Source organism: Equus quagga, chromosome 1, assembly GCF_021613505.1.
Source record: "Equus quagga isolate Etosha38 chromosome 1, UCLA_HA_Equagga_1.0, whole genome shotgun sequence".
NCBI lineage: Eukaryota > Metazoa > Chordata > Mammalia > Perissodactyla > Equidae > Equus > Equus quagga.
In genome coordinates, this window is record NC_060267.1 from 43215831 (window position 1) to 43360009 (window position 144179).

General features: G+C 38.4%; 6 protein-coding genes across 8 annotated transcripts; 4 read left to right on the forward strand and 2 right to left on the reverse strand.

Annotated features, from left to right (window-relative positions):
• The first annotated feature begins 31675 nt into the window (after window positions 1-31675).
• ART4 (ADP-ribosyltransferase 4 (inactive) (Dombrock blood group)) lies at window positions 31676-45659 on the forward strand. Its single transcript, XM_046677902.1, has 3 exons — window positions 31676-32162; window positions 33966-34671; window positions 43491-45659. Exons 1-3 carry the CDS (start codon window positions 31983-31985, stop codon window positions 43580-43582), a joined length of 978 nt encoding a protein of 325 aa, XP_046533858.1. The 5' UTR covers window positions 31676-31982; the 3' UTR covers window positions 43583-45659.
• A 3533-nt stretch (window positions 45660-49192) lies between these two features.
• On the reverse strand, window positions 49193-63590 carry C1H12orf60 (chromosome 1 C12orf60 homolog). Of its 2 annotated transcripts, none has more exons than XM_046677904.1 (2): window positions 63310-63590; window positions 49193-50097 (listed from the first exon to the last, which is right to left on the reverse strand). In XM_046677904.1, the coding sequence occupies exon 2, from the start codon at window positions 50071-50073 to the stop codon at window positions 49342-49344; it is 732 nt and encodes a 243-aa protein (XP_046533860.1). In that variant the 5' UTR covers window positions 50074-50097; window positions 63310-63590; the 3' UTR covers window positions 49193-49341. The 2 variants fall into 2 exon arrangements, with proteins under 2 accessions (XP_046533860.1, XP_046533859.1); XM_046677903.1 differs by having other exon boundaries at window positions 62887-63590.
• SMCO3 (single-pass membrane protein with coiled-coil domains 3) lies at window positions 54035-62417 on the forward strand. The gene is made up of 2 exons (XM_046677905.1): window positions 54035-54176; window positions 60559-62417. Exon 2 carries the CDS (start codon window positions 60575-60577, stop codon window positions 61250-61252), a length of 678 nt encoding a protein of 225 aa, XP_046533861.1. The 5' UTR covers window positions 54035-54176; window positions 60559-60574; the 3' UTR covers window positions 61253-62417.
• Window positions 63591-63708: 118 nt separating the features above from the next.
• Window positions 63709-79229, forward strand: WBP11 (WW domain binding protein 11). 2 transcript variants are annotated; one of them, XM_046677890.1, is made up of 12 exons: window positions 63709-63858; window positions 65792-65898; window positions 66420-66451; window positions 67541-67634; window positions 70249-70445; window positions 71550-71683; window positions 71895-72094; window positions 72621-72812; window positions 75009-75110; window positions 75533-75826; window positions 76828-77010; window positions 78198-79228. In XM_046677890.1, the coding sequence occupies exons 2-12, from the start codon at window positions 65835-65837 to the stop codon at window positions 78629-78631; spliced, it is 1926 nt and encodes a 641-aa protein (XP_046533846.1). In that variant the 5' UTR covers window positions 63709-63858; window positions 65792-65834; the 3' UTR covers window positions 78632-79228. The 2 variants fall into 2 exon arrangements, with proteins under 2 accessions (XP_046533846.1, XP_046533854.1); XM_046677898.1 differs by lacking the exons at window positions 63709-63858; window positions 66420-66451 and having other exon boundaries at window positions 78198-79229.
• A 14564-nt stretch (window positions 79230-93793) lies between these two features.
• Window positions 93794-94483, reverse strand: LOC124226848 (histone H2A.J). Its single transcript, XM_046640614.1, has one exon. The coding sequence runs from the start codon at window positions 94351-94353 to the stop codon at window positions 93964-93966; it is 390 nt and encodes a 129-aa protein (XP_046496570.1). The 5' UTR covers window positions 94354-94483; the 3' UTR covers window positions 93794-93963.
• A 3365-nt stretch (window positions 94484-97848) lies between these two features.
• On the forward strand, window positions 97849-98189 carry LOC124247078 (histone H4). The gene has a single exon (XM_046676075.1). It carries the CDS (start codon window positions 97871-97873, stop codon window positions 98180-98182), a length of 312 nt encoding a protein of 103 aa, XP_046532031.1. The 5' UTR covers window positions 97849-97870; the 3' UTR covers window positions 98183-98189.
• Window positions 98190-144179: the final 45990 nt, after the last annotated feature.

Sequence of the window (144179 nt, forward strand, 5' to 3'; positions counted from 1 at the left end):
TTCTTACCAGAAGAGAAGAAAGGAGGCAGGAGGGTGAAAAGGGTGATTAGGCACGTGTGTGGTGATAGATTGTAATTTGTCTTTGGGTGGTGAACATGATGTAATCTACACAGAAATAGAAATATAATGTACACTTGAAATTTGTATAATGTTATAAACCAATGTTACTGCAATTTTTAAACAAAAAGATATTTTCACCATACATCAAATTCTGTTGCCAGTTTTTTCTTTTAATTCTTTTAAGATGGTGTTCCACTGTCTTCTAGCTTGCATTATTTCTGATGTAAAATCTATTGTCATTCTTATCCTTATGCCTCTGTATGTACTGTGTCTTTTATCTCTGGCTGCTTCTAAGGTTTTTCTCTTTATCATTGGGTTTGACCAAATTGATTATGGTGTACTTTGGTGTGGTTTTCCTTATTTTTATTTTTCTTGGGGTTTATTGAGCTCCTTGGATTGCATTCATTTTAGAAATTTTTCAAGTCATTATTTCTTCAAGTATTTTGCCTCTCTCACTCCTCTTCTCCTTTGGAGACTGTGATGATGTGCCCATTAGGTCACTTGAATTTGTCCTACAGCTCCTTGATATTATTTTTATCTTTATAAGTTGTTTTTTCTTTGTGTGTTTCGTTTTTCACACTTTCATGTGTTGACAAGTTTACTAACATTATCTTCAACAATATCTAACTTACTATTAATCCTATCCAGTGTATTTTTCATTTCAGACATTACAGTTTTTATGTTTGGAAGTATGATTTGGGTGTTCTCATATTGTCCATGTCTCAACTTAAACATCTTGGATAAAGTTATGATAACTATTTTAATGTCCTTATATGCTAATTCTAATATCTATCTCACTTCCAGGTTGTTTTTTTGGTGTGTATGTGAGAAAGATTGGCTCTAAGTGAACATCCATTGCAAATCTTCCTCTTTTTTTTTTTTTTCGCTTGAGGAAGATTGTCACTGAGCTCACATCTGTGCCAATCTTCCTCTATTTTATCTAGGATGCTGCCACAGCATGGCTTGATGAGCAGTGCCAGTTCTGCACCCAGGTCCAAGCCTGCGAACCCCAGGCCACCAAAGCAGATGCACAAACTTAACCCCTACACCACTGGGCTGGCCCCACTCCAGGTTGGTTTTGATTGGTTGATTATTCTATGTGCTATGGATCCTAATTTCCTACTTCTTTGAATTCCTGGTAGTCTTTCATTTGATCCCAGGCATTGCAAATTTTACCTTTTTGTCTGCTGGATATTTCTGTATTTCTGTAAGTATTCTTGAGTTTTGCTCTGGGATGCAATTACATCACTTGGAAAAAGCTTGATCATTTTAAGTCTTGCTTTTAAAATGAGACAAACACAGTATTTAATCTAGGGCCAGTTATTTCCCCCATACTGAGACAAGATTTTCTAAGTACTGCACCCAATGTCCCATGACTGGGTGGTAGGAACAGGCAATAATTCCAGCTTTGAGTTTGTGCCAGCCATTGTTCCCTCCATTCCCTTTGGATGGTCATTTCCTCACACACATGTGCCAATCAGTTCTCTGCTATATACACAAGGAGTGTCCTCCACAGATATCCAGAGATCCCTCTCTCTGTAGCTCTCTTCTCTCCAGTATTTTGCCATGTGAACCATAAACACCACATTCTCCCAGGACCCTCAACTCCATCTCAACTCAAAATATCCACTGAACTCCTTCTTGGCTCCCCCTCCCTGAGCCATAGCCTGGAAACTCTCTTAAGGCAATAAGCTAGGGCAATCACAGGGCTCACTTTGTTTCTCGTCTCTTAGGGATCACCATCTTTTATTGCTTGATGTCCAGTGTCTTGAAAATCATTGTTTCATATATATTTGTTTCTCTAGTTGTTTCCAAAGAGAAGATAAATCCCATCCCTGAGATTCCACGTTGCCTAAAAGCCCATTAAATCAAGCAGGACTACTCTGAATGGTCATCCCAACCTCAGAGTTTCCCCATAGAATTGGCTGAGGCATTTATTGCAATTGCACAGCTCAAGTGTTCAGTCTGCCTAATCCTACTTCCTGCATCCCTCTCATATGTTACACCCAAAAGTATTGTCCCAATAAACCACTTCCCCACAAATCTCTGAGTCTTAGAGCCTGTTTCCCAGGGAATCAGATCTATGATAGTCATTCAGGTGGTAAATAGTGGGACCAGGGTCTTCTGTCTCCAGACTTCTTGTTTTATGTATTATACAACACTAGATTCATGGGTTTTGAGCTGGCATGGAGTCCAGCAAAAACCTAATTTAACCCCCTCATTTTACATTGAGGAATTTGAGAGCTTAGAGACTAAATAAGTGTTCCAAGGGCAGGTAATTCTATTCTCTTAAGAAATTCACATGTACTGACCTCATAAAATCTAATTCCTTAAGCCAATTTTTTTAAAGGTTATGTATAAATGATCCATATAGTTGAACGAACCTCCCATTGTGAATAGTCACACCTTCCAATCTGATGAAAGTATTTTTAATGTAGTTTTCACTTCAGTCAAAATATTATCTACCCACCTTCTCAGTTCTATTTCTTTTTGATATACTCTGTTTTTTCAGAGCTAAGACACATGAAGTGATATGTTACACGTCTTATCTTCTTCCTCTTTCACCATCTTTCATCACCAGGCATTTCATGGACTAGTACATCCTGGGAACCAAAAAGTGTTTAAAGGCAGAATGCTCTGCTCCAACCCCATAAAAAGCAATTTAGCATTTTAGCATAGTATTTGAGAATAAGGACTTTGGAAGTAGGCCTCCCAGCCTCACCACTTAGAACTGTGTCATTCTTGGGCAAGTTAATTAAGCTTTCTGGGCTCCACTTTCCTTATTTATTAAATAAGATGGTTCTAGTAACCACCTTAGAGTTGTTGTAAACATTAAATAAATGAATATATGTAAAGTGCACAAAACACTGCCTGGCATGAAGTAAGTGCCTAAGAAATGTTAACTAATTCTACTGTCATTTTCTATTGTATTTTATAATTATTATAATGTATTATACTCTGGATATTAAGAAACAGCAAGACAATTCCACTTTGGAGATTCACACTTATACTTCTAAAGCAGCCAACAGGATTTATAGGCAAAAACTATTGATAGCATTGCCTACCTCATACCAACTCCAGTCTTCCTCTCTTTTCCACCATGCTACATCTGCATATACTGATGAAGCCTGCAGTTTCAGAAGACTAGGTCAGGAAAGTTGATTTTTGTTTAAGGAAAATTCATGATCTTAGCTTTCATGGTCAACTGGGTTTGGAATTCATGCAGCCATATTTTAATGCAGTCATAAAAGTATCTGTATTAAAATAGAGCTAAAGTTATACACTTACATAGTAGTTGTAGTACATTCAAGCACTATTTTCATCCCTACTTGTACCTTCTCAAAAAAAGGAAATCTGCAAGTCATTTGTTGTTCTGCATCTAAGTTCTTGAGTACCTTGATTATCCATCATGAGCAGCCTTTCTTTCAATTCCTCAATCCCAATGCTTCTGGCTCAGTTCCTTGTCATAATACAGAACTCTAATGAGAGTAAATTCTATCCTAAACTCATTTTAATTTGGAACCCTGAAAATTTTCCTAGATTGCCTTCATTTTTCTATTCATGAATTAGGATTCTATTTCATCCTAGATGGCCGTCCTCTGCACCCAAACATTGCTATCTGTCTGACTATTGCCAGATAAACCTTCTGCCATGCTACCCCCACCAGTAAGAATCCCTGGCAATTGAAGTTAATTCAGAACAGAACATCTTAATCCACTCTACTTTTCCTGCAAGAATAGAGCACCTTTATCCACGATGTTATACATCCTAAACTACCAAGCATTGTATAGTGGTATGTCCCCACTAGGTAGAATACATGTGTCTGAGAATTTAAGTATGGTAGCAGGAGTGGCTCTATTTATCATCGTTTGTAACCCACCTAAGGAATTTACATTTTCCATCCCTACAATTCTAATATCTGTGGGCCTGGAGATCCTGGTTCTTATAGAGAGAACACCTGCATCATGGAATGCTGAAAGAGTTCCATTTAAGCTCTAGATGCCACCCAGTCACTTCAGGCTCTTCATGCTGAGACCAGCCAGCAAGTAAAGGAGTCATCTTGTCTAAAGGGGGTAATTGAGCATGTTCATCAAGAGAAGGTAGGGTTTCTGAATCTAAGAAGTGAAAAATGCACTTGATACCCAGGTAATCCACTGCAATATCTCTTGATATTTCTCTGCCCAATTGTGACAGTAAATAGACAAGTATATTAGCCATGGTCTGAGAAGGGCATGTGACCAGCTCACAACTCTCAGGAATGGGGGTCTATTTCACTCACTAAGTTAGACACCTAGACCACCAGATGTGCTAAGAGTGAGGCCATCTAGAGCGGGTAGTTGAAGAAGGAGACAATGAGTATTAATAGTGGCCTTAAAACCAGCTGCAGCAGCAGAGGTGGTAGTTTGTCCCACTAACCTTCATGAATATTCTAACTTGTCCCTAGGCACAAACTAGACTTCAAATAGGAGAATACACCAAAGGGGAAATTATAGAGGTGAGAAAGAGGAGATAGTTGTTATGCTAAAAGTGGGAAATACATATCTGTAAGACAGCCACAACATCCAGGAAAGTGTGGCTAGAATCTACTGTAATTCTTTCCTGTAAAAAAGACCAACCAGAATTCTGGAGAAGTTGTTCCTGGAACATAGTGTATGAAGCAAGTGGATATGACAGTGTGAGTGTGGACTGTAATTGATGCTGTGGTGCTTTCCCCAGGTCCCTTCTTCAATACTGAGGCACTCACTCCCTTAGATGCTGACTGCTGACGGCTTTCAAGCTGACTAAGTCCCTCTCCTAAGATTGCCCTTAGCTGAAGAGAGCAACTTACCACAAGACACATCTCTCTCCAGAAACAGCCCACATACACACACTAGTCAATGTAGTGTGTAAAGACCTAGCTTCCCAAACAATGGCATTTTTCAGTCTTATGATTGCTTCTTTCTCATTGTCCCTTCCCCTGCCAGTTCAGTGTTAAAAAGCGAGAATGTGTCATGGCTTAATTGCTCAGTTTATGAATATATGTTATACATACAAACACATACACACACACACACACACATATATATAAAGTAGAGGTAGGATATGAGAACCTCCCAGTGGTCTCTAAATTTATCCCATGATAGAAATTGGCCCCAATTGTTCTGATTTGAAAATGTAACCTCCCAACTATCCTCAAGTAAGTTGATGCCAGGGACTATATTATGAGATTCATCTGTTAATTTCTTTAGAGAAATGAACAAGGTGACCTTTGGGGGTTTTTTCCATCTTTCATTTCTCTGAATTCAGGCACTGAAAGCTAACCAACAAACAAGAAAGCCAGGAACATAAGTCATCTAGGGTTGTTAAAACATGAGGTTAAGCTTTGAAAAATACTGTTCAAGAAATATGCTCTTTTCTCATTTAATACAGCAGATTTTTATGGTGTTTGCCTAGAAACACTCTGACTCCTTTACTTTGGAGAGAGCAATACACAAAACTTGCCTCTACTCTTTTCATCTAAAGATAATTACCACTCCTTTTGACCAAAAACCTATAATAAAGTAGGAAAGTAATCTGCATACATTTGGATACATGTTTTTGAACATTCTGAGAGAGTATTTTCCTCCTTACAAGAGGTCTTGGAAAGGTTCCTAAAGGATAATGATTTTCTATTGTAAAAGTATTCCCCCAAAAAATCATAAGTGCTGTGATTTAGTCTTTGGGGTAAATTAGACCTCAAACATGAGAACATATCAAAGAAGACAGAGCTGATAAAGGAGATAAACTTTTCACTAAACTGGAAATATATTTCTATAGAACAGCCATGGTTCTTTTAGCCACCAGGAAAATGTGGCTAAAACTACAAAATTTAGTGGAAGCATATGGACAAATAGCATCTATCTCTTTGGAAACATAAAAAGGAATGAAGAGTTGGAAGAAAAAAATGGAGCAACTTTAGACCAGTATTTCCCAAATGAGTACTCTAAGTAATGATATTCCTTTCAGTGTCTTGCTAAAAGTTCTATTATGCCCAAATAAATTCTACTGACTTTATATATCTCCTCTTGGAGATATAAACATATTTAATATGTTAAACCCTCTGTGTGATCCATCAATAAAGAAATCTGTTTGAGTCTATTTAATACAGGGGTTCACAAGATAATTTGACAATAGAACATTCTTTTCAAGGGTATTGATTATCATCTTGCACAACATTATTTTAGAATTACTAGCAAAGCCCAGCCTCTCACTCTTTCTATAGCATGCCTATATTTAACATTTAACAAAAATTTATCATGTAGCTACCCTATACCATACAATATGGCTATACAGTAGCAGATGGGCTTCCCGTTTTCACTCAAAACCCCAGTGCCACGGAGTTCTCTGGGTCTCATGACGCCCTAGTTCATTTTTGGATAGTTAATTGATAGGATAGAAATTTTTCTTGTATTGAATCAATTTAAATATTTTGGCCTTAATTATTCTCTCTAGAACAAAACAGAATGAGTCTCTCCTACTGCTTCATTTCTCTTCTTTTCAAACTTCCACATTTGCCATGTTGCTCAGACACCTTCATCCTCCCATGCCTCTCTTCTTTTTTTCTTTTTTAGCAAACAGAAACACAAACTCCATTTACTGGTAAAACAAACTCATTTTCTTTTCATAAGCACAGTAATCTGGTATATCAGCTGTGGTGTGAGAAGGGCTTGGTGACCAGGAGCTCACAGTTCTCAGGAATGGGGCTCTATTTCACTTACCAAAGGCAAATTTCTTTTCATATCAAGGCAAAAAACAACCAAATGCCATATGTTCTATTTGCCATGTTCTAAGACAGCAAAGTTATACAATTTCTGTTTTTATTATTTTATTTTGTTGTGGTAAGAACACCACATAAGATCCATCCTCTTAACAATTTTTTAAGTGTACATTATTGTTGATCATAGGTACAATGTTGTACAGCAAATCTCTAGAGCTTATTTATCTTACTTAACTGAAATTTGATGCCCCTTGATTAGGAAGTCTTTATCATTCCTCCAACCCTAGCAACCATCATCCACTCTTTGAGTCTATGAATTTGACTATTTTAGACACCTCATATGAGTGAAATAATGTAGTGTTTGTCTTTGTTACTGGCTTATTTCACTTAGCATAATGTCCTCAAAATTCATCCATGCATATTGCAGAATTTCCTTCTTTTTTGAGGCTGAATAATATTCCATTGTAGGTATATACCACATTTTCTTTATCCATTCATCTGTCAATGGACATTTAGGTTGTTCCTACATCTTGAATGTTGTGTATAATGCTGCAATGAACGTGGAAGTGCAATTATCTCTTCACAATCCTGATTTCAATTATTTGGGATATATAACCAGAAGTGGGATTGCTGGATCACATGGTGGTTCTATTTTTAAATTTTTGAAGAACACCCATACTATTTTTCATAGTGGCTGCACCATTTTGCATTCCCAGCATCGGTGTGCAAGGATTCCAAGTGCTCCACCACCTTGCCAACATTTATCTTATCTTTTTGTTAATCACTATCCTGACAATTGTGAAGTAATATCCCAGAGTGATTTTTACTTACACTTCTCTGATTAATGATGTTAAGTATCTTTTCATATATCTGTTAGCCATTTGTATGTCTTCTTTGGAGAAATATCTGTTTAAGTCCTTTGCCCATTTTTTAATCGGGTTATTTGGTGTTTTGCTATTGAGTTATAGGAGTTCCTTATACATTTTGGAGATTATCCTCTTATCAGAAATATGATTTGTGAATATTTTCTCCCATTCCATAGTTTGTCTTTTCACTCTGTTCATTGTTTCCTTTGCTACATAGAAGCTTGTAAGTTTGATGTTGTCCCAATTATTTATTTTTGTTTTGCGTGCCTGTGCTTTTGGTGTTATATCCATGAAGTCATTGCCAAGACCAATGTCATGAAGCTTTTCCCCTGTGTTTTCATCCAGGAGTTTTATAATTTTAGGTCTTAAGTTTAAGTCGTGAACCCATTTTGAGTTGGTTTTTGTGTACAGTGTAAGATAAGGGTCCAATTTGGTCCCTTTGTGTATGGATATCCAGTTTCCCTAACACCGTTTTTTGAAGAAACTATCATTTCCCACTTGTGCATCATGGAAACTTTGTAGAAGATCAATTGACCATATACTTGTAGATTTACTTCTGGGCTCTCTAGTCTTTTCCATTGGTCTATACATCTGTCTTTATGCCAGTACTATACTGTTTTGATTACTGTAACTTGTAATGTATTTTTAAATCAGGAAGTGTGATGCTGCCAGCTTTGTTCTTCTTTCTCAGGGTTGATTTAGCTAGATTTAATTGATTATATTGATCATATGTTGTTCCATATGAATTTCAGAATTGTTTTTTCTATTTCTATCAAAAATTTCCATTGGAAATTTGACAAGGATTGTATTGAATCTGTAGATTGCTTTGGATAGCATGGACATTTTAATAATATCAAGTCGTCCATTCCATGAACATGGAATGTCTTTCTTTTGTGTCTTTTTCAATTTCTTTCAATAATGTTCTATAGTTTGCAGTATGCTGAAAGGAAGTCTTTCACTTCCTTAATTAAATTTATTCCTAAGTATTTTATTATTTTTGGTGCTATTGTAAATAAAATTGTTTTCCTAATTTCTTTTTCAGATAGTTTGTTGTTAGTATGTAAAAATGTAACTGGTTTTATACATTCATTTTATATCCTGCAAGTTTATAGAAATTGTTCATTAGTTCTAACAGGTTTTTAATAGAATCCTTAAGATTTTTCTATGTATAAGATAATTTTTTCTGCAAACTAAGACAATGTTACTTCTTCCTTTATGATTTGGATACCTTTTATTTGTTTTTCCAGGCTAATTGCTCTGGCTAGCTCTTCAGGTACTACGTTGAATAGAAGTTTGAGAGTGAGCATCCTTGATATTTCCTCATCTTAGAGAAAAAGATTTAGCTTTTCACTGTTGAGTATGATGTTGGTTGTGGGATTGTCATATACGGTCTTTACTAAGTTGAGGTATTTTCTTGTGTTCCTAGTTTATTGAGAAATTCTTATGATGAAAAGGTGCTTTATTTTGCCAAATGCTTTTTCTACATCTGTGGAGATGATCATGTGATTTATACCCTTTATTCTTTTAATGTGGTATGTCATATTAATTGATTTTTGTGTGTTGAGTCATTCTTGCATCTCAAGGATAAATCCCATATCTCAGATTGTGATCTTTTTTATTTCTGCAGCACTGGTTTTAATGTTTCTTCTTTACTTTCTTGTTTTGTTTATTTGTGTATTTTCTCATTTTTTCTTTGTTAGTCCAGCCAAGTGTTTGTCTATATTATTAATGTTTTCAAAGAACCAACTCCTAGTTGTCTTTATTTTTTTCCTGTTGATTTCCCTATTTTCTATTGCATTTATTTCCATCCTAATCTTTGTGATGACCTTCTTTCAGCTAACTTTTGGCTTAGTTTTTCTTCTTTTTCTAGCTCCTTGCAGTGTAAAGTTAGGTTGTTTATTTAAGATCTTTTTCTTTTTTAATGAAGGCATTTGTTGCTATGAACTTCCATTTTAGTGCTGTTTTCGCCTCACCCTCTAAATTTTGGTATGTTGTGTTTTCATTTTCATTTGTCTCGAGGTATTTTCTAATTTCCTCTTTGATTTTTTCTTTGACCTAATGATTGTTCAAAAATATACTGTTTAATCTCTCCATATTTGTGAATTTTCTAGCTGTCCTCCTGTTATTGATTTCTAGTTTCATTTCGTTGTGGTCAGAATAGACACTTGGTATGATTTCAATCTTCTTAAATTTCTTAAGACTTGTTTTATGACTTAATGTGTGATCTATCCTACAGAAAGATCCGTGTGTGCTTGAGAAGAATGTGTGTTCTGCTTTTAGGTAGAATGTTGTGTATATGTGGATTAGGTTTATTTAGTCTATATTCTTTTATCTGGATATTCTATCCATTATTGAAAGTAGGGTATTGAAGTCTACTACTATAATTGCATTGCTGTTATTTCTCCCTTCAGTTCTCTCAATGTTTGCTTTATATATTTAGGTGCTCTGATGTTGTGTGCATATACATTTATAATTGTTATATCTTCCTGTGAATTGACCCCTTTATCATTATGTAATGACCTTTTTTGCCTCTTTTGACAGTTTTTGACTAAAAGTCTATTTTGTTTGCTATAAGTGTAGACAGTACTGTTATCTTTGGTTACTATGCGCATAGAATATCATTTTTCATCTCTTGATTTTCAGTCTTTGTAGGTACTTAAATCTAAAATGAGTTTCTTGTAGATGGTATGTAGTTGAGTCTTTTTTTTTTTAATCCACCCAGCCATTCTATTGCTTTTGATTGGAGAATGCTATGATCTAACATGCCTTCCCTCTAAATTCATATGTTGAAATCCTAACTCCCAAAGGTGATGATGTTAGTAGGTGGGGACTTTTGAAGGTGCTTTATTTACGAGGATAGAGACTTCATAAATGGGGTTAGTGCCTTATTAAAGATGACCCAGTAAGACCCCTCACCCCTAGTGTCATTTGAGGACACTGCAAGACAATGCCAGCTATGAACATGAAAGAGGGCCTTCATGAGAACATGATTATACTGGTGACTTGATCTGGACTTCTAAGCCTCCAGAACTGTGAGAAATAAATTTCTGTTGTCCATAAGCTACCCAGGCTGAGATATTTCATGATAGCAGCCAGCATGGAGAAAGACAGGTAGCTTAATCCATTTACATTTAAAGTAATTATTGATATGGAAGAATTTATGATAGTCATTTTTATTTTTAATTATTTTCTGTTAGGTTTGTAGTTCTTTTGTCTGTCTTTTCCTCTCTTGCTGTCTTCTTTTGTGTTTTGTTAATTTTTTCTTGTATTGGTATGTTTTTATTCCTTTATTTTTTTGTGTTACTTTTATAGGTTTTTATAATTACTTTGAGACATATAAAATATCTCATAGTTATAAGTCTATTTTAAGCTTATAACAACTTAAGTTCTATCACATATAAAAAACTCTACACTTTAACTTCTCTCCCTCTACACACTTTATTTTATTGTTGTCACAATTTGCAGGTAATCACATTGTATATCTTTTAACACATTTCCAGTTACAGTTATGTTTAATACTTTTTTTACTTTTTTATTAGAACTAAAAGTTATTCACTTACCACTATTACAGTAATATAATACTCTATATTTGTCCATATATTTACCTTTATCAATGAGCTTCATACTTTCTTATACCATCATGTTGTTATTTAGCATCCTTTCAACTTGAAGAACTCCCTTTACTGTTTCTTGTAAGGAAGGTCTAGTGGTGATGGATTCCTTCAGCTTTTCTTTTGTCTGGAAAAGTCTTTTTCTCTCCTTCATTTTTAAAGGATAATTTTGCCAGATATAGTATTCTTAGTTGGCAGGGTTTTTTTCAGCACTTTGAATGTATCATCCCACTCCCTTCTGGTTTGCAAGATTTCTGCTTAAAAATCCACTCATAGTCTTATGGGGTTTCCTTTGTATATGACAACTCACTTTTCTCTTCTGCTTTTAAAATTCTCTCCTTGTCTTTGACTTTTGACAATCTGATTATAATCTATCTCAGTGTAGATTTCTTTGAGTTCATCTTATTTGGGATTCTATTGGACTTCTTGAATCTTGATGGCCATTTCCCGCCTCAGATTTGGGAAATTTTCAACCATTATTTCCTTGGATAATCTTTCTGGTCTTTTCTCTCTCCCTTCTCCTTCTGGGATTCCCATAATGTGTATATTGATCTTCTTGATAGTGTCTTATAAATCCTTTAAGTTTTCTTCACTCTTTTGCATTTTTTTGATCCTCTGGCTGAATTATTTCCAATGACCTGTCTTCAAGTTTACTGATTCTTTCTTCTACTTGATCTAGTCTGTTGTTTAACCTCTCTAGTAAATTTTTCAGTTATAATTATTGAGTTCTTCAGCTTCGTGATTTCTTTTATTTTTTTTAGGAAGATTAGTCCTGAGCTAACTACCGCCAATCCTCCTCTTTTTGCCAAGGAAGGCTGGCCCTGAGCTAACATCCGTGCCCATCTTCCTCTACATTTTTATGTGTGGGACGCCTACCACAGCATGGCTTGTCAAGTGGTGCCATGTCCACAGCCGGGATCTGAACCGGCAAACCCCAGGCTGCCGAAGCGGAACGTGAGCACTTCACCACTGCACCACTGTGCCAGCCTCAGCTTCTTGATTTCTGTTTGGTACTTTTTTATATTTTCTACCTCTGTTGAAATTTTCACTTTGTTCACACATTGTTCTCTTGACCATAGTGAGCATCTTTATGACAGTTAGTTTGAATTATATCTCACTTAAATATTACAACTCTATTTAATTAGGGTCAGTTTCTGGAGATTTATTTTGTTCCTTTGTTTAGAACATCTCTGCCTGACTCTTCATTTCCTTGACTCTTTGTATTGGTGTCTGTACATTAGACAAAGCAGGCACCTCTCCAAGTCTTCAGGGACTGACCTCGTACAGGAGTATACTCCCAGCTATCAGCCCAAGTAGAATCTCTGGGGGCCTCTGCCCACTCTTTCCTTCCCCAGGGAGAAGCAGGCAGCTGTATTTTTTGTCCACTTACTCTATGCTGAGCCAGGGAGCAGGAGGAGGTGCAGGGGGACTATGGTGTCTAACAGTTCAAACCATCATCTCCATTATTCTTCAATGGCTAGACTGTGCTAGACCCATCAGAGTTCCAACACTGGCAAGATAGATGCCAGAGAAGTTGGGGTATTGGATGCATGGATCAACTCTTTCCCTCTCCTGAAGAAACCTGAGAGCTGGGATTTTTCAACTGCTTATTCTGTGCTAAGTTGGGGAAAGAATCTATGGCATCTACCAGCCCAAGTCACCATCTTTGTTCTACCCCAGACAGCTAGATTTTACTGGACCCATCAGAACTCCAAGACTGGCACTACAGAAGTTAGTTCTTTGAGCAGCCCTGGAAAAGTTGAAAGAGTAGACACATGGATCAATTCTTTGTCTCCCAGTAGGTAGCTGAGAGCTGGGATTTTTCAACCTATTCACTCTGTGCAGAGCAGGGAGGAGCATCTCTGGCACCTACCAGCCCAGGCTGCCATCTCTTTTACCCTCATGTGGCTATACTGTGCTAGACCCATCGGAGTTCCAAGACTGGCAAGACAGAATCAGCTTCTAGATAGCTTCCTCAGAAAATCTGGGGTCTTGGAGGTGCAAACTAATCCCTCCTGGGAGCTAAGGGGTCTCTTCCAGATCATGGCTGTGCTGGGGGCAGAGACTCCTTAACAGCTTCAGTCAGTCTTGTTTTGTGTTTTCCTGAGGTTCAGGAGATTTTCAACTGGTTTCTGGATTTCTCAGAAAAGGAATTTGTCTGTGAATTGTTGCTGAATTGGTGTGTGTGTGGGGAGAAGGAGGGTCCAGGGCTTCCTATTCCACCATCTTGCTTACATCACCTTCTCCCCCATGCATCTTACTCTGAATACATTCTAGTTCATTGGTATTTGTCCTGTAGGACTCAATGTGAGATACAACATACTGTCTAATGGTCTCAGAAAGCAACAAATTGTGACTGCTCATGACCCAAACCTTGTTGCATCTATGGGGAGTCTAAGCCTATATTTGTTTTCCTCATGTTTGCTTCTCATGGCTTGTTAAAACCTTCAGGTATTTTTAACATAAATTGATGACAAGTCACATCTTCCCCAATCCTGTCCTTGTAAGCATATTTTATAATCTCAATGCAAAGTATATTTTATCTCTTTTTAAATGTCATCTTGTTGAATTCAATAGTTGAGGTAATTTTCTCATTTATTTTATTAGCTCTTTCTTGGAGATCTGATTCACCTGAAAATTTTATGAGAATTCTTCATCTAAGTGTTTGAATAAAATATTTTAACCAATGAGGATTAGCCACAGATTCATCAGGAGGAAAGAGGGCAAAAGGGGCAGAGTGAGGGAAGGTCTGAGAAGGCAAAACTAGGGAGGAGTACTTGGCATTAAAATCTACTTCAGAGCTAATTGTATCACCCACTGTGGCACATGCATTCCCATTAGTCTAGCCTGCTGTATTAGAGATGCCAAAGCAGATTCAGGAAGCCAATAAGCTCATTACATGTGCTATCTATGGTCAGTCACTAGGCCCTACTTGCTTTATTCCCTTATTATTCAAAATGCCTAGATAAGTTATCAGGTGCTACATAATGATTAGCTAATATATAAGCCAATATAAATCCAAGTAACAGGGCCAAGAGGACAGACAGCCAAGAAAGTTCATTAAAAGTTTACAGTGAATCAGAGGAAGTCTCCTGGATGAAGTGCTGTTTAGAGGATTTCCCAGGTCAGGCCTTACAAACTCCTCCTGACCCCAGAGCTTTGAGTCCATGTTAGGCAAGTACTAACACGTGCTTTGGCATAGGAAGACCTGAGACCAGGTCAGTCTGAGACAGAGCTATGACAAAGAAGGAAAATATTGTCTTAAGCATCCACACTTTTCCTTTCCAGTCTCTCTTTTTCTATCTACTCCCTCCCCACTACTGGCCAAAACAAAGTTTGCCTTTGTCCTTTCAAGGAAATGTCTGCATTTCAAAAATAAAATTTGGAGAGGACTATGTTGACACAAAAACATTAGTCTCAAATAGTAACCTTAAAGGCAGCAAGACAAGCTCCTGAACAAGACATCTGGGGGTATGGTTCCCAGAGTACTTCTCAAATCATATTATAAAGTAGCAGTCTAGTCTACTGACAAGAGGCTCTTCTTTGCCAGCCAAACAACTGGACAGATTCTCAAGCTGTGAGAGATCTTCCCCAAGTGTAAGAGAAAAAGAGGCCCACATCAACCTGGTCTCTGAGGAATACTATAGATGAGGGGGAACCTGAAGTTTCTCTGGACTCCTGGGAATTACTAGTTTCTGGAGCCCCTGCATTTTCCCAGTATCTATAAGAAGAAGGATTGGTTTGAAGGAGAAGCACATAGACCTAACCTCTAGAACGTCAGTTGTGGATGTAGACCTGGAACAGACATTGTGCTTGCACTCACGGGTGTGTGCATGAGAGGAAAAGCAATCTCAGTACAGATAATCTTCCTCTGACCCAGCTCAGTGCAAACCCAGCTCAAGATCTGCTCCACACAAGTTCTGCCCTTACTTCTGCCCTAGCAGCCCTGGATGTATAGTATTAATTTCCCATTTTTATAAATGGATTTATTTTAAATGCTTTCACATACATACATTATTTCCACTAGTACTAACAGTATCTATGGGTTGTAGGTAAAGCAGGTATTATTATCCATAATTAAAAGGTGTGAAAACCAAGAGTTAGCTAGGTTGAAGACACAAGTAAGATAAATGTAAAACCAGCACTGAAACTCAATTTTTAATACCAGAATATCCCCCTGTCCACTACAGGTAAGAAGCTTGGGAGTCTTGTTGCAAAGGCAAACCTAGGGATGGACAATGTTTGCGAACTGACCAGACTTTCAACTGCATAGAAGAGAGAAGACCCAACCCTAATGCTAGAAAATGTGTTGAGAATAAAAAACTCCTGTGCAGTCATCTTTCAGTTACTGATAAGACTTCCTTGGGAATCACCAAATCACATGTTTGAAATCAGCCTAAAAAGCATTTTTCAGTGATAGTCTTCTGTCTTTGAACAAACTAGATACCTTGGACAAAATCAAATAATTCAATTTTAGTTTTGCAAAGAGGAAAAATAAACCTGTGCTTCAAAAATATTTACAGTGTTCTTTTTTCCCCTTTGCACTCAGTGACCTGGAAGATGAAAAGAAGGCTCTGAGCCAAACCAAAATATGCCTATGGTTTTCACAACCTGAACTGAGTCTCTAAATGTTGCAGTTAGAAAGCTTCAAAGTCACGATTCAGGTCTGTGCCTGCCTGGTGCACACATACCTTACAGTTTTAAACAATGACGTGATTTATTTCCTTCACATTAAAAACAACAGATAAACTTGCAAAGGCTAAATAAGATCTTGACTGGATAAACTAGGTATTTAGATATTCAACCTCTAGAATTAGCCTTACATATACCACCAAGCTTTTCCAGTAACTATATTTATATGCCCCTAGGTTTCCAAGATATTTTTTGAGAGACCATCTCATAGTATAGTTAGTTTATCTACCAAAGAAGATTTCCTGGCTCTATTAATCCTGGTACACATAAATCTGGGCTTTCAAAGAGACTTGGCAAAATGCCTTCTTTCTGGCTTCAACTACCAAATGAAACACCAATAAGTCAAGAGATGGGTGGATGCACTAAAATGAAAGCTTCTGACATTCTCATTTGGTGGTGACACTGCTTTGTTTCCACAATTCATCATTGGCTAATGGTTTACTAGGCATGTGACTCTTTGGTAAGGATGGGTTGAAAAGCTTACTCCTCCTATGAGGGCATGAAACGACATCACCTTCACCCAAACCATACCTCTCTAAGCTTAATTGGGGCTTACTTTTAGTATCCCTCTCCGTGTCTTCTTGTGTCCCAGTCACTAGAACCAAAGAGGGCCCAAACTGGAAGAGTAGACGCCTTCCTGTGTTTGATCTCTCTTCATGCTCTAATCTTATGTAAGCTACCCCTCCCCTTCAGAAAGCTCAGGTGTATGTGTCCCTTAAATCGGAACGGCTATCTTTATCCTGGCTCCTTTTATGGCTCTATTTTACTGCCCAGAGATGGGCTCTGGAGATCAGGGGCACCAAGTCAAGAGGAGAATAAACATGAAAGGGAAAGGGATTTAAAACTAAGCTATATGACCAGTGGTCAAAGAAATGAATACTATTTGCTTTGAAGCAGGGAAAATATGTATAACATCTAGGTACAAACATGCAAAGGTGTAACATGTGGGAACTTGTATGTTATCCTAAGGGTAGGACTATAAACAAAGATATAAAGAAAAAGACAGGGACAAAATTTTTTTCAATGAATGCAAAATCTATGAGACAAATTCGAATTTGAAAAGGGCGATGGAGTAAGTTTCTCATCACGGGATGTGTTTAAGCATGGTAGCGACACTTGATAGCGACAAAAAAAAGGGGACCCCTGGAGTGGATTGTTAGTTAGAACAGATGAACCTTCAAACCTTAATAGTCTATGATTGTTATATATGCTCAAAGGGAAGAGATATATGAAGCCAATACTTACATCCATAAAACCAGCTGTTAGCCCCCATTCTGTTTAGAATTTAGGCCCTGTGATTCTTCGTTAATAGCACAGACAGTAGACATTTGAGATCAGTATATTTGGAGCTTGGATTTTATTTTTAGGTCTCATTCTAACCATAGCCCTAGGTTGTGAATTAAATGTGGTCAAATGCAGGTAACAAGTAAGAGCTTGACAAGGAAGGAAAGAAAGAATTTCTATTACTCTCTAAACATCTCATGTCTCATAATTGTAAATATCATTAAACTAATACAAACATGTATTACACATTTTATTTTGCTATGGTCCACGTGATATAGTAGAAACGAATCTGGGTTTAAAAACAGTAGACAGTAGATGTGGATCTTTATGCCTAGTCCTAACACATGCTAGTTATATGTTACTTAACAAAGTCACTTAGCCTGTGTGACCCACAGTTTCCTCACCTGCAAGGTAAGGCTAATAATGTCCGTTCTATCTACTTTATGTCGTATTATTAGGATTAAATTGGATAATGAGGATTTTTAAATTGCTGAGTGCATATTTAGTACATGAGGGGGAAAAACATGCAGAAAAAGAAGTCTTGACCTAGGTTAGATATTTTTACCTACACCATTACATACTTCTAGATACAGAACTTGTAAAAATATACACTAGTCAACCACTTTTTAGCAGAGTATAAATCACTTCCTTTTTAAAAAAATTTCTAACACTAGTCTTTAAAATAGGAGTTTCCTATATGCTATACAGAGAAATATAAAAATATACTAATCTATGTATCTCTGTGCTTCTAATAATTCAATATGTCTGACCTAAATATGAGAATGGAAGCCTCTTCATCATGATCAGCTCGAGGTGAAATCCTGAAATACATTTGTCTATCTTCAGTGTCTCATTTTGCTTTTGTTTTCCCTTCCATCCACCACCACCAGTTACTTGTAGGTAAAGGGTAACCCTGTGTCGGCCCCTTTAACGCACACCCCAATCAAAAATCTCCCCTTGGGAACTAATCTGCAGTCAGTCACGTGTACCTTGATACATGAAAGTCAATGTATCATCCTTTCTATAGGCAATTGCCTTTTCAGCTTTACCCTAGCTGTAGCCTAGCCAGCCCCTATTTAATTTTGGGAAGATCGGGCACAAGTGAGCAGGTACAGAAGAGCATGTGCTTAATTGCCCACCTCTTCTGCCCCAGCTGGCTCTGGAACCTCACAATTCAAACCACTGAGAGAATTACAGTAAGCTGTTCTGCTAGGCCAGTAAGTGAACAATGCGAACGTTGAACTTTTGGTATAAGTAGATGTTTTCCTGGCCATTAGTCACAAAAATGTCAACGTTTATGTAACTACAGTCAAAATCCAGAGGCACCAGCTTGACCAAAACTTTCCTTCTCAACATTACAGTACAGTTCTGCTTTTGTACGCAGCTTACATAAATGTAGAACTGTGTGCTTATATTAAGTTGGCCGGAAAATTATGTTTTCCTTGACAGCAATTAGGGTTTTACCTGAAGATCTTTCAGCCTAAAACAACATTTAAAGGCATATTTTTAAAATTAAGGGAAAAAATACTATTAATTAAGCAATGAAACTGTATGCCAGGTCCAGAAAATGTATATTATATTTTAGTTAAAATATTCTTATTACTGTCTATAGTTGAATGATAACGTGGTGTCCATCAATTAACAGTTTTATAATTAAATATATTAATTATACATTTGAATATTATTCAAATTAAATATATACTGAAATTAAAAAGCATCTATTTGCAAAATATACAGATATTTTCTTCTATAAGAAAACTATAATAATCCTCACAGCATTTATGACTGCTTAAAAAAAGGAAAAGTGAGCAATAATAAAAAGTTGAGCAGCTGCAACTTAAAGGAATTATATAATTTAATATTGAAAACAACTGTAAAGGCCCCCATCTGATACTTAAATCTCTTTCCCATCCATCCACCTTCCCAAGATCTTTGCTAAGCAGTCAACTTACTGAATACAACTAAAAATATGGATATATGAAAGGTGAGGTCCATTTGTCAGGAAACTACTGTGCAGGTAGATGATTTTGACTGGTTTGAATTGATGATTATCCTATAGTGCTAAGAACAATGAGGAGGTCAGTTTAGGTCAAACCAACTTCCTTCTAAACAACAATTATCATAGTAATAAAAACTATAGTAGTGATTGCCATTCATTGAGCACCTTGTATGTTACAGACACTGCCCTAAACACTTTACAAACTTTGTTCATTTTGTCCTAATAATGACAATTTGAAATGAACAACGTTAACTCCATTTTCCAAAAGTATAAGCTGAGACTCAGAGAGGGTAAGTAATATGCTCAGAGTCATCAAACTAGAAAAAGTAGAATCAGGACTGAAGCCCTCTTCTGCCGGTCTCTTAAACTCTGTGCCCTTTGATCATGCAGGGACTTGAGAGAGATAATGCTACTGAGAACTCAAACACCAAGACTATAAGTCTGGCCAAGAGATGTTAAAACTGTGTCTAGAATTCATCCAGACTGGATTAGAGAATCCCAAATTCACAGGGTTAGTGAACTTGACAAATCCTGGTCAAGATCAGAGAAGTAAGCTGAGTCAGAAAGGAGCCACCAGCTACTATAGTTTCACACAGACAAGAATCAAACGTAGAAAAATCTGCTAGATATAAAAAACAGGATTGTACCACCACTTCAGGAAAGTAAGATTCAGAGCGCAAGGAGTCATAAACATAAGTCAGGAGAGTGAGGGCAAAAGGGCCAAACACTTTTCCACTCCCCTCTCCCCACAAAGGATCTGGAGAAGAAGAGAGAACAGAAACTAGGAAGGAGCCAGAAAGCTACTTTAGTTACCTTAAACCCCAGTTCATCAGTAAACTTGGAGTAATGTTAATACCATTACCAAAAAGGGTGCTGTCAATTAGAGATACACAGTACTTAGCACAATATCTGACACATAGAAAGTACTCAATATGTGTCCTTGGTGGTTTTGTTGTTTTAGAGGATCTCCTTCCGCCTTCTAATCTAGTGCAGTTTAGTGCAAATACTCCTTGACAGGGAGTCAGAAGACCTGGTTTGAATCTTTTGTTTGCTGTGTACAAACTGAGCAACATTGGGCAATGCAAAGGGACTTTAATACCTACTCACAAATTATTGGGAAGATTAAGTAAGAATATATTAGAAAATGCTTAGCATAGTATTCAGCAAGAATAGATTCATGCACACACACACAAAAATGTATTCAACAAAAATTTATTGAGGGCCTATCCAGGTGACAGGCACTATTACAAGCATAGGTGACAGAGCAGTGAACGAAAGCTATGTTTCTGCCCTCCTGAGGCTTAAATTGTGAAAATGCTACCTAAGTATTTGTTTGATCTGAACTGCATATTGAATCAGGCTGGTAATATGATTTCCTAAGGATGACAGCCCTACAAGCCTTGACTTAGAAAACGGATGGGTAGACCAGACTGAAAGTGAAAGTAAAAAGGATGAGAAAATAAGATTGTTCATCACTGTTCAGGACAGAGAGGATTCAGCACAGAGTCATCCTAGCCCTTAGGAACACAAAGTACACAACCTATCAATAGGTGGTGGACCAGCAGAATCATTTTTGTAAGTGAAAAAAAAAACCCTTTAAGAAGAGCATTAACAACATACTGAATTGAAATCCACTGAGGTGAGAAGACAAAGATAGCAAAGCCTTAAAACACTATCTATTTCTTCCAGAGCATATCCATTTAAACAAAGATATCGTTAGATCTTAACACAATTAGCTGCTACATATATAGGGAATTTAGAAATCTCTTGGACATACTTCAAAAGGCTCATGTAAAACAGAAGTCCTTCTCCCCACTCAGCCTCACGGAACTTAAGTTTTAACAATAAAATGATGTCAAACTCTAGAGCAAATTAAGTCTGTTAAAATGAGGAGTATAATTGTTACATTGGTGCGATCCATAGCTGTAACTCCAAAATGCATAAATGAAAGTAATAGGAACTGGAGGAAAATTAAAGTTTAAGAGCCTAGGAAAGTTTCAGGAAGACTTGAGAAAAAATTAAGTAAACACGTGGCATAAGAAGCCAAAGAATATGGAAACCATGAAATACCCAATATGTCAAGTGACTTGGAAGGTGAGAGATGAAAAGGCAGAAGTGATGACAATCAAATCAAATCAATAAATTTTTTAAAGATATGTATAGAAAATTTGAGGAGTACCCCTACCAAATGGTGAGGAAAATTAGAGAATTAAGCAAAACAAATAACATGATTAGCATGAAGAAATTTAATGAATTTAAATGAAGTAGGTTTCCAGATGAAACCTACTAATGAAGCAGATTTCCAGAAGTTCAAAGAGAAAATGGACTCAACAACAGTTAGAGACTCTTAAAATGGCAGCTGAATTGAGAGGGTTGGAGCATGCTATATCTAGATTTTAGGAAAACAAACTTTCATTATGCCTCTAACCTACTAATCATAGTTGTTTTAAGTCCCTATCTAACAGCTCCAACATCTGGACCACTCTATGCTTGTTTCTGTAGATCGCTTTATCTCTTGACAATGGATTGTTTTTCTTGGTCCTGTGGGTGTGTCATAATTTGTAGTTGAGTGCCAGATGCCGTGTGTAGAAAAACAGTAAAGACTGAGGTCAGTTGTATTCGTGCCCTGAATAGACACACATCTTCTCCTGTCAGGCCATTAGTATTGGGAGTTAAGTCAACCTAGTTGATAGTTGAGCTGGATTTGGGTTTTATTTTGTTCTAGTTGACTTTAGCACACTACGGACTGCAAACTCCTCCAGTGGTGGGCTGCTCTAAGCTTGTGCCTGGTGTGGGGTCTGAGGTACCTGAGGGATTTCCTCAGTGTTTCTGTTCTATTCTCTGCTTTCAGCAGGTCCTTTATGCCTGCACTTCCAGGGGTAGGGGATCAGCTGTCTGGGCCATCTTGCTCCTCCCCCTGCAGTAGTTGGCTGTTGCTTGCTACTTGCTACTAAGCTCTTTGTGGGGTGAGGGAAGGGGTTCTTTATTCTCCTGGTACAACCTCAAATGTATGAAGGACTCTTGGCCTGGCCTCTGGGATTGGGCTGTGTTAGCACTCTTCTCCTCTCCTCTAACTTCCTCCATCATCCCTCTACCAGGGCAGCCAAACTCTGCCTTGAAATCTGTGAGGGGTCTTGCATGGCCAGAGTTTCCTGCCCCTTCCCAATGGTAGTAGACCTCTGCTTTGTATCATTGCAAGCTCCTGAGCCAGACAGGTTTCCCTGCCCAGTCCTCTTTCTCCTCTACTTTGACAAAGATGAAGAAACTCCTGTTTCCTATCTCCCTTCAGACGGTCTGTCACCTTTCGAAATTCAGTTGATCTGGTTGTCATGTGACCTTTGTTCTTTCATGAACTCCAGAAAACTGATGATTTTGTAGATTATCTGGCTTTCTTCTCATTTTTGGGGTCGGGGTGACATTCTCTTAAGGTTTCTACATCCTAAGTGGAAAAATTCAGATAGGGCTGGCAAATTCAAATGTCTGATAAGTCCAGGTATATAGATAGCATATGTTATTAAACTAGTCTAAGAGTAAAAGTTGTAAATTGTGGCTAAACGGGGAATGCACAACCCACCTAAGGGCATTTCAATAATTTTTTTAAAATATTATCACGCTAAACTAAAAATATCTTTTGATTTCAACTGACAAGTTGTGATCCCTGTTTAAGATGTCAGCAGAATTAGATGCGTTCAAACCGGGTGGAGCAGCTGGTTGATGCATAACTAAAGAGGACTTTTAAAATGCACTGTTTCAACTTAAAAGGAAATTCCTATCGTCATGCCCAGGAATCTTTACTTAGTCCTGTGCTATTTTCAATATTTCAATTAATGTTTTGATGAAGATATAAAAAGAATAGTATTCTAATTTTTGCATGAAACTAAACCAAGAGTGACTGCTATAATAATTCGTATCAGAACCAGGATTCATGAAGTCATTGACAGATTAAAATAAAGAGGCTGAGTATGCATAAATGTAAGGTCCTAAAAGTAAGCTTGCTAAATCTACTTCAGATTTACAGGTGCATAGGATTGTTGATGTCTGACTTCATAATAGAAGTCCATGTGGGAATGATGTATGATTTCTAGTAGATGCAGTTTCAGTGAGTCAAAAGAGGACATAATTGCCCAGAAAAGCTGCTTCACCTTAGGTTGAATCAGTGAAGAAGAACAAAAGAAGACTTTAGTCCCGCTGATTAGACACATGTGTGGTGTCCTGTTGCCACAATTCACCAGGGTCATTGACTTAGTAGAATTGAGAAGGAGGAAGATGGCCAGGATGATAGAGAGTCTGAGGAACAATTGAGTCGGAATGTTGAGTGTGAAAGGGAGAACTGGAAAGAACAGAGCAGCATCTTCAAATATTAGAAAAGAATCAGTGGGCATTGGGGTGGGATTTAGGCACCACAGATCAGAGATTATTCGAAAAGATAGTGAATGAATTGGGATTAGATGAAACTGACGTAATGTGTTATTTGATATGTTATTACCTTCGGGGTAAAGTAGACTAAAATATTTTCCCCTCTGGTCAGTGGAAAAAAGCACACAAAAAACTAATGATTAGAGAAAGGTGATTTATGTGTGTATCATTCATTGTTAGCTAATTTAAGGAGATTTGTAACGTGTCTCAGAGCAAGGAGAGAGCAAAAGGTCTGTTAGCACAAGGCCACGGTTATGAATTTTATAGAAGACCAATAGTATGTTTATGACTCAAATATTAATTTTTCAAGTAGAAAACAAGTTTGTCAAAGAAAATTAATCTTTAAATTGGTGAAATGGATTTGACTTCAGATAGTCATAGAACCTAGGAGAAAAATGGCTGTAGTATGGATTGTTCTCTATCCTTACCACCATCCATGAAAAGAGAGCTCATTCTTCCCACCTCTCGAGGAACAGCAATGGACAGTGAACCCAGAATTCACTTCCTTTCTCAGGGAATACCTAGGTGGAGGAGAAAGGCCACTGATTTTTAGCAGAGGACAGAAGCTACACATTTTTCAAGACACAGTCAGGTTTGAGGGTACTGGAAGTTAATTATAGTCCTAGGGAGTGGTTTGTGATCCCAGAGAGGCAGGAGATGGGATAAAAGCCCTTATCTTTGGTGGGGTAATAGGTTAAGAAAGCTTTAAGAGGCCATCTTTGGAGCCACAGGAAGCATTTACTCACTGCGATCATCAGGAGAAAAGTAAAGTGCATCCTCCCTGAATTCCACCCTCTGCCCTGAGCCATAGAGACAGGTCATGTAGGGAATAAAAGGCAGCGACTGAGCCCACAGGGTGCTGATATAAACCTGGTAAAAAGCCCTCCAGTTCATTGTACCTTAATGAACAAAATGGAAATATGTAAAGGAAAGATTATTGGGGGCTGGCTCAGTGGCATAGTGGTTGAGTTTGGGCACTCTGCTTCAGTGGCCCAGGGTTCGTGGGTTTGGTTCCCAGGTGGAGATCTATGTGCCACTCATCAAGCCATGCTGTGGCAGCATCCCACATACAAAATAGAGGAAGATAGGCACATATGTTAGCTCAGTGACAATCTTCCTCAAGCAAAAAGAGGAAGATTGGCAGCAGATGTTAGCCCAGGGTAAATCTTCCTCACCAAGAAAGAAAGAGAAGATTATTAAATGTAAAACCATTATACCAAACAGAAGAATCTTAATTTCAAAGCAGTCTGGGAGCTAACATAAGTGTGGAACTGAATTCACAGCTACTAATCCATGGAAGACAGAGAGATGCTGTTGTTGGTGGGAAACCTTGGTCTACTCAGCCAGCTCAAAGTACGTGAGAAACAACCAGGGCTTCAACCAACACACATGCCAAGATGGGGAAAGTACAAAACAGGAAGGAACGCAGTTCAATAGAAAACTCTATATCATGGAGAATACTTGCCCCCAAAATACTATATTATCACACACATATATACACACACACACACACACACTTTTTAAGCCCCCAAAATAGAAATGTCAGAAACCTCACTAGACTGAAACCACAGGGCTGCTCATGGCTGTCCTCTCCTTCTTCCTCTCCCATTTCTGCCGTCCTCAGTTTCCCACAGATGAACCCACTCATTCCACTTATGCAAAGCTCAGTCCCACTTGTTTCCAGACGGCTGTGCATGTGGCCTCCTATGGGCACCTCAGAGGGACCCAGGGCCCACAGTGCTAGTGTTGAATGTGGGTCATCTCATTTGCTACCCTCCTCATCCAGGAACTTGCTCTCAGGACTTAACTGGGATCCCGACCTTATCTGGACCCCACCCTAGAAATATAACTAACTTCCCATATGCTTAATCCCAGTGATGTCTTCAAAACTTTATGGCTTCCATTCCCTAATAAAAATTGATGGTCTTGGGACCATGCTTCAGTTCTAATCCCCATGCTCTAGCCAACTAATCTGACTGGTATTCTTTTTTTCAATATCCCTTTTGAGAAGTGGAGTTTTTTGCCTAAATCTCCTCCTAACAGTTAACCTCCTATTACCTGTGAGCTGACCTTCAAAACTGCATAGATCTAAGTTCCTTGAGAGCTAAGACCATATCTGGCTGGTTCCTGCTGAATCCCCAGGGTGTCACACAGAGCTCAGAAAATATGTTATAAACAAATGTATGATGGATGGCTACTCCTTTCCTGCTATTCTCAGTCACTCTGTTCCACCCAAGTGTTGGGCTGGTTCCAGCCCCTCTCCGCTCTCTGGAGGAGGTGGAACTGAAATTTCCAACCCTCTAATCATAGTAGGTTTCCCTGGCAACCATCCGTAGGGGCTTCCAAAAGTCATCTCATTAACATAAATGCAGGAGTGGTTGAAAGGGGCTTGTTAAGAATAGTAAAAGACACTTATTTCACCTTTATGGCTCTGGAGCTATTTCACGAACTGCGAACAAAAATGCCCCTATAGCTCTTATCACTTAGGAAATTACAAAGTTTTTAGCAGCTGTGTGCCAGGGACCATGGACAAGACCAAATACATACTTATTATAAGTCACACTATCACAGGAACGCAGAGCAGAAGTTGCTCTGTCGAGATTGCTGAGGATGCCCAGTGGTGCAGTGGTTAACTTTGCATGTTTCACTTCAGCAGTCTGGGGTTTGCCAGTTCGGATCCTGGGTGTGGACCTATGCACTGCTTATCAAGCCATGTTGCAGCAGGCGTCCCACATATAAAATAGAGGACGATAGGCACAGATGTTAGCTCAGGGCCAATCTTTCTCAGCAAAAAGAGGAGGATGGGCAGCCACGGATGTTAGCTCAGGGCTGAGCTTCCTCAAAAAAAAATAAAGAGGGCCGGCCCTGCAGCCGAGTGGTTAAGTTCCCACACTCTGCTGCGGCGGCCCAGGGTTTGGATCCTGGGTGCAGACATGGCACCTCTGGTCAAGCCACGTTGAAGCAGCATCCCATATGCCACAACCAGAAGGACCTGCAACTAAGATATACAACTATGTACCAGGGGGGATTTGGGGAGATAAAGCAGAAAAAAAATAAAATAAAATAAATGAATAAATAAATAAATGAAAGAAAAAGAATTTTGAGGAGGATGTTCACAGTGGGTAGAAGATGATGAAAACAAAGCTCTTTCCCAACACCAAGGTCTTGTGCTTTAAAAAAACAAAAGTGGAAATGAGAAAGGTCAGATAACATTTTTCATAATGAGGCAATTAATCTAACAACTATTCTTACAAAATATATTGAAGCAATGGATGCAAGTGCCTCCTAATGAGAAGGGTACAGCGTCACTTCTGTGGCATCTCTTCCGAAACTGCATAACCCGAACCTAATCATCAGGAAATAATACAAGCCCCAACTGAGAGACATTCTATAAAATAATGGGCCTATAATTTCCAAAAATGTCAAGGTCAAAAAGCAAAATAAATACAGTACTGAGGAAATGTTCCAGTTTAAAGAGACTAAAGAGACTTGACAACTAAATGCAAATTGTGATCCTGAAAACAGCTATAAAGGACATTACAGGAACAGTGAGTGAAATCTGTATATGGACTACCAATTAGATAATAAAATTATATAAATGTTAAATTTCTTGATATTGGTTATTGCACTGTGGTTATGTAAAGGAATGTCCTTGTTTTTTAGGAAATAAATTCTGAGGTATTTAAGGGTGAAACGTGTTAACTTAATTCAACAAGGAGGCCATTAGACTGATGTGGTTCTAACCCCTTTGCAGCCTAAGCAAAGCAAAACCTAAGGCTTTTAAGTCCTGAAGGTGAAGAAACCAAAACCTAAGGACAACCAGTCACAAACAGCCAACGAAGCTTTCGCAAACGAGGCAAATGCGTAAGCTACAGCCAAGCACATAATGTCCTTGCTTTGCTTCGCTCTTCTCTGTGAAAGTCTTGCCCCTGGCTCCTTTCAAGGGAGAGCTCCTCCACTTCCGGTTTGACACTGTCCAATTCAAATCGACTTCTGCTCAAATAAACTCTTAAAAGTTTTACTATGCCTCAGTTTATCTTTTAGCAAGGGGCATGATGTGTGCAACTTACTCTTAAGTGGTTTGGAAAAAAAGAGAGAGAATAATAGAGCAAATGGGGCAAAATATAAGCAATCAATGAACGTGGATGGGGCGTAGGGGAGTTCCTTGGACATATGTGTGGTCCGTGTACAGAAACTTGCATCATTTCCATAGGTTTAAAATTTTCTCTAAATAATAAAGTTATAAAAATATGAAACAATTCAGAGAATTTGCTCACTTCTGTAAAGTATTGAGGATAAAAGAGAACTGAAAATTTTAAATGTTAAAACCATTCTGACTACCAAGTTTTGGGGTCTCCATCCAACTGCTCTTCTTCGGTTAACAAGGACTTCCGGCAGTAAAATACCTCCATTAAATTGACCGAGGTCGGAAGGAGTTCAACAAGATCCAAACAGGAAATACTAAGAGCCGTTTCCAAAGCTGGAGGCCAGTAGCAAAGATACGATTCCCCCGAGGCAAGGTCCTCTGGTGACTGCTTCACCCATGCTCTGAAAGCAGCTTTATAAAATGAGTCTAGGATTTATTCTAGAAAATTGGCAAAACTTTTTCTTAAACACCTGTTTATTTAAAAATTAATAAAAATTAACTTTCCCTTTGTTGAACATCCTATGAGTTGCTGGTGTCCAAATATCTGAGAAGAATGTAAAGAAAGCCCAAAGGTTTTAAGCACCTGCTAAGTATCAGTGGCGTTAGGAGAACTGGGACACTGAGGAACAGAGAAGTAAAACACCTGGCCCAAGGTCAAACACTGAGGAAGTGATAGAACTAGGAATTGAACTGAGGTGTCTTTCTCCAGAGCACATGTCAGGTTCACTAATCAATCTGCTCCCTAAACAGTATAATTCACGGATTCCCTCTGTGCTATAGAGTATCTCAGTTTCATTGTCAACACATCCCTGAAAGAGTGGTGTCATCCTCTCCACTTTTCCATAGGAAGAAAACAATATTGAGAATTAACGTAACTTGTTGAAATTCACAAAAGGTGGGAAGTCGTGAAGGAAAATACCAACACAATTCCGTGTAATTTCAAAATCCATATCCCTTTTACCCATCAAGACAATGCAATTAGATTGCATTTTGAAGAAATGGGTATCATCAAGAAAATGATAACTGAGGGAACATCAAGCTCTAACTTAACTAATATTAAACTATCACTTGGGAACCTTAAAAAATTAGCCCTAAAGGCAAAAGATGGGTTTTTTTTTTTAATGACTGTAAACATTGTCAGAAAACTTTTTTTTTTATTTTAATTCAAAAACGTTCACACACACCAATCCTCTGGCCTTTCCCTATCCCAGTTTATTGCTAATGTTCTCTCTCTTCTCTCCTTCCCTTCCTTCCTCTCTCTTTCTGTCTTTTCTCTCTGTCTCCATCTCTGTCTCTAACTCTCTGTCTCTCCCCCCCCTTCCTCCCTTCTTTCCCTTTCTTCCTCTCTCTCCTTCGGCTTTAAATTACAAGGGCGTTGTTTAAAGAGGTTACAAAGTTTCCTGCTGCCCCCTAATGGTCTTATCCTGGAAGCGGCAGTCACATTAGGAAAATTAGTAAAACCCTTACAGACAACAATAATAAAAGACACTTATACTCCTTTAGAGTTTGTGGAGACAGCGGAGCCACAGGGGTGAGAGGAAAGTGCCTGTGATCACTCACAAGTTATTTAACCTCACGGGGCCTCCACAAACGCACCCATAAAGTGAGATTAAAATATCTCCTTCTGGAAGTTGTGTGGCTTGAGATAACATAATAAGGGTCTTAATAAAAGGTAATTATTGTTACCTTTTTACTTTTGGCAACTTTATAGGGTTGAGGACACTGAGGATCGGCACAGCTTGCTCATTTTTTTTAAGTTAACTCAGCCAGCAAGCTATAGAACTGGACCCATAATCCAAGTTTTCAGACTCTAATTCTAGTTCTCTTCATGACAACTCAATATCCCAAATTAACAGCTGATAATGAGGAATCTTAAGAATTTTAAAAGTCTTCAAGGGGTATTTTCATATACTACTCATGTTTTCCATTAAGACCAAAAAATATGCATTTCATTGATCAGTGGTCACATCTCTAGAATCGTGTCTTAAACTTATGAGAAGAGAAGCATGCAAAAATTTAAGTCCAAAACACGTTCACAAATCACTACGTATAATAGTACGAAGTTGAAAACAAACTAAATATAAGACATTGATTCAATAAACTTTGGTACAAATAATGGTAATTGTTTTCATTTATTGAACAGTTTCTCAGTGCCCAATGCTATTTTAAGCATATGAATGTATCAAGGCATTAATGAGGAAGGCACTACCATTATCTCCACTTAACACATGAGGAAACCGAAGAACAGAGAGGTTAAGTACCTTACCCAAGGTTAAACATCAAGGAAGTGATAAAGCTAGGAATTAAACTGAAGTGTCTTTCTCAAGAATGCAAGATTCACTAATCAATCTGTTTCTGAGACAGTATAGTCCATGTATTCACCCCAAATTTCATTGCTGATAGCACTTGTGGTAAAATATTGTGCAACCATAAAAAAATGGTTTTTCAATAAGTACTAAATTGTATTGGGACACGTTTACAGGAAAACATTAAGGAGAAAACAGTATGGGACAAGTCCATGGCCTAGTGGTTAAGTTCAGCACATTCCACTTCGGCAGCCCGGGTTCACAGGTTTGGATCCAGGCATGGACCTACACCACTCATCAGCCATGCTGTGATGGTAACCCACATATAAAGTTAGGGAAGATTGGCACAGATGCTAGCTCAGGGAAAATCTTCCTCAGCAAAAAATGAGGAAGATTGGCAAGAAATGTTAGCTTAGGGCTAATCTTCCTCAGCAAAAAAAAAAGTATGAAAAATTGTATACTATATTATTTCAGTCCTGGAATGTGTGTGTGTGTGTGTGTGTAGAAAACCAAAATTTAGAGCCAGTCCTAATGGTCTAGCAGTCACATTCCAGCAGGTTCTGCTTCAGGGGCCCGGGTTTAGTCCCTGGGTGGTAGAACCACACTACTCATCCGTCAGTAGCCATGCTGCGGCGGTGGCTCACACAGAAGAACGAGAAGGACTTACAACTAAAACACAACTATGTATGCGGCTTTGGGGAGGAAACAAAGGAAGAAGACTGGCAACAGATATTAGCTCAGAGCAAATCTTTCCCAGAAAAAAAAAATCTACATCTAATGAGTACTTTTCTCCAGGTGACGGATTAGGGGTAATTTTGTTTCCTCCTTTGCACATTTCTAGATTTCTGAACTTTTATAATGAGACACAACTGCAGCGATGATCAGAAAATCTAGATTAAAAAATATTTAGGGTGCTGAAAAAAAAATACCAGAATTTCCAAGAACAGGATTTAGTTTCCCTTCATAGTTAAATAATAAATCAGGAAGTCTAAATGGGAAAGATTTGCAAGAAAAACAATTATTCCAAGAATTGGAAATGGAGGATGTTCAGACTAGAAAGGGAACTGCCTAAGAGAGAATGTTGAAGAGAACCCCTGCACTGGATTAATTTAGCATGCTGGAACCTACTTTTGATTGATGTCAGCTGTCTAGAAGCTATCTTGCAACAGTAGTCAATGAATCTAATTCATAATAGACTGAATAATGTGGATAGAGGATCTGAAGCCCTCAGAAGAGAAAACAGTAAAGAGCTATGACCCCGACAGGTATAATTTTTGGATTGGAGAGTTTCAAAGCACCATGGAAAAGCAGCAGAGAGAGCCTTCTCTTTGACAGTAACGCTAAAAGGTGTGCTGCTTCATGACAGCCCATGCTGGGCAGGGCCTGTCAGCAGCATCAGATAAGTCAGACATAGGCCCAACTGGAGGGAGCATCTTTCCCGTGACCTGCATGAGGCAATCATATCACTTGCAATGGAAGCCTGCAGTTCAAGATAATGCCACTTGGCCTTAAACACTGTACAGCGCATGCCTTCTTCTGCCTTCCTGACAAAGTGAAGGCTGGGCTGCTGAGCCTGACCTTCAACAGACCTTTGGAGTTCTTCCACATACAGACTAGAGAGGGGATTTTTTTTTATTGGAAACTAACTCAAGTTCACTTTAGAACCTCTTATTTGGTGTATACGTCTGGCTATTTCACAGAGCTTTCAGTTTTGCAAATAAGTTGGAGTTGATTTCTTCGCTCGGAAAAAGTGCCGGTTGGTGGTGGTCCACAGGAGTCTTAAGATAGACATAAACAAGGGAAGTTTTTGCTGAGACTCACCCAAAGAAAACCCCAAAGGAGAAATCTGAGAACTTCATTTCAGGATGAAGCTGCAAGAGCGAAGAAGTACTTTTAACACAAGCAAAGGCTGTCCATTGACCAACAGATGCAGGAGGATTCTTCTCCCAACTTCTGCGGCCCCTGCCATGGGAATCTGGCTCCTTAGAGGGCAGCTTCTCCTGCTGCTGTTGTCTGGCCTGCAGAGACCCACGGGGAGTTCTGAGGTAGGGTGCAACCGAGGAGGTGGTCTCTTTATGGTCAGTGCTTCAATCGAGCATTCTGCTGGTGACAACCTTTAAATGACCTTCAGTCACTTGGGATCTAATTTCATTCAGGCATTTTAACAAATAGTGCTAGTGAAGAGTGTTGAAAACAACTATTAAAACTTGTGGAATTCTTTAAGTCTACAAATTTGGTATTATGGGAGCTAGACTTATGGCATTATTTTCTTGATTTTCCGTAAAACTTAAGTAAAACATTACCTCTGTAGGACAAATAATGCAAAATAATTGAGGTCTATTTGGCTTTAGACAGTACCATATGGATCGACTCTAAAGAAGTATTATAACCGAAAGTTCTATATAATGAAAAATAACCTAATGTTAAGAGATTGAGTACAGATTTGAGATCTAGTAACATATTAAAGTTTTAGAGTTTTCTATATTTGACAGACATAATGTTATTGATTTTGTTTTGTTTTCGCTTAAATAGATTCTGTAGACCTATTCATAAACCTGCTGTAAAGAGTTATTGGTTAAAATCATTTAAGCAGTCTTAAAAAATCGTTCCAGTTGGCACATAACTGGATGACTTCTCATCCTAAATAAGATGATAAAAAATATCAAATGGTATGTTTTTGAGTTCCAGCTGCAACGCCCTTGACGTGGACTGGATGGAATGTTATCTCTTAAAATATCTTTCAATGAATATTGTTTGTTAGAAAAGCATCATTTCTTTGCCAAGAAGGAAATATCTTGGAATTTAGAAAACTGAAAATATGGCTCTACATGATAGACTGACAATACTTAATGAACTTGTATTCAAACGTCTAACTTCAGTTTGACACCCACTAGACATCAATAAGTAATATTCAATTGGCTACCCGTGAGAAAATATTTTTTTTCCCACTCTTGGTTACTAAGAGGAAGGACTTTCCTAGGCATACTCCTGACCACTGTCCAATCCTTTTCCTCACACAGCTCCCCTGGAGGCGGGCAAATTTACTTGGTGGTAACATCAGGAAGAATAACCTGACTCTTCTTTCTCCTGGGAGTTAGCCTGATGGCAAAGGGCATGAGTTCTGCATTCCTCCATGACAAAGATCTTACCTGGGGAGGCCACAATCCAATAGTGCCTGCAGCTGAGCAGACAAGGCTGCCTCGTTCTGGGGTTTACTCTTAACAAGCCCACTTACCATCAGACCTAAAGATGTGTGCTCCAACATGGCCTCGTTCAGTAGTAAAAATGATATTTTAGCCTTCATATTTGCTCTTTTTTTTCTAATTGTTTTCAAAATCTGGGCAGAAGAGAGGGTTGTTATTTACTGGGCACCCTCTTGGAGAACCCAACATTACTCATCACTTAAGTCTTTTCTTAAATAAAGTTCAAAGACTTAATACAGGGTTTAGGTATCCATAAAAGAGATATTCCTTAAAACACCCGTGAGAGAATGTGAAGGGGGTCAGTAGAGGAAACAGAAAGTATAATTAAATTTTAAGGTTATTAATTTTTTTCTTCAAAGTACCAATATGCAAAAATACAGTTTTCAGTGATACAAAAAGGGTCACTTCCTCCCTGGGGAGATGAGTTTTTTGAACATTCAGTGATATTTACCTAATTGAATTCAATCTCTAACACAGGTCACTGACGCAGAAAGGACTAGAGCAGTGTAATGACTATGACTGAACCTTACTTCAGCAAATATTGGTTTCGAGGAAAAGACTTGGCCTTATAGAATATAGCAAATCTGCCACCACATTCACCATCTGATCTGAAAAATTAAAATCAAAATTTTTCTTTGCTTACAGGTTGCAATTAAAATCGACTTTGATTTGGCACCAGGTTCCTTTGATGATCAGTACCAAGGCTGCAGCCAAGAGGTCATGGAGGCACTAAATCAAGGAGATTATTTCACAAAAGAACTAAAAGCCAGTAGGAATTATTTCAATGTCTGGCAGAAAGCCCACTTAACCTTGCTGAATCAAGAAAAAGCTCTCCCCAAGAACATGAATATCACACAGGCTGTGGCTGTTTTGCTTTATTCATCAAACGACAACGTTCGCTCAGACTTTGCTAGAGCCATGGCCAGTGCTGCTATGTCTCCAGAGCAGTATGAACATTCATTCTGTTTCAAATATCTACACTACTACCTGACCACTGCAATCCAGTTGCTGAGGGAAGACATTGTCAGGAAGAATGACTCTCTGTGTTATGAGGTGCATCATGAGGTGAAGAATGTCTCCTGGAAAGCCTACACAGGCGCCATTATTCGATTTGGCCAATTCCTCTCCACCTCCCTTCTAAGAGAAGAGGCACAGAAGTTTGGGAACGAAACTCTGTTTACCATATTTACCTGCCTGGGTGCACCTCTACAAGACTTCTCTCTCAAGAAGGTCCTGGTCCCTCCCTATGAGTTGTTTAAAGTTGTAAATATGAGCTACCACCCAAGAGGAAATTGGTTGCAGTTGCGATCAACTGGGAACCAGAGCACATATAACTGTCAGCTACTAAAAGGTATTATTATTGATCTAAGCTGAATCCGCTCTTATCAGGATCACAGAGCACTATTCTTTTATAAAAGCTATTTTTCTGAGTGGGCTTGGTGGAAAAAGGCCAAAAACAAGAAAATTGGCTTTTAGTAATGGTAGAACTGAAAGAGTAGAGAAATGTTGCCTTATTTCTCTATTTCCCCTCTCTTCTTTCTCCTCAACTATCTCTAGGAAAATGTGTTTCTGCAACGGCACTAATGTGTGGGGCATTCTAGACAGAGAGCGCAAACCTCTACTGAAAAAGCGCATAAAATCTAGCATTTTTACCTTCTCCCTCAACGTTTTTCTTTTGTCATGGTCATTTCATGAAGAAGGAGTGCTAAAAGTAAAGGAGGAGGCAAGATTTATTTATGCATGTTTATCTATTAACCTTCTTCTATAATCCAGGAACTAGGATAGAGGCCCCATGTGATATAAAACAAATAAAGCAAAATAACTATCCTGGGAGGATCTTTAGTCTAATGAGAAATGGAAATATGAACAGGTGTTTATACACAAAAGTACTAGGTAATACACCAGATATTTAGGCAATATGGCTGCCCAGTGCAGGAAGCTACTCATTCTCTTTGGGGAAAGTGGGGAAGGCTTTACAACAGAGGACCACAGGGGACTTGAAGTAGGAATGGGGGTTTTCAGTGAAAGAAGAGAGGAAAAGTTACGCCAAGCAGAAAACAGTATATGCTGGATCACAGAGATTTCAAACAGCCTGGGATTTTCAGGGGATCTCCATCATTACGGATGGCTGGAATGTAGGATGTGTAAGACTAGGAAGAGCTAGGAGTTAAAAGAGAGGAGGAGATTGACTGGGCCACGAGAGTTCTGATGGGGCCAAACTGTAAAATCTCCTATATTCCAAGCTAAGGACTTTTGAACTTCATGCTGTAGGTAAGGAGAAGTCATTAGAAGTTTTTAAGCAATGGAGCATCAATTAGATCAGTACTTTAGCGAGAGCTCTGATGATATTGTGAAAAATGAACTGAAGTGGAAGAAATTAGAGATATCACAATACAAAATAAAAATTGTTAAGCTCTTTTTTTAGAAAAACATGTGGCTGGGGTCAGCCCCGGTGGCCTAGTGGTTAAGTTTGGCATGCTCCACTTCAGCAGGCTGGGTTCAGTTCCTGGGCGGGACATACACCACTCATCAGTGGCCGTGCTATGGCCGTGGCTCACATGCAAAAAAAAGGAAGATTGGCAACAGACTTAGCCATTTCCAGAATAATACTAACAGATGTTAGCTCGAGGTGACTCTTCCTCAGCAAACAAGAGGAAGATTGGCAACAGATGTTAGCTCAAGGCAAATCTTCTTAAGAGCAACAAAAAAGTGTGACTGATTCCATTTCATCCTGAATGTTGGCAGCCACAGTCGTTTCACAGAGCAGTGGTTCTGTAGCAAATACCGTGTCCTGTTTGATTCAGAAGGAAGAAGATGGTCCTTATCCACACGTGCATTCGTCCATACTCACAGTTACCTGTAACTCAGCTGCAGTGTCTACCTTTGAAATACCTCTGATGCTTTCTCTACTCTGTCATTATTGTTGCTGTTCATAATTCAGGCTGTCTGCAATTCTCAAACATTTCAGGGTCGTAGTGTTGCAAAGGTCCTCAAACTGGCATCCACACTGAGTTCTAGGGCCTGCTCCCTCTGCCATATCTGCAAACACAGGCCTGGGGAGAGGCGACTATCAACACCTTTATCTCCTCCTTCCTCTCCTCAGCAGCCAGGCAGGCACAATGTGAGCAAAACGAGTGTCTGCTCCACAGACCCAAGAGATTAGTGTTTGCGGAGGAGAATGAAAGACCAGAGTAGAATATGAAGAAAACTAAGAATTTGATAACAAGTGAGAACATTCACAGCTAGGTTCCAGGATTCTTTGGAACCAAGACTGACTGGGACACTGTTGCTTCATTCTTCTCATGAAGTTGAGATGGACAATTTTTCTACTAGATTAATGAACCCTGTAAAATCTGTTAGGTGAAGAGTTGTAAAACATTTATGTCAAGGAGTAGGAAAGTGAGGGAGAGGAGTATATGACAGAAACTCTTATCCACATTCTGCCACTCTATACATCTCAAAGAAAAATATCTCAAGACCCTCCCCACAAAACTAAACATCTTTGGTTTCCTGTGGCGAAACTACTAAACTGCAGCTTTAACTGGGTTTTGAGTTAAGGCTTAGCTGGGGTAGCCATGCATATTACATTGTGTTGCTCTGTAAGCCATTTGTGGGCAGGACCATGACTACATAGTATTTAAGAGCTTGGCATGGAATCCAGACAGTTTGACTCCAGATCCACTCTGTCTGGTTTCATATTCAACTCATACCACTTTTTAGCTGTGTACTCAGTCAAGTTGCTTAAACTCTAAGTTTCTTTATCTACATAGTAAGCATCAGAATAGAGACTCACAGGGCTCTTGTGAAGATAAAATGAAATAAAATAAAATAATAAGTTATTTCTACATTCCCTAGCATTTAATAAATGGTAAATAAGTGTTAATTATTATTAACTTTAGTCCCCTGGCACATAGAGATGCTCAACCTGTATTTACTGAATAAGTGCATGAATAAATGAAGCATTCTCTTTCACATCTCTTGAGTGATCTGGCCTTGGGTCAGGTGACCATATAACTCATTTGACTAAAAGCAGTTCCAATATTTGCTAGAAAGAAAAAATATGCTAGAAGTTTCAACCCCTAGTCAAGAGCAAGGAGCTGCAGCCACAACGTAAATGCCCTGGAATATGGTCACTTTCAATGTGAATTACTATATCTAAATTTTTCCTAGAAATTCACCAATTAGCAGCTTGGTTGGCTTTGGGAAAAGGGATTGTAAATGGCAGAATAAAAATACCACTGCTCCCAGAGGGTGGCATTTTGGTCAGAGACATTGATGATAGGCCAAGAGCTGGAACTGAAGTGTCTTCCCAGCCAGCATAGGTATAAAGCTATCTGGGAGGGTGTAAGAGGGAAAGGAATGAGCTCGAGCTGCAGGGATGTCATTTTTCCTTTGACTCTGGGCTCTGACTGAAGGTTGCAGAGAAAGCTGCTCCATCCTCTGGTTTCACCTTACCTGAGCCTAATCTGCCATTGGCTGATGGTTAGCACAGTCACTTTAGTGAAGGATAAAAAGACTATGTAGACTTGGAATGGACAAAACCAATATCCACCTAACTCTACTGATTAAAAAGAAAAAGTTTGATAGGCTTCAGAATGCTTTCATCTATTAGCTGCAGTGTTTTTTTGCAATGAGTAAGCTATGTCTGAAACTTTAAGCCATGTCTGTTAACTGATAAATAATACTCTATTTATCCCAACATCCTGAAGCAGTATTGGTTTGATCCATACATGAACAATGGGAGGAGGGAAGTGGAGCATTTTTCTTATCTAGGAGTCTTTCACTAGTTTGGACTAAGATCAATGTACTGTAGGGGAAGAAAAATAGTTTTCTCTCTACCCTTCTAGGTCTTTGCCTGAGATCCTCCTGTAATAAAAGGATTAACAAGAGAAAAAAAAATTTAGTTTCATATGTATGGGAGCCCCATAAAAATATGAGATTCAAAGGCAGCCAGGCACTTGAGGCTTATACACCATCCTGAGCTAAGGAAAGGGATAAAGGTCTGGGGCTTCAAAAGGGAGGAAGACAATTCACAGGGAGAGGAGAAGAGTAAATGTTTGGTGAGCAAATGTTTGCCCTGACATACAGAGAAGTCTCTCGGGTGAGAAAGTCATCTCCGGTATAGCTCTCTTCCTGGTGCAGGACCTCTTTCCACACTCTTTTAGGCAGTTAATTGGGAAGAAGAAAGCTTTTCCTGAGTCTGCTGGGTCTTGATTGCTTTCTGCTCAAAAATAATCCTTATGCCAAAGAGGCATATTTTGGAGTGGCATCTTCTGCTCCCCTTCGGCACTCTGCTCAGACCTGATTTTCTAGATAACTGCTAGTGTCCGCTTTACTCCTCCCAACCAATCTCCTGGACTGTACCACTCACCTCAGCCTGGGAGCTCACGGATGGTGTTCTGGAGTACCGATATCGAATTCCTCATGAAACTGGAGTCATCTCAGGAGACTGTTTCTTATCCTTTCCGTTTTTTCACTAGCAGAAGCTGCAGGCTATTCTGTGTCCCCGAAAGTCCCTATGAGCAGACAACTTTTGTTTCCTCTCCTGTTCCCTCTTAATCTGACAGATGTGGTATTTGAAAGATAACATGAAGACCTTTAGAACTGGCCAGCTAGGACACTAATTCTCCCAGTGAAGAGACAGTAGATTAAAGAGCATTCTAGTCCTTCAATTTATTTCAAAATTCGTTCTGTTAACTTGTCACTGAAGTTCTCAAGTTCAAAGATTTCCCAGGAATCTGTTGCCTTCAGACAGTCAAACAGTCAAATTAGCAGCGTAATACATATAAGGAAGTGAATTTGCAAAAGAAAAATTGTTTAAGACTTTCTAAACTAACACCTTTTCCTTCTAGTTCTTCTCTCATCCCTCATATGACCCATACTGGTTACCATAGAAGCAGATGTTTTCATGCCCTTGGAAGACTCAAAATACATTATGTTAATTATTTGCCCTTAAATGTTGCCTGTTTCAGCAAAACAATCTGTGCCAAAAATCTGTAGACACACAAATACATGCTCTGTTCTGAATCATTGGAGTCACAAAGAAGAGGGATTTATTTGTTAAAATGTTTCACATAATCAAAATTCTTAAGCATGTTTCTAGAAAAACATAGTCCATTGTTTGTAGTAAGCCTGGTTTTACATGTTAACCTTGCCAGTAACTAGCAGTGAGAACATGGGCAAATGGCTTAATCTCTCTATGCCTCAGTTTCTTCTTTTTATTTTATTTTATTTTATTTTATTTTTCTGAGGAAGATTAACCCTGAGCTAACTGCTGCCAATCCTCCTCTTTCTGCTGAGGGAGACTGGCCCTGAGCTAACACCCGTGCCCATCTTCCTCTGCTTTATATGTGGGACGCCTACCACAGCATGGCTTGCCAAGCAGTGCCATGTCCACACCCGGGATCTGAACCAGCGAACCCCGGGCCACGGAGCGGAACGTGCGAACTTAACCGCTGTGCCACCAGGCCGGCCCCTGTGCCTCAGTTTCCTTACATGTAAGATAGGAATAATTTTTTTTTAATAAAACCTACCTTATAAGATTCTGGTGAGAATAAAATGAATTAATGAATGTAAAAGCTCTTAGAACAGTATCTAACACATAAGATAAGTACTCAAACTTTTTATCTACTATTAATATTACCATTATTATTTTTTATTTTATTAACTTCCTGTTTCCTGTTTTCTTTTGCTCTGGGCTTCAATTATCTCAAATTAGTTTTCCCTATTTGTGGGTCACATTCACCTTGAAGTAGAGTGTCTCTCAGACGAATAGATGAAAGAATGAGTAACTGAATGAATCTGGGAGACCACATTGCACAGTGGAGAGTGAACAGACTTTGGAGTCTGTAAGAGCTGGGTATACATTAGTAGCTGCACGGCCTTGTGTAAATGACAATTGCTGAGCCTGTTTCTTCATTTATAAAATGGGGGCAAGACTTGCCTAGAGGGAATATTGTGATAGTACTTGGTGTCCAGTCTCTCAAACACAGTTGGAAAACGCTGGGAAAGTACCTTGCACATGGAAGTTGGATAATGTTTAATGGCACAAGCATGTGCTTCAGTGATATTGATAACAAGAATAGAAATGAAAGAAGAGACAAGAAGTAACGCTTACCATTTTTTGAGGGCCAACTTTTTCTTCGATAACATTCTAAATGATTAACATTCTAAAAGATTTATACAAAGAAGCTAGAGACAGACTTTGCCTCCAAATACCATGTTGACTAGATATACTGCATGTCATTTTTACCTTTTTCTGCTTTTTTTCAAGAGATTGAATATTTTTTTCTGAACAACCTGATATAACTCACATATTCAGACTTCATGATATAAAAAGTACAATAATTATGTATTTCTCCCCAGACTATATACCCTAGAGCTGAAGTGATCAAAATTAGGTTATACTACACTATTAAAATGATATTTATGAAGCAATTTAGTTTACAAAAGGCTTTCACATACATTATCTGTTTAATTCTTACAACCACCCTGTACATTGGGTTGTTGACTCCACTATACTGATGTGAATCTGAGGTTTAGAGAGGCTAAATGGTTTGTGTAAGATCATTCAAATACTTTATAAGTGACAAAAGTAGGATCCTTTCCCAGGTTTTCTGACAAAAAGTCCAGGATAATTCTCTGTAGATTGCTTTCAGGAGATGTATTTGTTCATTCAAAAATATTATGGAGAAGCTACCATAAGTTTCAATCTTCTGCGATGGTGACTACTTACATTATAATTCCCTTTTCACACACATAAATATACAAATATACACACACAAATGCATATATAACAAGACAATAGTTAAAGTTAGGCAGTGTAACTCTGGTGTTTTTTATTCTAACCTATTTTATTCCATTATTAAAGAGGGATGGTTATGACCTATTAAACTGATGTCACAAACCATTAAAGGATCACAACCTCCAATTTGAAAAATACTGTACTAGGGTACAGAGGGAATAAAAAGCATTGAGTGGATAGTCTAGAAGAAAAGAAAAGACAAATACAAAAGTAAAATTAGTATGAGGTATCCTCAAATGAAAGACTTTGTAGATTGTAATTAATTTAATTCACAGATGTTTTTCATTTCTTCTTCTAAGTAAAAATATTGGCTGTGTAAAAAATAATAATATTTAGAGGTAGAAATGATAAAAACCATAGGAGTGGTAGAGAAAAAGTAACAAGAGAGGAAAGAAAAGCTACTTTAACCTGAGAAAATAACATTAAAATAAGCTATTTTTAATATCCTGGTAATTAGGGTGGGGGCTTAAGAGGTGGTTTTGAAGGATGAGTACAATTACAACATAATAACGCCTACATGTTTGTCTCTTCTTTGAGCATCATCGCAATAGCCATGAAGCAAAGTGAAGAGCAGTGGTAGTGATCACAGTATTTCCAAAAACCTCGAGATGCTCTCATTTTACAGAGGGGAAAACTGAGGCCCAATGAAAGCAACTAACATGGTCAAAGTCAAACAGCTAGGGGCAGAGCTTCAACACCAAAGCGAATCACCCCCAAAACCCATAATCTTTCTCTGTTATATTGTTTCACCATCAGTTAATACTTTCTAATACTCCATTAGAATCTCATCCCGTTAAGAAGAGAGAAAGAGTGGGGTCGGAGGTCCTTGTGATCTCCAGCCTCTGTGAAGAGAAAACAAAACAAAAAACATTTGAGAATCACTCTAACAGATGACCTGCTAAAGTGGTATTAACGGTTCCTAGGTCTGTGTGAGAATTCAGATAATGCAATTTTAACACAAACTTTGACAAAAGCTCAGAAATATGTATGCACTATTTATTTTCCTTGTCTTCTCTTATTGGTGAAAATTGGGGTTTTGAAAATTACTGTTGGTATATATAGAATTCAAAATAGAAATTCCAAGAAACTCAAAGAATTTTATATATTATGTGAAAAGAATGGAAAAATATTTCTTCATCATTTGGTCATCCTATCAAACAATATGATCAAATATTGAGACAATCACAGAGATGAATGTCTTCCTACCCCAAACATCTTTTCTACCCTAAATAATCAGTGAAATGGGCCGGCCCCATAGCCAAGTGATTAAGTTCCTGCACTCCCCTTAGGCCACCCAGCATTTCACCAGTTCAGATCCTGGGGTTGGACACGGCACCGCTCATCAAGCTATGCTGAGTCGGCGTTCCACATGCCACAACAAGAAGGACCTACAACTAGAATATACAACTATGTACTGGGGGCCTTTGGGGAGAAGGAGAAGAAGAAGAAGAAGAAATCAGTGAAGGCTAGTTGAAAAGGAGATTCCATTCTTTAGTTAGAGCATTTTTAAAAGGTCTCCGTCTTCCCTCTCATTCTATATCCTCATTCCATTGTTCTTAATTAGTAGCTAGTAGTTACACCTGAAAATAATTTTATATTCCAGTTTTGCTTCCATCAGCCACACCTAACTGGCTGCTAACCTTTCCCACACCTCCTGTGAAGCATGTGTATATGTAGGCAGCACACACATACACACACACATACCAAGCAGGATTGTGTGAATACTTTTTGCCCATCTTGTAATAAAATAATTCTATAAATAGGCTACTATATATGGAGAGACAATGCAGTGGTTAAAAATATAGTTAAGCCAGACTGCCTGAATTTGAACACTGCCTACACGACATACTAGATGTGCAATGTTTGCTAAGTTTCTTCACATCTCTGTGTCACAGTTTTATCCACTGAACAACGAAGACAATGAGAGCAAATACCTGGTAGTTTTGTTGTGAGGATTAAATGAGTAAATTTAGAGCAAGTGCTTAAAAAGATCCTGGGACAGAATAAGTACTTAATTAATGTGAGTTTTCATAATGGTGATGCAGGTGATGATAATTAATAAGGAGATAATGGTGATTGCAATAATGCTGATGATGATAGAGATGGAAAATCAGGAGATTTCTACCATCAACTAGCTGGGCAGCCTGAGGTCAGTCTCTTAACCTCTTGGTGCCTAATTTCTCATCTGCAAAATAAGCAAGCTGAATTTGTTAGACAAATTTAAGAGAAAACTTTCTTTAAAATAGCTAACTTCAAATATCTTTACCAGGAATTATCTAAGTCAAAAAAGTGAATCAAAGGAGAAATGAGGTAGTAAAAAAAATCTCTGCTACCTAAAACATCTCTTTTTTTGTTTGTTTTTACAGATTCCAGCATAAAGTGCATCCCCGCTCCTGTAGTTATTGCTTCTCTCTCCTTTTTGACAAGCATCTTCATCTCTTCCAAATACAGAGCATAAAAGTGGTTTCCTTTCTCTGTACCCTTTTACTTTATTTCAGTCAAGTCACCCTCAGTACCATTGGGAATCCCTCTGCCCAGCTATCAGTTGACCCAGAGCCAGCTCAGTTCATTGTCTATGAGTGGGCCTGTAACGCAGTAATTTCTTCTCCACGAACACGGAGATTCATGCTGGAATAAAAAATGACCCAATCAGAGCCTGTGAGATACAATCATGGTAGTTTTTTGGAATTTGGATGGGAAGTGGGGTAGGTGCCCTTTTTGTGAGTGGAGATTAATGAGAGTAGAGTGAGTACGAGCCCACAGCTGCCAGCAGCTGTCTCTCCACCAGGAGGGGAGACTCTACCTCCTTGACAATGAAGTTAACACAATGAAGGAAGAGTTGAGAAATAAAAAGAAACTGAGTCCTGATGAGAGTAAATGAACCCTAGAACCAACTGTGCCTGAAACTGGATATCCTGGGCTTTTTCATTACATAAATTAATAAATCATATTTTTGCTTAAATAATTTAAATTCAGTTTCTATCTCAAGCAATCGAAGGAGTTATGATGAACATAAGGACTTTCCCTTATTTTTTATTTAGTGGTCCTAAATAGGAACTAATCAAAGAAGCTTGAGTTAGAAAGCAAAGAACAAACTCTTCATCAAATGGAAAAGCTTTGAGCTTCAGGGACATAACGAAGGTATGAATTTTCTTCAGAGATTTTTATCAGCATTCAAGACCAAACCAGTGACATCTCAGATGGGAGAAAACATGGAAACTTGAGAAATAAAAGGGAAAGTTAATGAAAGATGTCAGTGAAATCTCATTTAATGCCAGTAACGGGGTGCTGCACACATTGTTAAAATATTACAAAAGTTAAAATTTAAATTCACACGTTAATTTACAGAGGACTTCATGGCAAACTGGATTTTAAGCCTTCATTGTAAATTTAAGTACATTTATTAGGAAAGTATGTGGATGTGTATAGAGATAAAAGAAAAGATACAGGAGAAAAAAAACATCTGATGACCAAGAAAAGATCAAAGATCTACTGGCTTCCCATTATGTTCAAACACTTAGGCAAAAAGAACTACAATCACCAAACTTCACAACAGGGAACGTTCTCCAACTCTTCTCTGAGGTTGCATACATCATAGGTGGGGCATTGGGGGGTTGTCTTACATGAGCTCAAGGTCCTAGGATTGGGCTAACTGGAGTGAAGCTGAGGGCTAGCTCTATACCTTTGAATTCTGGAAATCCATGCTACTTACCCCTCTGAGATTTGGATAAGAATAAACGAAAGTGGAAATCGGCTCATTTAACCCCACTTGGACTCCCAGAAGGCCCTGGTCATAATAGAAGAGACTCAACCGGGAATTAACTACATAAAATCACCTGGTAGAGAATTCAGGCATCTAGTGCTATCATTCTTTACATGGGGATTTTGAGAATAACAGGGCCAAGTGCACCTCTGTCACCTAGCTTGCATTGGCCTCTACATCTAATAAAGCAAGCACAAAATTTTCATACACAAGAACAGTTTCTGTGATTCATTGCACAGGGACTTTGGCAGGCTAGTGGCTACCTAGGAGAGAGTCCTGGGGGCATGGCTCCAGGAACGAGCTGAGCAGCAAGCCTTGGTGAGGCAGTGGTGAAATGAGTTAGGAAATCATCCTCACGTCTTGCATATATTTTTTCTGTGCCATGTCAATGCATTTATTGAGCCATATTATGTACAAAGCACTCTGGGGATTAAAAGTCGAATAAACTAGGCCAGATCTTTCATAAGTTTACGATCTCTTGGGAAAAATTAAGAAAAGAACACAAACGAGTCACAAAAGAAATACCAAAAGAAAGGAGAAAACCAAGTCTTCCACGCGTGAGAGTTCAGAAAAGAGATTTCTTCTAACTGAGGAAGAGAAGCGAGGAAGGCTTCAAGACGGAGGCAGCATTTGAGCGAGGCCTTGGAACATCGGGGTGGGAGCCAGGGGTGAGAGGAAGGACAGGTACGTATCAAGTGCTTAGCACTAAAAATGAGTACAAATAAATGCTTTAGAGAAAACTGAGATTCCTCTGGTCTGTAGGTGGATCCAGCTTTCTATGAGAGTTGAGGCTTAGGGGAGGGGCTACAGATGGATGGAAAAGAAAGAACTCAGTGGAAAATAGAGGTGGGATATAGGAATGATCAGCATAAATAAGGGTCAGAAAACAGAGAGGTCTGGCAGAGTGAAGGAGTAATGTGGACTGGAGAGGAAAGTTGAAGCCACTCAGTTAAGCTAAAAAGCCAGCTAAAGCATTTGATCTCCACGAGAAATCACAGTTTTCTGAGTAAGACAATTCTCGTAAATTGCTGACTCTTAAAGCGTGCTCCCAGTATCAGCAGCATCAGAATCCCTGAAGTTAGAAATGTGAATTCCAGGGCCTGAACCCAAATCTATGGAATTAGAAACCCAGAAATCTATATTTAATAAGCCCTCCAGGCTTGCGATTTATGTGATTATGATCTTAAGGGAATAAACAAGTTTTTAAGAAGATAATTTAGCTCTTCCTCTCCTGCTGCTGCTTTACAGAACAAATGTCTGGAGATAGAAGTTATTCTCTTGAATTATAGAGATTTGTGGTTTTAGTGAAGGCTGAATGTATGTGATTTGCATTCCTTCAACCTCTCCTCGTAGTCCAAAGTATTGGTGTAAGAAGTCTGTGAAGTGGAGCGTTGATTTAAATCGATTCAAAGTCTAAGTTCATGAAACTTTCAGAGACCAGTTTCAAAAAATTCACTGTCATTTCTGCCCCTCTGTTGGTGTGGGGTATCTTCTGAAGATAAAATAGCCCTCAATTGTGCATAAATTCGTGTGATTTGTTAAAAAAAGACTACACTATAAGGTTGTATAGTATTTATCTCCTATAGTAAATTTATTAAAGCAATGCATGCATCTCTCCTTTTTGTGTATAAAAAATTATTGTGGCCCCACTTATCATTTTATTTTTATCTTTATAATTCAATGTTCTAATATACCTATCTGATTATCTTGAAGTTTTCTATTTACTCTTACTTTACTTTTTTTTTTTTTTTTTGGTGAAGATTAGCCCTGAGCTAACATCTGTTGCCAATCTGCCTCTACTTTGTATGTGGGATGCCGCCACAGCATGGCTTGATGAATGATGTGTAGGTCTGTGCCCAGGATCCAAACCTGTGAACCCTGGGCTGCCAAAGCAGAGAGCATGAACTTAACCACTGAGCCCCTGGGCAGGCCTTCCTCTATTTACTTCTACTTTAAAAAAAATAAATCTAGTGAAAGAAAATTTCTGTAGAATTTTATGTGCTTGGGTAATCAGGATTCTCAGCCTGAGTTGTCTGATGATCTGAATCAAGTTGACTTACACTGAACAAACTAGCTCTTGATTTGGTAAAATTCAACAAGCATTTATTGAGGTAGATGCTTTCAGAGACTCCAAGATGTACCAAGCATTGGTGGTCGATAAACGGGGGGTGGGGGGGGGGTGGTATTACGAGTATTACAGGACTTTTTTCTTTTTATTTTTTTGTAGTAAATGACCATGTGTTTTGTTTTGTTTTGCTTCATGGCAATTCACTTTTTTCTCCCCAATTTGCTTCCTTCAAACAGTTCAACCATACTGTGCCCATGGCGTCAGAGGAGGAGTGGAACCAGGCATAAGATAGAAACAAGGGTGTCTTCCCCACTTTGTTCTTTAAAACCTGAAGGAATTGAGAGAAAATGAGAAAACCTAAACCAAAGTATTTGAGAGAAATATTGAATAAGAGTAAAAGATTTGAGAAGAATGCAGCTTTTCTCCAACATTTCCACAAGCTAGAAAGCAGCAGCAGACTAGAAGTCATCAGAGTAGGCAGATTGGTGGCACCTAGCGGGGGGAAAATGCCTATGAGAGACGCTGTGGGTGATGACCAGCATCACAAGCTCTAGCAGCATCTGAGGACCACCCATCTTTATTGAACCAGGCACCACCCATCTCTAACATCAAAGGGCTACACTAGCTGCCATTCTCATTGGCATCTGGTGAGGACTTCCCTGCAACTGCCACCCATCTTCCTTGCAGTCATTTCACAGACAGGCTCTGTCCCAGGCCTTCTCTTGGTCCTTGCCCATTCATTTCCCTGTGAATTCCCCAGCTGTGGAAACATCCTAGGACACAATGCTAAAACCAAGAGAAGGCAGGTGAAACCCTGGACACGTAGAGGTCCAGAAAAAGGAGCAAAATGAGAGCCACAGCTCCCTTCTCCCCTTTATGTATGTGTATTTTTGAGGGGAGGCTAGCAAATAGATCAGCTCAAGATGAGACAACTTTTAATGGATCCCTATTGCAAATGAGCCAGGTTTCAGCTGAGAGAAAATGCAGAGTTAAGTTTGAAATTTATTCTTTTTCCAGGCCCTCTCAGCCCTAGAAATGGTCAAAATGCCCTTGGCCCCCACCACAGGACATTCTGAAGGTCATACAATTTGGGAGCAAGGAAGGGATTCCTTATTTAAGATTACAATGGTAATTACAATAACAACCTTGGCTTTAGAGCTGAGCTCTTGGCTGAAGCCAACAAAAATGCAACTTCAAAGCAGCCTTGATTAAGGAGGTTATCTGGCAACGCTGGTGGAAGTGATTGCATCTCAGGCAATCACTAAAAAGTACATAAATAGAGTACTTTCTTCCTCCCTCTCCATCAAACGCTCACATTCAATTTCTTTCCTTTTACTTTCTCATGCTTCAGACTTTTTTTTTAACATGTGTAGGCAAATAGGTTCTTTTTAAAGGAGAAAATGGGATTAAAATTTTAAATGAGATAATGTTTAAATAAGGAAAACACTTAGGTATTCTGAGAAGGAAAATTCCAATAAAGAACTAGAGTTATTAATGCTTACTGACAACAAAGTTCCTATTAGGTATCATGTGAAACAGGCCAATCTGGAGAGCACACACTCATTCACAATGCATGAGAGCCAAAGACTTTATGGGAGGCAAATGGACTACTTATCTACCTTTTCTTCCCCAATACAAGCACATTTCAGAAATCCTACTTCTACTAGTGTTATGGTCTTTGCTTTGTGAAAGGTTAAAGCACCTCCATTTTTCAACCTCTAATATCTCCTAACCATAAAGTCTCAGCAGGAGACAAACGAGAACAAATCATCTGCTCTGGTCTTAGTCACATAAGCAGGAAAATTCTACTACTCCTCATTCATTGTTCTCATTTACTTCTGGAAAAATCATATCAAAAGTATTTAGTGATGGTGTATGATAGGCAAGGCACTGAAGTATATAGAAATTGGTCTGTGAGTGACAAAAATGCAGAGGTTATTTTATGTTTCCTGGGCTTGAACGGTCCTTTCTGCCAGATTATCTAATGATGATGTTTACATTTACCTTGACTTCACACTGTAGTAGCCAGAAATAGAATTACTAAGATTGGAAATTAGGATCATTTTAATTATGATTTAAGATGAAACATAATGTTTGGAAACATCCTCAAATGTAATGCTACCTTGATTTTTTTGAACAATATATTCTTTCTGGTATCTGCCACTTCAAGCAGATGGCTTGAAAGAAAGGAAAGCTAGTTTCTTTGATTATTTATTTTTATTTGAATAAAGCAAAACTTGAGGCAAATGGTTTGCCAGGTGACTACTCTTAGCACTTATGTCCCAACAGACCACATGTCTGGCATCAAAGGTCTTAAAAAGTACTATAAAAACACAGGATTTGAACTGATTTTCTGACAGAAACGAGCACTTCTGTTGCAGTCCCTCTAGTTATCGGCTTTTTTAGACACAGAAATCTTGCCTTCCATTGTCTTTATGGCTTTTTGGAGGATCTCTAAGATTGGTCCCATAGCGCTGACAATTTTCTCCAACTGATCTGCAGCTAACTCAATGGTATTCTCAGCATTCTCAGTTTTTAATGCATCCTGCACCTTTTTCAAGGTGTCCACTGTAGTGGTTTTGGGTAGACCTGAACTTGGGCTTTTCTCAGATGTGCTGGCATCTGATTGCGGTTTGGTGTCTTTTCTGTAGAAGTCACTTAATCGAAGATTCATGATGGGATATTTCATCAAGAATGAAAGAGAAGATTCCAAATTCCCCAGGATGCTACTACCACTCAGCGCAGAGACCATGATGGGTATAGGGACATTTTTGAACATTTCTTTAGCGGACTGCTGCAACTCCTTTACAGTGGTACTCTTCTCAACCACAGAGCACACGGCTGCTGCAATCTTTGAACATAAAGGTTCCTTTTGCATTTTTTCCTGCTTGGCATCCACTGCAGATTGCATCTCCTTAAAAATGTTGAGCATTTGTTCAAAGACATCCTTAACATGACCATCTTCTTTCACAGCCATCAAGATGATCTGGGCATCCATACTGCTGTTAAACAATTCAGTAAGTGTGTTTGTGGAGGAAGCAAGATCTTGTATTTGAAAGAAGAATGTTTTGGCAGCTTGAAACAGCCTCTCTTTATCCTTTTCTGACTCTGAAGACATTTCTCCAACAAAATTGTTTCAGCACTGCAAAACAAAGCAGTAATCCAAATGAAAACCGAAAGCATATTTATCAACCATCAAGAGACTGAAAGTATACTCTAAATGCCAGGATAACTCCTGTCAAGGACTGCAAAGCTACACAAGCTGTAAAGCAGAAATGATCCTATGCTTTAACAAAAATAATTAAGACAGAGTAGAATAGGGGTGTTTCATTGAATTTAAACCACATATCAAATATTTTTAGCTAGATCCTGAAGTGGATATGCTGATATATGCATATCCTCAATAACTATCGAATCTACTGGAGAAGATTGGATAAAGCATTAAAAATTACATAGAGGGGCTCTGGTTCCAGTTTAGAGAGAGCAAGAGCACTCCACCCAATCTTTCTTACTGATTACAACTGAAAATCCTGGACAGAATAGATAAAGCAACTACGAGATAACTGAAAGGCGGATAACAGCAGACCAGGCCGGTAGAGAGTGCAGCCTTCCAAAGAGGACCAAGGCCATCTGATGCAAACTCCCAAAATGTCTGTCCATTCTAAAAATGTTTCTGCACTTTGATTACAACTCATTCTCTTCTGCTACAGAGAGGAGTGTAAACATCGCTAACCAATGTGCACGGCCTTTTTTTGGTCTCTCTAGAATTCTGCTCTATCAGTCATTTGCCCTTTCTCTTGTGCCGTGAACTGAACTGTGCCCTCCCAAAATTCATATGTTGAAGCCCTAAGCCCCAATATGACTGTATTTAAAGCCTACAGGGAGGTAATGAAGGTGAAATGAAATCATGAGGGCAGGGCCCTGATATGATACGATTAAGGTCCTTGTAAGAGGAGGCACCAGACAGCTCCCTCGCTCACTCTCTCCACCATGTGAGGACACAGTGAGAAGGTGACTGCCTACAAATCAAGAAAAGGGCCCTCACCAAAAACTGAATGGCCAGACACAAAAAGACAAATACCACGTGATTTTACTCATATGCGGAAGAAAAACAAACATATGTATGAAGACAGATTAGTGGCTACCAGAGGGGAAGGGGGTTAGGGGTTGGGCGAAAGAGGCAAAGGGGCGCATATATATATGGTGATGGATACAAATTAGACTATTGGTGGTAAGCACGATGCAGTCTACACAGAAACTGATAAATAATGGAAACCTGAAATTATACAATGTTATCAACCATTATGACCTCAACAAAATAATTGGAAAAAAACCTGAATGGGCTGGCACCTTGATCTCAGGTTTCTCAGACCTCCAAAACTGTGAGAAAATAAATTTCTGTTGTTTAAGCCCCCAGTCTGTGGTGTTTTGTTCTGGTTGCCATGCTGACTAACATCTTGCATCCTCCATATCTGCCTCTTAATTTTTCCTTCTCCTTTAACTACATACATACACACTTTCTTAGTCAGGGGAAAAAAAAAAACTTTTACCTTGATTTCCCTTCAAATCATGATTCCATCTCATTCCTTCAATTCTCAAATTTTCAAGAGACATTCTTTACATCATTGTAATTTATTCTGTCCTCCATCATTTTCCTATAGGGCACCAATAATTTCTAATTATCCTAACCATGTTGAGTTCTCTGCATTATTTAAAATTGCTGAATACCTTGTCTTGCTTCAAAATTTCCCTTTCTTGAGGCTTCCATGATGTTGTACAACTCTGGTCCTTCTGTATTCTCTAAGCACTTATTTCACAGGCTTCTCTTCCTCCTCTTACAACCAATGGCTCTCCAGTCTCCTAAACTCTGCAAGGCTGTGTCTTTGGTCTTCATTATAGTCTACATTTCCTCTCTTCGAGATCTCATCTGTCCCTGTATCTACAAATGCCACCTGCAGGCAGATGACTCCTAAATCTCCTACTGTAGCCTCAGCAATTCTCCTGATCTCCAGATCTACATTTCCAACTATCTATTGGTCATCTCCACATGGTGACTGCACCAGTATATTCCACACAACATATCCAAAACTGCACTTATCTCCTCAAAAAACACTTTCTCCTCTTAACTTTTGCCTCATTGTTGAGGCTCAAAATCCATTTTTATCTTCACTTTCCAATGTCAAACCAATCCCTAAGACTTGTTCATTCCCTCTGAACTTACTTCCGTCTCTCCTCTCCCTTCCATTCCCATAACTACTACTCCAGTTACCTCTCATCCAGACAGTTTTATAGTCTCACATTTGATCCCAATACTTTTGGTCCAGGGGTCACAAACTGGAAATCCACAGGCAAAATCCAACCAGCAGATGTGTTTTGTCTGACCTACCATGATGTATTTTCAAAATCTGTGTTAACTGCCAAATTTAAAGATTAGAAATCTGGATTCCTATTGATTATTGAAAAAAATGAGATTAACTGGTGGCACTAAGCCCATATTCTGAATTGGAAAAATTTCCTAGAGCTGAAGTTGTCCCCTTTAAACTGAACACTTGCCCTTTATACCCTATTGTCTTAGACTAAACGTTTCAATTACTTACATAACTTGTCCAGCTACTGTAGGCACTGGAGGCGGTAACCCATGCTTTACTGTCCATACCTACTGATCCAATTAATAGAAAGTGACCTTCCTGAAAGTCAAACCTAATATTATCCTATAATAAAAGCCTTCAATGGTTCAGGGTCACCTAGAGAATAAAACACAATTTCCTAGCATGGCGTTTAAAGCCATCTACAAAGTGCTCTCCATTTCCCACTACTTGCCTTCCCTTCACTGCTGTCACATACACCCTTACCACCAGCATAGTCGATTAATTTTATTTTGTTCCCTGAAAACGCTCTACAATTTTTTGTTCGGCTTCTTTGTTCATCATATTTGCTCCATCTGCACTATCTCCTCCATACCCCACCCCCTACACATCTACTGAAATCTTACTCCTCCATCCTTACCTATTTCAGATTCACTGGCCACACAGACTTTTTCCTTTTTTCCCCATGCACCCACATGGTGGGGCCCTAAGATACGTCAAGTACAAAATGACCCACTGGGACAAAAGTACAATAACACCCCACTTAGTCACTCTGTAGGACCACAGGGCAGCAGCTGTAGATTTTACAAGTCCCCTATCTGGTGTTTTCGTTCGGTATCATCTACCTACCCAATAACAACAGGAATTGGTCTTGTTAATATAAGAAGAATATTTAGTACGTTTTTGCCACATAGGCACTATGCGAAGTATTTTACCTGTATTATCTCATTTAATCCTTATGACAATCCATAAATCACAAACTAGTACATTACACCAATGAAAAAATTTAGAGAGATTAAGTGACTTTCTCAGGGTTACATGGCTAGTAAGTGGTAGTTTCAGTACACAAAAAATCAGGACTGTCGGATTCTAAGGCCTATGGACTTTCTACTAAATTACCCTGGAGCTGAGCAATTTCCTGCTTTTGAGGTGTCCTCACTGCAGAAGAATCATTAGGGATTAGGACAGGATCTAGAGGAAGAAACATGAAAGATTCTGATCTATGCTTTAAGAGAAAAGAGTCAATATGGTCTTCAAGGTTTTTATACTGTCAAGACAATTCACTAAGATAACAAGAGAGATAGTGATAAAGAGAAGAATGCCTAGCCAGGAAAGAAGAACACAGGTACAAAAAACACATTTGGCTGGAAATTTCTGGATTTATATCTCTTGACAACCTAAACAATCAGCAACAGATGGAGGTACACATGCAACAGAAGCTAAAGGAAAGCTATTATCTGGAAGAGTGACAAGATGGAATTTCAAAATCTGAGAGTCGCAATCAAAGAGCCATCTTCTCTACTGAATTGAATCAGCTCAGTTGTATAGTACTTTCAACAACAAAAAGCCCATTAAAGAAGAGAAAATTGAATGTTTTACCACTTTATTAGTCTTTCAAATTACATTACTTAATATATACTAATTTTCTATTAATATAGGAAATAGAAGAATTCTGAAAACTAAGCCATGCAGAAATAGTCTAAAAACCGGACAGGCAGAGGGACCCAGCAGAGACTAGCAAAGCCTGTAAGTCATCACATTCCATCAGAAACATCCAGATGAAACCAGACGAAAAAGCACTTCAACAATATTCCTAAACAGCTGCTGGGACTGCTGAACTCAGAAACACAGCAAGGTAAGCAATATGGATATTCCTATTAGTATTGCTATAATATTCTGTTTCTTCATATTAAAGGATATTCGAAATAACAAGTCAGTCTTGAATCCCACCCATAAATAAAGTAACGAAACAACTTTGTTTTAAGAGGATCCCACGGCACGTTCCTTCTGATTATTTCTCTGAAGACAGCACAGAAAGAAGAAAAGTAACAGTTTATATAACTGATTAAGTCAGAGGGGAAGCTGAAGCAGTAAAGACATCAATTGTAGAAAGGATTAAGGATGAAAGGACACCTGTGTAAATGTGCATTGTTTACATGGATTGTAACATTTCCTTTTATGTCTTTAACATTAACATAAGCACTCAGTACCTGTGAAAGAATGAATGTGCAATCTAATACTAGTCAATGGAGAGTGCTTATGCTCTTTCATAAGTTATATTACATTTAAATATCATTGGGCACTTGTTGTGTGGCTCCAAACAGACTGCTATCTTCTTGAAGGCAAGAAATATCTACTTTATATTTTTAATGCCTCAAGGCACACAGAAATTTCTCAAGTAAGCATTTGCTAAATGCTGATGAATGACTTTGATAATCTGCTTTGTGGTCAGAAACATTCTTTAGAAAAATTTACATGAAAAAGAGCGTCATCACAGGGTGATCAACTTGTTTTATTTTTTAATGAAAAGCAATGGTTTTGATTTAATTTAAAGAAGGAGGCTCAGAACTAGTTAGTATCTGTTATTTTCTCCTGAGAAGCTTCGGACTTTACCTATACCCTATTCCCACACTCCCAAATAAGTGAACCTTGCATGATGGCTGGACCCAGTACAGACAACGAGAAGTCACAGCAGGGAGAAAAGGAAAACCTTAGAGAGCACTAATGACTAAACATCAGAGGCTTAGACAGGGTCATGGTTTTTTTCTTTCATTCTTTTTTTAATTGTTATTATGGGAAAAGTTCAAATATACACAGAGGTGGAGACAATAATAGAAATAAACTCCCACACACCCATAATCCAGCTTCAAAAATTATCAAAACAAAGTCGATCTTATTTCCTCTAAAACCTACTCCACTCTCCCTTCCAGATTATTTGGAGGCAAATCTCAGAGACTGTTATTTCATCCTTAACGTTTTCAGTATGTATTTCTACAAAGACAAGAACTCTTCTTTTTGAAATTCGATCTTATGCTCCCCAAATTAACAATAAGTAATAGAATCATCTTTGACTTTGAAACACACCCAGTGTCCTGGTGTAAAAATTTATTTTTGGTGACAGTATAAAAGTTTTTGGAATACAATTTACAATACATATCAAAAGTAATAAAAACTTTAATTCCTATTGATTATATAGTTCTTCTGTAAATTTATCCTGAAGAAATAATCCAGACAGTTGAAGAGGAAACAAAAAGCTATGTGTATTAAAATGCTCATTAGACTATTATGATAGTGAAACAATTGAGGATTTATTAAATTATGGTAAGGATATCTTATGGAATAATTTATATAACTAATAAAATGATTATAAAACTAGAAATATGAGAAAGTGTTTAAATTAATATAAGATGAAAATGTTATTTACACTATTACAACTTTGTAAAACTACTTATGCATTTAAACAAACTTTAAAAAAGAATAACCAAAAACACAAGATAGCAGGTTTATGGGTGTTTTTCCTCCTCTATTTTAACATGTTTATATATTAGTGCTATTGATTTTACACTTTAAAATAGTTTGTTTTATCAATATTTTACTTTGAATTTCTTCATGTTATAATTCTACCATCTATCTAAGCACATAATCACATTACTTTCCCCATAAAACTTTCTCTAATCGCCTCAATATTAATTTCTCTTTTTAAATTCCAATAGCACTTGACAGTCAATGCACTACTGTTATTCACAAAAGTATCCTGAGTTTTTATTTGAATATGTGATAATCAGCACACTTCCACTTTGTAAAGTGGTTCCTTTCCTGAAAAACAAAAATGGCTGTACAGTATCACTACATAAACCTTAACTTTCAGATACTATCAACACATTTCCACCATTTCTTATACACGCTTTTATCTTGAACGTTTGCTTCTCAATTCAACAAACTGATGAGGTCAGGTTCAATAAGAATCCATTGGAAGCCAGTCTCTGTTCCCACTCCAATTTCCTAAGCCATGCTGATCACTGGTACCAGCACTCCCAGATTTGTTTAGTTCCTCTTTTATGAAAGAACAAGTCAAAATATGTGTGACTTCTAGACTTTATTTTAGCAACAGAACTCTCTTATCAACAAAATTTTACCCACTCACGGCCCAAATATAGCCCCACGAGAAAGCACAGCTGCCTCAGTAAAGGCTGGGGCGAAGCAAGCGCGCCAGAGGCCAGGAGCTCCACCTGCTGGTTACCAACTGCACACCAGGCTGCCCCAGGTTCTATATAACCAATTTCACGAACCACTAGAGTAAAATACTCAGAGGACAGCCCAAACTCTGCTGTACAGAAGTGGATGGTAACTTCTCAAAGTGATTTTTTCCACTGACAAGGAGCACTATTACGTGCTAACAAATATTGTAAAAATTCGTATTTACCATACAAAAGGTGCAGGTAATCAGAGCTGGATTAAGTACACTCTAAGCCACCTGCTGATGCTAATCTCTAAAAGTCATTTTTAAAATGACTTTTAAAAGATTGAATTTTAAATTCAATACTTAAAAGGTCATCCTTGAAAATTTAATAAGATAAGGAAACGTATAAGGCCCAGAACTCCTCTGAGGTATGTACTAGAAAACGTTGGTGAAACACCACTGGAGGCCTGCCTAAGTAACAACTATAATATAAAGGGGACTTCAATTAATTGCAGGGCTTTTGTCTTGCTGAGTGAAGTAAGCAATTTGAGAGTCAGAACTAAATTATCACGGGCAATAGTGGAAACTCTGGACATTATCAACTACAGTTTTCCATGTGGTGTATACCTCTCCTCTAAAAATCAAGCACATATTTAAGAGTATCAATTTGAAACAGTACAAATTGTTAACCTTCCCTAGATGATCAAATGTCTCCATAAAGCTCCAGTGTAAATACACATTAAAGTGTGGGTTCTTTAAAATTTGAATTTGCACAAGCCAAGCAGTATCTCTAATTCTGTATGATATTTATTTTCAACTTGACATTGTAGTCTTAAATCGATCTTAACTTCCTTACTAGATTAGAAATTCTATGAAAGCAGGGACCACGTCTTTTTTCATTTTTGTATGCCCTACAGAGGCCAGCACACCACCTCATACATAGTAAAGTACTACTCCATTAGATGAATTGCTACTGAATTATTAAATTGCTTCCTTGCTCTTCAAATTTCACCTGTCCAAAACGAAACTCATTGGTTTCACCTTCAAACCTCACCTCTCCTCCACCTAATTCTCTAGCATTTATCTCACTGTTGGGATGGAAATAATCTTGAATTGCATTCAGTACTAGAGCAGGCATGGTGGCAGGCCTGCTGAAGATCTGTTTGCATAAGAAACCCTCCCAATTCCCTTCCTCAAAGAAAAAAGAGCTAGGAAGGTAAGCCTGACTCAGAAAAATAAAAGTCTTTTTTTTTACTAGATGCGAAAAATAGTTCTGAGCACATCTTGATGTCTCTTACTCAAACTTGTTATTGGCACAAAATTACGGATATCTGGATCCTAGGAAGAAGCGTATAAAAGTGCATGTGCAAGGGCTTTAGTACATAAAGGAGAGAAAATATTACTTTTGTAGTTGAAAAAGTTCCGTGTCTTCGATTTTCGGTAAGATTGAGCTTTTCTCATCAGTTTGCTACTATTTCTTCTTTTACTGTCTGTTAAGAGTTGTTTGCTCATTAAGCTAGTAGATTATTCCTGTTCTCCTTATGAACAACGGTCTTTATAGAAATTAAGACCTTTTCATTTTTCCTGCATTTTCCCCACTTTGCTTTCAGTTCTTTTTACATAGTCATCTTTGTTAGTCAAAATTTTGTGTGACTTTTTTCCATTGGTTTTAAGCTTATAAAGTCCTCCTCCAGACATTTGAAAATTATCCATTTTCTTCTAGCTAATTTATCATTTGACTTTTTTACATATATTACACTAACATTTTTTACTAACTTTTAACCCCCTGAAACCAGCCCGATATGCCAGGACCATTTATGGAATAATAACTTCAATTAATATCAATTTGAGATTCTACATTTATCATATAGTAAATCAAATGTACAGAAGGGTCTGCTTTGTGGACTATTTTGCTCCACGACTCTATCTACTCTTTCACCTGTACAATACCGGTTAATATTGTATTTTTTTGGTGTTTTAATATTTGGGGAGAAAAAGTTCCATCATTACTTCTACTGAAAAAATAAGTAGTTTCATCTACTCAGCCTTTCAGGCAGATTTTATGATTAATTTGTAAAGTTGTATTAAAACAATAAATTAATTGGGAAGGAACTGACCACTTGGAAGCATTCAACCTCCCATCCAGGAGGAAGGTCCATCTCTCCATTTGTTTATCTTGAGGTAATAGAAACACAAGCCTTTTCTGGAAGCTATGCCTTCATACAATGGCATATGATAGCTGCTAGAGATATTTTCCACTTTTTCAGGGTAAGAAAGAGTCCTCTCACCTAAATATCTGAGTTAGGATGTAGTTGGTGATCTTCTGAATTCAAAGTCAGAAACTAGAGTTTTCACTTCATGAAAAGATCTGAAAATTAGGAATGAAAAAAAAAAGAAAGAAAAAAGCTTAATGGAAAATTCCTAGCAGAAAAAAGAAATCAAAGTCCAAATTTGTAGTCTGCAACCCAATGGTGAGTTTACAGAATATTTAACAGACCCTCAACAAACAATTTCTTTAAATGATATTGACATATTTTCTAAATACTGTTTTGTGGAAATGTGTGTCTGGCGTGTGTGTGTGTGTATAGTGGATCTGAATCAAGGATAAAAATGAATTTCTGACCATGATAAAGTTTATCCTACCAGAGGTACCAATGCATTTTTCTAAATTTAACAACATAAATGATTATGTTCCTAATATATTTTTTAAACAATTTTCCCTTTCCATTTCCAAATTATATCCTTATGACTTAGAGGATAAGTTATTTTCATGCTTACTTTCTTGGAGAAAAACATCTCCATTCCTTCATCTCATGCTTCTGAGGTCCCCCATATCTAGGCTAAAAAACATGGTCCTAGAATAGAGTCCCAATTAATCAGGATGTTGTCTTCTCAAAGAGAGGATGTATGAGATGCCACACAGATAAAGAGTACTCCATTTTTCTTTCTTTTCTTGTAAGAGTTTAAACAAAAAACAGAAGTGCCAGGCACACAGTAAGCCTACTCAAAGTATGCATATTTGGTAACATTGTTCTTACTTGGCTCAAACTTTGACCCAAATAAATTCAGAACATGCTTGTTCTTTTTCCCTCTGCACGGTACTCTGAGCCAGAAGTACAGATACAAGAAGCCTCCTACCACACTTATTTTATATATTCTATGGTGTACTCTTGCTTATTCCTTAATGCTTTTGTGAAATGGACTTTTCTTTTTCAGGCTAACTCTAACTTATCTTAATAATGGCCAAGTGCAAGACAGACCATTCTAAAGAACTTCATTTATAAGCTTTGCAAATGGAGAATCAGAGAGAGGGTGAAAAGTGCATTGTCCTCTGCACCATGCCCACTCTCTCCCCAAGTAAAATTTTAATCTAAGAATCAATCTAATTAAACAATCCTCTTATCACAAAGATTTTTTGTAGATTCTAATGTTACAGGTGTTTTCCCTTTGGATGTCCCTTAGGTTTAGAAAACAAATAATTTGCCTGTAAAGATAAAGTGATTTGAATATTGTAAATTAAGGTAACAGACTATATAAACAAAATCAGATATTAATAGCCCTGGAAACTGAGAGATCTTAATATTCTTCTGGCCCGACTAATTTAACTTCAAATATTAGAGAAATTAACCTGGTGGTCTATTCAATGTAGTAATTAGGGGTTGGGGAAATTAAGGGGCGCTGGTTATCAAGAGCTAACCGTTTCAAACCGAGGTCTGTTTCAAATATGTTATTACATATTACTTGGAAATAACCACATTTATTAACAACCAGATGCTTGATAAACACAAGTATTTCCCCCCTAGGATTTCCCCCACCACAAAACCTAATGCCTTAATTAATGCATCAATAGGTTGTATTCTATTACCCACATTTCCATACACTGACTCCAAGTTTCAGAAAAATAACTGTTTGGAAGATTCTGTTGAGTTTTCCAAGGAACTCCTTAGACAGCATATTGCTACTTCGCTATTCAAGAAGTAAAAGATGTGGTCAAAACTATGAAGACAGCAGATATTTTTCAAGATTTTTAGTGGAGGTTTACTATTTTATTTTTCAGAGATCATATCTGAATTATGGCTCAGAGTGACTTCCTCTATCCAGATAACCCAAGGAGGCGGCAAGAAGTAAACCGTCTTCACCAGCAGCTCCTTGACTGCTTATCGGACAGCTTCCACGCCACCAATAAACTGACGGAGGTCTTAAATACACACTTGGGTTGCAGTCTGGCCTCCATTGAGATGAAAAGAGATGGGACCATCAAAGAAAACTGTGATATCATCATCCAAGCCATGATGAAAATCCAAAAGGAGTTGCAAAAGGTCGATGAAGCACTAAAAGAGAAACTAGAGCCAACTCTCTACAGAAAACTTCAGGATATTAAGGAACGGGAAACAGAGAAAATTGCAATAGTACAAAAGGTTATTTCAGTCATCCTGGGAGAAGCTACTTCTGCAGCCAGTGCAGTGGCTGTAAAACTCGTGGGCTCAAATGTCACAACTGGCATAATTAACAAGTTGGTCACTGTATTAGCTCAAATTGGTGCTTCTCTCCTTGGCAGTATAGGAGTTGCTGTTCTTGGCCTTGGCATAGATATGATCATCCGTGCCATCCTGGGAGCAGTGGAGAAAACGCAGCTGCAAGCAGCCATCAAAAGTTACGAGAAGCACCTGGTGGAATTCAAGTCAGCCTCAGAAAAATATCATCAAGCCATTACTGAGGTCACCAACACAGTGAAACATCAAATGAAATAAACAGCCACTTTATGTGCCACTGGAATATTTTTCTTCTTCTCTCTCAATAATAGTTTTGCTTCTTTGATTAGGTTCATTTTCCTTAAGTTTCCAACATAGGCATAAATACAGTAAACAACTGGGAAATAGAAATTAGAGATGCTAAAACTAGACGACTCCAGTTTCCCATTAACAATGAATGCCTGGATCAGTGTGTGCTGGACCCTGTGGCGTAAAAGATTCCATGTCGGGACGTCTTCTCACTCTGCTCTACCAGATGAAAATTAGCGTAAATGCTATTGTAGAGCAGCAGGTGTAGGGGGTACCTTTTCCTTTTCTAATTCCCAGTCAAAATTCTTAAAATTTACATTGAATGCAGAGACTTTCATTTCTACCACCAGGTTTGGACATCATTTTGTTGAAAGGGGACATACTTAGTAAATTCTTCCTGGACACAAATCCTGGGTCTTCAGATGGAACAGAATTACTACTGTAATTTTTACTATCAGTTTAAATCAAATTTTCTGTAAACTGGAAGAGACTGAAATAAGGTTTGTAACAATTTACTTCAATGATGAAAGGAGGCAATGGTTCTGTAAACCACTATTACACACCATAATCTGAATGGATTTGTAAAAGATAAAAATTAAAACTAGGTTCTGTTTCTACAGTTGCAATCAACCCTGACTAACCGTGGTGTGATTAAATATCCCTTAAGTGAAAGTTTGAACACTCTGGAACATTTGAAAAACCAACAAGCAAATCCTAGCTATAAATGCATAAAATGCATTTAGGATGCGGGAGAGGAAGTAGCTAGTCTTTTAAGAATTTGTCATTTAGAGGTGGGTCAAAATTGATCACCTTATGGGTTTTCAGAAAAAAGAAATTTCATTTTCAATACTAGCAGAAAGGAGGAAGTTGCCCCTGCTATACAAAGCTTTAGGTGGCCCATTTCACTAATTGTCTAATTTGAGAAAAATTCAGAGGCTATGGAGGCCTAATGGTTCAGCTAAACTTCTGAAGATGCAAATGTCTGTTTTCTAAATCCTTCACCCACTTTTAACTCCCCACTGACACTCAGGTTCTACTCACAAAATTTTTAATGAGCTGTTGATGTAAGAATGTGTGTGTTATAGTTGATTCTCGCATCCAAGTTCAAGAAATGTCTTGAAATTTTAAAGGCTCAGCCTATCTCAAAAATTAAAAAGCTAGATAAAATATTTTAATTTCTCAAATGTTCTCTTCATTTTGTCTCCTGTCATTGCTTTTGTAAAACAGTTGCAAAACATCACAATGTAGTTCACCTTCAAAATTAAATCTTATTTTCTTTTTTGATTATACCCGACTTATAAGCCTTAAACTACAAGATCTTATTATTGCTCTTTCTGGAACTCAAAATGCAGCCTAAAACCAAAACAAGAATTTTGTAAGACCAAGATTAGTTTACGTAAGCGATCAATATCATATGGTTAAGCACACATTTAAATATTCTACTAAAAATTAATTTGTATCTGTCAATATTTTGAAATTTTTATAATTGATAGATAAGAATTGGGCTGTACCTAACATATTTTCCTGTAAGGAATACTCAGATTAAGATCAGAAATAACCAAGCAGGTCCTTCAGGAGTAGAATTTTTAAATATTTAAACTTACCTTTGAGGGGAAAAGTTAGGGGAGGAGTCTTAGAGACTAAGAGTGGACAGAAGAGAAGGAAAGAACGAAGACCAAAGCTAAGGGAATAATACTGTATGTATAATGACATCATAAAGGACTTGGGCTGGTGCAAAGACCAGAAGGGAAAGGAGCCAACATAAGTCAGCCTGGCCATTGTAAATTTAAAACTGACTACACATGTATCCCCACACTTCATCTTCAAAACTAACCCTGTAGATTAGTAATCTGGGACTCTAATACGGACACTGATTTGCGCAGGTGTACAAATGTTCTGTTTGTCCGTAAACAACTATATACTGAGCTTCCAGGTGGACCCAGCGCTAACAAAGCGCATCACAGTAGCTAGTGTTAGTTGGGGATTCGTACTCAAATAGACGCCCCCAAAAGATCGCACTCGCTTACATCATAGAAAAAATAAAACTCAAAAACTAAAACAACTCCAAGACACAGAAACAGCGCAAAACTTCTCCCTATCCTGAAGCAGCCGGTCTCGGGTGGCGCAATAAACAGACCTCCCGGAAATTAGGTCAGAATGCCTCAGGCCCGAGAGGCAAGGCAGTCATCTCATCAGCCAATCATATATCAGAGCCGCTTCGTTTTTCTTATTCCTATTGAGCTAGGGGAGTGTCAATCAACGTGGACTCTTCGTACGGCGTAATGAGGGCGGGCTGTTAGCCGACAACCAACCAATTCAGCATTGTGTTGGAGCGGAAGAGACTCTGGCCCTGGAGTTCTTGGTTACTCTCTATGGTTGCAGGGCGGAGAAACGCTACGAGATCCGTGGCCCGTAGGAATAGGAAGTGACGTAGGGATGGCGGAGGAGCGCGAGGTTTCAAGATGGCGGTGGCTCAATGGCTGACCGGGAGGCAGAGGTGAAGGCCCCTACGAAGTCACAGAGGCCGAGAATCGTCCCCGCCCCGCTTCTCGCAGTCCCAGGAGTCCAGCAGAAGTGTGAGTGTGCGGGGCTGTTCTCCGCCGCTTCATCTTTCCCGCCCCTTTCCAGGGCCCGCGCGGCTGCCTCGGGGACACCAGGCCCCTCTGCCCTGCTCTTCCTCTCCGCAGTTGGGGTCTCCCGGGTCGCAGACTGGGGGAGGAGGGGGGTCCCCGAGCCGGGGGCGGCGCGGCGTCCAGCGGCTTAGCGGCTGACTTTAGCCGGGTCGGTTAGCCCCGCCTCCTGTCTGTGCACGTTGACCGGTTGCCTTGGTGTTGCTGTCTGTCCCTCGAGTCACGGTCAACCGTCGCTATGGTTTCGGCAGTTACTGCTGCTGTTGCCGCCTCTGGTGGACATGGGCTCCGTCCCGCCGGAACCTCTTTGGCTGTTGAGAGTTCTCCCATGGTTTAGTGGCCCGATTTCCCTATCGCTTCTGCTTTTAGACAAAAAAGTAGTTTGTGCAGACTGAGGCTCCACTGTCTTCTGTAAAAATTCTCTGCAATCCATATCTGTTCTCTGTTATAGTTGTGAGAGGGGAGAATCAAAACATGAGCCTGAGGGTAATTGAGAGAGGAAAGCAAAAACGACACAGGCCATCAAAGAAAGAAGAGCTGCTATTTCTACTAATTTTGCTTGTTTCCGCCTCCCTTCTCCCCTACTCCATTTTTCCTAGAAGGGAACCTTCGACAGGGTAAATTAGTTGCCACGGGAACAGCTTTGAAGCATTTAGCAGAAATCAAGGAAATTGAACAATTGCTGAAAGAGGCATTATCTAATAAATTTGCGTGGCAAAATCTCGTAAAGGGAAAGTATAATTGTATGATCTTTTACCTCATGATCTTCCTTTTCCTACCCTTTAAAAGTGTCTGCTTTGAAAGGGAAGAAAATTTGTCAACCTTTATCATTGCAAAGAGAGTCAAAAGTTCAATCTCATTCATTTGGAATAAGAGGAAGAAATGGTATAATGTCTTAGGTTAATACAAATTTTGACTTACAAAATATTTTCCCTCAAACACAATTATTCCTTTCAGTTACCTTGAAAAATACAAATCAAGAGGCAAGTAGGTACTAGTAAGAAAAATATTTATCTTAATATTGACATTTTTGGAAGGTCTTATATAATATTCGTTTCGAATGTTTGCATTTTTAGTTATGTTTTAAGGTGCTGCTTGAGAGTCAAGAGTCTTGAGAGTCAAGAATTATATCAGAATTAAATCTAAATCTGAATTAAATAGGCTTAAATAATGTTTTTACTGTCTTAGAGGTGTTGGGAAAACATGCTAAGAAAAACCGTGCGGAGAGGCAAGGGTGAGCTGTTTGTCATTGATGGCAGATCATCACCCCACTTCCTTTTTATTCCTGTTTCACTCTACATACAAATAAAGGGAGGATGTAGGAGGAGGACTGCTGGCCTGTCTTGTTCATGGTTTTGTCACATTGTTGAAGCACTTTCTGATGATTTGTTTCAATTGTTGAGTCAATACTGTAATCCATAGAAGAAAATTAAATTGATGACCTAATGATAGTCAGAGTAGTTTTCAGACCCATTACTTTTGTAAATAATAACAAATCTAGGTTTTCATGGTCAGAGAGGTTGAGGCCATCTTTCCTGGACACTAAAGTCAAAACTAGAGAAAGAACAAGGTCTTAATAATGAAATGAATGTTTCTTTTCAAATATTGGTGGGAAGGAATTTTATAAATATAAAAAGGAAGAGGGCCAGCTCCAGTGGCCAAATGGTTACGTTCGGCCTACCCAACTCTGGTGTCATGGATTGTGTTGCTAGGCCTGGACCTATAGCGCTTGTCTATTAGTGGCCATGCTGTGGCTGCGGCTCACATATAAGCTAAAGGAACATTGGCAATAGATTTTAGCTCAGCGCAAATCTTCCTCAGCAAAAAAAAATAAATTTTGTAAATTTAGGGAAAATAAGCTATTATGTTGTTTTCACAGGTTTTTATTTTTAACGAACAAGTAAACCATACAGATTGTCAACATGGGACGGAGATCTACATCATCCACCAAGAGTGGAAAATTTATGAACCCCACAGACCAAGCCCGTAAGTGTCTGTTAATGTGGAATGGTGGAGAAAGAGGAGTGGTAAAAATTGCATACCTTAAGGAGTCTGTTTCATTATGTCTTAATTACAAGATCAGCAATGCTAGGAGGAGTCAGTTGCATAAAGTTATCTGGTGTTCTTGTGGGCACATGATTAAAACTTTAAAATGTAAAAAAGATTAGTACCCGTATTTCTAAGTTGATTGACTTGGCTTAAAGCTTTTTGTATTTGGAATTGTGAACATATTGTTTTGCGAGCTCTTGTTTAATATTTTATGGCACCCTTTTCCTTCAGATTCGTAGTTATTTTTTAAGAAACTTAAAAATGTCTTGAGCATTTCTAGTTGATGTAATTAGAAGGATGCTATTGGCATTTAGTGGGTAGAGGCCAGGGTTGCTGCTAAACATCCTACAGTGCACACAGGGAGGCCTTGCACAGTAAAGAATTATCTGTATTAAATTGTAGAAAATGTTAATGTTTAAGATTTGAAAGTTTTCTATTCTCTCTTTCCCTGTCTTCAGGAAAAGAAGCCCGGAAGAGAGAATTAAAGAAGGTATGATTTCAGAAGTATCCTATTAGATCAGAGTGTAGTTTGGCACATCTTATTAGTTGAGATTAGTGGATTTCAAAATAACATTTCCAGTTATTTGCCAGAGAAGATACTTATGCTTCTTAGAACACACCATAAAATTTACTAAGCCAAAATACTATACTTGGAAACTGAACTGAAAGAACTTTGCAGATAAGCTCGTGATGGGTTATTATAACATTGTTTATTTGATTACCTTTCCCGGTAAGTTAAATACTTTTGAAAATAATTTTTTTTGCTATTTATTATACTGCTTTGTTAAATGCTACTGAATTAGTGAGTGGAAGTAAATGTGATGCTAAATAGCTTTGTATGTCCATTTTCCTCGTTGTGTAGCTGTTGAGTTTGTGGCAGAGAGCTTCCCCAGGAAAAGAAAGGATTTACTTTTTGGTGTCATGCCTTAACACTTTGAGAGAACTTAATTTTTTAATAGTTTTCAGTTGTGTGTTGTTGTTTCATTATTTAGCATTAAATCCTATAAAACTTTAATATATAATTTTAGACTTTACCTGCAACTTTGTTAATAAAAAAACTTAAAATATTTTTTTAAGTGCTAAAGATGTCACAAGGTTAAAAGAAATACTTGCCTAAGAAAACACTTTTAATAAAGATATTTATCTTTTTGTCTAAAGTTGAAACCTTTTTTTTTTTTTTTTTTAAGATTTTTTTTTTTTTTTTTTCCTTTTTCTCTCCAAAGCCCCCTGGTACATAGTTGTATATTCTTTGTTGTGGGTCCTTCTAGTTGTGGCATGTGGGACGCTGCCTCAGTGTGGTTTGATGAGCAGTGTCATGTCCGCGCCCAGGATTCGAACCAACGAAACACTGGGCCGCCTGCAGCGGAGCGCGCGAACTTAACCGCTCGGCCACGGGGCCAACCCCCTAAAGTTGAAACATTTTTGAGAGCGAAAAATTACATAGGTCTGTTTCTGGTGGTTGAAACAAGTGATCAGAAACCAAGGAGAAGTTCAACTACAGTTTAAATTTTTGAAGCTAATTGAAATGGAAACTCACGAATGTTCAGCTTCTTGAAATGCTGCTCTTTATTTTTCTAAGAACAAAAAACAGCGCATGATGGTACGAGCTGCGGTTTTAAAGATGAAGGATCCCAAACAGATTATCCGGGACATGGAGAAATTGGATGAAATGGGTAAGAATGTATAAAAAGGTTGGATTTTACAGCAGGGATAACAGTCTGATACACAGAGGGAGGCAAGCAAATAATGAGTGAAGCAGCACAGACGGAAGAAACACGGAAAAGCGTGATGGCATTGTGATGCTTGGACTTAGTTTTAGTGTCAGGAAGACAGAGGGGGGCAGCGACTATTGGAAACTGGAGATCTCATCTAGAATAAGGGGAAAGCCGTTCTTTAGCTTGAGCTAATTGCAGTTATAAGGTAATGATAGCCAAATATGGCCAGCGCATTTTTCGAGAGAAGAGTGAAATCTGGTCTTTGAAGTCACCTTGGAGTTGTCTGTCTTGTTTTGTTTTTTAATATTGGCAACTAAATATTAAGCCACTAAGAATATAAGTCAGTTTCCCATTTTTTTCCAATGAGAAGATCCAAAGACGATTGACCACTTAGTAAGGATATAGAAGAAATCAAATACCTTAAAACCAGATTTTGTAAAATACCGTATTAGGATTTTCCTCTGTTTTTCACATGTTAATAGAATAGTTTTGTCTCTTTATGTGCATCTGCAACGTCACTGCTTTGTCATAGCTGCAATCACTTGAGATAACTGCATGTTATCCTTCCTTGCATCTAAGTTGCTTGAGAATCATCTGTGTGATGCTGTCCCTGGAAATTTTATCCCAACCCACAAACATCCATTCTCTTAACATTAGGATATGAGATTTTTAGTTTCCTACTTTTTTAGTGGAAGCTTTCAAACATGCAAAAATAAAATAGTTAACTCCTCTGTGCTTTTCAGCTGTCAAGTTTTTGCCAAATCTGTCTTCTGCTCCCTGCCACGTTTTTTTTTAATTGTATATTAAAGTTATCTTTACAAATTTTGTTTAGAAAAGTACCCACACAGGTTCATTGGTTTGCCCAAAAACAGAGATAGTAAGTGAAAGAAATACAGTGGATCTCCTCAGTGATTCATTAATGGGGTTCAAACAAATCCAGTTATGTGGGGTTATGATGTTACAAGTTTTCTGAAATAATGTGGCACAGCCTTTGTAGCTCCCCTGGGTGAAAGTTCTGGGTCAGGCTGCATGATCCCACATCTTTCCCAGTTCAGCTGTAACTGGCTCCACTTGTTGCCTCTGGTCTGAATATCACTAGGGAAAATTATTATCCCTGGGGTGTCAGGATATTACCTATTGAATGACCCCTAATTAATTTATGTGGTTTTTCAAGGGGATGATAGTAATCACTGAGGCATATTGAGCTCTTTGCTATGCACCAATTTTTTTACATGATATCAGTTAGTCCTCACAGCATCTTTGGGGGTAGGAGTATTGTCCCTATTTTACAGGTGAGGAAATGCAGGCACAGAGAGATTACATACTTTTTTCAAGGTCGTGCTGTTAGGAAATGACAAAGCTGGGATTAATACTCAGGCATTCAACACTTTTATTAATCACACTGGGAATAGCATGATGTAAGACTATACCTTTTTCTGGTTTTGAATAAATCACCAAGGTTAATAGTTAATAGGATTTAGAGAAGTAGATAATTAAACTTGCTATTATTTAAGAAAAAGGAAAAGAAAGAAGGGAACACTGTTCATCACAGCTTTAATTACCATTTATAAAACTCAGTACAAGTTAAGCAGAAAAAAGTATACATTGACTCCCATAATTAGGAAATCCCGGAGGGAAGCCAGCCCTGAAAACCTATGTAACATTATCAAGACTGTTCATCTCTCTGGTCTTCTGTCTGTTAGCTTCATTCAGCATACTGCTAATGAACTTCTTAGAATTGGAGGTGGAATTAGTGGTGCTTGAGAGACAGGGCCACAGAGAGCTCTAGGTTTATTTCACATCAGCTTGTGAGAGCTTCCGTCTTCCCACACCTACGTTTAAAATCTCAGAGAAGGATCTGGTCCCAATTGGGATCATGTGCCAGTGGATCTCTGAGTCAGTCACTGGCAAGGATGGAGGGGAGCAGGTATGACTGATCAGGCAGGCCTGGGAGTCTTGTGCTAATCCCCTTTAGGGAAAAAGACCTGAAATTAAGCCCCATGTGGAACACATGGGAAGAGAAAAGGTTATATGGTAGCTGGACAAAGAACACCAGTCCATTATAAAAATAATAATTAAGTGGTGAGCCAGACACCAGTGGATATTTTCTTTGTGATCCCATTTAATCATCAGAGCTTTGTCGTGAAGTTGTTAATGTCCCCGTTTTCCAGATGATGAAGCTGAAGATCAGAGAATTCAAGTAAAGTGCCCAAGATCTCAGAATTAAATGACAGAGCCAGTGTATTTATAAACCCAGGTCGGTCTGTCTGAAGCGTCACTATATCAGGTTGTTAGCATAGAGGAGCGAAAATTGATTATTATTACATTGATGATGAATATCAATTAGTTGTCTTAGGAAAGAAAGTAAAATTAATGGCCATCTTGAAAAGGTAGAATTGTAATAAAGATCTATTGCAGTTCTTTTGAATAAAATTGAAAAGAGTATAGCTGGTGTCTAGATCCCTTTTAAGTTTTACCATATAAGGAGATTTTTAGTAATGCTAGAACCTATTGATACCTAAATGAAGTGACCTTTTTGTGTTTAATTCCATACTCTGCTCTTTCCTCTCAGAGTTTAACCCAGTTCAACAGCCACAGTTAAATGAGAAGGTGCTAAAAGACAAGCGTAAAAAGCTACGTGAAACCTTTGAACGTATTCTACGGCTCTATGAAAAAGAGAATCCAGATATTTACAAAGAATTGAGAAAGCTAGAAGTAGAATATGAACAGAAACGGGCTCAACTTAGCCAATATTTTGATGCTGTAAAGGTAATCAAGTTTCTTTTGAGAGAGAAACTAAAATGTTATGTTTAGATTTGCTTTTAAAATTGTGAATGGGAGAGTTGATGATGTTGAACCTCCTCCTCTTGGCAATTTCTTATCAAATTAAACATATACCTACCCTTGTGAGCCAGCAAGTCTAATCCTGTGTATTTATACAAGAGAAATTAATCTATCTGCCAAAACAGTAGTAGCCAAAAACTGGAAACAGCTCAGGTGTCCATTAATAGCGTAATGGGTAAACGAACTAGTGTGTTTATTAAATTGAATACTACTTGGCAATGAGCAGGACTGATCTACTGATTTTCAAAACAACATGGGGTTAAAAAAATTTTTTAATGGCTAAATCTCAAAAACATGCCACACTTCTTTCATAGTTATGAGTCCATTTGTGTGAAATTCTAGAAAAGGCAAAACTAATCTATGGAGGAAAAATTTGTAATAGTGGTTGCCTTGGGATAGTGTTAGGGATTGACTGAAGGGGTACAGGTGTATGTATTTGTCAAACTCATGAATTTATACATTTCGTTGTATATTTATTTTGCCTCAAAATAAAAATGGAAAAAAACTGAATGGTATGATTTTAGTATAATTTTACTAGTTAGGATGGGTCCCATTTTACAGATAGGAAAACTGAGGTGATTTGCTTAGTCATACAGCTAGTAGGTGGCAGAAATTCAACAAAGGCAGACTAACTTTAGAGGCCAAGCTTTAACACTGGGTGTATACTATTTTTTAAGTTAATTGATAAGTAGTATTTATCATCCAGAATATTAAATAGGGTGGCTTTGGTACTGGATGCTTTAACAGTTAGACTTCTCTAAACAGCAGCTGTTTCAAACCATAACCAAAAAGAATTAGTTGATAATAAGGGGAGAACAGTAGCTGAGTTTTGGTTCTTTTAGAGGAGAGAAGATTTTTTTCGATTCATTGACATTCTTGGGAAGTATTGACAAGCCTTTCTATTCTTGTTTTTTCGTGATATTTAGTTCAATGGAAAGCAAGCGAGGTTATGAAACAGCTGACATTGAATTTTTAGTGTTGGGTTTGTGGATTACTCATCATACTATTGAAAGATGCTCTCTGTTTCAGAATGCTCAACACGTGGAAGTGGAGAGCATCCCTTTACCAGATATGCCGCATGCTCCTTCCAACATCTTAATCCAGGACATTCCACTTCCTGGTGCCCAGCCACCCTCCATCCTTAAGAAGACCTCAGCCTATGGGTAAGGAAGCAGTAGCATAATCAAATAGCACTTATTAAAATCACCTCTTGACAGTCCAGTGCCAAAATTAATGCAGTTAGAAATAAAAGACAATGTGAATGTAGGGGGTCCTTCATTTGATTAAATATGAAATAAATCCCTTGAAAATTGTTTAGAAGAGGAAGTAAATAACTCATCACTTAACATGATTGCTGTAAAATTTTCTTTTCAGACCTCCAACTCGGGCAGTTTCTATACTTCCTCTTCTTGGACATGGTGTTCCACGTTTGCCCCCTGGCAGAAAACCTCCTGGTCCTCCCCCTGGTCCGCCTCCTCCTCAGGTCTTGCAAATGTATGGCCGTAAAGTGGGCTTTGCCCTAGATCTTCCTGCTCGTAGGCGAGATGAAGACATGTTGTACAGTCCTGAACTTGGTAAGGAGTGACTGTTCTTTTGCTCTTACAACCTTTCCACTGTCCTTTTTTATGTTGGCCCTGTTAAATGTCTTGTCCAATACCCTCAGAACTTGGGAAATAAATGAGGATACCATGTACATACCAAGAGATGGATAAATCATAGGATCTACCAAGTAAAAACATCATCCATAAGGACGTGTGGAAAGGTTTATTGTGCTTTAAATTTGGCTTTTCTCAGATATGTCACCCTCTTAACTACCAGTTCCTTAAGACTTGGACACCTGTTTCCCTTTCATCTTTATTGCCATCAGACTAGAGCATCATTGTATGCAGTCACTGTGTGTGTGTGCAAGTTTCTAAGTGGAATTTGTTTTCAAATTTGAACTGTTTAAACTATTGCCAAATGAAAATATTGTGAGACTGTATGAATAGCTGAGATCAGATCCAGAAATTTTAAAAACACATTATTGTGAGTTAGCATAATTTTCTTTGTTTCGGAGTACTGTGTAGTGCAGTTTATTCCTTACTCCCTCTCCCTTTTCAGCTCAACGGGGTCACGATGATGATGTTTCCAGCACCAGTGAAGATGACGGCTATCCTGAGGACATGGATCAAGATAAGCATGATGACAGTACCGATGACAGCGACACTGACAGATCAGATGGAGAGAGTGAAGGGGATGACTTTGTGCACCGTGATGATAATGAGAGAGACACCACTGAAGAAAAAAAGTCAGGTATGTGCAGTGGAAAGTTCCATGGTATCAATCAATAAACAGCACATAAGCTGAATCTCCTGATTTATTAATGCATTTATGTAAGTAATTGCGAGCTACTTGAAAGGAGAGATCGTAGCTCTGTTCATCTTTATGTCTCAAAAATCTCCAAGTTCTTGACACACAGTATGCAGTGGTTTGTAAAGAAAAAAATTCAGCAGTGTATGTAATAAAAATGTCTATGTAATAAAGTCCACTTTTGGGGAAAAAGATAATAGCTCTTCAACAGCATAAAGATGTACTATCATGGGTATGTATAGGAAAGAAAGGAGAATAATCACGTAACTATATTGAGAAAAACATGCACTGTTGATTTTCAGTAAGTCTATTTAAATATCTACATTTGAAACACTTTAAATTTTGCGTGTTCATGGTACCTAACCTGCACCAGAACCATAATTATAATTCAGGTACACCTGTGAGTGAGAGTCATGATTTAATGGAATCATTATGTCCATAATGTATGTTATGTGTTTATTTGATTGTTATAAATTCAGTCTGAGTTACATGTACTTTTAAAAAGTAGTTATAACATTCATCAAGAAATTTTTAAGCACGGTAACAGGAAGTGAGCAATATAAAATGTATAATTGGGCATACCCTGGTAGTCTTGGAGCTTCTTTTGGAGTTGTTTTTGTAGCCTACAACACAGTATTTCTGTATTAATTATACTACTAATATTAGTATTTGTAATGATGACAAATTTTTCTTCTGCTGTATTTCTTGAGAATCATGGTTGCAAACCAAAAAGCTAATTTAAAAAGGTGGCTAGAGAGAGCTGGTAATGAAAAATTACAGAGCAATCGTATGTAGGAGCTAGTACTAGAAAGTAGAAAGCCCTTAGAACTACAGCAACTCCATGTTCCTCTGGGTCTGTGTGGTCTTTACCTCATTTTCCGCCAAATGTTTTTTCTTAGATATACTCGTCAGTGCACGCATGCTGAAAATGGCTGTCCTAACTGATGCAGTTTTTACTGTGTGCAACGCGTTAGTTTCCAGACACTAATGATGCAGAGTAAACAAAGCTAAAGCCCTGCCCACATGGAACTTCTATCCTGTAAATGTTTACCAACTAAGAACGCTCCTGACACTGCACCGTTTAGCTTGATGTTTAATACTGTCTGGTGGATAGCCTTTGTCGGGTTAGGAAGTTCTCTTCTAGTCCTACTTTGCTAAGAGTTTTTATCATAAATACTTCTTAAGCATCTGTTTGGATGTTATGGTTTTTCTTTAAGTTGTTTGTTGTAATAAATTACATTGATGGCTTTTCTTTTCTGTTTTTTGGTGAGAAAGGTTGGCCCTGGGCTAACATCTGTTGCCAATCTTCCTCTTTTTGCTTGAGGAAGATTGTTGCTGGGCTAACATCTGTGCCAGTCCTCTCTTTTGTATGTGGCATGCTGCCACAGCATGGCTTGATGAGCAGTGTGTAGGTCCATGCCCAGGATCTGAACCTGAGAACCCCGGGCCACTGAAGTGGAGCACAGAAACTTAACCACTATGCCACCAGGCCGGCCCCACTTGATGGCTTTTCTGATGTTAACTCATCTGTATTCCTGGGACCAACTTTATGTGTTTATGATGTATTTTTCTTGTAAAACACTATTGGATTCAGTGTGCTTAGATTTTATGTTGGCCAGTAGGTTAGTTTTGGTATCAGGGTTCTGCTAGCTTCATGAGTTCTGGAGAGCGTTCCATCTTTTCCTATGCCCTCTCACAGGAAATTTCTGTAACTTAATATTTGGCCGAATTTTCTTGTAAGATTATATCAGCCAGGTGCCTTTTATGAAGTAGATCTTTGACTACCATTTCATGTTTGTATGTTCTGGTTTTATCACTTCTTTGGCCAATTTTAGTAATTTTTATTTTTCTAGAAAATTGTTATTTTTGTCTGAGTGTTCCATTTTATTGACATAAACATGTTAATAATGTTCTTTAAGTTTTTTACATTTATAACTTAAATCACTGCAGCTTGTATTTACCACCAATTGGCACTTCATTTACTATCTTTAAATGGCTATCTCTTTCGGTGCTTATCTTCTGGCAAGAAATAGGCAGTAATCATATCTAGTACTTTATAGTATTTGTTAAATAGTACGCATTTACTGAATTTTGTTGATTCCCAGTCCACCCTACTCTCTCCCTCCTCTGGCCCCATAGGTCTGAGCGTACGATTTGCAGATATGCCTGGGAAATCAAGGAAGAAGAAGAAGAGTATGAAGGAGCTAACTCCTCTTCAAGCCATGATGCTTCGAATGGCAGGTAAGGCAGGAAAGGAATATTTAATCACCTTTTGGTATTTCCTCATGCCAGTTGCTTTACATACATTTTCCCATTTAGTATCCCAGCAACCCTCAAGTAAGTAATAAATCCTTGTTTCATAAATGTTAAGGTTTAGAGACGTTACGGTAAGCTGCCCAAAGTTACACAGCTAGTAAGTGGTTGAACTGGCATTTAAATCTAGGCCTGTCTTGTTCTAAGGCCTGGGCTTCTTCCACTGTGCTGCACTAGCATACTTGAGTAGAGTACTATTTGATGCTTTCACATCTGAAGTCTTTTTTGAAGAAGACTATTTGGTTAATTTTTTAAGAAAGCATTCATTGAGTATGTGTCTTCAGGCATCGTTCTTTTACAGGCTATAAAAAGTTAAGCACTCCATTTACCTGGTTTAAAATTTCTTTCAGGTCAGGAAATCCCTGAGGAGGGCCGCGAAGTAGAGGAATTTTCAGAGGACGATGATGAAGATGATTCTGATGATTCTGAAGCAGAAAAGCAATCACAAAAACAGCATAAAGAGGAATCTCTCTCTGATGGCACATCTACTGCTTCTTCACAGCAGCAAGCTCCCCCACAGTCTGTTCCCCCATCTCAGATACAAGCACCTCCCATGCCAGGACCACCTCCTCTCGGACCACCACCTGCTCCACCTTTACGGCCACCTGGCCCACCCACAGGCCTTCCTCCTGGACCACCTCCAGGTAAGTACTTACATGTTATGAATAAATAATTAAGCCTAAATGTGGTTAGAGTGAAGCCATTCCAGAAAATGTTCATCATTAGTGTTGATGTTTTCTTGTTTCCTCCTAGTGCAGTTCCCTAACAAATCAAGGCTTTGCAAAGGATAAATACAACTTGTTTATTCCTACAGCGTTGTTTACAACTCACAGTATTTCTAACAGCCATCTTTTTCTCCAAAGGTCTTCCTTTTTCAGGGTTCTTTAGTTCTGATTCTAACTGACAAACTGGAGTATGTCACAAAGAATTTCTTTAGTGCTGCCTTTTAATATGACAGGTTGACTCACTTCTAAATTGATTGCCAGTGGGTCTAGGGCATAGTGAATACTATTGTATGTCTTTCTTTGGTTGGGAATTATTGGATGTCAGTGTAATATTTATAGTTAAAGACAAGTGATCGGAGTTAATCAAGTCTTCAGCTTAAAAATATAAAAAGTTTATAATTTGAAACAATGTATAGAATTTCTTAGCTATTTATGATTTTATTCCTTCATCCTACAGTCAGCCAATTAAGTTTTCTTCAATTGAGTTCATCCTTTTCCTATTGGTACAAAGCAAAATTACCTATCTTATGTCGTTCTTAGTGGTCTTTGTCTTTATCTTAATGAATTTCAGGAGATCATTAAAGCACTTTGCTTTATATTCCATTTTCATTTCATATTGGAACCATTTAAGAATTCCTTCCATCTTTGTATATTTCCAGCCCAGCAGAGCTGTGATTGAATTTCTTTTTCGTCAGTGCTGAGAAATAAAGAGAAATGATCCATAACAAATTCAGTACCCTATCTCTGGTGCTCACATATTTGTCAAATGAATTCTGTTTCCACACGTTTCGATCTGATTTTGAAGTTATGTGATTTCAGATTAAAGTGATAAGTCAAACCACATCTGAGTAACCTTTATACCACAATTACTACTTCCTATATATTTCTTTGACATTAATGTATCATTTTTCTCTTTTCAGGAGCTCCTCCATTCCTGAGACCACCTGGAATGCCAGGACTCCGAGGGCCTTTACCCCGACTTTTACCTCCAGGTCCACCACCAGGCCGACCCCCTGGCCCTCCCCCAGGTCCACCTCCGGGTCTGCCTCCTGGCCCTCCTCCTCGGGGACCCCCACCAAGGCTACCTCCCCCTGCACCTCCAGGTGAAGCTTTTGATTTCTATAAGAAAAACTTGTCTCCTATGTTTTCCGTTTGCTCTAAGACATATTTTCACATTTCAATATCCTGAAATCAAGGCCTGTCTTAAAATAGTCTTTTTAAATTGCTGTTGGCCTGGGTTGAAGTTGAGTTCTTCCAGAAGTTATTTGCATTTGATTTTGCCTGTCACCTGAGGGAATTTTCCCTGCTAGAGACCACGTTGGATTAAATTCTCCATTTGAGATTTTTTTCATTTTAGGGTTACACTTAAAATTTTACAGTTATTCCATACATCTGCATGAGTACCAACTTAAAGTTTAAAATCACAAGGGAAATTTTTTCCCCTTCTCTACCCAATATCAAGGTTAGATATACAAATTTCCTTGTGGTCTTATTGTGTATGGCAAGTGTATTTCTCGTTTACTACATTGCCTGTCCCAGTTTAATGTGAAGATCTTTTAAGCTTCCCAGCTTGGACTATTTTTTTTTCCTCTTAGTGATGTATGGAATAATTATGAGTCCATATAAGCAATAGCATCTTAGGGTTGATGAAATTTGGTACTTGATATTCCATCTTGAAAGTGGTATTTGAAGAAAATAAAATCTGCAATTCTTGGTAAATGATGATGGTATGTCTGAACTGTTAATGGGACATGAATTCTTTTCCAGTAATGGGGACATATTCTAATAGTTACATTCTCTTATTCCAGGGTTAAAATTATGTTCTTGCCCACTGAATTATGTTTTTAGGGGGAGGAGTGGTGTGAAAATCAGTAAATAATGCATGAGAATCAAGCCCCTAACCTTGGCCCTGATAGCATCTGCACTGTACAGCTGTAATAGAATCTTGGGCTACCTATATTTGAAATTTGACCATTTTGAAATCGTATTTGAATCCAGTGGTGTTTTCAATTTTCCTTTATACTTTAAAGTAGTATATTATTTAGAGAGGAAGAAAACATTACTCTAAGTACAGCGTACAGACTGAAGGTGAATACCATTTTATAATAAAATATTCCAAACTATCAGAATATATTTCTGGGTTTCAAATAGCAAACGGCATGATTTCAGCTTGTTTTCTGTAAATTGTCCATTTTTAAAGAATTGTCAACCTGTTTTTTAACATCCTTAGTAGTACTTAAATTTTAATAGTTCTTGTAGTGTTCATCTGCCTGTCTTCTCCTTCATTTAGGTATCCCTCCACCTCGTCCTGGCATGATGCGCCCACCTTTGGTGCCTCCACTTGGACCTGCCCCACCTGGGCTTTTCCCGCCAGCTCCCTTGCCGAACCCCGGGGTTTTAAGTGCTCCACCCAATTTGATTCAGCGACCCAAGGCGGATGATACGAGCGCGGCCACCATTGAGAAGAAAGCCACAGCAACCATCAGTGCCAAGCCACAGATCACTAATCCCAAGGCAGAGATTACTCGATTCGTGCCCACTGCACTGAGGGTACGTCGGGAGAATAAAGGGGCGACTGCTACTCCCCAAAGAAAGTCAGAGGATGATTCTGCTGTACCTCTTGCCAAAGCAGCCCCCAAGTCTGGTCCATCTGTTCCCGTCTCAGTACAAACTAAGGATGATGTTTATGAAGCTTTCATGAAAGAGATGGAAGGGCTACTGTGACAGCCTTCGATGGCAGAACGGGCTTCTGTTCACATCCGCGGTTCATGGAGAAAGAGGCTCTTGTTATACTTAGGTGAAAGAGCTGCTTTCGCTGTCAGGGTATTTTCTAATTTCTGTTTAAGGAATATCCTAAAGTTTAGCCTTGTTCAGCATTTACTGCATATGAGAGAGGGTATTTCATTCAGAATAGATTGGTCATTGAAGCAGTGCTGCTAACATCCGGTCCCTTTCACACCGCCATTCTCATCCCGTTCCTTCCTCTTCTCCCGCTCTTTGGAAACTTGCGATCAGGGGCTTCTTTGTTACTTATTTGTTTTGATTCTCTTCTTGTGTGCTGTGGGCACTAGAGTAGAGATTTCTGAAAACCGGTTTGTTTCACCCCATCTTGCCTTTCGTGTTTGAGTTATTTTTAATATTTTCTTGTAAATATTTTGTAATATTGTAGTGAAATGAATCTCAATGTCATTTCCTATTACAAAGCAAGATACGTGGGAAGAAAATGTACAATTCTTTGATTAAAATTATTTCCCACTGACCTAAACTTTGAGTGTTTCATGGAATAAATAAATAAATGTTCTACACCAGAATCCTCTGTGTTACTGATAATGTATAAACATGACATCTGTTTTATGGTCAGAAAAGAAGCAAGTATTCAAAACTTGGGTTTTAAGGAAATAACATTTCTGGTACAGAATGAGAATTTTATTGAAAATGTGGTTAGCTGTACACCTGAAACTTAGGCAATAAAAGAAAAGGAAAGAATGTGCTTAAAACTATGTTTTGAGTTTTAAGAGACAAAAAAGAGAAATAATTATTTTCCTTCAGGAATATCATTTTGGCTTTAGAGAAATTGAGAGGTATTATTTATTGCTAAGAAGACGCTATGTATTATCCTCGAAGATTACTTACTTCCCCTGGAGCTTTAGGAAGTGATTTTAATTGAATAACAAAAGATTATTTTAAACCATTTGTAAACTACTAGAGAATCGGAAAAGATTACTTTTTTTTGAATTTTCAACTTTATAAGCTTTTATTTTTAAAAGCACATAAAATGAATAAGAATGCTTAACACTATTAATTTGCATTGGTATCATTTTCTTTACAAAGTGCTTTAATGAGTAATTCATCTACCCCAGTAATACTGGGGGATGACTTTCACACATATTTTCCCCATTTTACAGAGGAGCGTATTGAAGCTAAAGGGCTCACCTGATTTATCCAGTGGGCCAGACTGTGTATTTCATACACCAAGACACACACACACACAATGAGACAAAGCGTGCATTATTTTAGGCCAGGCACCTATTCTTTCCATTATATCCTGAATGCCTTTCATGTGAATTCTATACCATGAAAATTGGTAAGTGATGTCCTAAACAAATAGTACAATACAGTAAGGCTTTTATTTTCTTGCAACTGAGTTCTTGGATGGATCTTTAGATTTTTATTCCAAGATCTTTTGTGTATGTGCCTTTGCTTAGAAGTTATTTATTCCTTCAGATTGAAGCAAATCCTGCCAAAGCACTCTATAGACCACTTTGGGTTTAGTTTGGTTTGGTTTTTTTAGTATAATCAATGTAGGTCAGCCGGTGAATTGAATCTTTGTTTAGATGCAAGGATGGAACATAATTATATCATCAAATAATCTCAGCATAAACAGAATTACCTTCAATATTTGGTCCACGATATTTTCAGTGTTCTCACTTGAAATTTATATTTCTTCTGGGAGAGATTTCTATTTCATGTTAATTAAGGAAGCTGTTGACAATTTATCCTAAAGTCACTTCCTAGTATTGCTAGTTTTTTTTTCTGAAAATTCTTTTAGTGGTAAAATGACACATTTCATATGTTAACTGCGTCTACAGGGAAGAGTAATCAGCATTTCTGATTCTGCGAGGCATATATTGTCATGATCAAAATTTATGCTATGGTTTCGTAAAAATATTTGCTCTAGTTAGATCACTGCTATGAAATGTAAGCTTGATACAAATCTTCAATCAGGTATATGGATAAATAATAGCATTCCTTATCATTAATTGCCCCTTAAAGTCATTTTGAAATTTACTGTTTTTCCTGGCCTTTAAGGTCCTATAAAATATGAATTAGGGATCACCAGAGTAATACTCCGCCATGGCATGAAAGCAGCATAAGGCCCAGGATAACATCCAAGTTTCTGCGTAGTTTCAATTTTAATTTTGTAAACTCTAGCTTGTGCTCTTAATTAAAATACCTCCTTATATATAGCTGGGAGATTTTTTTAAATTTATTTTTTATTGCATTCAAGTAATTCCTCAGGCCCCAGAAGATGCCATAATCACCAGCCCGTATAGAACAGCATGCTTGTATTTTGTCCGGAACTCAAAGTGGAGCAGGTCTATTATCTGAAAATGTTCCTCAGCCAGAATCACTTTGGAGGACAGGTTTTACTGCAGGACTGCCGGAGCTCAAAGCTGTCATTGAACGGAGCTGTAATTTCTACACATCCAGCTCCTGGGTTCAGGAAAGTATAAATGAGCTGTGGGGAATTTTTGTTTTGTTCTGTTTTGTTTTCTTCGCATCCCCGGAAATAACGGCTTTTGGCAAAGGTCAGAGCTGGGACTTCTGTGAGACCAAAGTAACTGTCTCCCCACTTCAGTACTGTTTGTTTCTAAGGCCTTGTAAGTTTGGCTGTGAAGGAAAGTAGAGAAGTGAGATGGCAAGTGGCTGAGGTCTGGCGAGCAGAGGGGTTTTCCTTAATGGGCATGCTCATTTTGCCGAGAGTCAGTAGAGGGAGAGGTTGGAGAATGAGAGGAAAATTGATGGAACAAGGTACCTGAGGTTTGGGGGAGGTGTGAGAGTCAGAGTATAATTGTTCCCCAGATAGTTACTGAGAGTCTCTGGTGAGCTGGGTGCTGGGAATAAGGGAAATCAGATGAGGCCCCTACCCTCATGGGCCTTATGGAAATTTCAGGAGATAAACATCAACGTCTATATCACTTCTGTCTCATACCTTGAATACAATATTTATTAATGTTAATTTTTTTAACCTGTGGTAATGAGCAGTTTGAAAAGAAAAAATCTGATGGTTGTGTACACCGTGTGCCAGTGAAGACGTATTCATCATACCTTTATAATTTTTGTATGCTAGCTTTTTTAAAGAGAGTTTTTATTAAAAAATGGAAATGTTTTCTCTGAAAGTTTAGAAATACTAAATATCAACTGATTACCTTAATGGTGCTACAACCAAGTAAAGAAAACATTTTGTTTAAAAAAACAAAAAGAAGGGGCTGGCCCCGTGGCCAAGTGGTTAAGTTCGCGCGCTCCGCTGCAGGCGGCCCAGTGTTTCGTCGGTTCGAATCCTGGGCGCGGACATGGCACTGCTCGTCAGACCACGCTGAGGCAGCGTCCCACGTGCCACAACTAGAGGAACCCACAACGAAGAATACACAACTATGTACCGGGGGGCTTTGGGGAGAAAAAGGAAAAAATAAAAATCTTTAAAAAAAAACAAAAAAACAAAAAGAAGTCTGCAAAGAAAAGACCATGGATCCCCAAATACGTTTATCCTTGACTTATTCAGAGTATTTTCCCTCATTAAGCATCTGAAGTCTAAAAATAAGCTAAGTGTTTTCTATTGCAATTTACCATAATGAGTCCATATTTAGTAAGAATTATACCACATTTGCAGGAGATAAGCAACTGATATGTAGGAGAATTAACACTTGAAAAATGCTGAGATGCAAAAAACTATATTTTAAGGATGTCTTAATAACAATATTCTGTGAGGAAACTTAGAATGCAATGTTTATATCCATAAATCTCAAGAAAAATTAGAGTCCAAGGAAGAACAGAATTAACTACCTTATTCATTATCACTGCACCCAGCAACGTTGACCCCAGTAAAATGGGGAGTGAGGGGGCTGGTCCCGTGGCCCAGTGGTTAAAGTTCTGCACGCTCCACTTCAGTGGCCCAGGTTCACAGGTTTGGATCCTGGGTGTGGACCTACTCCACTCATAAGATATTCTGTGGATGCATCCCACATACAAAGTAGAGGAAGACTGGAATGAACGTTAGCTCAGGGATAATCTTCCTCAAGCAAAAAAAAAAAAAAAAAAAGAGGAGGATTGGCAACAGATGATAGCTCGGGGAGAATTTTCCTCACCAAAAAAAAAAAAGGAGTGAGGTAAAAAAAGAGGAAGGTGGGAAAGTTCAAGCAGGGAGGAGGGAAACCAGATATTTATATAGCTCTGAAATTTCATTTGGTTTTATAAAATACACTCCCCACAGATGAAAAGCCATATCATTTTTATGAAGGCTTGACTAAGAGTTGATAAAGGTGCCATATTTAGGAACTTAATGCATACCCACACAAAAACACCCATACCTTCAAATAATACCGGTTGCCTTGCTTGAGTGACAAGAGAATTAAGACGCAGGCTGAGTACAAAACCAACATCTGCTCCTAAGACCGTTCTTATTGCACAGGAACCCAGACACAGAAGGGATCTTTAAATCCATATTCATACTGACAGTTTATTCATAAAATACATGTTCACAAGAAACTCAAGGGTTAACATAAAAAAAGTAAAGAACAGCCTGAAAATACCACATTTATGGAGTACAACAGACTAGTTAGAAACTAGTAGAGCAACAGACGTTATTTAAATAGATGCTTTGTGGGGTTTTGTTTTGGTTTTTGTATTTTTGTTTCCACTAATAGACTAGAACAGGGGTCAGCAAACTCTATAAAGGGCCAGATGGTAAATATTTTGGGCTCTGCAAGCTATACATAGTCCGTCACTACTACTCAACCCTGCCTCCTTAGGGAGAAGCCTTCACTGAGGCAGGTGGCCTGTCTGTGTCTTCGCAGGAAGGGGCGCAGGAGATAACTCTGGGGTGATGGACATGCCAGGGAGTCAGCACTGCTGAAGGCTGGCGGCCCACCGTGTGCAGTTTCCCTGTCCGGAGGGCCAAGGATGAGTCACGGCAAGGGCGGAGGGACTGTGCATTCCGGGCACGTGGCTTGGGCAGAGCGCCACCTGGTGTCCTCACATCCTCACTGCTCACAGACCAGGACCAGGCAGCCGCCGGAGCAAGCAGGAGACGCCCTTTCCTCCTGCCAAGTCCCTCCAGTGCCCTCTACTGAGAGAGCTTAACATGCCAACACTGAAGAAATGTCTAAAGGGTTCCGCCTATTATTTCACAGCCAGTACTGAAGTTTGAATGTGGAGCTCAGAGGCAATAAATTCATAACTGGCCCACATGAACATGAAGAAAATTCAGTCTTCTTTACTTCTACCACCACAACTTAGAAAATTATTAGCACAAATTCTTTGCACAAAAACAAATGGAATATTTCTCAAGCTCCTTCTGGCAGGGGATTAGGCACTGTTAGCTTATGTGTACTAGTTAATGATAAAACTTTTTTTTAATCATTTTTGTCCTTCAAAAAAATCTCGAGAGAACCCCAAGTGACTGGCAGACTCCATTTTAGAGGTTTGTTAAAGAGGACAAAGCTAAGAACTAGGAAACGAGCAAGAAGTGCTCCAGGAAACTCTGATGGAGATGATGCTGCTCACTAAAATCTTCCAACTGCTCCTCTCCATTTCCGGCCTTCTTTGCATTTACATTAAGCATGGACCAGTTCCGGTCAAGGGACTCAAGCAGAGCAGAGTGGCTGTGGGTTCCCTGTGCTCCTACCCCCGCTGCTGAAACAAACAACAGGTAGATTTGTGTGGCTGGTGAATGGTACACACATGAAAAACTGGCAAAAGAACAGGCTGGAATCTATAAATTTTATAGAGTTCATTTAACGACTACTCTTGTGGAAGGTTCAGGAACACAGATTCCATCTGTCCTGTTTGCTCTTGCTAGAATGCTCTGTATATCAAGGGTTTGTGAGTAAATAAACTTTGTCGTGCCAGGAAAGGTCCAGCGACACTCCTCTCCCTTCGCAGTGGGTGCCTGCTCACACTATATTTAGATAACTAAGGGGTCCAGATCCTCTCTTTACACGTTTCCACGCTGCTCTATGCCCCCAGGAGGCTGAAGTGTAGCTAATGCATCAATGGACTTTCTTGTCTTTGGGCTTTCCTTTGGGCTGGCCAATAAGAAGCAAGATGTAGGAGGAAGAGAGGAAAGTGAGGTCATGGGAATTATTCCCCTGGCCCCTCCCTGCACGGGTGCCTTGGGTTAGCTTCCCTTGCCTCCTTCTGTCATGCAGGCCCGATCCATACAACCTCCCGCCAGGTCTGTGACCACTCCTTCCTTTCACTCCATCAAGCCTAGGAGTGACAGTGGAGCCCAGCTGTCACTAGTCCTTTCCTGTGGCTTTCCTGCATTCTACTCACATCATTGTAAATAGTCCCATTATTAACCGGCCTCAAATCACCACGTGTGACATGCCATCTGTTTCCTGGCAGGATCCTGGCTGATTTAGCACTTGATATATTGAATGAATAAATATAAGATTTACTGAATAAATAAATCATATATGAAGGAGGGAGAAGTCACTGAATACAGATAACAAATGAGTTAATATAAAACTCTTAGAACAGTGTTTGGCACATGATAAATACAATGTAAGTGTCTGTTAGAATAACATTTGCATTTCAGAATGAGACTATGGCTGTGATGTAGGGGATAGATTGCCTCAAGGGTGAAAGACTAGAGTTGGGAAGACATTAGGAGAGCACTTCAGGTAAAAGATGAAAAGTACCCAGACTAGCACAGGGGCGTGGAGGAGATGTGTTGAAAGATTTATTTCAGAGATAAAAAGCACAGGACTGGATGATCAATTTGATATAGGGGATGAGGCAGAAAGAGAAATAAGAGTCTCTCACTTAGGGCTTTGGTTGCGTGGTAGTGTCATTATTCAGGGAATAAAGGTTGTGAAGCTGGTCTATTAAGGGTGATGATGCTGAAGAGGAGGACAAGAGTGATAACAGCAGCTAACATTTATATGATCGTATACAGCATGCCTGTGTGCCAGGCATCCTTGGAAGCGCTTTACATATATTAATTTATTTAATCTTTACTACAACCCTGGGAGGTAGCTATTGTCATTTCCTTCATTTTACAGATGTGTCAATTGAGGCACAGAATGATTAAATAACTTGCCCAGGTTCACACAACTAAAGGAGCAGAAATTCAAGCCCAGGCTGTAGACTTGGGGAGAAGGGTGTAGAATGAAGGCAACGGGCCGAGGTTGAATTCCTGTGAGATAACCTCATGGAAATCTTAAAGATTTGAAGCATGAAGCTGGGGAGGCAGGTAGGGGATATATATCACAAACAATGAATAAGAGACATGAATTCAAAAGGGAAAGAGAGAAATGAAGCAGAAATTATAAGGCAATACATCATAACAATGGTAGTAATTTATTGAGCTCTTACCCTACACTAGTCACTAATGGCTTTATAATAAGGGATACACATCATTATCCTGCTTCTATGCATGAGAGAATCAAGGCTTACAAGCTTATGAATAAATGCCTAGATTTTTATTGGGTTGAATGTTTTTTCTGACATGAGTTCAAATTAGAATAATTTATTGGTTTCTGTTTGGGCTGGGCAATGGGAAGGATATTGGAAGAAGGGAGGAAAGTAAGTTCATGGTATTTACCTCATATATAGACTTAAATATATATAATTTATATATAATTATATATAAATTTAAAACATTATTTATTATTAGAAATACACGGATTATCATATTAAAGAAACTAGAACATTCTTACCCTATATGAAGACACAAACAAAAAGATAAATTCAAGATAAAAAGTTCCTTGATGAACGTGAAAACAAGGGCCTGTTGCTAGGGGATCTGGATGTTTAAAGCACACAAATGTGGGACTGAAATGCTCACAGACAATAGCTCCCTCTCTTGCACAGAGCTTCGTTACTGCCAACATTTGCCTCGAGATGTCTTTGTCTACTGCTACTGCTGACAACCCCTCTTCTGGGTGTCACATTATTTCTTTAGCTAATGAGAAAGAGAAGAGCAGCCTATGACAGCTCACAACTGGCCTGGACTATCAGCCAGGCCTTGGTGTTGCTATGAGTTGGCTGACACAGCAACACTGCGGTGTTCTGTTGAGCATAAACAATTTCACAGAACACCAACACCAAACAAGGCGATCCTGTGACTGTGAAAAATCAAAACAAAAACAAGACTACTCTGTAATCATGTCTGAACACAAAAACATGAACGTTGTCCAAACCACAAAAATGACCAAACAGCCGCGTATGCTGGCCAATATGTATTAGCATATTCATCAGTTCCAGCTTCAGCCTCACTTCATTCCTTGCAACTTATTAGATGTATTAAGCTACCAAATTATAGGCTTACCTCTACTCCCAACAGCACGCAATCTTGGGCAAAGCCCTCAAACCAATGAACACAAACCCAAAACCTATAATAAATCCTTCCTTACATCCTCTTAGTGAGACCCCCCCACCTCTCCCCACTTTGCATGTTCTCTCTTGCTGCAAAAAGCAATAAACCAAACTTGTTCAACTACAGGTGTTCCTGGTGGTCTTTGGCTGAAGGGCATAGACAAAAATACAGATTTAGCTATTCACCTATGGCATAGCTGAGATCCCTTGAGATTCTCTCTGTGTGAGGTCCCACCTGCTCAGGACTAGGAGCTACGTTCATGCTGAATTGATTTCCTGTATTTTGTTGAAGCACTTCAGTATTGAGTTTATTTTGTTTCCCTAGGAATAAGATTTCTTGGAATTTTTTTGATTGCCTGATCAAATTAGTATTCCTTGGTAAAAATGTTTTTACTCTTCTACTCCCTGCTTTCGTTGTTTGCTACCTTCCTTGATATTTAATGTTGTCTATAAGAGGCAAAGTCAATATGGAGAGGGTGGACATGGGTCTGACAAGTCTGTTTTCAAGCTAACCCCAGAGGGCTGAGTTCAGAAGGTCTTCTCATAACAGTGAGCTGAGGACCCTTTGCTTCAGCTCACCATGTCTAAATCTGATAACGACTTCTTGCTCACTCTTGTCTTTGTGTCCCTGAAAACTGGTCCATTTTATTTTGTCTGACTAGACCCATGATCAGTGGGCCATTAGCCAAATTCTGGAGCTTAGAAATTGCCCATCTTTACAAACCATTGTATTTTCTCCTAGTCGTCACAACCTAAAACTGGACCTCTTCCGGCCAAACACCTGCTCCCTTCATATTTTCTCATTTTAAGGGTGATTTGTACACCTACTTCTCTAACAGGCACGATTTCATCAGGGATATTTTAAAATTGTAGTGGCCACTTGGGCTTTCAACATGAACACGTTCACTGGAGAAGTACTTTAAAACAGAAAGAAAATAAACCCTCACGATCAGATTGCTTGCCTGGCTTGTCTGAAAGAAAGATAATTTTGTTTAACTTGGGGCTTAACCCCCCTCCTTCATTTCCATAATTTGGACTTAACAGTGCTGGCTTTTTTTTTTTTTTAAAGATTGGCACCTGGGCTAACAACTGTTGCCAATCTCTTTTTTTTTTTCCTGCTTTATCTCCCCAAACCCCGCCCTGTACACAGTTGTATATCTTAGTTGCAGGTCCTTCTAGTTGTGGGATGTGGGACGCCGCCTCAACGTGGCCTGACAAGCGGTGCCATGTCCGCGCCCAGGATCCGAACCTTGGGCCGCCGCAGTGGAGCGCACGAACTTAACCACTCGGCCACGGAGCCTGCCCCAGTGCTGGCTTTTTAACTACATGACTTGATAAACTCATCAAGGACCCAAGTTACTATCCAAATGCGCCATCATTCTCTTCTGTCTTCTGTCTATGTTAAAATCTGTTTTTCAACACCTAAACTTACTTTCCTCTCCTTGTAGAGAAAACAAAATAAAGTTTTACAGTTCTAATTTTATATCTGCCTGGAGCCAGCTGGCTTCCTTTTTTCTTTTTCTGTTCCTCTTATTCTCCATTTCCTTCTCCTGGGAAACTAAACATCAACTGATTAAAAAACGTTTGGGGGCTGGCCCCGTGGCCGAGTGGTTGAGTTCGCGCGCTCCGCTGCAGGCGGCCCAGTGTTTCGTTGGTTCGAGTCCTGGGCGCGGACATGGCACTGCTCATCAGACCACGCTGAGGCGGCGTCCCACGTGCCACAACTAGAAGAACCCACAACGAAGAATACACAACTATGTACCGGGGGGCTTTGGGGAGAAAAAGGAAAAAAATAAAATCTTTAAAAAAAAAAAAAAAGTTTGGCTTGTTGAGGTCAAATTTCTCATGTTTTAAATATGAGAATACCTACATTACACTAAAATACTTACATTACACTAACTCAAACAGACAGATGCACCCCCATGTTCATTGCAGCACTATTTACAATAGCCAAGATATGGAAACAACTTAAGTGTCTATCAATAGATGAATGGATAAAGAAACAGTGGCATACATACACAATGGAATATTCTTCAGCCATAAAAAAGAAAGAAATCTTGCCATTTGTGACAGCATGGATGGACCTTGAGGGCATTATGCTAATGAAATAAGTCAGACAGAGAAAGACAAATACCATATGATCTCACTTCTATGTGGAATCAAAAAAAACCAAAAACCAAAATACCAAGATCACCGATACAGAAAATAGATTGGTGGTTGCCAGAAGTGGAGGGTGAGGGGTGGGCAAATTGCGTAAAGGGGGTCAAAAGGTACAAACTTCCAGTTATAAAATAAACAGGTCATGAGGATATAATGTACACCACTATCATTATTAGCTATAGTTATGGTGGTGACTATACTTAATAATACTGTATTGTATATTTGAAAGTTGCTAATAGAGTAAATCTTACAAGCTCTCATCACAAGGAAAAAAATTTTATAACTGTATATGGTGATGGATGTCAACTAGACTTATTGTGGTGATCATTTTGCAATATATACAAATACCGAATCATTATGTTGTATGCCTGAAACTAATATAATCTTATATGTCAATTATACCTCAATAAAAACTATAACTTTCTACAAATGATACTTATAAGCCATATATCTTTCTTTAAGAAAACAAATTATTAAATTAAATAATCTACATTGTTGCCGCTGTTTCTATAACGTCTTTAAAATTTAAATTTAAATTAAAACTTTAATTAAAATTAAAACATGGAAAACTGTATTCAACTAAATGAAATGATAATAAAGGATACATTTTTAAAGAGTTCTTTATCAATACTCTTCTCAGCTTTTTAAAAAAGTGTTTTTGCTATGACCACATACACCCTGACTTTCTGCACATGCAATGTGAAACTATAAAGGGTAAAAATGCATATCCATTCCAACGCCATTAGTAAAGTGAGCCAGCTTGTCAGCATTTCCTGTGTGGGGGAAAATGTAATAACTTTCAAAGAACGTTTTCTAGGTATACGGCAAAGTATAAACAAATTAGCAGGTGTCAAGGAGTGCAGTGATCATATGTGAAAAATGTCAGTCCTTTGACACTCTCTCCTGGAGCCCTTCAGGCCATGTCCTCTCATCTACTGACTCCTCTTCCTCTGCCGGTCAGTTAGATCTCTTAGGTCCCCACATCCCCTGTTGGCTGTGGCTGTTTTCTATACGTTCACTTATTCATCTATCTATACATATATTCCCTCTGGATGATTTTAGCTACTCTGACCATTTTTAGTCATGACTCCCAAATTCTTATCTCCAGGCCAGAACTTTTCCCCTAGATTCACTCATATCCAGATGCAGGTATTGTCTCTTGACCCCTGTGCCTTTGTGCATGCTGCCTCTCTGCCCAGAGCACCCTGTCCTGTCAGGTTAGCTCTTAAACCTAGACCTGTCTCAGGTGCCACTCTCCCCACTAGGCTGACGGACACAGGAGCCTCTATTCCCTGTTACTGTAACACCCTGGGAATCTCCCTTTCTTTCCTTGTAGGCTGCTAGATTATAATCATCTTTTTTATTGTATTATAATCATTTTTTGACAGCTGGTTATCAATCATAGGTGTAATACATAATATAAGCTCAATAAGCTGTTGAATCAACAGGTTCCATTTTTAATCCACGTGGATACACTTAACAAGCCATTAATTCCAAACTAGATTGTTTTGGGGGGAAAATGCAAATTAAAGTTCACAAGCTTTAACCATTTATTACTCTTTTCTCTTACTGACTGAGTTGTCTATGTCCTGGAACTAATAAAGAGTCACAAAACTTGTTTTTATGGTTTGCTATCAGAAAAGTCACAGGATTGATAGATTGCCATGTTTCCCTATTTCAATAGGTCCCATAACTACTGCTGCTTGCTCCAAAGTCAGTTTCACATAGAAATATGAATAGTTACTATTCACTGCACACATTTCTATAAGGGAAACTCAGTGCCCTCATTCACATTATCTCATTGAATCCTCTACAAAATCCACTGATGTAAACTCTATTATTATGCGCACTTAATGGATAAAACTGAAGTTTAAAGAGATTAACATTTCCAAAATCACCCAACTAGTAAGGAGCAGAGTGGGTTCGAACCTAGGTCTTATTCCTGAGAACCTGAGTTCTTCAAACCACGGTATATGACCTTTCAACCATTAGAGGGGAATTGTAAGGAGTTTGCATGTAGTATGCCAGTCATCACCAATTACAGGGCCAGACTAAACCTTTTGATGCCAAGCAGACAAACTCAACAGACCAGTTCTCAGAGACACAAAGGCAAGACTGGCCCTGCAGGAAAAACAAAGAACAAACGAATCCTGGCCAAGTCACAGCCTGCCACACTGAATGGCTTATCTCTGCAGGAAAGACGTGTGTCTATAAATACAACTATGGATTATAAATCTATAAAAAAATCAGAATTCAGGTCCCACCAATTTTTGTCCTAAGTCTTCTTCCGTATGGTCTTGTGCTTGAAGAAATATTGGCCTTTTAAACCAACAATCATATGTTGGCAAGAACTACTTGTTCATCAAGGATCACAGGCTGAATTGATTTTGCAGGAGGTATGCATTTTTATTATGCCAATAAATTATTCCGGTTAAAAAAACCGTCAAAAAAAAATGGTGCAGGACTGATGGAACCTCAGGGCGGGGGAAGTATTTGAGGGGAACCTAAGAATGGGGGCAGTGGCTATGGAGGCGGGATGGGGATGGGTACTTTGCCTCTTGCCTGTCTTGCCCTTCAGGTAACAGGGTTAGACAGACAGACTCCTGTAAATCTTCAGAGGGAAAGAAAAGATTGATTCTTTCTTAATAAATGTCTTGGTGGCCCTTGTCCTTATTTCTTCACCATTTTGGTAATAAGCTTTCAGATGCCTCAAATCTTTTAGAAAATGAAGACTTAAATGTCAAAACCAAAACTTGATATATACGTTTTTTTTTTGCTCCACTGCCCACTATGCCCCCAAAGTGGTAACATTGAGAAGTATCCTAACAATTGGGCATTAAAAACAATCCCAAAAAAAATCCTATTAGTTACAGTTACCTATACCTTAAGCTATAAGAGTAAGCCCAAATCCTCTAGGAAATGGTACTTCTTTCAGAATTTATTGAGTGCCTAATATATAGCTAAAACGTGTAGGAAATGAACAATCTCGGTCCTCAGAATAGGTATTACGATTATTTCACAAATAAGGAGGCCTTCTGGATGGAAGGTTAGGAGTGGAATAAATTGCTGGACACCCTGGCAGCGGCCCACAGTACCCGTGGGGTCTGTTCTCCTCAGGAATTAGGAGGTGTGCCTCTTCAGAGGTGTGTATGGCCTGACCTTTGTACACCTCAAAAGTGACCACATGGAAAAAGTAATCCCAGCATTTATTCCATTGGCCGCAGAGAGACTGAAGTACTAACAGAAGTCAAAGGAGAACCTTTCTCTGATATTAACTTATTCATTTGTCCATTGTCCTGTCTTCAGTTACCAAGGAAGAAAAGTGAGCTCCAAGAGAGCAGAACTCTAGTTGGCCTCATTCACAGCTTTACTCCCATCACCTAGTGCTGGGAATGGCATATAGTGACGCTCAATAAATATTGAGGAAGAAATAAAGTCCATGTGGGAAAATGGGCCAACCACCACTAAGGATGAAGACATACCATATTTTCCTTTTCAGGAAGACTTCAACTCCGACTCACAGGAAAGATGAATCCACAGATGTGAAATCTAAACTGGGAATTTTCTGCGGGCCTTGTGGGCCAAGATGAAGTTTGCAAAAAAGGGTGAAATGGAAGAGTCAACCAAGGGCAGAATAGACTGCTGGTGTCTAACTTTTAAATTCGGATTCATGATCTGAAACGTGTTTCTCCCTGCACTTAAATCATTTGTCCTTATCTGTTCCCACATCTCACATATTTATTAAAGCATTGCTGTGCCATTAAGCAATGCAACCCCTAAAGGCATTGTTGGAATGTGGTCATTACTTCAGGCCAGTGGGAGAATATAAGGGACGTCAAACAGGTTATTTGTTGTTATAAAGCACCATTAAACCAATTACATTTCCATAATATGATGGAAACAAGACCACTACGAAGCTAGAAACTTGAGAAAAGCATTTTAAAAGCTATAATCGTAAGTAACTCATGACTAAAGACACTGCACTGTTATGCAACATAAGTGTCAGGGGAACAAATTTCCATCCTCATGACTCATGCTTCTGTATTCCACATATTACTGGATGTCTCCTTCATTTTAAAGAAATGTGAACAGAAGTGTATATATAAAAATACCCGATACCCCAAACATGAAAAGACAACAACTATCAGGCTAAGAAAAATCTGTTAAGTTGACACTGAGTCAGCAGAGCCATTCTTCCAAGTCGGAAAGTTACTCCATCTTTTGAAAAGTATGGCCGGAGAGACAACTCCTTGCCCGAGACCAACTCGCCCCCACCATCTCTTTCCTAGAACTGGGTCCTGAACTGCCCAGCCAAGGCAGGAGAGCAAAGGCCCTGAGAAGGGGCCGTAAAAATAATTCCCCCTGCCACCCCCGCACCTACTTTGCCTCTCCTTTGCCTTAAGAGGCGAGCAGGGAGGGCTCCTAACTCTGTCCACTTCCAGACCAGTGGGTCCCCCCTGGTCTCCCTCATCCGCCCATAACAGCTCGAGAGTACGGACCAAAGCAGTCTAGAAAGTGGCTCAAGCCAACACACCAGTACCTGCTCCAGAGGTCTCTCAGTCGCCCCTCCCCCCGCCCAGGGTTCATCCAGCAGGTCCCCGCGACTAGATAGCTGTCTCAACCACACGATTTTCATCGACTTTATTGGCTCCCGACCCCGGCGGGCTCCTCGCCGCCCACCTCCCCACTAGATCTAGCCGGCCCTCGATGACATGGAGCATATTCAAAAACATTCCGGGGCAGCTATGAAAAGAGCCCTTGCTGGGGAAGCCCGCTCCCCCGTGGCGGCGTCAGGGTCACTTGCTCTTCGCCTTCTGACTCTCCGTCTTCTTGGGCAGCAGCACGGCCTGGATGTTGGGCAGGACGCCGCCCTGAGCGATGGTCACTTTCCCCAGCAGCTTGTTTAGCTCCTCGTCGTTGCGGATGGCGAGTTGCAGGTGGCGAGGGATTATCCTGGTCTTCTTGTTGTCACGAGCGGCGTTGCCAGCCAACTCCAGGATCTCCGCCGTCAGGTACTCCAACACGGCTGCCAGGTACACCGGCGCCCCAGCGCCTACTCGCTCCGCGTAATTACCTTTGCGCAGCAGTCTGTGCACTCGGCCCACTGGGAACTGCAGGCCCGCGCGGGAGGACCGTGACTTGGCCTTTGCCCGCACTTTGCCGCCCTGCTTTCCGCGACCAGACATGTTCGCCTCTCGCCCAAAACTCCAGCAACGAAGAAGTACCCCAGCAATCCGGGTTGGAGAATGGGAGTGCAACGTACCACACCCGAACCGCCTCTACCAAGACTTTGCTGATACTAGGCAGCGCCCTCCAATTGGGCGCCGCAACATCCTCGGCTCCGACGACCAATGACAGGCAGGCTCCGCGACCAAAGAGCGCGCGGGCAGAGGGACCGCCTTCTCCAGCTCTATCCAATTAAAAGAGCAGACTCCTAGTCCTCATTTACATAACCGCTCTTATGAATACTCAGACCCGACTGTTACGCGTTTGGTGGCTACGTTGAATTTATTGGATCTTGAGATTTCAACGTCCACGCACACTCCCGGGAAAAGAAAGTCTAAAGAAGTAAGGAAGCGTGGTTAGAAACAAAAATCCGGAAGAAGAGCTATTCCGTCTACACTACGAAGCGCTCAAGCGAGAAATGCCTCTAGCAATGGAGGTCGTGGGGTGTGCCCGACAGCATCCTAGCCAGGTAGTTAACTGACTTCAGAGCCCGTGCTTTTGGGCAACATGGCTCCTCAAGCGAAATCACAACCTCTCTACCGAATTCTGCCTGCCCAGTGCAGGGTACGTTGCCTGTTCCTTTAAATAACACCTTGCCTCATGCAAACCCAGGGGCGCCTGCTAATACCCTGCAGTGTGGGGAGCTGACTCCAAAAGAGGCTTCGGACGGAGTTGGCCATCTGAACTTTCTTAATCACACTAGATGACACTGGACTCCCCGCACAGCTCTGCCTCTCGCAGGCTGCCGATCTTCGCTTCGAATGGCTGCGAAACTAGAGTGCTAGACTAGACGTGACTACTGTCTTCACAGACGACAGGAACACGCTCCCTCAGCCAAAAACTGAACATCTCTTGCCTTTCAGGATAAGAGCCTGAAGAGAGCGTCTGGATGCCCATGAGAAGCCACAGGCGCAGCTCCGTCGCCGAGGCTGCTGAGGCTGCTGGCCTTGCCGTGCCCCTTATTGGTCCTGGGGCCGCGGATCACGTTCTCCACGAAGACTCTGACAGTCTCCTTGTAGACGAGACTAGAGGTAAATAAGGTCTCGTAAGACATTCCCATGGCGCTCGGCGCTCTCCTTTTCCAGCCCTCTGCGGCGCTAAGAGATCACGAAAAGACTAAGGGAAGACCGGCAGCAGCTACCCTTGTAAACCCAGATTGCGGAGCCATAGCATTCAGAACAAAATAAGGGGTTTTTTTTTTTTTTATTTGGAATTAGAAATTACTTTCTACTAATTTATTGAGGTAATTTCATTTACCTCAACATTTTCCACAATTATACAATTACACTAGTATGTGATGTAAGAGTAAACACATATTAAAATAAGCAGTGTTTTATACGGATTATAATATCCACTTAAAACAAATTTACCCTTTCACTACCCTAATAAAGATTTCATTGAAATAACGTTTTCAACTATTTATGTATATGTCCTTATTGTCTAGAACAATGATTAAAGTACTTGTAGTAGGGACTCACTAAATGTCTCTGGAGCTGAGAAACAGTATATTGTCACGACGAAGGTGGTCATCCTGGAGCCAGACTGCCTCAGTCCAAATCCTGGCTGTACCACTTACCAGCTGGCCTTCCAGAACTTATTGAACCCGCGTACCTGTCCCAAAGTGTTACTTTGAAGATTAAATATGTTAGTAAGCATCCAGTAATTGTTAGAGAAATTGAATGAATGATGCACTTAGTAGCAAGTTGTTGACCTGGAATGAGTTCTCTCAATTTAGCATAAATTCTGCCCTACATTGTGGGAAATTCCACCCCCCCCTTTTTTTATGAGGAAGATTAGCCCTGAGCTAACGTCTGCTACCAATCCTCTTCTTCTTTGCTGAGGAAGACTGGCCCTGAGCGAACACTGGTGCTCATCTTCCTCTACTTTATATGTGGGAGACACCTGCCACAGCTTGCCCGGACAATCTGTTTGCAGGTCCACAACCGGGATCGGAACCAGTGAACCCCAGGCCACTGAAGGATAATGTGCGAACTTAACCACTGTGCCACCAGGCTGGCCCCTATGGTGGGAAATTTTTAATAATTATTATTATTTTGGATGCTATCCTTTTATTCTTAGAAGCAAGAGAGATTCCTAACTTGAAAATGTTCTAACCTTGACTTTTTAGTCTTAGTAAATATAAACAAATCAACCTGTTTTACCATTATAAGAATCCTGATCTCTTCAAGATCTGATAGACTTTTCTTCTTCCCTGTGAGTGACGGATTAAAATCATATAGTACAATTTGAGTATCTAGGATTTTTTTCTAGCCATACAGTGGTCCCAGGTTAATTCATCTTTAACCAAAAAAAAGTACTTTTTGTGTTATGGAAATGGGTAAATTATAAGCGTTTAGATACCTAATATTTACTATAAAGCTTTCCTGCTGGAAAAGTGTATTCTTTAAGACAAGGGATAGGGAACACAGTTTATTAAAATATTCCTTTCTCCAGATGTTAAGTGCCTGGCAACGAGTTATGAATCATCCTCTAAATATGGGGGGCCTTTTATCGCAGTAAAACGTCTGAAGTCCTGTCCCCTAGAGCGGTGACACTACAGAAAGTTTTATTTTTATTCAGGGACTCTCTTCAAAGGATTGAGCTTGCTGATTGAAGATTTGCACTAGAAATGACTCTTTAGAGCTATGATCGTGGCACCCATTATTTTATAAGAACTCTGAATGTTTAAGTGCAAGATGGGAGAACCTCAGATTTGAATGAAATAAATTTACAATATTTCAGCTAAGTAACCACAGAAAACCACTTACTTGGTTGAAAAGCAAATACGCGCGGGCGTGGGGCTGGGGCGGAGGAGGCAGGAAAATCTGCAAATTGAGCAGAAACTGAAAGGAAAAGTCTTGAGGGAAGGAGGGGAGGAAGATTAGACTTTTGAAAGAATTTTAATTGTCTGCGGGGGCCACAAAAGAGAAAAAAGAACCATTAAAAATTTTTCTCTCCCCCTACTTGTGACTGAAAAAAATCCACAAACGAAAGCTATAAAGCAATTGCCTTGAAATCTAACAAGATGCAATGTGTTCCTGGTTCCTACTGATTGTCACATTAGCCTGAGAAGAATATTATAAAAGTAAGCATTCCGTTTGAAAAATAATTAGAATTCACGAGCGCTTGAGGGAGAGACGAGGGGGCCAGCGGGGACGAGAGAGAAACCGAGCGCGCGTAGGATCTGGCCGACTTTTATTGAAGCGCTGACAAAACGCAATAGAAATTCTATTGAGTCCTCAATTTTATGGAAAAATAACTAAAAAGGTTTTCCCCCCCAAAAAAAGAAATCAGTCTTGTTTTGTTAACTGCTTGCTAGACTCACTATTGTGAGGAGGAAAAACGGCTCCTGGGGCCTAGAGCTCCGCCCACTTTCTTGAGGTTTTCAAACAGGTCCGCCGCCAGAGAATATAAACCCTGGGCTAAAGCTCCTCATTACTGACTGCTTTTCGGTCTTGAAGCACAGTTCTTGATACGATGTCTGGTCGAGGTAAAGGTGGCAAAGGACTGGGAAAAGGAGGCGCCAAGCGCCACCGTAAGGTTTTACGGGACAACATCCAGGGCATCACGAAGCCGGCCATCCGCCGTCTGGCCCGCCGCGGAGGTGTCAAGCGCATTTCTGGGCTCATCTACGAGGAGACCCGTGGAGTGCTGAAAGTGTTTCTGGAGAACGTGATCCGCGACGCCGTGACCTACACGGAGCACGCCAAGCGCAAGACGGTCACGGCCATGGATGTGGTGTATGCGCTGAAACGCCAGGGCCGCACTCTCTACGGCTTTGGCGGCTGAGCTTGTCTTGTGGCTTTTCTCCAGGTTTCAAAAGGCCCTTTTTAGGGCCCCCAAGACGTCAAGAAAAGAGCAGACACTACTTACTGTATAAATACCGATTTCAAGTGCTGATACGCGCCTTAGATGAGGCGCTCTGAACGCCGTTACCATATAAATGCTGGCTTTAAGTGCAAATACGCGCCTTGCACGAAGCGCTCTGAACGCCGTTAGTAAGAAACGGTGCGAAGCATCTGCTCCGGCAGCTGTCTCCGGTTTAGAGGCTTTAGGCTTGGGCTTGGGAGGAGGAGAGGTGTGGACAGTGGAGCTGTGGGGGGGACTCAACACCACACGCTTGGGGACGCCTGGGAAGAGGGGCGCAGGGCAATGGTGACTTCTCTCTACATAGAAGCAGACGCCGGCCTCCTAGCTTGCTTTTGGATTCCGCTTGGGAGAAGACAGCATCTACGTTAGGAAACCCATTTCTCATGAGTAGTGCACGGCTTCTGAGCAACCGAGGCCTCTGGCCCTGAACCTATATATAGTGGCTTCTATGTAAATCAGGGGAGCGGCATTCCCGCTTCCGATTGGACAGGAGGGCGCCGCGTCGGAGCGCCGCAGCCGGCCGAGAGCGCGGGGCTGGGCCTGTCCCAGCGCCCAATAGGGAAGCGCCGCTGCCGGCGAGTCAGTGCGAAATGCCGTCCGAGGGTGGCGCGCTTGGGTCCTGCCGGGCGTGGATAGGTGATTTCTTCGCGGACGGTTTGAGTAAGGCCCCCGAGCTCAGATGCTGACTGTAGGGTGGTGAAGTGCGGGCCAAGACCAGGCCAAAGCTCGCGGACCCCGTGCCGCCCATGAGTCGGCTGCACAAAGTTGGCTGCGCGGAGCAGGTGAGCGTCCGCACACCGGAGAAACCGGCGGCGGTGCTCGAACCCCTGACCGTGGAAATCCAAGAGGTGGCCAGCAGAGCGGCCAGGGGCGCACGACAGCGGCCTGCCCAATATCCTGGCGCTGCTGCTGCTCGGGAGAGAGTGTCTTGTGACCCGCTCGCAGCCGGGAGAGGAGCCCTGGCTTCCGAGTAAAGGTCTTTTCAGAGCCGCCGGGGCTCTGGAAGGGAGATGGGCGGTGGGTTGGGTTCTAATAAGCTCGGTGAAAATGGTATGGGCGAGAGCTGGGTGGTAGCGGAGTCCTACCCAGTGATCCTGTCGTTCGGCCAGGAGACCTCGAGCAACGTGCGGCCCTGGGGCAGCCTGTTGGAGGGAGCCTTCCCCAGGCGACTGTAGGGCCTGGAGATGGGGTGACCTACCTACTTACGTGCAGGCCAGCAGGGGCCGCCAGGGAGGCGAGGCGGGACCCCAAGTCAGTCTGATGGCCTCGCTCTGTTCCTGGCTCTGGCACTCATAACTTGTTTATGTGAGGGAAATGGGGAAACGGCTTAGGACCCCAAAATACAGTGCGATTCCATGCATCTTAACTAATCTCCCCCAGCTCTGGCTTGTCTCAATATCGTGAAGTCACTTAGCTTCCTGGAAGTGGTTGCCTGGAGTGGCTCTGGGGAAACTTCCCAGCCTTGATAGGCAGATATGTCTCATTTTAAGCGATTTATGTCTGAAATGTACTCTGGCCAGGAAAACATTTATTATATTCCCTTAGCGGAGGCTGGCGTTATGCCATCTCTTGAGTCGCTGGCACTTTGTGTTCCATTATTGCATTTGATTGTCCAGGAAATTTATGAAGTATTTGTTATTAATACCGTTTGACAGATGAGAAAGCTTATGCTGGGGTGAAAGAACTGGAGCCGGCGTTTGAACCCAGCCCCGTTGGATCCCGCACCCTTTGACCTTAACCCTTATGTACCACTGCTTCTGCCATGGAGGCAGTACCTTCTCCTGCTCCATAAAGACAGTAGTATCGGTGATGCTGGTGTGAAATGAAATTTCTAGGGCAGTGAGTCCCGGAGGCTCAACTTTCTTTAATGTGAGTGAAAAACTGAGTTACTTAAAAGAAATGGCATTGTGTGGCACACTTCTGTGCCTTTATATTTAGTGAATGAGTGAATTTGAGTGGATGGATGATGTACCCTTTCAATCCCCAAGTTAGCATGAATCAAATTGTTGGAGGTGAAGGTTAGGAGCCCAGTGGAGCATGGAAATAAGTATTTGCTTGACAGTTCAAAATATCTATTCCTTGGAAGTTTAATTTTTGTTTGTGTTTTTGATAGTGGCCTCAATTCTTTCTACCTGTCCAATAGAACTTATATTTTCCTTTAATAGCATGGCTATTTTTTTGTTCATGTTTTGTATAATTTATGAAATATAACCAAATTATTTGAGCACAAAAATCTTTGTTTTCATGTGTATGAGTCCCATGGTAGTACCCAGTCCTGAAGTAATCGTATTTTCCAAACCACAACTGGGTCACGTGATTGGAGAACACAACAGAATATCTGAAATTAGAACTGACGGATTTTCTAAAGTTGGCTAATAAAATGCCTTACTACAAATGTTTGTTAAATAAAGAACTTAATGTAAAGCTTCTCCGTAATGCCTTCCTTACAATGTGAACAGAATGCTATTGAAATTAGACCTTGTAGCAAAGTCATCTCTTCTGAATTTTGAACATTTAATGCCTCTTTTGTTCCAAGAACTGTTAACTTTTCAAGAATCAGAGAAAATTAGCATAGTTCCTGCCATCAAGAAGTTTCTATTTTCCGAGTGAAGAGGGAAGGGAAAGACATCCCTGTACTTATACTCGTGTGGTTTGCTCTAATAGAGTGGTATGAATGAAATGGTATTGGTGTACAGAAGAACAAATAGTGTAAAGCTTAGGGGGTCTTCAAAGATCAGGTGGCATTTGTTCTGAGCCGAAGGCCCTTTGGAGAAGGGGAAGGCCACACTAAGCTTGGGGAACAAACAGCATGACCAAATGCCAGAGTAGTTTCCAGGCAGGATGTATTTGGGGAGCCTCCTCATGTTGGATATTTAATTTGTCCAGTTGCCCAGGAATAATGCAATGGACTAGGTAAACAGTTGGATAAAAATTGAAATCAAGTCCAAACAAGCCAATAGAAAAATGAGCAAAAGACAGTGGGAAAACATGGCCAATAAACATAGGAAGAGGTGTTCAGCTTGGTTAGTCATCAGGGAATTGCAAATCAGGACCACAATGAAATGCAATTTTGCACTCACTAGTTTGGTAAAAATTTTAAAGTCGTCATTATCTTGTAAAATTGAAGATAGGTTCACATATATGCTGAGCCAGCAATTCCACTCCTGGATAGTTACCTAAGGGAAATTATAGCGTGTGTGTACCAGGACACGTGTTCACCAAAGTTCTTGGTAGAACTGTTCACAGTAGCAGAAACAAAGAAACCATATGAACATTGACAGGAAAGTGGATGAATAAATTGTGGTGAAATATAATTTGGCAGTCAGAATGAACTCATAAATGCAATATGAGTTTATGGTGGTCTATATTGAGTGTTTTGTTTTTCTACTGACATGCGTGAAGACTTGTGTCTTCATGTGTTTGGCAGATGTTTATTCTGAACTAATATATGGTTGACGATCATATGCAGAGTGCTGAGGAGCTAACTGGGCACACTGCCCTCCAGAGAAAATTAGCATTTGCTTCTCCTTTGGGCCAGATGCTTCTATCAATTTGTGATTTTAGCCCCTTTCCCGTGTCCCATCTTGATGGAAGAGTCTCACATTCTCCTTCTTTGTATCCTTACAGGAGATCCAAGCCTTATTCTCCATTGCAACCCTAGATTTGACGCTTGCTTTCCCATCACCTTCAGTTGTTATTTCACTGCCTTTTTATTTTTAATTTTTTGCCCTTTGGGGATTTTCCTTATTTTCTTGTGACCATAGAAATACAGCCTTTGAGCTAGAAGTTTCATTCAGATTGTGTGGTTTGCCAAACTGCTCAAAGTGGGTTTCACCAACTATAACATTTGATGTTATATGTCTTCCCCGACTAGTCTGTGAACTTGCAAGCAAGAATCTGATTCATATCTGTACTCCTTGAACCTCTGACCTATAATTTTGAATACACATAGGCACTTATTAATGTTCTGAGAAAATTATCTATTCATTTATTTGATAATATGGTAACATATCTTACTAAAATAGAGTTGTTTTCCGTATGTTTCTATTCTCTGAAAAGATGATATACCATAACAATGATCTGCTCCTTAAATTTATTAGTAAGCCATTTGCCTTGAAGTCCTGCCCTGGAGGTAATGTTTTGGTTACATTTTCAGATTCTTTCACCATCTTTATTTTTTTCTATTTAGACTTCCTACTTTTTTTTGAGTTAAATTCGATAAGTTATATTTTCCTTTAAAGCCATATATTTTATTTTAAAAATTAGAAAAAACTTATACACATCATATTTTCTAATATTAAAAAACTGTCACCTTTCTCGTTTCTAATTTTGTGTTATCTTCTGATTATATTTTTCAGAAATCTGTTTATAAATTAGTTTCTTCAAAGAAAAAATTACTCAGTTTATCCTTTTAAAAACTTTTAATAATTTTTATTCTTATTGTTTCTTACCCTGTAATTTCCTTGATAGGATTTTTTACCATTTCTCCAAAACCTGTTATCCCCATTTCATTTTAGATTCTTTATTTTCAAAATAACAGTATAATCTATGACTCTGAATTTATTTCTATTACAGCTTTGGTTGCATCTCAAACTTTTGAAATATTGTAGTGCATTGTGTTATTTCCTAAGTCATCCATAATTTTATTATTAGTTCATCTCATCTTAACCCAATTATTAAAGAGGTTAAAAATTTAGAGAGTTGGAATGTTTTCCTGTTTTAGTTATCAAAATTAATTTTTAGTTATAAATTTGGGCTAGGGAATGAGACCTGTGCAATTTCTTCTTTTTGGAAATTATTGAAGTTTTGTTATCATTTTTTGAAAATATCTTATGGATGCTGGCCAAGGAGGCATAGTATAATGTTTTAAAATAGGACATTCAATTTATAGGTGTTCAATATTGTTAATTATATTTTGAAAATAAAAACCCTATCACCGTTTTTATCTACTCTGTGTATATTATACCTAATAGTGTCGTGTTGTTTCCTGCTATATTTTTGTTTCTCTCAGTTTATCCTCATATTTTAAATAGCGTTTATTTTATATAATTTGCTTGTGTGTGATTTGGTATTTAAACTTCATGACTGTTATACCTTCTTTATAGGTTGTACCTTTTATCAATGTGAATAACTCTTTTTGACCCAATTTTTTTTTCGGTCCTTGGGGTATTAATTAACTTGAATTCCAATTAGTTAACTTCTTTTTTAACCTTATCTCAGGTGGTGTTAGGCACCTGCAATTCTTAATACACTGATGATCTAATTACAATGTTTATCTCCCCAAATTTTAACAACTTTATTTTGGTTATTTGTGATAAGGCATAAAATATCTACATCTATTATTATATAATTCAGGGGAAATATAATTGTAAGAAAAATTTTATGTTATACAAATAACATCAGAAAAATAATCTTAAATTATTTGAAATGAAGCTTTGACTTTATTTCTCCTACCCAATATGTGTAACTTTCTCAAGATAATAAAGAATCATTCAGTTAAGTATTACTTCACTGGACATCATCTGAGTCTTTAGTTCACATGAGAGTATTTGATACATCAGACACCTGGGGTGGGGCAATTTATAAAATCTTCTATCAAAGCATCCTGTGATTTGAAATAGTACATAATAAGCACTCAATAAGTAATCAATGAATTAGTGAATATATGATTAAGGGATAATGGAGGAATACTTTCATTTATTGTCAAAGGTTAAGTCAATCATAGATGAAAAGACTTAAATTATTATATTTTTCTTATCCTAACTAAAATTCACCCCAGAGGGTGTTTTTTCATCTGGAAGCCTCTTATTTTTTATGCATTTTATGTTAGCAATCCCATAGCTATTATTACCATAATAGTCTACATTCAGAAACATTTATCTCCAAGTCATTTGTTTGTAAACACAAATAAGTAAGCACAGATATGTGTATAAGTAAGAATTTCAAGATGGGATGTAAAACTATGCCTATAGCATAATATCGATACAGCAAAAGACTATAATCAATCTTTTTTTTACCAACATATTAATAGTAGTTATTAGTATGTAGAGGCTTACTGGTTATTTTAATTTTTATCCTTTTTGCTATGTTTTCTAAATTTTCTATGAATACTTTCATAATTAAAAATCAATATTTTATTTGAAATAAATTTTTCACAAACATTAGATAATTAATTGGAAGGTTATATAGTGCATAGGGGAAGGATACACACACATGCATGGTCATATTACAGGTGGGAAGACTCTGTCACTCACGTTACACTGTACTGTACTGTATATGATATTATCTATAGGTTATATGCACCTTACCAAAATACCTTTGTCTGTATATCTGCTATAGCTTATATTTCAAATGTAAAAGTACTTAGTTTCCTCAAATAAACATGCCAACCGTCCCTTGGAAAGAAATTCCCTGAATTCTAGTGGGAGACTCAGAAGGAAGATAAGGATGCTGGAGGTAATCATTAACAGCATTTAAATTCTACCAAGCAGTAGTCTTGCTTAAATATATAATGAAATAATTTTACAATAGTTCCTAAATTCAATTATCTGAGAAAGAAGGGAAACAAGTCAAGTTTATGAAAGACAAAAATTGAGAAAGAAACTCTAAAAGTGAAAAACTTTCTTCATAGATTAATCAGATACCATAATGTGTTTATAAACTGAGTTGGAACCTTGAGGGAAAGGCATAATGGAAAAAAAATTTGTCTTTCATTGCCATGGGCAAGCAAGCATACTGTTGTTCAAGGAGTGGGGCAGAACTAGTGGTTGGGAGATTAGCAAAAGAAAAAGTGACTTGTTATAAAGGAAAAACTTTTATAAAGATAGCAGAGTATAAATGTAGTGTGGTGGAGTAGGACACACTGAACTACAAGCTAGGAAGCTGGGTCTCAGCCCTTTCGCTTTCCATCGTGAAATGAGTGTGTTAAATCGAGTATCTATTCCTTAGGTGTAAGATGATGAAGTGTAGCAGATGAAGAGAGCAGTCTTTTAAAAAGCACTCTATAAACATTTTGTGAATGACTGAATGAAAGAATGATTGGTTGTGACTCGAAGGAGCCAAAGGATATCCCTTTCTTTGGTCCAGCTTAAGTCCTAGAATTTTTCAGATGTCTAGAATAACAACTACAATGATTAATAAAGGAATAGTAGTTTTCTTGAACAAGTTGGAATTACTAGAAAATAATGTGACCATTTTAATTCAATGTGAAAAATCATGCTGAACTTCCTACTGGTAAAATAGAACAGCAACTAAAGGAGACCTTTTAAAAAGCTCTGTACAAGTCGGTTTCTCATTTATCATTGGGGGGAACGTGTTCTTGGTACCTGTGAAGGTACTTTGGCTAAAGAGGGATATTTCCTGGCTAATAATATTTAAAAATGTGCATTCATAGAAACAAAAAGTTTGAACTATAATTGATGCTATTTTGTTTTCTTTGTTGCTATTATAAACCAAGTAGGCAGTCATTCCCAGACATAATCATGTTTTAGATTAGAACTTTGTAGTGTTCTGACTATTTGGTTCTGTGATCCAGAGAGAGAAAAAGTAAAGGAAGTGTTTATTCATGTTTTTCTCATATTTAAAAGTTCTTAGCTGGCTGCGTGATTGGTCATGAAGAAAATAATAATATTTTTTCTTTCAAAATGTAATTTGAGGGGACGGCCTGGTGGTGCAGTGGTTAAGTTTGCATGTCCCACTTCGGCGGCCCAGGGTTCGCCAGTCTAGATCCCGGGTGTGGACCTACACACCACTTGGCAAGCCATGCTGTGGTAGGCGTCCCACATATAAAGCAGAGGAAGATGGGCACGGATGTTAGCTCAGGGCTAATCCTTCTCAAAAAAGAAAAATGTGATTTGAATTGTCTAGAGATTTTGCTGCCTCTTTTATATGCCACTAGAAATTACTCATCTTTCACTTATGGAGCAGTGGGATGGTGTTAACCTAATGGTTTAACTATGGAAAAACAAAATATTTGCTTCAGTAGTAGACTTTTTTATAGGATACATAAAATTTGATTAAAAGCAAATTATCTTACAGATAAAGTTTATATTAATCCTATAATTTGCTAAACCATTGACTTAACCTTTTTAGATATATAAAAAGGAGATGCTTTTATATTTTTAATTAAATATCTACATTTCTGCATCCTCTTTACTCATCTTCATTATCATCATTGACCCTAAACTCTGTTTATTCATTGAAGGATAAGATAAAGAAACTAGAGGAAGGTGCTGCCCAAATTCAACCTTTTTATAAAATAATTTTGTTATAATTATGTTTCTAAGCAACTTATATTTTATATTTTTAATTTAATCTGACAGTCTCAGTTTTTAATAGGAGAATTCAGTCCATACACATTTAGTTTAACTATAAACATGATTCTTTCCTTCTATCTTACTTTATGTTTATATTATTGTTTCTTTTTCTCATTTTTACTGGTTTTATCATGACACTATTTGTGACAGACATACTGGTGACCCATCCATAATCAGCTCTTCCCTTTGTTCTTTTTTTTTTTTGAGGAAGATTAGCTCTGAGCTAACATCTGCTGCCAATCCTCCTCTTTTGTTGCTGAGGAAGACTGGCCCTAAGCTAATATCCGTGCCCATCTTCCTCTACTTTGTATGTGGGATGCCTGCCACAGCATGGCTTGCCAAGTGGTGCCATGTCCCTACCCGGGATCCGAACCAGCGAACCCCGGGCACCAAAGCGGAATGTGCACACTTAACCACTATGCCACCGGGCTGGCCCCTTCCCTTTGTTCTTAATATCAGAACATAAATTTTGTTGGGAATGATAACACACTCAGTAGAAAAATTGTATTTCCAAGGCCTCCGCCCTGAGAAGAGTGGCCACGTGGCTGAGTTCCATGTATGTGGGCAGAAGTTGTTGAATGAGGCTGCTGGGAAACCTGCCTAAAAAGGAAGATAACTCAGATGACAGATCCTTTCTATTTCCCTCCTTCTCCTTTTTTCTGCTTGGATTGGAGAAGTAATAATTACCATATAGTACTTCTGAGATGGCATTGAAAATGGAAGTTGAATATTAAGGATACTGGAGCAAGAAGATTAAAGGAGCCTGGACAGTGATGAACTCATGAGGCCACTATATCAGCCTTGGGTAGTCTACCTTCAAACATTTTCCATGAGGGAAAAGTAAACTCTTATTGTGTTTAAGCCCCTATTATTTCAGGTCTGTGTTACTAATTGCTGGAAAGTGACACCAAACTGGTGGAATATGTATTCTCCTTTCTTCTTTGTTAATTTAGAAGTAATACACTGTGTTTTTCTGTTTCATTGGTTGTTACATTCTCTTTCTTGACTTGCATAATTAAACCACATTTCTTTACTCTTTTATAAAATACTAGCTCTTGCACATCCAGCCCCCTCATTGCTTCCCCCACCTCGGAAGGTAGAGACTTTCAGAATATATTTCCCCATCTCTATCCTTACTCTCGTGTTAACGCCTTTTTAATACTTCTGTTTCCTTTCTTTATATCCGCTGTCAACTCCACAGATTTGATGAGATCATTTAGCACTTTAATTCTAGACTGTTATTATGATTTCTCTTGCAGGGTGCCTCTTTTATTTCAAAAATCTTTATTTAGCATTTACCTTACAGATTCCCAGTGAGTATGTCATTATCTACTCAAACTTAATTCTACACACATTGCATGAATCATTGCTCACTATTATTTGTTCTCCTCTTCATCTTCCCTGATGTTGAGGTCTCTGATTTATTTTTCAATTGGGTAGTCCTTTTTGAAGAATTTTCCTTAGATGAAGTGTGTAGGTAACAGAGTCCATGAAATTTTGCGCCTCTGTGGATATCTTTCCTTCACCTTATCTGGTAAATGTTATCTTAATGATATTTCAGACTCTTAGGTTGTAGCTCTTTTTTTTTTTTTATCATCAGAAGTCTAGTTAGTGTTCCATGGTTTTGCAGCTTCCTCTGTGCAGCTAAGAAGGCCTATGCTGGTTCTTTGGCCTCTTCTAGTTGCTTATTATTTGCGAGATTTTATTTTTATCCTTGGAGTTCGGTTATTTTACCAGGATATGTTTGAGGGTTTTTTGCCTTTATTTTCCATCACTGTTACCCCTTCTTTTCAATCTACTGGCTCAACTTATCCTTCAGCTTGGGGAACTGTTTTTCCTGAAGCAGAGCCTGAGAAAGGGACTCAGGTGCAGAGGATTTATTGAGAGAGCGCTCTTCAAGAAAGAAGTCCGAGGGCGTGAGGGAAGCCAGGTAGGGAGAGGAAGTTGCCTCCAAAGGCAGGTGAAGTCTAGTCTTGGCCTCATCCACAGGGCCTCCTGGAGTGGGAATGACACCTCCAAATTGTCCCATCTTAAAGCAAAGACTATGAAACATGATGTGTAATATAAACATTTAAAAATTTTCTGTGGTGCACACGTATTATGCTTAAAATGAGAAAAATTATAATGAAATATTGTAATATGATAAACCATGGTTTTATCCATATCATTCTTGAGCTTTTTTTTGGTTCTTGGTTATGTCAATTTATCTTTTTTACAGTTTCATTAAGAAATAATTGACGTACATCACTAGAAGTTTAAGGTGTACACTATGATGGTTTGATTTACGTATATTGTGAGATGATTACTACAATAGGGTTAGTTAACATCTATCATCTCATATAGATACAATAAAAAGAAAAATAATTATTTTTGTGATGAGAACCCTTAGGATTTATTCTCTTAAAAATGTTCATTTATATCATACAGCAATGTTAACTGTAGTCATCATGTTGTACATTATATCCCAAGTACTTATTTATCTTATAACTGGAACTTTGTACATTTTGACCACCTTCCTCTAATTCCCTCCCTCTCCCCGCCTCTAGTAACTACAAATCTGATCTTGTTTTCTATGAGTTTGGTGGGTTTTTGGTTTTTTATTTTAGATTCCACATATAAGTGAAATCATACACTATTTGTCTTTCTCCATCTGACTTATTTCACTTAGCTTAATGCCTTCAGTGTCCATCCAAGTTGTTGCAAATAGTAAGAATTCCTCATTTTTCATGGCTTAATAATATTCCTCTGTGTATGTGGTACATATATGTGTGTGTGTATATATACATATATATGTATGTATATATACATATATGTATACATTATACACATATACATCCTTACATAGATATATATGTGGTATATTTAAAATACACCACAACGTTTTTATCCACTCATCCGTCAGTGGACACGTAGGTCATTCCCATGTCTTGGCTATTGTAAATAATACTGCTATGAACGTGGGGCTATAGATGTCTTTTTGAACTAGTATTTTTGTTTCCTTGGGATATATTCCCAGAAATGGAATTGCTGGATCATGTGGTAGTTCTATTTTGAACTTTTTGAGGAAGCTCCATGCTGTTTTTCATAATGGCTGTACCAATTTACAATCCCACCAACAGTGCACAAGGGTTCCCTTTTATCCACATCCTTGCCAACATTTGTTATCTCTTGTCTTTTTGATGATAGCCATTCTAACAGGTGTGAAGTGCTATCTCGTGATTTTAATTTGCATTTCCCTTATGACTAGAGATGTTGAGCATCTTTTTGTGTACTTGTTGGCCATTTGTACTACTTCTTTGGAAAAATGTCTATTCAAGTCCTTTGCCATTTTTCAATGGATTATTTGCTTTTTGCTATTGAGTTGTATGAGTTCTTTATATATTTTGGGCATTAATCCCTTATCAGTTATATGGTTTGCGAATATTTTTTCCCATTCTACAAGATGTCTTTTCACTTTTTTGATGGTTTCTTTTACTGTGCAGAGCTTTTTAGTTTCGTATAATTTAACTTGTTTATTTTTTTGCTTATGCTTTAGGTGTGATTTCAAAAAGATCATTACGAAGACTCATGTCAGGGAGCTTTCTTCCTGTGTTTTCTTCTAGGAGTTTCATGGTTTCAGTTCTTACATTTGTCTTTAATTCATTTTAAGTTAATTTTTGTGATTGGTGTAAAATAGGCATCAAGTTTCCTTCTTTTACAGGTGAATATTTAATTTTCCCAGCACAATTTATTAAAGAGACTGTCTTTTCTCCATTGAGTATTTTGGCTCCTTTGTCAAATATTAGCTGACTGTAAATGCTTGGGTTTATTTCTGGTCTCTCAATTCTATTCCACTGTTCCATTTGTCTGTTTTATGCCGGTAACATACTGTTTTAGTTACTATAGCTTTGTAGTATAGCTTGAAGTCAGGAAGTGTGATGCCTCCTGCCTTTTCTGCTTTCTCAGGATTTCTTTGGCTATTCAGGGTCTTTTGTGATTCCATATAAATTTTAGGAGTGTTTTTTCTATTTCTGTAAAAAATGCCATTGGAATCTTGATAGGGATTGCATTACTTCTATGGATGTCTTTTGGTAGTATTGACATTTTAATAACATTAAGTCTTCCAATACATGAACATAGGATACCTTTCCATTTATTTGTGTCTTCTTTGACTTCTTTCATCAATGTCATGCAGTTTTCAGAGTAGAGATCTTTCACCTCCTTGATTACATTTACTCTTTAACATTTTATTGTTTTTGATGCTATTGTAAATGGGATTGATTTCTTTTTCAGGAAATTCATTATTAGTGCATGGAAATGTGACTGATTTTTGCATCCTACAACTTTACTGAATTCATTGGTTAGCTCTAAAAGTTTTGGGGTTGAATCTTTAGAATTTTCTATATTTAAAACCACGTCATCTTTAAATAGAGACAGTTTTACTTCTTCCTTCCCAATTCTGGTGCCTTTTCTTTCTTTTTCTTGCCTGATTGCTCTAGCTAGGATTTCCAGTACTATGTTGAATAGGAGTAGTAAGAGTAGGCACCCTTGTCTTGTCCTGATCTTAGAAGAAAAGATTTCAACTTTTCACCATTGATTATGATGTTAGCTTTGGGCTTGTCATATATGGCCTTTATTATGATGAGATACGTTCCTTCTATGCCTAATTTATTGAGTGTTTTCAAAATGAATGGATATTGAATTTTGTCAAATGCTTTTTCTGCATCTATTGAAATGATCATATGATTCTTTTCTTGCATTCTATTAATGTGATGTATCACATTGGTTGCTTTGCATATGTTGAACCATCGTTGCATCCCAGAGATAAATCCCACTTGATCATGGTGAATGATCCTTTTAGTGTGCTGCTGAATTCAGTTTTCTTGCATTTTGTTGAGAATTTTTGCCTCTATATTCATTAGGGATACTGGCCTGTAGTTTTCTTTTCTTGTAGTGTCCTTATCTTGCTTTGGTATCAGGATAATGCTGGCCTCATAAAATAAGTTCTCTTCGATTTTTTGGAAGAGTTTGCGAAGAATTGGTGTTACTTCTTTATTTTTTTTAATTATTTTATTGAGGTCATATTGGCTTATAACATTGTGTAATTTCAGGTTACGTTATTATATTTCAATTTCTGTGTAGACTACATCGTGTTCACCACCAATAGTCTAGTTTTTTTGTGTTTTTTTTCTTGAGGAAGATTAGCCCTGACCTAACATCTGCTGCCAATCCTCCTCTTTTTGCTGAGGAAGACTGGCCCTGAGCTAACATCCGTGCTCATCTTCCTCTACTTTATATGTGGGACACCTGCCACAGCATGGCATGCCAAGCGGTGCCATGTCTGCACCCAGGATCTGAACTGGCAAACCCCGGACCACCAAAGCGGAACGTATGCACTTAACTGCTGCGCCACCAGGCTGACCCCCGGTGTTACTTCTTTAAATGTTTGGTAAAATTCACCAATGACCAGGCTGACCCCCGGTGTTACTTCTTTAAATGTTTGGTAAAATTCACCAATGAAGCCATCTGGTCCTGGGCTTTTCTTCTTGGGGGATTTTTGATTACTGATTCAATTTCTTTACTAGTAATTAGTCTATTCAGATTTTCTATTTCTTCCTGATTTAATCTTTGTAAATGTTTCTAAGAATTTTTCCGTTACTTCTAGGTTATGCAGTTTGTTGGCTTATAGTTGTTCATAGTAGCCTCTTATGATCCTTTGTATTTCTATGGCATCAGTTTTAATGTCTTCTTTTTCATTTATAACTTTGTTTATTTGGGTCCTCTCTTTATTCCTTGAATAGTCTAGCTAAGGTTTTGTCAATTTTGTTTATCATTTCAAAGCACCAAATCTTAGCTTGTTCATCTTTTCTATTTTTCCTTTCTCTGTTTCATTTATTTCTGCTATAATCTTTATTAATTGCTTCCTTCTGCTAATTTTGAGCTCAGTTTGTTCTTCTAGTTCTTTAGGGCATACATTTAGGTTGTTTGTTTGGGATTTTTCTTCTTAATGTAGGCATTTATTGATATGAACTTCCTTCTTAGAACTGCTGTTGCTAAAAGCTATAAATTCTGGTCTGTTGTGTTTCCATTTTTGTTTGTCTTAAGAAACTTTTAAATTTCTGCTTTAATTTCTTCTTTGATCCATTGATTGTTTGGGAGAGTGTTGTTTAATTTCTATGTATGTGTGAATTTTCCATTTTTCTTCTTGTTATTGATTTCTAGTTTCATGCCATTGTGGTCAGAGGAGATGCTTGGTATGATTTCAGTCTTCTTGAATTTGCTGGCTTGTTTAGTGGCCTAATATATGGTCTGTCCTATAAAATGTTCCATGTGTGCTTGAGAAAAATGTATATTCTACTGTTGTTAGATAGAATGTTCTGTATATGTCTGTTAGGTCCATTTGCTCTTTAGTGTTATTCAAATCGTCCGTTTCCTTATTGATTCTCTATCTGGATGATCTATTCATTTTTGAGAGTTGGGTATTAAAGTCCCCAACTATTATTGTGTTGCTGTTTATTTTTCCTTTTAACTCTGTAAGTTTTTGCTTTATATATTTAGGTGCTTCAATGTTGACTGCATAGATATTTACAACTGTTATATCTTCTTGATGGATTGACCACTTTATCATTATGTAATGACCTTCTTGGTGTTTTTTTTCACCATTTTTAGTTTATAACTTGTTTTGTCTGATCTAAGTATAGCTACTTCTGCTTTTTTTTTTTTTTTGGTTATGATTTCCTTGAAATGCTTTTTCCATCTTTTCACTCTCAGTATATGTGTGTCTTTATGGCTAAAATGAGTCTTATTTAGGCCGAATATCATTGTATCTTGTTTTTTTTTTTATCCATTCAGCCGTTCTGTGTCTTTTGATTGGAGAATTTAATCTATTTACATTTAAAGTAATATTGATATCTAAGGACTTACTATTGCCATTTATTAATTGTTTTCTGGTTATTTTGTAGATCCATTGTTCCTGTTTCTTATCCTGCCATCTTTTTTCATGGTTTGTTATCTTTAGGAATCAGTATGCTTTGACTTCTTTATCATGTTCTTTTGTGTAATTGCTACAGGTTTTTCCCTTGTGGTTACCAGGAAGTTTACATAAAATATCTTAAAATTATAACACCATATTTTAAGCTGATAACAACTTAACTTCAATAGAATTCTTAAACTTTACACTTTTACTTCTTCTCCTCCTCACATTTTAGATAATTGCTGTTACAATTTACATATTTTTTAATATCATGTAACTAATTAACAGATTATTGTAGTTATGGTTATTTTTACTACATTCATTTTTTTAAAACTGGAGCTGTAAGTATATTATGCAACACCATTACCATATTATAGAGTCTGACTATATATTTATCATTCCCAGTGAGTTTTATACTACCTTTTTATGGTTTTCTTGATGTTAATTAGTATTCTTTTACTTCTACTCAAAGAACTCTCTTTAGCATTTCTTGTAAGGCAGGTCTAGTGGTAATGAACTCTCTCAGCGTTTGTTTGTTCAGGAAAGTCTTTATCCCTCCTTCATTTCTGAAGGACAGCTTCACCAGGTATAGAATTTTTAGTTAACAGTTTTTTTCTTTCAATATTTTGAATATATCATCCCATTTTTCTCTTGGCCTGAAAAGTTTCTGTTAAGAAACCCACCAATCGTCTGATGGAGGTTCTCTTGTCTGTAACTTCTCTCTTTTCTCTTGCTCCTTTTAAAATTTTTTCTTTGTCTTTGACTTTTGACAATTTAATTATAATGGGTTTTGGTGTAGGTGTAGCCCTATTCAGGTTCAGCCTATGGGGATCCTTTGGACCTCATGGATCTGGATGTCTATTTCTCTTCCCAAGTTTTAGAAGTTTTCAACCATTATTACTTTAAATATACTTTCTGTCCCTTTCTCTTTCTCTTCTCCTTCTGAAATTCCCATAATGGGAACTTTCTTTCTTTTCATTCTGTCTCATAAGTCCCTTAGGCTTTCTTAACTCTTTTTCATCTTTTTCCTTTTTGTTCCTCTGACTGGATAATTTCAAATCCCTTATCCTCCAGGTCAACTCTAGGATTTCTGTGTGGGTTTTTTTTTCTCTTTTTTTTCTTTTGGTGAGGAAGATTGGCCCTGAGCTAACACCTGTTGCCAATCTTCCTGTTTTTGCTTGAGGAAGAGAGGCCCTGAGCTAACATCTCTGCCCATCTTCCTCTATTTTGTGTGTGCGTCACTGCTACAGCATGCCTTGATGAGTAGTGTAGGTCTGTGCCCAGGATCTGAACCTGCAAACCCTGGGCTGTGGAAGCAAAGCATGCTGAACTTAACCACTACACCACTGGGTCAGTCCAAAGGGGTTTTTTTTTTTTTATGCTCTCTATTTCTTTGTCAAACTTCTTGTTTTGTTCATGCATTGTTTTCTTAATTTCATTTAGTTGTCTGTCTGTTCCTGTAGTTTGCTAAACTTTTTTCCGAGGATTATTCTGGATTCTTTCTCTGACAGTTCATGGATCACCATTACTTTAGGGACAATTAATACTAGTTTCTCTTGGTGGTATGATATTTACCTAATTTTTCATTATCTTTGATACCTTACATTGGTATCTGCCCATTTGACTAACTGGATTCCTCTTCCAGACTTTATATGTTTGCTTTGGCAGACAGATCTTCACCAGTCAGCTCAGTTTGGGTTTCTGGGTGTGTCTGCTGGTAATATCCTTGGGCAGGTGGGGCCTGCTATTACAATCTATTTTTGGGTGAGGCAACTGTTTGAGTTCTGAGGTTCAGTGATGGGGGCTGTGCCACTGTCTGAGAACAGCTGGACTGGACTGCTGGCTTGGTTCCCTACCCAAGTGAGGCTGTAAGATGGGCCCCGTGGTTGCCTGGGGCTGTGAATTAACTTCCCTGCCCTAGAAGGGCTGCAGGATGGGACCCAGAGCTTGTATGCTCATTGTTTGAGGACCTGAGTCAGGCAAGAGTGTGCACTGAATTCCCTGGCCAGATGAGGCCACTGGTTTTGCTCAGGAGATGGGGAAAAGCCATGGGCTGTGCTCTTTGTTCAAGTGCCACTTAAGCAAGGCTGTTGGATGGGCTACACAGCTTCTTGTGTGCTCTGGTTAGGTTTCCTGGTCAGACAGGCTGAAGGCTGTATTCAGCAATGAATGGGGCTATGAATTAGTTTCTCTGCCTAGGTGCAGCAGGAGAAGCAGCTCCGAAGCTCATAAAGCTCTTTGTTTGCTCACGCCAACCCATGTCCCAAGTTCCCTGGCTGAACAGGACCACTGACTTTGCTCTGCAAACTATCAGCTCTGTCTGCTCATCTCTCGGCTTGAGCATTGCTGGCTTATGCAGCTTCCAGGTGTTCTCGCCAGGCCCTCTGGTAAGATGGGGCCAGGATACGCTCTCTAAATGGGTGGGGCCATGTCTCTGTTCCCTTGCCTCGGCAGGATGGAGAGGGGCCGCTCCAGGCCTCTCCCCATTTTTCTCAAACAGGATTTTCAATCAGCAGGGGCAAGGAGCTACCCTCATCCTCAGCTATGAATTAATCCGCCTGCCTGGGCATAGCAGGGGAACCCTTCACACTCGGTATTGGCTTTGCTCTGGGGGCAGTCAGCTCTGCCTGCTCACCTCTTGGCTTGGGCAATGCTGGTTTCACAGCTTCCAGGTGCTCTCACCAGCCCTTCTGGACCAATGGGGCCCAGGAGTTACAGTAGGTGGGGCTATGTTTCAGCTCACTAGCCTGGGCAGGATGGGGAGGGGCTGCTCCAGGGTACTTCCAATTTTTTTCAAGCTTTTCTGTGGAGTGGGGCCAGAAGCTCCCCTCAACCTTGGCTATGAATTAACCCCCCTGCCTGGGTGTAGTAAGGAAATCCTCCATGTCTAGTGGTCTAATGCTGGCTTTGCTGTGGTGATGATCAGCTCCACCCAGCCACCCCTCATATCGTGTTGCTGGGCTACACAGCTTCCAGGTGCTCTCGCCAGCCCTCTGGCCAGATGGAGCCAGGAGACATTCTCCCCAGCAGGTGGGGCTATGACTCCATGCCCATTATTCCTTCTTATGATGAGTATGAATTCCAGTGTATGAATTTACCACAATTTGTTTATCCATTCTCCTTTTAATGAACATTCTATTGATTTCCAATTTTTGGAAAATATGAATAAAGCTGCTATGAACATTTGCATACAAAAAAATTTAAAAATTGTTTGTATTTAGGTTGTACAGTTTTTTTAAAGTTGTATGATGTGATGATTGAATATACATAGCCATTGTGAAGTGATTACCACAATCAAGTTAATTAACATAGATCTTCTGTCCAAATTCATGTGAATTCTCCATTTTCTTTAACATTCTATCTATCCTATGTTTCTTTAACATTCCATCATCCTTTAGTAGAGTAATGGCCTTTGACATTAACATTTACTGTAGAATAAAAAGAAAACCTTTTCTGGTCCCTTTCATTTAAAAAACAGATCTTATAGAATTTTCAATTATGAGCTACAGGAAATAATAAGTTTTATCTTGTGGACAGAAGTGGATCTTTATGCCTAAGAATACTAAGGTTTGCATTTCATCCTGAAGCAGATGTCAGTGCGTGGCCCACAGACAAGAACCACTGCAATCTCCTCTTTCCTCCTTACCATCTGTCTCAATTCTCTTTCCCTTGCTTAGGTGGTGCAGGCAGAACAGTAAGTCTATTGCCTACGGAAGTGTCTGGCCAGGATAGGAGATTAAGTCTCCTCTTCTTATAGGCTCCTCTAAGGAACGGGGAGAAAAGAGCTGCAAAATGCCTCTCTGCGTTGACAAATCAAAACTGTAACCATCTCTGTCTCCCCACTGAAGCAGCGGCTCTTGGTAGAGCTGATTCTGCCTCCTTTTAGTAAGCCCAGGAGGGCAAGGTCTGATTGCAATTATGTCTTTGGAATTTGAGGCACATGTTGTCTTTATCCACAATTTGGGCGCTCGTTGTTGATTCGAGGACAACAGGAGAATATTCACACAGCATCTTGCATCCTCATAAATACTAATTTATAATCCATAGGTAATTTGTATTCATAATTCTACATCTTTAAATATGTGTATAAGATATTCTTGTCTCTATATGGTGGTATCTTTCATATTCAAATTTTGTATCTAGGATTGTTTGATGAACCCAGTATAAATAGCTTGTATCTATTTAGGCCTGAGCTCTAGCTTGGGGGTCCTCATTAGTTAATGATCTACTCAAGCACAAGGAGACTGAAAGTAAAATCTTTTTTCTTTTTTTTTTTCTTGGTGAGGAAGATTGGCCCTGAGCTAACATCTGTTGCCAGTCTTCCTCTTTTTGCTTGAGGAAGATTGTTGCTGAGCTAACATCTGTGCCAATCTTCCTCTCTTTTATGTGGGATACTGCCACAGAGTGGCCTGACAAGTGGTGCTGTGTCTGCGCCCAGGATCTGAACCTGCGAACCCTGAGCTGCCAAAGTGGAACATGCGAATTTAACCACTTCACCAACAGGCTGGCCCCTAAATCTATTCTTTTTTAATATGTTTTAAAATTCCTCTTTCTTTATCTCTAACTCACTGCAGAAATAATAATTATTTCATTTTGGCCTCTTTATATTTTCAAAACAAAATCTGTTATCTCATCTCTTCCTTTAAACAACTCTTTAAGGCTACTTAGCAGGTTTCATTCTTGTTTTTTTATATTTTGGCAAACTGATGTCCCTTGAATAATTGGTCAAGCTGCCACAGTTAATTAGTTGCAAAGTTGTGGCTACCACCCATGCTACTTGACTTCTGCTTCCCAAAAGACATGAATGGCATAAATCTATTGTTTTTTTTAACATTTGGTTTGATTTATTTGTGAAGTAGACATTATTATCTCCATTTTACTCTTACATGGGGAAGCCCTCCCAGAAAAATTAAATGACATGAGTTGACTTGCTCCAGGTCCTGTGGCTGATAAGCTGTAAAGCTAGATCCTCTTATGACAGACTCTGTTGTTTCCACCACGTGAAATACAAGATGTAGGCCTTTTTTTCCCTTAAATTTTAGATCACTCAGGTACTCCTTTTTCTTTGAGACTTTAGAAGTAAAGAAGAAAGGATATTCAAAGCAGTGAAATTGTTCATGATTATTTTCTGGGTTCTCAGAAGTTTTCTTTTTTTTTTTTTTTATTCTGACTTTTTTTTTATTGAGTTATTGATAGGTTACAATCTTGTGAAATTTCAATTGTACATTAATGTTTGTCAGTCATGTTGTAGGTGCACCACTTCACCCTTTGTGCCCACCCCCCACCCCACTTTTCCCCTGGTATCCACTAAACTGTTCTTAGTCCATAATTTTAAATTCCTCATATGAGTGGAGTCATACACAGATTATCTTTCTCTCGCTGGCTTATTTCACTCAACATAATTCTCTCAAGGTCCATCCATGTTATTGCAAATGGAATGGTTTTGTTCTGTTTTGCAGCTGAGTAGTATTCCATTGTGTATATGTACCACATCTTCTTTATCCATTCGTCTGTTGATGGGCACTTAGGTTGCTTCCACATCTTGGCTATTGTAAACAGTGCTGCAATAAACATTGGGGTGCACAGGACTTTTGGGATTGCTGACTTCAGGCTCTTTAGATAAATACCCAGTAGTGGGATGGCTGGATCGTATGATAGTTCTATTTTTAATTTTTTGAGGAATCTCCATACTGTTTTCCATAGTGGCTGCACCAGTTTGCATTCCCACCAGCAGTGTATGAGGGTTCCTTTTTATCCGCAACCTCTCTAACATTTGTTGCTATTAGTTTTAGATATTTTTGTCATTCTAACGGGTGTAAGGTGATATCTTAGTGTAGTTTTGATTTGCATTTCCCTGATGATCAGCGATGATGAGCATCTTTTCATGTGCCTATTGGCCATCAGTATATCTTCTTTGGAGAAATGTCTGTTCATGTCTCCAGCCCAGTTTTTGATTGGGTTGTTTGATGTTTTGTTGTTGAGTTGCGAGAGTTCTTTATATATTATGGATATTAAGCCTTTGTCAGATATATGACTTGCAAATATTTTTTCCCAGTTAGTGGGTTGTTTTTTTGTTTCAATCCTGTTTTCATTTGCCTTGAAGAAGCTCTTTAATCTGATGAAGTCCCATTTGTTTATTCTTTCTATTGTTTCCCTTCTCTGAGAAGGCATGGTGTCCGAAAAGATCCTTTTAATACTGATGTCAAAGAGTGTACTGCCTACGTTTTCTTCCAGAAGCCTTATGGTTTCAGGTCTCACCTTTAGGTATTTAATCCATTTTGAGTTTATTTTGGTGAATGGTGAAAAAGAATGGTCAATTTTCATTCCTTTACATGTGGCTTTCCAGTTTTACCAGCACCATTTGTTGAAAAGACTTTCTTTTCTCCATTGTATGCCCTCAGCTCCTTTGTCAAAGATTAGCTGTCCATAGATGTGTGGTTTTATTTCTGGGCTTTCAATTCTGTTCCATTGATCTGTGCACCTGTTTTTGTACCAGTACCATGCTGTTTTGATTACTGTAGCTTTGTAGTGTGTTTTGAAGTCAGGGATTGTGATGCCTCCCGTTTTGTTTTTTTCTCAGGATTGCTTTAGAAATTCGGTGTCTTTTGTTGCCCCATATGAATTTTAGGATTCTTTGTTCTCATTCTGTAAAGAATGTCATTGGGATTCTGATTGGGATGGTGTTGAATCTGTAGATTGCTTTAGGTAGAACGGACATTTTAACTGTGTTTATTCTTCCAATCCATGTACATGGAATGTCTTTCCATCTCCTTATGTCGTCATCCAATTCTCTGAGAAAGGCCTTGTAATTTTCATTATATAGGTCCTTCACTTCCTTAGTTAAATTTACCCCAAGGTATTTTATTCTTTTTGTTGCGATTGTGAATGGTATTGTATTCTTGAGTTCTTTTTCTGTTGGTTCATTACTGGAGTATAGAAATGCTACTGATTTATGCAAATTGATTTTATACCCTGCAACTTTGCTGTAGTTGTTGATTACTTCTAACAGTTTTCCAATGGATTTTTTGGGGTTTTCTATATATAAGATCATGTCGTCTGCAAACAGCGAGAGTTTCACTTCTTCCCTCTCTATTTGGATTCCCTTTATTCCTTTTTCTTGCCTGATTGCTCTGGCCAGGACCTCCAGTACTATGTTAAATAAGAGTGGTGATAGAGGGCATCCTTGTCTTGTTCCTGTTTTCAGGGGGATGGGGTTCAGTTTTTGCCCATTGAGTATGATGTTGGCTATGGGTTTGTCGTATGTGGCCTTTATTATGTTGAGGTAGTTTCCTTCTATGCCCATTTTGTTCAGAGTTTTTATCATAAATGGCTGTTGGATCTTGTCAAATGCCTTCTCTGCATCTATTGAGATGATCATGTGGTTTTTATTCCTCAGTTTGTTGATGTGGTGTATCACGTTGATTGATTTGCGGATGTTGAACCATCCCTGTGTCCCTGGTATGAATCCCATCTGATCCTGATGTATGATTCTTTTGATGAATTGCTGAATTCTGGTTGCCAAAATTTTGTTTAGAATTTTTGCATCTATGTTCATCAGTGATATTGGCCTGTAGTTCTCTTTTTTCGTGGTGTCCTTGTCAGGTTTTGGTATCAGCGTGATGTTGGCCTCATAGAATGTGTTAGGAAGTGTTCCATCTTCCCTAATTTTTTGGAATAGCTTGAAAAGGATAGGTATTAAATCCTCTCTGAAAGTTTGGTAGAATTCCCCAGGAAAGCCATCTGGTCCTGGGGTTTTATTCTTTTGGATGTTTTTGATTGCTGTTTCAATCTCTTTCCTTGTGATTGGTCTGTTCAAATTGTCTGCCTCTTCTTGAGTGAGCTTTGGGAGAGTGTAGGAGTCCAAGAATTTATCCATTTCCTCTAGGTTATCCATTCTGTTGGCATATAGTTTTTTGTAGTATTCTCTTATAATCTGTTGTATTTCTGCAGAGTCTGTTGTTATTTCTCCTCGCTCATTTCTGATTTTGTTTATTTGAGCTTTCTCCCTTTTTTTCTTTGTAAGTCTGGCTAGTCGTTTGTCAATTTTATTTATCTTCTCAAAAAACCAGCTCTTTGTCTCGTTGATCCTTTCTACTGCCTTTTTCATTTCAATGGTATTTATTTCTGCTCTGATTTTTATTATTTCTCTCCTTCTGCTGACTGTGGGCTTCATTTGTTCTTTTTTCTCTAGTTCAGTTAGGTGTGCTTTAAGGTTGCTTATTTGGGATTTTTCTTCTTTGTTAAGATGTGCCTGTATTGCGATGAATTTTCCTCTTAATACAGTTTTTGCTGTATCCCATATGAGTTGGTATGGCATGCTATCATTTTCATTTGTTTCCAGGTATTTTTTTATTTCTTCTTTAATTTCTTCAATGATCCATTGCTTGTTCAGTAGTGTGTTGTTTAGTCTCCACATCTTTGTGCCTTTCTCAGCTTTTTTCTTGTAATTAATTTCTAGCCTTATAGCACTATGATCTGAGAAGATGCTTGTTATTATTTCAATTTTTTTAAATTTGTAGAGGCTTGCCTTGTTTCCCAACATATGGTCTATCCTAGAGAATGTTCCATGTTCACTTGAGAAGAATGTGTATTCAGCTCTTTCAGGGTGGAGTGATCTATATATGTCTATTAAGTCCAATTGTTTTAGTTTTTCATTTAGCTCCACTATTTCTTTGTTGATTTTCTGTCTGGATGATCTGTCCATTGATGTGAGTGGGGTGTTGAGGTCCCCTACTATTATTGTGTTGTTTTTAACATCTTCCTTTAGGTCTGTTAATAGTTGCTTTATGAATCTTGGTGCTCCTGTGTTGGGTGCATAGATATTTATAAGCGTTATTTCTTCTTGATGAAGTGTCCCTTTGATCATTATATATTGTCCCTCTGTGTCTCTCTTGACCTGTCTTATTTTAAAATCCACTTGGTCTGATATGAGAATTGCAACACCTGCCTTTTTTTCCTTGCTATTTGCTTGAAGTATTGTCCTCCACCCCTTCAACCTGAGTCTGTGTTTGTCCTTGGGGCTGAGGTGTGTTTCCTGGAGGCAACAAATTGTTGGATCGTGTTCTTTAATCCATTTTGCCACTCTGTGTCTTTTTATTGGAGAGTTCAATCCGTTCACATTGAGAGTGATTATTGATGCATGTGGACTTAATGCTGTCAATCTGTCGCTCATTATCTTGTTTTCCTGTGTTTCTTTTCCTGTGTGCTTTAGACTACCCATTTAATACTGCAATTTCTTATGCTGGGTTTCTTAGATTTTTCCTTATCTATGATTTGTGACTCTGTTCTGTACTTTATTTTAGTATCTACCTTGAAGTTTGTATTTAGAATCTCGTGTATAATATAGTCTACTCTCTGGTGGTCTCTTACCTACTTGGCCAATACTGATTTAGACCCTTTGCTCTTCCCCTCCTAAATAATTATTTTCATTTTTTATTCCAACTCGTCTTACTAATTTGTAGTTAGAGTGCTAAGATCGTCCTTGCTTTGGTAGTTTCCTTACCTTTACCCTAATGCTATAATTGAATATTTGCTATCCTGTTCTGGTTCTATCCATCGGTCTCCCTAGTCTGTGGATTGTGTCCCCTTTCTCCTTTTTTTCTTTTTTCAAGTATGAGAGCCTTCTTGAGGATTTCTTGTAATGGAGGGCTTTTAGTTACAAATTCCCTTAACTTTTGTTTGTCTGGAAAAGATTTAATTTCTCCCTCATATCTGAAGGAAATTCTTGCTGGATAGAGTATTCTTGGCTGAAGGTTTTTATCCTTTAAAGCTTTGAATATATCACTCCATTCTCTCCTAGCTTGTAGGGTTTCTGTAGAGAAATCTGCTGACAGTCTGATAGGGGCTCCTTTATAGGTTATTTTTTTTTCCTTACTTCCCTGAGTATTCTCTCCTTATCATTCCTATTTGCCAACTTTACTACTATGTGCCTTGCAGTAGGTCTTTTTACATTGACAAATCTAGGAGATCTAAAACCCTCCTCTACACACATTTCTCCATTGATCCCTAGATTTGGGAAGTTCTCTTCAATAATTTCGTTAAGCACACTTTCTGCTCCATTTTCCTTTTCCATATTCTCGGGAATTCCTATGATCCTCATGTTCTTACTCCTCATTGAATCCATTATCTCTTGGAGATTTTCCTCATTTTTTTTTAATTCTTAGTTCTCTTTCTTCCTCTGTCTGGCGCCATTCAGCCTGTCTGTCCTCGATTATGCTAATTTTCTCCTCTATGTTGTCTACACGGGCATTCAGGGAATCTGTATTCTGTTTTATCTGGTCCATTGTGTTTTTCATCTCAAGTAATTCTGTTTGATTCTTCTTTATGATTTCAATCTCTTTTGTGAAGTAACTCCAGAACTCGGCTTGTTTCTCTTTCTCTCTACCTCATTGAGTTTTTTTATTATAGCTGCTCTGAATTCATTATCACTTAGTTTACCTAATTCCAAGTCCTCAGGACTTAATTCTGTGTTTTTATTGTTTTCCTTCTGGTCTGGGGCTTTTATAAATTGCTGGATGGTAGAGGAGCAGTTTTTTCTCATGGTGGTAGAATTCAGTTGCAGTTGCAGCCTGTCGCCACTAGATGGGGGTCGAGAGCGGCGTGTTAGCTCTCCGCCTTGGGGCAAGATGGCTGTGCCCACTGGCTTTGCTGGGGGGGAGGGGCTGTTACTCACACGCGCCGGTCTGGGTTCAGATCAGTTCTGTTCTCTGGTCCCCCAAGGCCCTTGATTTATAGGGTCCCCGCGGACGGAAGCTTTACCCCCGTCAGCGGGTCTCCACTGAATCAGCGGCAGGAGTCCTGGATGATCCCCTGGTCGCGCGGCCCTTTCCCCGCTCCCTCCCGACCCGCGCCGCAGTGATCGCAGACTCTAGGGGAGGGAGCGATGTTCTCTCCTACCATTCCAGCGCCTCCGAAGGTGTAAAGCTAGGTTTATGATCTCCACCTTCTTGGTATTGCAGGTCTCTAACGAGCTGGCATTATGTTTATTCTCTGAAATTCAGTTCTTCCAATCTTTTGTTGTATTTTGGAGGGGAGAGAATCCCGGGTCAGCTCACCCCGCCATTTTGCTCCGCCCCCTTCTCCTGGCATAAATCTGTTTACACTACTGTCTCATACACACCATATATGTGTAATTAAATGTTTCCACTGCACAGGTGTTGATAAGACATATTCATGTGAGGTCCGGAGTGTAATTATATACTGATGTTTGATAAGAACTTTAGGAGTCAGTGATAATGTATAGTGTAATTATCTCATAACTTTTATATGGTTAAAGACAAAGCATTATAAAAGTTGAAACCTTTCTGAATTTTCAACAGCATGTTTGCACTAATTGCTAAAAAATTATGCCTAAACTATAATGTAACAAAATTAGAAACAGTTTAGGAAAAAGTCCAGTCTTGCTATCCAGCAGAACTATTTACATTTTTTCTGTAAGACCCTTGTGATCGTTAATTTTATGTGTCAACTTGGCTGGGCCATGGTTCTGAGAGCTTTGGTCAAACATTATTCTGGATGTTTGTGTGACGGTATATTTTGTGGGTGAAATTAACATTTAAGTCAGTGGACTTTGAGTAAAGCAAATTGCCCTCCACAATATGGGTGAGACTCAGTTGAAGGCCTTGACAGAACAAAGACTGACCACCCCTGAGCAAGAATGAATTCTGCCAGCAGAGGGTTTTGAACGTGCCTGGCATCTTCTTTTCTTGGGTCTCCAGTCTGCTGGCCCATCCTGCAGATTTTGAACTTGCCGGCCTCCATAATCATACAAGCCAATTCCTAAATATAAATCTCTCTTTACATATGTATATATACACATATCCTATTGGTTCTTCTTTTCTGGAGAACCCTGACTAATATAACCTTCTAATACTTCATCAGATTTACATGTTTTATTATGTGTTAGAAACACTATTTTGCATTTTCCTTTTTCTCTTATGTTATATCTATGTGTAGAGTTACATGGACAAGGAAAAGATGTAATATCAATAGATAACCTTAATCTATGCACAAACATTTTTCTCCACTGTCGTTTTCTCTTTATCCTACTGATATATGCATTTTCTCATCTTCTTTTCTCTCAGCCTGACCTCCCCCTAAACCTCCCCTTGTATCTCCCCCTGCTCTTGACTGCCAGGCGTTCTAAAGTGTGATCTCTATTCATTGCCTCCACTTCCCCAAGTCACATTCGCTGCTCAGCCAAATTTCAATATCTTCCACCTTCACACCACGCTGAAACTATCTAAGGTTATCAATGACCTAATTTTAAAAATCCAGTTTTGTAATTTTTTTTCTCATAACAGTGGTGCTTGTATAACAGAGAAACAATAGAATGTGTAGAAAACACACACACACAAAATTAAAAATAAACCTCCTAAATCCTGCACTCAGAGGTCATCACTGTCAATGTTTTAGCTTATACTATAGCATTATATGCAGACTTTATATTCACATGTAACTTTGTTTATATTCACATGTATATGCTTTTCTATCCACATCTATATTTGTTTATATTCGGAAGAACTTTCAAACATTTTTATAAGCAGTCAGAAAATCAGGATGATAGTGTGCATATTCTTTTAAAATTTGCTTTTTTGAACTTGTCAGCGTATCAAGAATATTTCCCATGTCATTAAGAATTTTTCCACAACATGACTTTTATTAGACATCATATAAATATACCATGACTTATTTAACCAATTTCTCATCATGTGACATTTTGTTTGTTTCCTTTTGGGAAATGAATCATGCCACCATAAATATTGTTGTATATAAATCACTCTGAACATCTCTGATTATTTACTTAGATATGTTCTTAGAGGTGGAATTTCTCAGTCAAGGGACCTCTTTGTTTTTCGGTTCTGCTTCTATTTTTATAACTATCGTTTTTTCTTTAGTTTTCCATCATCTCCATTTAGCTTCCCTAGACAAAGCTAGAGGTTTTTTTTTTATCATTCCCCCTTCTGTTACACTGTGTACAACCTCTCTATTACTGCCTTGATTACGTGCTATGTAGTACAAATATTTGGTTAGGTGGCTCTCTCCTGTTTCTCCAGGCAAGGAATTTAGCTATACCCACAGTCCAACACGGTGTCTGCCTCTGATTAATGTCCCTTGAACACTGATTAAGGTTGAATGAAAAAATGCCTCAGGAAGTATAACGTGGAGTACAACGCAAAGACCTGAATATCTGTGGACCAGTCAAGCCTTGTTCTGAATCAGAATTTAGAACTTTTAGATTCATATTGTCTGGACGCATGCCCAGCAGGGTGAGCAGTGTGGGCCAGGTTGCAGAGAGACCGAAGAAAAGACCTGAGTAGGCCAACGAGACATATGGGTTTATTGGGAGTTCCTTACAGGGAGGTCCAGTGGCAGCTGGCTGGACAGCAACATGCCCCCACTGCCACAGCGGGGGAGGGGGTTTCTTATATAGTCAGGGGACACAAAAGCTATATGCTTGCCAAGAGGCTGTCCCTGGTATGACCAGCGTTCCCAGGAACAGTAGTTCACGTGGAGGGGCTCTGTGTCCCTTTAAGACGTGATGTGCTTCAAGTGAATTACGGTAAGATCTGGGCTGGCCAGGCCCTGGATTGTTACAAAGCCCAGCAGCTGGGTGTCCCACCGAAAGGGAGCCAGAAGGACACGTGGTTGCAATGGGCTTGGAGGCTTTTGCTGAGCACGCAAGGCCCAGGCCCTACACATATATTCAAATTTGGTTTACAAATGAGGAAAGTACAGCGGGGAGGTTAAGCAATTTGTTGAAGGTGATATAATAAATAGGGACTGTAATTCATGGTTTCCAAGTTCCTTGCCCCCAGATCTTTCTCCCACACTGTATTTCTTTAAGCAAGGACGTTTGATATCCAGAATTCAGCAGATTAGCCATATGGTAAACTATACATTTTGCTTTGATAATTTAATTTAATTACACTCGTGAAAAGTGGTACATACAGATAGCTGTGTACAAAGCAAACCGAAGTTTGTTTTTTTCAGCAAACCAGCTAAAAGGCTGTTGTGTGAAAGCCCACAAGGTCATAAAGAGCTGAACTGAACTGGCATATGGAGAAAAAATATTGATGGGACATATCACAAAACAGAAGAAATATGCATTAATGAATAAGAGGGATAAGGAGCCATTTGTTAGGCCATGAATTGACTAGATTTTTTCAAAAATTTCGATGTCCTTTGAGAAATACACACCAAATGTTAATTTGGCAGTGGTTTTTATATCCAATACTCATATAAAGATGAGAAACTAAAGACAAGTTCTCTTGCAACTTTTCAACGTTTGAATCAATTGAACTTTGACGTTATAGGAAGGCCTTGCCTTCTGTGGGCAATTGTTTGGTTGTTTAACTGAAATCTTTTACTTTTTGTGAAACGTCTTTTTTAAGTCTTTCTCTCATAATTTTCTAAGAAAATTTTCATAATTGAAATAGCTTATTTTCTCATCTCTTCATCTAAAAATTATCTTTTTTTCTGCAAGAGCCAGGATATTTTATAGCTCGCTAAAGTTAAAAGCTCAGCTTGTTTTAAAATTGTTACAAAAAAATTTTTTGCACATTTAATTCTAATTCTACCTGACAAATTTTACCAGTTCTTTTTTGAAAATCACTTCTTTTTTGAGAGGAAATAATCTGTCATATTCACTATGTATTGAAAATGTCTCAATACTGTGAACAATTTTTTTAACATAAAGGATAGATTTTTGGTTTTGCTCTGCCACAGCAAAATGTAATTGCCATTTATCATGAAATTTGCAATATTTTCTTCAGGTAGCTTTTATTCTCTACTATTCTAGTTGTTTAAGCTTCTGCATTGCTATTCTGTCCTGTATCAATATAATGCCTTCATTTTAAATGTAAAAATTTGTTCATACTTATTGTTTAACAGGAAAATAATTTCATTATATCATTATTTAAAATAATAAATATTTTAATTTGTTATATAAGATTTAAATAGCTATCAATGTAACTCCTGCTCTCTGCATAAAATATTCAAATAAAGATAAGATGCATAAAAAAATTACTAGGATCTTGGCAAGCTCTTGACAATGACTAAATTGGCAATATGTTTATGTTTCGTACTAGAATCAATGCACACACTTAATATAAGAACTGCAATACAACGATCATATTTTATGTCAGAGATTAGCAAACTTTTTCTGTCAGGATCCAAGTGATAAATATTTCAGGCTATGATGGATAAGAGTCAAAGTCAAGGATATTATTTATGTAAAAAGATTATGTAAATATTTATGTAAAAAGAGAGAAAACAAATTTCTTCAATTTTTTATTAATGAAATTCAAAAGATAATAAAATAATACTAATTGAGTAAAATATTTGGATCGTACAGGTCTACTAAGGAGAAAAACGAGATTTGGGTGCAAGGGAGATAATCTTTTGCTTATTTAGGGTATAAAATTGATAATGTCATGAAAATTGATTGCAAATGTTCATTTGTTAACTAATCTGTTACAAGATTTTATTTCAATTGTGAAAATTTACTTTTCCCATAGATACTGCCAAATATTGATATGAATTCACAAGCACAGGATTTTAGTTGAGCATTTTCATCATTTGGACGGCATTTTTTGCCTTTTAGCACATCACTACATTGCAGACTAATCACTTCCAATTAAGTATAGGTGAATGCTCCTTAACTGCACAGTTAGATGGAATTTGAAATATGGAAATGTCCTTTGCACTTGCATCAAGATCAGGAAACAAACGCTGTTGAGATCGGTGGTTTGAGCTCAGAAAATATATCTGTTGCAAATTTGGGCCGGAATAGCAATCTCACTTCTTGTGTTTACCTTTGACAACACGTAAAGTTTATAAAGCAGCTTGACATTGTGATTCAAACGTGAGTTGTCAGAATCACTTTACCACAGTATGTTTCACATGTAAGTGTTGTTTTGACTTGTAATTTTTGGTTGATTTCATTAGAAACATTTTCAAGCAGCAAAAGCTCATTTCCGAAGGATGGAGTTTGAACCTTATCCTCTTGGTGGAGGGGCTGGTGAGGAATCTCCTTCCTTACACCACTTCCCTACTCTTCCCTCTATCACTTGTTGCTTTCTTCTTCTAATGGAATTATTACTCTCCATTTTTATTTCTGTTTTTCTTTCAAAAATGCGTTTTACTGAAATATATTGGACACATAATATTGTCAAATATAAATTTGAGTATAGCTTATTAATTTGATACATTTATGTATTGTAATTGACTGCCATTTTAGTGATAATTAGCACTTCTATCACATTTCATAATTATCCCTTCTTTTTAGTGGTTGGGATAATTAAGTTCTAGTCTCTTAGCAGGTTTGATGATTATAATACCAGATTGTTGTCTATCTTCACTGTACTGTGCGTAGAATCTCTAGGGCTTATTTACTACTCATTGCAAGTCTGTACTCTCCATTTTTCAAATGAACCATCTTTTATAAATATTTCAATTGCTTTCTCAATTTCTTGAATTCTCAAGGAATTTGTTTTGTTCTTTATATATTTTTTTAAACTTCTAATCAGGAGTTTTGGTTTCTGCTCAAAACAGCCTGTAGCTTTGACCAAGTCAGAGATGTCCACCCTTTTGCTAATTTATTTAAATATAAACTAATGAAAGTTGTTAAGTAATTGCCTGACCAGTAAGTTTCACATCAAATTCTTACCCTTTTCTCAGGGGAAGGATCCAAGATGGAAATGAAACACATTGCTAAAGCTTACGTTGGTCACTTGGCAATGGATGGTGACAGCTGTCACCATCTCATCAGTGAACTCTCCAGTTCTACTGTATTGTTTTCACTCTCGTCTAGCGGAACCCAGATGGTTACATTTTTATGATCAAGATGCATTATTCTTCCCATTTCCCATTCTTATTGAACATGAAATCTTGCATAAATACCATTTTAGGGCCAAAATGAATGTGTATAATCAGAGCCCAAGCGGTTACTGCAGTTAAGGGAACACATTGCTTTTTAAGAAATGCTTTGTTGATTATGAATATGAGGATAAGGGCGATATTGTTAACCTTGCCATGATCTTTATAATTATTGACTTCCTTATCAATATCATAATCTATCCAAATAATTCAAATGAAAACATTTGGGAGCCCAAATCATCCATCTCGCTTTGCCTCTTTATATCCTGGCGTGGCTTAGGCTTCCTCTTTCTGTGAATAATCCAGTTGAAATTTGTAGAAAGGTTAAATCTGATTCTCCTACATAATTTAACAACAGATATTAAGTCTGATTAGTCTTTTGAACATAACCTACTTTCAACCTGAGAAGCTGAATTCTCAAGTACAAAGAAAACAAAATTCACATATCAAAGCTGAAATAACATAGTAAAAACCATTAGCTGTATTTTAAGGTCTAATTGGATACACTTAAAAACATTGATCACATGACAGGAAATTTAATTAGCTGAATCACAACAAAAATTTGCAGTAAACATCACAAGCCTTAAAAATTCTAGTTTTGGGAATCTACTGTAGGGAAAGAATCCAAAATACGTGTAAAAATAAACTTTCCACACAAGTATAATTTTTCTGAAGCAACATTTTAAAAATAAAAAAAGACAATCTAAATATTACATTAAGGAAAGTTGTTAAATTATTGCAATTCATAGAATAGACTACATTGCAATAGTTTAAATGATAGTTATGAAAAATTTTATCATTATTATAACCAGATAATTATAATTTCACGTTTAAAAGGCCATATGGAAAATTAGGTACACTATGATCTCAACAGAGATAAATATGCAGAGGAAAAAATAAAAATCTACCAAATGTTAAAGTTTATTTTTTCTAAGTAGTAACATTAAGATAAGGATGTTAGATGTTATCTGCCACTTTAAAGAGGAAGTAGGTTATTCTCAACCAAGTGAATAGTTAAGTGGGGAAATTTTTGACTAATTAATTTGAAGAGTTTTAATAATTTCTGCAATTCAATCCTTAAAAACATATATCATATGATTTCCTATAAAGAAATAACATGATTATTTTAGGGAACACACATATTGCTTGATAGAATTAACAGTTTGATTCAAGCAGAACCATCCTGTGGCATTTTGCTCATCCATATTGGTAGCTATCTTTGAAGCAGGTCTCTTATTTAACTGTTCTTAATTAATATGGTGATATAAAAATAGCATGAAATATGAACCAAATGAGCAAACCAATTGCTTTGAACCCAATTCTATTAAAAATGTCTGCTGGCAAATTTCCCATTATTATCAAACAGGAAGTTTTTATTTTTTGGTTGTGTTTTTTGTGTGTGTGAGGGAGATTTGCCCTGAACTAATATCTGTGCCAGTCTTCCTCTACTATGTATGTGGGATGCCTCCACAGCATGGCTGATGAGTGGAGTAGATTCACACCCAGGATCCAAACCTGTGAACCCCAGGCCACCAAAGTGGAACACGTGGAACTTGAACCACTTGGCCGCAGGGCCAGACCCTTTAATTGTATTTTTATTGAAAAATCACTTAACATGGTACTTACAATGTGCAAGATGCTGTTCTAAATACTTTACAAATACTAACTTATTTAATCTTCATTACAACTGTCAATGCAAATCATCCATAGCCAATCTATAAATGAAAATTGGGGTGAGTTTATTCTGAGCCAAAATGTGAGGACTAGCTAGCCTGGGGCCTTCCTTCCCTAAGAAAGGAAGGGCACTAAAGACATGGGATGTACAGAGTAGTTATAGGCCCTCAGAGAGCATGTATCACATATGATTGAAATGTCCCCTTTACAGTAGTCAGGAGACTGCTCTGTCAGCACAGTGATTGATGGACACAGCAGGTAGCAGATCTGCTGTCTCAGTAGACATGGCAGGGTGGCAGGTCTGTTGTCTTGAACTGGGTGGTCACAGGTGAGCGCAGCATCAGTTCCTAGTCTAGGGAGAGATGCTTATCCTTAAGGAAATGCCAGTGTGGAGGGAAGTTGCATCTTTATCTTAAGGCCCTTTGTTCTTGTCTTTGGGGCATAGGAAATGCTTAAAGCAGATATACAATGTATGCTCAATGGTCACGTCAGGCCCTTTTGGAAAAACAAGGTCAGACCAAATTAGGTTTACACCAAATGGCTCCCTCATATACTCCAGTATATCCTATTGCTTGCCATTTCTATTTGTCACAGCCTTATGAGGTGAGTAATATTATTAACTTATTTTATGTCTATGACATTGAGACATCGAGATTCAGTAATTTAGCCATGGTCACCTGGCTAATAAATGTACTATAGACAAGATTTGAACTAGGCAGTCTGGTTTCAAGATTAAAACCCATTATCTTGTATATGGAATATGTAACTGCCTGTTTCTAACCAGTTCACACATTTATTGATGAGTTCTCAAATTCAACCAGATTTTACTAATTATAGCCTTGTATTGTGTTAAATGACAGAGAGGCAAATCTGTGTACAGACCAAATTTTTACAACAAATCTGGTATTGTTCAGAAGTTATCAAGGATTTTTTAAAAGTCTCATCAAAGAATTCTCCAAATTTTTTTTTGTTAAATGATTTGAAGATTTATTAGTCTACTTTTAAATAGCAAGATAATGTGTATGAATCTCAAGATTTTCAAAACTGCATTTAGGAAAGAATTTGTTGTGTTTTTTTATTACACATCAAAGAACGTGTCAGTTCACATTGAAGAATCAATCAACACAATGATTTAATAGTCATAATGACTGACTTTCCAAGAAACTGAAAACAACTTAAAATTTAAACATTGAAATAAAAAATAAAATTTAATTTGAAAAATACGTAGTCTTCAAATTTTTGAGCTACATGGACACTTACAGTTCCTTCAGTTCAACAGACATGCTAAGAAAGTGATATTTTCTACCCTATCTCCAAGAAATAGTCACTAGCTTCTATTTGAATATTTCCAGGGAAGGAAAATTTGCAATGTTTTGAGGCATCATATGTCGTTATGGGCTAGATCTCTTTGTTATAAAAAAAAGTTTTTCTTTGTGGTGACCTAAATTTTCACATCTGTACATTGAAAACATTTCTTCTCATTCTATTAATTCTGCCACACTGATTTCGCATAGTTTTATTGAAAGAAATACCTTAAATTTATTTGGATAGAACTTTCAGTTCAACCCTTAGTCTTTTCCTCTCCAAACTAATTGTCCTAACCATCTTGTACTATTCAACTCTTTGACACAGTTTCTGGAGTATCAAATTTGGTGTCTTAACTATGGAGTGACCACAGTCATTTGTTAGCTGTGCTCCTGTGTATAAGCATGAAGTCTGCATTTTTAACTGTGATTTGTTCCTGTCATCTTTTATATGCTCAGGTCCAGTTCTTTCAAAATCCAAATTAGTTATTCAGTCTAGGACCAGAGTCTCTTGGGATCCCCTGAGAAGTCAGTGGGTAGGTCTCCCGAAGGTTACTTTGACAAAGGTTCTTGTATTCAAACATAGTGAGAGATTGACCCCTGTGACATGGTGAATCTGGGATCCACAGAGACTCTGGAAATGGTGGTGATTAACAAATGAAGCAACTGTTCTCAGGAGGAGCTCAATGGGACTGTGATTCTGGTTGGAGGGCATTTGGTACCAAAGGGGAGGAAAATCTTAGCTAGAGATGAGAACAAAATTTTGTTCTTGAAATTCTTCTTAAGTGAAAACAGGGTACTCAAACATTTTGAGTTTCTGCAAAAGCCACATGAATTTTAGAGTATTCATAGAAATAAATTTCTTCAAATTGCATTTAAAATCAGTTCTTGTATGCTTTATTTCATTAATATAGATATCTATAATTTTCTCTAAAATATTAGTCAACTCTTGTATTTAAGAGTTTGTGCTAGTAATAGAGGCTATAAAGCTGAATGAAGCATTTTTTTCTCTAGATTCCAGTCAATGGCAGAAAGTTGATGAGTAAAATATAAAGAATATATAAAGTATAAGAACTGTTATAATGATATATAGCAGAAAGATTTGGCAACAACTGTGTCTGATAATGTCAGTTATTGACTTTTTCAGAGAAGCTTAAAAATATATGCTTGCCTTTGAAAACAGATTAAACTTTTAAGGACTAAATGAGTAATAGCTATGCATTTTGGAAAATCGTAAACAAAATTAAAAATGCAGAAATTTCCTAAATAATTATTTGGCCATGAACTGGTTATTTCACAGCAAAGTCTTTATAAATGTATAAGTAAGGGAGAAAAGGATTAGGGAGGAGTAGAATTTTCTTCAAAATATATGGCAGTTGAAGAACCTATTAAGGAAAACATAACCAATAACATTATTTTAAGAGAATGTTCTGAATTGAACCATATTATTAACAGATGAGCTGGGAATATTTAATTGTGCCTAGTAAGTAAATTGAAATGAAATACAAGAATAATACTTGAAATGGCAGAGGAAAAATAATTATTAACTAACATTGACAAACAGCATAAACACATAATCCAGGTCAAAATAACCATTTAGGGAGTATCCATGGAGACAATGCAGTTTTGCTTTCAGGTGTGCAACCATTTCTTCTCTGGGTCCTGGGGAAACAGGCATTCAACCGTGGGAGATTGAAGGAAAATATGTGACTGTGACCATTGTAGGGTAGGAAGACATTTCCTCTACCCTTTCTGGGTTCATCTGGCCGGAGAATGAATTAAATTCACATGAGACAGAATAGCAGGAGAAAATTAAACAAAGCTTTATAACCATGTATACATGGGAGAGGCTCAGACAAGCTGAGCAACTCGCCAAAATGGCTGAAGCCCCCCCCCCCCCCACCTTAAATATCATATCCAGCTAAAGACAAAGGAGGATGTTGGGGGTGGGGGGAATCAGTTACAGGAGGTTATCAGACAAGCACAATAAACAAATGCAGATTTAAGTCCTTGCCTTCCCCATTGATTAAGACTGTCTAGATATAAGGTCATCCTTCCTTCCTGGTGCAGAGAGGGAGACATCTTTACAGATGGAGATTTCCTTTGCAATGTAAATGTCTCTTACAAAGGGTAAGTAAATTCTACTTTTCAGTTGCTTTCCTGTCTGCAAAGTAACCAGCCGCAAATAATCATGCCAAAGAGACATATCTTGGGGTGACCAATTCCAGGCCCCCACACCGTTAAAGGGAGAATAAGGCTTCTGATGTTTTGTACAAGTCAGCAGAAAAAGGTACTGGAAGCCCTTTGGAACTTAGTTCTGAGAACACCATTTTTTTTTTCCCAGGGAGCCACCAGAGAAGGAAGTCCCTTTGGTCAGTATGCCTTTGTGTATGTGTGTGTAAATATTTTCAATTTATTCCTGTCTCCAAAGTAACTGAGGTTTGCCACAATGTTATTTAGGTGGTATAATTTGAATTTTATATTGTGTGAAAATGCAAGTATTTTATGTAGCCTTATATTTTCAGAGTGCTAGTTTGGCCTTCACTCAGCTATGCTTAAGTTATACAAGAACATATGTGTCCAAAATGTTAAATTTTTATGTTTTTTAAAGTTTAGAATTGAAATTTTTTTTTTTAAAGATTTTATTTTTTCCTTTTTCTCCCCAAAGCCCCCCAGTACATAGTTGTATATTCTTTGTTGTGTGTCCTTCTAGTTGTGGCATGTGGGACGCTGCCTCAGCGTGGCTTAATGAGCAGTGCCATGTCCGCGCCAACGAAACACTGGGCCGCCTGCAGCGGAGCGCGCGAACTTAACCACTCGGCCACGGAGCCAGCCCCTGAAGTTTAGAATTGAATAGGAATATGTTGTAGGAAACTTTTGTTGAACGGGGTTAAGACGTAAAAATGGTAAAATGCTCTCACTTTTTTAGGGAAATCAAATAAGAATGGGATGGGTTAGGTTTAATGTCACCCCAGTTTCTCATGGGATGTGTCAGATTGTGATAGAGTGAACTCTTGATCGTGCAGTTATACTGAGTTCATGTACATCTTACAGTCTGACATTCCATGTCTCTTTTTCCCATGCCCAGTTCTTTCAAAATGGAAATCAGCCACCCAGTTCAGCACCCACAGTCCCTTGGGATCCCCCTAAGAAAGCAGTGGATGGGTCTCCAGAAACTGGTTTTGTCAAGGATTCCTGTATTCAGCCACTATGAGAGATTGCCTCCTGGTGCCTCTGGGATCCATAGAAACTAGGGATGTTGATGACTAGCAGTTGAAGGGACTGCTGTCATGAGGAGCTCAATGGAGCCACGATTCTGATTGGAGAAGAACCTGGTACCAAATGGAAGCAAAATACCAGGTTTGGATTCTAACTTTATTCTTAAAATAGATCTTAAATAGAAAGTTATTTATGTTTTTCCTATGAAATAACATGTGTTTTCGAGTGCTTCCCATAATTAGAATTTCCTCAAATATTTTTTTACATTTGAATCCTGTTTTGTTACTTTTCCTTCCATTCAAACAGATATTAGTAATTTCTTCAAAGATATGATTTAGCACTTGGATGTGACTAACACTGACTAGGAAGCTTTTTTCCTTGAGGTTTTAAGATTCAAGTATAGAAAATAATATACCAAAAAAAAAAAAAAAAGAATATACAATATGTGAGAACTACAATGGCAGTAAGTTGAAAGTATACTAGAAAGAAAGATTAGGTAACTACTTTCTCTGAAACTGGCAGTACAGGGAGGCAGAAAAATATATGGTTGGAAGAAATTTAAAATTTTAGAAGTTAGATGAGTAGTAGGTATATAATTTGGAAGATCATAAATAAGACAGAAAGTACTGAAAGCATCGTATTGTTTGTGATTATGAGTGTAGCCTTGCACAGCAGAGGATTTACAGTATTGGAAGTGAGAATAAAGAGTGTGACCAATGAGTACACCTGTCTTGGGAAAATATGTGACAGACCAACGGTCTTTGTGAGAGACCAATCAATAATTACGTTTGAAGATAGCCTTTTGAATTGATTCATATTATTGATAGCAAGTCTGAATATTTTCTTTATTGCCCATGAGTAAATAGAATTGGAATAAAGTAAGAAAGATATTTATAGAAGCAAGAGAAGAAGACAACCATTATTTCACATGTAAAATCATGAAGCCTAAATCAGAATGACACTTAGGCATTATGCATGAAGATAATATGGTTTTCCTTTCAAGCATGACTGTTTTTTCCTGGGTCCTGGGAAAACAAAGACTTTCTACTCCAGGACCATGAGTGAGCAAAACATAACTGTGACCACTAAAGGGAAAGGAAAGCTTTTGATTTCTTGTGAAGTGTAAGTCATTGAGCGGAAGAAGGTGCTGGAAGCTTTTTGGTTCCCATATCTAAAGAGGCCAGTTTCCCCCAGGAAGCCAACAGGGAAGAAAGTTCTTTGGTCTGTATGCTTTCTTCCTCTGAAACATTTTCATCTTCAATATTTTCCCAAACATTTGAGATTCAACACAGTATTAGTTAGGTAATATCATTTGAATTTTATTTTTGTTAGAAATTTGCTTATTTTTTATCTACTGGCATACCTTTATGACCTCTACATTCTTCCTCTTTTACCTCTTCTTTCTTGAACTTCACATCTTGTTAGAATTCTCTTTAACCTACAAAACATTAGGTTTGGCCTGACCTTAAAAAATCAAGAGACTTTGTTTCATATACATTGCTGAAGGTTACGACAGGATGAACTGCAGTTAGGTGCTTTAATTTGTCTCCTGGGTTGGTTCTCTACTGAAGAAAAGGAGGTATAAAGATAAAGGGCTTCCGTATTCAGGGAGCCCTGTGAGAATCTGTTGGATCCAGTTAACTGTTTCGCCTGTCATTCATGGTTATGTATTACAGTGTATTGGCATTAATGCTGAGTTGCCTAAGAGTAATGAATCCATGATATCGACTAGATGGCATCCTTCTCACATTGTTTGTCTCCTTTTCTCAGATCCGGTTCTATCAAAATGGAAGCTAGCCACCCAGTCCAGCACTACAAGACCTTTGGGCCTGAGAAGGCAGTGGATGGGTCTCTAGAAACTGACTTTGACAAGGGCTCCTATATTCAAACATGACTGGAGGCTGACCCCTGGTGGATGGTAGACCTGGGATCTCTGTATGCTGGAAATGGTGGTGATTATCAACCTAAGGGAGTGCTGTCAGGAGGAGCTTAACAGAACCATGACAAATGGGAGACTCACCTAGTAATCGTGAGAAGTTAAATTTTAAGGATAAAAGGAAAATTACTTTTGAAAGATGATCAAATCCATGTGTTTTTTGTTGTTGATCTAAGGAAAATTTTTTAATTAAACCCATTTTTTTAAAAGTCAGCAATAGTAGGAACTTTTATTCATATGCTTAAATAATACTTTCTTCTTTAATATTATATTCACCATTTGAGTCAAAGCATTATCCAAAACATTATTTTACCTATCATAAATGTAATATATGATCACGTTAAAAACTAATTTATACAAAAAGGTATACAATAGAATAAGTAGCCATCCCACACCAGATCTCCTGGTATTCATCACAAACTCAATGACTTTTAACAGTTTCTTGTTTCTTAACCCAGCTTTACTGAGATAGAATTTACTTATCGTGTAAGTTTAACGTGTACAATGTGATGATTTGATACACGTATATATTGCAAAGTGATTGCCACAATAAGGTCAATTAACACATTCATCACCTCACCTAATTACCTTTTGTGTGTTTGTGTGATGAGAGCATTTAAAATCTATTGTCTTAGCAACTTTCAAGTCTATAATACAGTGCTGAGTACTATAGTTACCAAGCCATGCGGTAGAGCCTCAGGACTGATTTAGCCTATAACTGGAAGATCGTACCCTTTGACCAACATCTCCCCATTTCCCTCACCACAGCCCCTGGCAACCTCCATTTCTATGAGCTCGACTTTTTTAAATTCCACATATAAGTGCAATCAAATGATATTTGTCTTTCTCTGTCTGACTTATTTTACTCAGCATAATGCCCTCAATGTCCATCCATGTTGTCGCAAATGGCAGGATTTTCTTCATTTTACCGCTGAACAATATTCCATTTTGTGTATATTTACCATTGTATGTATTTGCTTTATCCATTCATCCATCAGCAAACACTTAGGTCATTTTTATATCTCGGGTATTGTGAATAATGCTACAATGAACATAGGGCTGCAGATATTTCGTCGAGATAGTGATTTCGTTTCCTTTGGATATATACCCAGAAGTGGAATTGCTGGATGATATGTGTTCAGAGTTTAGCTCAGCTACTCCATGGTGTTGCTGCCTCAGCATCCGTTTTGTTTGGCCCAGCAGCCTGTGGGGACCGTCAACTGACAATAGTCCCTCTTGTAAGCACCTGCCCTAGATAGCAGCTGGCAGAGTCACAATCAAATGTAAGTTCCTGATATGACTTCCTCAAGGCCCTTGTGATAGTCTCCCCTGCCTGCCAGGGCTTCCTCTTGTGTGCCCCTTAGGTGAAACCCCCACGAAGTTTACCAAAACTGCAATCTTTTGGTTTGAATTCACCAAACCACCCTACCCCAGGGACCCTAAGAAAGGCATGTGCCCCAGGTCCTGCCACTGTCTCTGCTGGCACCAGGCCTTGACCTCCCCATGTAGCCCCTCGAGGCATGCCATGTGCATCCTCCAGGACCTGTGAGTAACAAACTTCTCTATTTCAATGCCCTTGTGGTCTTCTGTTGAACCACAGTTTTAACATCTGACACTCTGGTACTCTACTAAACAAATGTTAATTTAATAAAGTCAGAACAATATGGTAGTTCTATTTTCAATTTTTGAGGAAGCTCTATACTGTTTTCCATAGTGGCTGAACTAATTTACATTCTGACCAACAGAGCACAGGTGTTCTTTTTCCTCTACATCCTCCTTAACACATCTCTTTTTGAAATTAGCCGTTCTAACAGCTGTGAGGTGATAGCTCATTGTGTTTTGACTTGCATTTCCCTGATGATTAGTGACGCTGAGCATTTGGATGTCTTCTTTGGAAAAATGTCTATTCAGGTCCTCTCCCCTTTTTCAAATGAATTATTTGGGGGTTTTTTTGCTACTGAATTGTAGGAGTTCCTTAAGTATTTTGGATATTAAGACCTTACTAGATAATATGGCTTGCAAATATTTTCTCCAATTTCAGAGGTTGCCTTTTCATTTTATTGATTTTGTTTTTTTGTTTTTGCTGTGCAGAAGCTTTTTAACTTGATGTACTCCCCCTTGTTTATTTTTGCTTTTTTGCTTGTGCTTTGGTGTCACATCCAAAAATCATTGCCCGGACCAATGTCAAGGAGCTTTTCCCCTATGTTTTCTTCTAGGCATTTTACGGTATCAGGTCTTACAGTTAAGTCTTTAATCCATTTTGAGTTAAGTTTTACATGTGGTGTAAGATATGGCCAATTCCATTCTTTTGCTTGTGAATGTCAAGTTTTCCCAGCACTGTTTATTGAAGAGACTAATCTTTCTTCATTAAGTATTCTTGGTTCCCTTGTCAGATATTAGTTGACCATATATGTGTGAACCTTTTCTGGGCTCTCAATTCTGTTCCATTGGTCTATTTGTTTTTACGCCGGTACCGTACTGTTTAAATTACTATAGCTTTGTAACTTAGTTTGAAATCAGGAAGTGTGATGCTTCCAGCTTTGTTCTTTCTCAAGATTGCTTGGCTATTTGAGGTCTTTTATGGTTCCATATGGATTTTAGGATGAGTTTTCTATTTCTGTGAAAAATGCCTTTGGAATTTTAATAGGGGTCGCACTGAATCTACAGATGGCTTTGGGTAGAAGGCATATTTTAGCAATATTAATTATTCTGATCCATCAACACAGAATATCTTTCCATTTATTTGTATCTTCTTCAGTTTGTTTCACAGTGTTTTATAGTTTCAGTGTACAAATCTTTCACTTCCTTGATTAAATTTATTTCTAAGTATTTTATTGTTTTTGATGCTGTTGTAAATGGAATTGTATTCCTTTTGTGTGTGTATGAGGAAGATTGTCGCTGAGCTAACATTTGTGGCATTCTTCCTTTATCTGGTATGTGGGACACCTTCACAGCATGGCTTGATGAGCGGTATGTAGGTCCACGCCTGGGATCCAAATCTGCGAACCCTGGGCTGCTGAAGCAGAGCACACAAACTTAACCACTACGCCACTGGCTGGCCCTAGGGATTGTATTCTTTATTTCTCTTTCAGATAGTTTGTTGTTAGGGTACAGAAACACAACTGATTTTTGTATGTTGATTTTGTATCCTGCAACTTTACTGAATTCATTTATTAGTTCTAACAGTTTTTTGGTGGAATCTTTAGGATTTTCTATATGAAAGATCATATCATCTGAAAACAGATAATTTTACTTCTTACTTTCCAATTTCGGTGACTTTTATTTCTTTTTCTTGCCTAGTTGCTCTGGCTAGGACTTTCAGTATGATGTTGAATAAAAGTGGTAAGAGGCACCCTTGTCTTGTTCCTGATCTTAGAAGAAAAGTTTTCAACACTTTACCATTGAATATGATGTTAGCTATAGGCTTGTCATATATGGGCTTTATTATGTTGAGGTATGTTTCTTCTATACTGAATTTGTGGAGAGTTTGAACCTTGAAAGGATGTTGGATTTTTCTCTAATGCTTTGTCTGCATCTATTGAGATGATTATATGATTTTCATCCTTCAATCTACTTATATAATATGTCACATTTATTGATTTGCATGTGTTGAACCATCTTTGCATCCCAAGGATAAATCCCACTTGATCATGGTGTATGTTTCTTTTAGTATGCTGTTGAATTAGATTTGCTAGTATATTGAGACTTTTTGCCTCTATATTCATTGAGGATGTTAGCCTATAGTTTTCTTTTCTTGTAGTATCCTATCTGGCTTTGGTATCAGGATAATGCTGGCCTCATTATATGAGTTTGGGGCTGTTCCATTCTCTTAAATTTTTTGGAAGAGTCTGAGAAGGATTGGTATTAATTCCTATATAAATGTTAGGTAGGATTCACCAGTGAAACCATCTAATCCTGGGCTTTTCTTTGTTGGGAGGATTTTGGTTACTGATTCAATCCCCTTGCTTGTTAGTGGTTTGCTCAGATTTTCTATTTCTTTATGATTTATTCTTGATAGGTTCTATGTTTCTAGGAATTTTTCCATTTCTTCTAAATTATCCAGTTTGTTGGTGTATAATGTTTATAGTAGTCTCTTATGATCCTTTGTATTTCTGTAGTATCAGTTGTAATATCTCCTTTTTCATTTCTGATTATGATATTTGAGTCTTTTCTTTTTTTCTTATTTAGTCTAGCTAAAGGTTTATTGATTTTGTTTATCTTTCAAAAAACCAACTCTTAGTTTCATTGATCTGTTCTGTTGCTTTTCTGATCTGTTATTTTCTTCCTTCTGCTAACTTTGGCCTTAGTTTCTTTTTCTTTTTCTAGTTCCTTGAGGTGTAAAGTTATGTTGTTGATTTGAGATCTCTCCTTTTTTAATGTGGGCATATTGGTATAAACTTTGCTCTTAGAACTCTTTTGCTGTATCCTGTTGGTTTTGGTATGTTGTGTTTCCATTTTCGTTTGATTCAAGATATTTTTTAATTTCCCTTTTGATTTCTTCTTTGGCCCATTGGTTGTTCAGGAGTGTGTTGTTTAATTTACATTTATTTATGAATTTTCCAGTTTTACTCCTGTTATTTATTTCTAGTTTCATACTATTGTGGTCAGAAAGGATGCTTGGTATGATCTCAGTCTTTTTAAATTTGCTAAGATGTGTTTTGTGCCCTACCATATGATCTATCTTGGAGAATGTTTCATGTGTGCTTGAGAAGAATGTGTATTCTGCTGCTGTTGGATGGAATGTTCTATATATGTTAGGTCCTTTTGGTCTAACGTATAGTTCAAGTCCAATGTTTCCTTATTAATTTTCTGTCTGGATGATCTATCCATTATGGAAAGTAGAGTACTGAAGTCCCCTGCTATTATTGTATTGTTTATTTTTCCCTTCAAATCAGTATTTGCTTAGTGTATTTAGGTGTTCCAACGTTGGGTGCATATATATTTACAATTGTTAAGTCCTCTTGATGAATTACCCCTTTATCATTATATAATAACCTTCTTTGTCTCTGATTACAGTTTTTGACTTAAAGTCTATTTTGTCTGATATAAGTATAGCTACCCCTGAGTCACTATCATTTTTATGTTCTTTTTTTAACACTGATCCATTATTTTGGCAGGCCAATTAACTTACTAGTACACTTCAAAATGATTTAAAATACATTTGAACAAATATAATTTATTATATACATATTATACTACTATGGCTGACTTGAATATTGATACATGCAAGGGTAACTTCCATCTAATGCATCTGCTTGCCCTGTAAATGTGCTATCAAGTCTTTGGATATGGTATTGTTCTTTCTGGGAAAAATGTTTCATGGCACAGTTAGATAGAAAGGGAATTAAGGGTGGAAAGGGGAAATAAGGTAAAAAGAAAAATACATACATATAAATTTTAAAAACTGAAAGAATTCAACTGTTAGTCATTGTTACATTGGGGAGACTGGTGGTTTAGGGAAGAGGTAAGTTATTTTTATTTTGTCATCCATACATGCTGCACTGAACAGTCATGAATTCATATATTGATGTTTAATTTAAAATTACCAAAATTAAAATAGAATTTTAAATTAGCTCATTTTTCCCCTGCTGCATAGAAGGTCACACTTCCTTTTGCTGACAAGATCTGATCCTCTCCT

Bases quoted from the DNA above. Each gene is read 5' to 3' on its own strand.
- LOC124226848 (XM_046640614.1), bottom strand. From the start codon at position 94,353: ATGTCTGGTCGCGGAAAGCAGGGCGGCAAAGTGCGGGCAAAGGCCAAG.
- LOC124247078 (XM_046676075.1), top strand. From the start codon at position 97,871: ATGTCTGGTCGAGGTAAAGGTGGCAAAGGACTGGGAAAAGGAGGCGCC.
- C1H12orf60 (XM_046677904.1), bottom strand. From the start codon at position 50,073: ATGTCTTCAGAGTCAGAAAAGGATAAAGAGAGGCTGTTTCAAGCTGCC.
- WBP11 (XM_046677890.1), top strand. From the start codon at position 65,835: ATGGGACGGAGATCTACATCATCCACCAAGAGTGGAAAATTTATGAAC. The intron at 66,452-67,540 runs GTATGATTTCAG...TATTTTTCTAAG, and splicing joins GGAAGAGAGAATTAAAGAAG to AACAAAAAACAGCGCATGAT. The intron at 70,446-71,549 runs GTAATCAAGTTT...TCTCTGTTTCAG, and splicing joins AATATTTTGATGCTGTAAAG to AATGCTCAACACGTGGAAGT.
- SMCO3 (XM_046677905.1), top strand. From the start codon at position 60,575: ATGGCTCAGAGTGACTTCCTCTATCCAGATAACCCAAGGAGGCGGCAA.
- ART4 (XM_046677902.1), top strand. From the start codon at position 31,983: ATGAAGCTGCAAGAGCGAAGAAGTACTTTTAACACAAGCAAAGGCTGT. The intron at 32,163-33,965 runs GTAGGGTGCAAC...CTTTGCTTACAG, and splicing joins GACCCACGGGGAGTTCTGAG to GTTGCAATTAAAATCGACTT. The intron at 34,672-43,490 runs GTATTATTATTG...TTGTTTTTACAG, and splicing joins TAACTGTCAGCTACTAAAAG to ATTCCAGCATAAAGTGCATC.